The following is a 144,179-nucleotide window of genomic DNA, read 5'->3' as shown; positions in this document are numbered from 1 at the left end:
AATAAAAAAAAGCATAGTATTAGCATAAAAACAGACACACTGATCAATGGAATAGAACTGAATACTCAGACATAAGTCCACAACCTATAGACACCTGATTTTGGACAAAGAAGTCAAAAATACATACTGTAGAAAAGAAAGCATCTTCAACAAATGGTGCAGGTCATACTGGATGGTTACATGTAGAGGAAAACAAATAGATCCATATTTACCACCCCACAGAAACTCACTTCCAGATGGGTCAAGGACCTCAACATAAGACTAGATACTCTGAATCTGATATGAGAAAATGGGGAATAGACTTGAATTCATTGATCCAGAAAATGATTCCTGAACAGGACACTAAAAGCAAAGGCATTAAGATCAACAATTAGTAAACGGAACTTTATGATGCTGAAAATTCTCTGTATTGCAAAGGTCACCATCATTTGGATAAAGCAGCAGACTATAAACTGAAAAGGTCTTTACCAATTACACATCCAATAAAGGGTTAATATCTAAAATGTATAAAGAACCAAAAAAGCTGTACTTCCAGAAAACCAACAACCCAATTTAAAATTATGGTACAAACCTAAGCAGAAAGTTCTCAAAAGAAAAAATTCCAATGGTTAAGAAATGCTTAAAGAAATCTTCAACATCCCTAATCATCAGGGAAATGCACATCAAAACTACTTTGGGATTTCATTTTATACCAGTCAGAGTGTCCATGATCAATAAAACAAATGATAGTTTATGCTGAAAATGATATAGGGTAGGGGGAACACTCACTCATTGCTTGTAGAAATGTAAACTTATATAGCCACTATGAAAATCAGTGTGGTGGCTCTTCATGAACCTTGGACTCACTATATCCAGCTATACCTCTCCTGGGCATATACTCAAAGGACTCTATACCCTGATATGGAGGCACTTGCTCACCCATATTCATTGTTGCTCTATTCATAATAGCCAGAAATTGGAAACAGCCTAGTTGTTTCCTAATGAATGGATGCAATAGAATATTATTCAGCTGTTAGGAAAAAATGAAATTTGCAGGTAAATTGGTGGATCTAGAAAAAAAAACATCCTGAGAGAGGTAACTCTAAATCAAAAAGACAAATATTATGCTTTCTCTTACATGTTTATGTCAACTTTTAAGTTTTCAAACTATGTGCTACAATCTGAATAACCATGGAGGTTAGGTATCTAGAAAGGGACCAGAGGGGAGGAGAGAGAGAATCTCCCAAAAAGGTAGGGGGTGGGGAATAGAATATAGTGTTATGGGGGAGAAAGGGGAAACTAGAATAGGAGGATGAAATAGGAGGGGGATGGGAGAAAAGGGTAAGAACGTGAATATGGGGAGAGACAGCTAACACTAAAAGTCAGTGTGTGTGTGTGTGTGTGTGTGTGTGTGTGTGTGTGTGTGTGTGTGTGTGTGTGTAAATGGAGTCACCAAATAATAGGGAAGACAATGCCCCAACTAGACTTCTTATACTGCCAAGTAAAACTTCCAGTGCCAGGAATGGGTGCATCCTGTTGAGTCACTGGTCAAAAGGGTGCCAAGAAAGTCTCCAAACATCCCAGGCTATTGCCAAGCCTATTTCCAAGGCTATTGGCTGCTCTTCACAACTTGGTGGTAAACCTTATGATAAAGACAACACTATCACTATCACCCAGATGTAGATCCTAAGACATACAGCCTGCAAGATATACTGGTGTAATAATGGCAAAAATGTTATGGGAGTACCCAAACAATCTTTTATTGAATTTAAGGCTCGCCTCCATGAGATGTAATTCATACCTAACACTGCTAAAAATAGCCAAGAACCTTCAACATGAATCTTAAAAGTTCTTATTAATAAAATCAAACCTGAAGCCTGGTATTGGGGTAAATACTGGAAGATCAGAGAAGCAGAACAAACCACAGCTTCCTCTCTTTGCCAGTCCCTCAACTGATCCTGTTTTCTCAGACTGGATGCCTCTCAGCTAAACTGTGCTGCTCAAAAGCTTAAAAGCTTAACCAGCCTCTAGTTCCTAGTTTTCACACCTTATATACCTTTCTGCTTTCTGCCATTACCTCCTGGGATTAAAGGTGTGAGTTACCATGCCTGGCTGTTTCCAGTGTGACTTTGAACTCACAGAGATCAGGATGGATCTCTGCCTCCAGAAGGCTAGGATTAAAGGTGTCTATTCTATGTCTAGTGGCTGTTCTGTTCTCTGACCCCAGATAAATTTATTAGGGTGCACGATATATTGGGGAACACAATATCACCACAGAACCTGAGACTAGATAGGTCATGGTCTTAGGGGAAACCTAGCAGTATTACTGTACTAAAAGAATATAGCAATAAAATAATTCCTAATAATATATAGCTATACCCGCAGATCAGTGCTTCACTCAATCCACTTAGAGAAGCTTCTAGCAGCTAGTAGATAGAAAGTAACATAGAGACCCACAACTGGACAATGCACAGAGCATGAAAGATAGTAAAGCATTCAGTCCTAAATGGAATGTCTTCATCAAACCCCTCCCCTAAGGGAGCAGGGGTCTATGCAAGCAGGAGATAGAAAGATTATAAGAGCCAGAGGTCATAGATCATTTCAAGGAAATCGTGCCTGCCAGAAACAACAGGACTGATTCATTTATGAACTCACAGAAACTGTGTAAACATACTCAAGACCTGCACGTGTTCAAGCCAGATGGAGGGTTCAGTGCTCAGAGGGGGAAATGGACACTGGCTCTCCCTACAAGAAGCTATCTGCAATTGTAGCCTGCTAGCAAAAGGAAGATCGGTTTTCTCTGACTCTCACTGAGTGTATCAGCCACACTTGAGGGCTAGTTCTATGCCTAGGAGTAGCTGTCCAATGCAAAAACAAACTCAGTGGGGTTTTCATTGCTCTTTTCTTTGGTTTGCTTGTTTGGGCTTTTTTTTTTTTCATATTGGTCTTTTGCTTGTTTGTTCTGATATTCATTTTGTGTTTCTTAGTTATTCATTGTGTATGTTTCTTGTTTGGGGCGGGGAGGGTGTTTCCTTTTTTGCTTCTTGGTTTTTTGGAAGATGTTTTTGTTTTGTTTTTGAGAGCGAGAAAGGAAACATAAATTTGGGTGGGTAGGGAGGTAGGAAGGATCTGAGAGGAGTTGGGGAGGGGAAATGATCAAAATATATTGTGTGAAACTTTTTTTCAATAAAAATAAGAATGGTCCTGAAGAAAAGCTCATTCCTGAAATGTACGGTGCTTTGTAATATCTCAGAAATTACACTCTATCTTAGTGACATTCTGCACATTTTAAAGTAGACTATACACCATGACTGTCCAGCACAACACACACACACACACACACACACACACACACACACACACAAAAAAAAATGTTTCTAACTGTTGGGCATCAGGACTTCACAATGTACCCCAAGAGGGACTGTTAACTCTGGCCTAGCTCAGGGCATCAGGTACCTCTGTCATGACTTTCAAAGGCCCCACCTCTCTCCTGCTCTGTCTCTTTCAGAAGGATTATGTAAACCATTCATGAAGGGAAATACATCACAAAACGCAGGACATTGAGTCGCTGTACATTACAAATCTCTTTGACTCTACAATGTGATCTCCCTCTTGCAAGTTCATAACAGCTTCTTTCACTTTTCAATTTAAAGATTCTTAGTTCTCATCAGTTCTTCATCTGTTCATTCTTAGTTCGGTGTCTCTTCTAGTTTGCTGGGTGATAGGTGGTAAAAGCTAGAGCTCTCTCTAGCATAGCTCTATTTTTAAAAACCAATATATTTTACAAAATGAATGAAAAATGAATAATGGGCATAAATGTTGAAAACTGAGCCCAAAAATCATTGCTTGCTCATTCTGGGATCCTCAACTCTTCTTATAATAATGTCAAATCATAATTATTCCCTTCCTTTTAATACTTACATAATTGAACAGTCAGACCTCTGAGAGACTATCAGGGACCTGTGTCTTGGTCAGAGATAGTCCACTCCCTTGACCACAGGTGTAGCTCCTGTCCCCTCAGTAAGCATTTCTCTTCTGACTGCCACTAACTGAGTATTGAAAATTCACACTGAAACTCTGACACCAGCTCCTGGAGTTTGCAAGTACACAGGATAAGGGTTCTGCCACTCAAGAATTCTATCACTTCAAACATCACTTGCAAAGGGTGGCCAGTCTACTCAAAAGTTGCTTAGCAAGCTACAAAAGTGACATCTTCCCATCCCTGAGGAGAGCAGTAGTCCACAGGACTAAGGTAGTTGACGCGCTTATGTACTAGGCTTCTGCTTTTGGGCCTCCAACCAGCTCCCAAATCACAACATAGAGACTTATTAGTTATGAATGCTAGGCCTGAGCCTAGACTCAATTCTTGCTAGCTCTTATAACTTAACCTGTTTCTCTTTATCTGTGTTTTGCTTCAGGGCTTTTTACCTTTCTTTTGTCCCATATATCTAACTTTCCTGCTGTCTCCAGGTCTGGCTGGCAGCTGCCTGGCTTCTGGCCCCAGACATGTGCCTCTCTTTCTCCCCTGTTCTTTTCTCTCCCTCTTCTTCTTTCTTTCTCTCCTATCTATTCTCTCTCCTGCCAGTTCTGCCTATCCCTCTCCTGCATACCTATTGGCCATTCAGCTCTTTATTAAACCAATCAGGTGCCTTAGGCAGGCAAGGTGAAACAGATGCAACACATCTTTACACAGTTGCAGTAATATTCCACAGTATAAACAAATGTAACACATCTTTACCTAGTTAAAATAATATTCCACAACACACTTAATAATACTTTCTTATTAAAAAGGACAAGTTATGGAGTTATGCCTCGGGCAGGGTGTGGAAGAAGACACAACTTCCCAAGTATTGCCATTATAACTTCAGCATGTTAACCTCCTTGGAAGCTTCCCCAACCTGTACTTTGGTCCCAAGGTATATGGAAGTATCACTACATAGACATAATTACTTACAATCGCTGATCATTGTTGACTGAACTCAATACCCATCTCCCCTGACCTTCCTGAAGGTTGGAGTGTGGAACTTTGTGCTCCAAGCTTCTAATCAAGGTCTTTCTGAAGCTATCTAAAGCTCTATCAGAAATCACACCATTAACATAAACTTGGTACATATTAAAGATTCATATTGTGAATAACAAAAGATACTTCTACCACAAAAGTCATTTTCTAAGGCAATTTCAACAATTTAGAAGTGAGTGGTTAACCAATAACTTTTCTTAGCAAAATAACATAAATTCTATTTTTTCAACCTCCACTTTTTTTATATCCATATAAAGTCTTATCCCTTATGTGGGTCAAAGTCCATGTCAACTCACAATATATTGCAATTTTGTGCTCTAAAGCACCAACATGGCCCTAAGATCATACATAGCTCCTTAATATTGCTCATTAGAGCCCTAATATACACCACCCTTGATCTCAGTGTGAAACTTTTTAGTAAAATTTTCTCTGGAAGATCCTTGAAGAAACTATACATCATATTCCACATCTCTCCCATCATCCCAGAAAATTATATAAACTAGATTTATAAAATTTGACTATCTGCTGACTTACAAAATCATTTTCCCTGTCTATGGGGACCCTTCTCCTTAGGATACCCAGAGAGCTGCCCATGCACTTAACATAACATGTTTTTTTAGATAGGTAAAACATATAGCTACTATATGCTAGGCATTATACCCAATGTGTTTATTAATGAACACATACAACTATGTAAGAGTGATATATAGGGACAGCCACAACTGAGAGAGCATAAATGAAATGAGTCTCTAATACAAGTCTAGTCCAGAAAGCACCCTCAAACAGAGAAATCTCTGCTCAAGACAGAAGCCAAACTCAGCTTTTAGCTAACATTCTTTCATCTTCTCTAAAAAAAAAAAAAAAAAATGTAGGGTCTCACCACCTCCTGTGATGTAACCTGCAGTATATTTATTCTTTTAACTACCTGCTGTACCCATAAAGAAAAGCCCTGCATTTGGTCACTGACTAAGCAGTGGCCTGACAAGGTCCATGCCTGAAAGCCATGTGAGGGAAGACGCACTTCCTTAAAAAGACCTAGGTGGGCCTATTAGGAGACAGATTTGGAGAAAGTGTGCCATAATCACATATTCACATTCTTAATAAAAGGTATGAAAATAGCAGTAATCAAATGTGTTCATTACACCAGATACGAGAGAATCCAAAGTTTCATCAAACTGCAGCCCTTTGACATCCAGACTTGTTGAGGCCATACATACACCACCCAACTTTGATCCAAAGAAGCATTGCCAATCTCAGAGTCTATTTTATGAGGCAGACCTCTTTAAACTTTAGCCAAAACAAAAGCTAACCACGAAACCTAAATCCCTTTCCCACTTTACAAGATGCAGCCTTCCAAGCTTACAAAACTATAAGGAGGCCTAAAAGACAAAGAAAGAAGGCAGGAAAAGAAAGGGGTTGTGAAAAGAAATAGACCAGATAGATGGCAGCCGCCACAACTGGTTCCATTTCCATATTGGAGCATCCTCAGGTGCCTCTCTCCATGATACACCCTAAAGTTCCATATCCTAGATGAGGAGACCAAGGTCACATAAGGCACTCTCTCCCAAACCACAGAGACCCCATGTACACTCCATCTGTAACTGACCAAGATGTTGCCATGACTGTCAAACTCCAGCACCCACCATCTGGCATGTGCAGACTTTGAAGACAAAAGAGACACTAGAAGCAAAGCTGTCCCTCACTTTCTCAAATGGGAGAGTCAACCCCAAAAGTCTCTTTCTCAAATGGGACAGTCTACCCATGAGGCTCAACAGTTACCTGTGACTCAGTTCCTGGATGAGGAATAATTCCATGAAGGAGGGGAACCTTGCCCATCTACAGGGGCAGGCTAGGAAGCTGTTCAAGTTTTGTATTTCCAGTCTCTAAGGAGAAACCCTGGGTGACTTTGGATGTTTTTGGAACTAGAATTCATTTTTAATCATTACAGAGGTCACTAATTCTGCCTTAAGCAGCTTCCTTTTGGTTCTTGATTCTCCTTGTTGGGTGTTGGGGTCGACAGGCAATTCTAGCAAAGTTACTCCAAAACCCCATCTAGTACATGCTTTAGAAAAATGTATCTACACCTTTATTCCTAGTATTACCTAGATGTCTGACTCCACTTCCAGGGAAAGTACTTTGCCAGAACTCAGTTCTAACATTACTGTTCAAAGCACAAGCTCAACATTCCTATTAGCACTCCTTGATCCCCACATCCAGGTATCCTCTAGGACAACCCTTCTATTGCTCAACGAGTTTCCCCTGAAATTCATTATCTCATTCCCTGTATGATCAATGCCTGCAATCCCTGTAAAAATTTTCTCAAAAATATCAACTTCTTTCTCAAGTACTCCAAATATTTTAAGAGCTTCACTCACCCCTTGAGTTCTTTGCAAAATAAAATCTGGGTTGTTATCTAACTGCAGAGAGAAAGGGGACCAAAGCAAGCTATTATTTATGAAGTGTCATTGTGACCTCTGAGGCCTTTTCAGTCTAACTAGGAAAAGTGCAAAGATAATATATGAAAACATGAGTGAAATCTATCAGTCCCTTACTGGCAAGGCTCCTCATCTTAGAATGGACCAAAAGAATGGAGGAGGTTGGTATACCACTTCTGCATTTACATGGAAGACTGTTGATCAGGATCAATAAGTTCATTGCCTAATTTTGGGAAGTCCTTTGTCTATAAAGTCTGGACCAAATCTGAAGGACTTAACATTCTCCATGGCATCCACAATCATCAGGAAGGGTAAAGAAAGCCAGTCAGATGTTAACGAAGGCCCTTACTAAATTAATTCGGAGAACACAACAGACCTGACCAATGCTTTTCTCAAGGACACTCTTGAGGTCTTATGTTATTCCCAAGCCCGAGGCACACCTCAGCACATCTGAAATTCTATACTGAAAGCCATTATTTCAGGTAGCCCTTTGACTAGACTCTGCCCAGTGTGTTACATGTCTAGGACTAGCCATCAAAATTGTCAATGGTTATCAAATTCATTATAGCCTTAAAATAGACCCCTCTTCACTCAAACAAGATACCTTACCCCCTTGCCCTAAAAACTGAGTCTGTCAGAGAGTTCTCCCTCAGGATAAAAAGCCCATGGAACTGGTCAGGCCTCACCAAGTTTTCCTAGCAACTCATACTACAGTTAAGCCTCAATGATTTTTCTCCCTGGACTTACCCCTACCATGTTAACTCAGTCCTCTGCCAGGTCAAGCTTCACCAGTCCACAACACTGTCTTAGTCAGTGTTCTATTGCTGTGAAGAGACACCATGACCTCAGCAATTCTTATAAAGGAAAACAATTAATTGGGACTGGCTTACAGTTTCAGAGGTTTAGTCCATTATCAGCATGGTGGAAAGCATGGTGGCAGGCAGACATGGTGCTGAAAAAGCTCAGAGTTCTACATCCAGATCCACAAGCAGCAGAGAGAGAGAGAGAGAGAACCACTAGGCCTGGCTTGGGCTTTTGAAACCTCAAAGCTCATCCCTAAAGATGTACTTCCTCCAACAAGGCCACACCTCCTAATCTTTTCAAACAGTGCCACCCCCAAGCATTTAAATACATGAACCTATGGCAGCCATTCTTATTCCAGGCACTACCTGCACTTGTGAGATTGTGAGTGTTCTGTGCTTATGGTTCAAGAAGATTCCCTCATCTCCAAGACTCAGACACACAGACCCAACTTTATTTAAGTTCTCTCCTATGAGCTTAATAGTCTCGTGATTCTTCCCTCTTCGTTCCCACCTAACATTTGAGACCACCAGCTCCAAACTTGAAGAATTTAGCTTGGACCCATTTCTTCAGGGTGATACATGGATGCTCCACTGAGTGCTTGTAGAGACAAAATGATAAATTATCTGTGACAAAAGTAAGCTACTCATTTACAATAAATTTTGCTTTTCAATTCCTTCTCTCTTGTATTTCCTTTTTTTTCTTCCTTCTTCCTTCTTACTACGAGTTCCTGCAAAGAGAAGATCATGGGGAGACACTATTTTTCAGTGATAGCTGTAGAAAACAGTTGAAGAATATCCATTGGAGATATGAATAAGAACTCCAGGAAACAGCCTCTTTCAGCTCCCAACATAGATGAAATCTTAGGAGGTCACATATCCTCCAGAGCTTTGCACAAGAGTAACCATACTTCGTGGTACAGTAAAAGTTACCAATTCCTGCCGGGCGGTGGTGGCGCACGCCTTTAATCCCAGCACTTGGGAGGCAGAACCAGGCGGATCTCTGTGAGTTCGAGGCCAGCCTGGTCTCCAAAGCGTGTTCCAGGAAAGGCGCAAAGCTACACAGAGAAACCCTGTCTCGAAAAACCAAAAAAAAAAAAAAAAAAAAAAAAAAAAAAAGTTACCAATTCCTTTTGAAATCAAAACAATACATATCCAATTCTTCTTGCAATTTCTGAGAAAAAAAATGTCTTCTTGCGTTTCCATGAAGCAAAGAAATGAAATTATTAGGATACATCTAGGCCTTGAGCGGTCCCCCAGGTCAATTCACCATTCATGTCTGTTTCTACATTTGTAGAGTCTTTGATAAGACAGACTCCTCATTGATTTGTGAGGCCAGGGAACAATGTGAAAGAGAATCTTCTGTTTACCCTGGACTAATAGCAGCAACCTTTCCTGTGATAAATAGCAAACATTCTGCTCCTGTGTCCACATGAGTCGGTTAGGAATGTCAGCCTTCCATTATTAATGCATTCACCTTATCCATCGTCTTCTTGGCTGACACCTTAATAGAAAACAACACTTTCAAGTATGTTTATGCATGCAGGCTGGATAATGAGCCGGGCAGCTTTCCATCCCTAGTCCTGTCAAAAACTCCACACTGACAGAGACATGGGTGACCAAGTTTGTTAAAGAAGTATTGCCACATAAGAACAAAGCAAAACTCTAATCAGCAGAAAAAGTGCAAAGCTACAACAGCCTCTGATTTAGAAAGCAAAGCCCTGAGGCTTAAATGTTGAGTAGTGTGTAATCAGATGGAGCACCACCGTGCTTGGCGGAAACACAGTAAAGTAACTGGTAATAACCCTCTGGTGTTCTCACCCTTGCTACACTTCCATAGCCAGGAAAAACGTGCAGTCTTTGTCAATGCCCTGCTGTCTTTCCACAACCCTGCTCCTTCCCTCAACAGGCATGGCACTCACTGTCTTGCAAACTATTCTCCACAGGCCAGCCACCAGTTTTCCAAAACAAATACTCATTTGTTTATATACTGCTAACACCTGCTTTCAAACTAATACAGCAGAGTTGAGTAATTTCATCAAAAACCATATAACCCACAATTCTAAAATATTTACTATCTAGCTCTTCATGGAGGAAAAAACTGCCAGCCTGTGATTTATATTTTAAGCTCAAGTTTCTAATTATAGGCAAGATGTAGTAAACATATTTCCTGCTGTCTTGATCACTAAATTTACTTAGAAAACATGGACAGGATGTATGTGGAAACTATTGAAGGAATCTGAAAAAACAAATAATGGCAGATGAATAAGGATAAAGAATACAGTTCTCTCTCTCTCTCTCTCTCTCTCTCTCTCTCTCTCTCTCTCTCTCTCTCTCTCGTTCTTTCTTCCTTTGTGACCCAGCCTAGCCTCATCCCCCTGGATTATATGTACAGTATGCCTAGAAGTGTCAGGGCCTATTTTACTGTTTTCTTCCCTCTATTAGAACTCTGATCATTTAACCATACATATGGTTACTGCTGCAGAAGGCCAAGCAGAGCAGTATGCCAAAGCCTCATGGTTCTGGTCAAAGGGTAAAAGGGAGATAGAGGGATCTAAAGGAAGCTGTGAGGCACTAAAGAGTTTGAAGAGATAGACTTGTAAAAGCAACCCCCACAATGTTATTAATTTTTGGATTTACCTGTGAGCCAAGCACGTGGACAAGGTTTTAATCAGTACTTATCAGTACTTAAAAGATTTTTGGGACTAAACTACTCTTTCTTATGCATAAAAATCAATTCAAAATTATTCAAGATTTAAATCCATTGAAGACTTAAGATACAGAAGTCTCCAGTTCCTCCAAGGAAACATACAATGGAAGTCCCATGATATTGGCCTTGGTGATGATTGTGCCATCAAAAACTGTATGTATCACACGAAAAAGTGTCTTACAAAACCAAAGGAAAAATCAATAGACTAAAAAGCAATATAACAAATGAGAAAAGCACTTATAAACTACATATTTCATAGAAGGTTGATTGTCAAAATATTAAAGGAATTCCTATAACCCAAAAGCAAAAAGATTAATAACTCGATTTTAAAATGAATCAAAAGCTGAACAGGCTCTGCTCTAAAGAAGTCATTCAAAAGACCCAAGGGTATGTACATTGAGAAAATGTGAATTAAGATCACAATGGGGTCAAGAGTATGGACCAGATCTTTCACAAAATCATAGGAGAAAACTTCACCAAACTAAGGAAAGACATGACCATACAGATATACATTGGTGAAATTATTAAGGCCACTCCACATAGTTAAAAGGAGATTTATTTCCAGGTCAAAGCTGGAATGGCTACCCACTACAGATATAAGAAATGTATAGAATCCCAAGGCAAAACAAGGCAAAACAAAACAAACAAACAAAGAAAATAGAATATCATAGTTAAAAATACTAAATACACCAAACAAAAAACAAACTACTGAAAGATGAAATAGGAAAAAAATACAAATTACATATAAAATAAAACACATCAAGCCGGGCAGTGGTGGCGCACTCCTTTAATCCCAGCACTCAGGAGGCAGAGTCAGGTGGATCTCTATGAGTCCCAGGCCAGCCTGTTCTACAGAGCAAGATCCAGGACAGGCACCAAAACTACACAGAGAAACCCTGTCTTGAAAAAAAATCTCACATTATTATAACACCTGATTTGTCAATGAAAACTCTGAAATCCGGAAGAACCTGGAGCAATACACTCCATGTTCTAAAAGACTACAATTGCCAACTTTGACTACTATACCAATCAAAACTATCTGCTATAATTGAAGGAGAAAGAATTTTTTCTGTAATCCAAACAGCCTAAAGAAATTCATTTCAAAACTAGAAAGAAAATAAGAGTTTATGGAGCCATAATTTAATAAAAAACAAACCATGACTAATAACACAAACCAGCAAAAAACATCAAAATGACTACAATCTACCATGTCAGAGGAGCAGCAGATGTCAGTTGACTTTAGGGTATCAGTCCACCAGGATGCAAATCCCTGATGGATGAATCTTGGATAGGCAAGCCTGAAACCACAGATTCCAAATGTCTTTTGCTTCTGTTGTGCCTTCACATGTTTGCTGCTGCCATCTTTCTCTGGTATCTGGCATGGTGTGAATGGGTGTGGGGAGATCCCCACTGCCTGTAATGTATTGTGTTTATCTCATGGATAACATCCTGTTCTACTGTACATTTTTACCTGTGGATTGTTATGAAGATGATTTCTTCTTAAGTTGTACTGTCTAATTGATAATAATAATGTTAGTTTAAATAGAGTTTTAATGATTAAAAAAATAAAACAAGGAAGTGTCACACAGCTAGAACTAGTGAGTTTCTATTGAGGAGCTACATAGACTGCTGCTTAGGTTAATGATGAAGAAAAGTGATTGAGTCCCAGTAGCCCAGCTAGTTTAAATTTTTTAAATCTTAACGTTGAGAGATGTGCTCACCGGTTTCAGAGTGCATCATAGCTGAAACGAAGCTTTGAAAATAACTTAAAATTAGACTAAGTTGTTTTTGCCAAATAGCTTTGATGTGAAAAACCCCCAAAAATCTAGTTTTAGAAAGGCAAATAGTTGAGTGAGGAAATTGTTAAGGTCAGGGAACAAGAACAAAGCAGCCCAGTTATCATTAGCTGCTGTGCCTTTCTTGCTAGGATTGGTTGATGACCAAAGGTGATGATTAATTCCTTATACCCATTTTTGCCCTCAATCTCCTGATATAAAAATCTATTGATGAGTGGGTATATACCCTAAAGAATTAAAGTAGAGCTGACTGATTCTTTTTCATATACAAAAGTTTAGATTTGTGATTCCTTTAAGATTCCTTATAAGATTACCTTTCAAGATAAGTAATAAAGTAATTGGTCCTTTCTTTGTAACCATGAAATGTAGCCTGCCAGTAAAAGAATATCTTGCTTGCTTGCACTCTGTTAATCTACAACGGTTCATTGGGTATGATGTACATGGGTTCTAGTGATAATTTGTTTTTTACTTGTAATATTTAAAATGTTTACTCATGTAGAGGATATGGAAAATATACTGTTTTTTAACTTGTATTCATTGTAATCATTCACTTGAAAAACAGAATGTAACCACATTGTAATTTTTATATTGCCTGAACGATTTTGCTGGAGTACATAAGCTGTAAGGGAAAGAATAAAGATAGAGTTAAAATGAGTTAGAAGGAAATCATCAAGAATGAGAGAGTTAGAAGGAAAGCATGAGGAATGAGAAAAGGAAATCGCCAGGAAAATAAAGAATAGAAAATACAAAATAAGAATAAAGAAAAGGTCTGAAGGAAACCATCAAGAGAGTATGTGTCTTTTCGCTAACCCCCTCAGACAAAAAAGCCATAGTATATGCTGACTCTGTGGGTTCCCTTGAGCCCTGCACTGCTGGAGTTTGGTCCCCCAGACAGCAATAGCATTCTACATCCATCTTTCATTTCTATTAATGGCCTCAACTCTCCAATCAGAAGACACAGGCTAGCTGAATGGATTAAGAAACAAAACTATCTATCTGCTGTCTACAAGAAACAAAACTATCTATTTGCTGTCTACATCATTAAGGTTAGGTGACACTCTGAAAGGATGGAAAAAGGTATTCCAAGAAAATGGGACGATAAAGCAAGCAGGCATTGCCATCCTAGTTTCTGGCAAAATAGACTTAAAATTAAAACTTATCTGAAGAGACAAAAAAGGGTACTTCATTCTAATCAAGGGATCAATTAATAGGAAAAACACGCACCAACCTCTGGTTTACCCAATTTCATGAGAGCTCTCTAACAGAATTAAAGACTTAGGTTAACACAAACCCAATAATTTTAGGTGATTTCAACACCCAGCTTTCTCCATTAGATAAAATAGATAGATCGTCTGAACAAAACAACAACAACAAAAAGAAGTGGACTTAACAAATGTGAGTAAAACAGTCCATCCAAGCACCAAAGAATATACATTTGACTCAGCAGCACATTGAAGCTTCAATAAAACAGACCACATTATGGGTCAAGAAATAAATCTTAATAAATGCAGTAAATAGAGACCAACACAAATTGTACACAGATACAGAAATTGATAGACTATGGGGTACCCAGCCCCAATTAATATATCTACATCACGGCTCTTGCATCTATGTTTCAGGAAACATCTGGAAAGAGCCAGGAAGTCTGTTGTGAAACAGTCTCTCCTAGAAGTGGCTACATAAACAGAACCAGAACAATGGCAAGATCAGCAAATTTCCAAAGGATCTCCCTACTAGACAAAGAACCATTCAGACCTTGCGACCCATCATGGAGGCATCAGCACCTGCATAAATAAAAACAAAGATCTACCTAGCCCACCTGTCAAAATGGGAAAAAATGCTAAGTCAATGTTTCCAGAGTGTGTCTGAGAAAGTCTGTGAGTAAAAAGTCCTCAATACCTTGATTTTTGGCTTGTGTATTTCTGCTTCTTATTAACTGAAATTTGCCAACCAGGATATGTTTTTTTATGCAAAAAAGAAAAGAATTGTAAGGCTCAGGGCTGCATTATTTGGAAATGTTCCCCATGCAGCCTCTGGCCAGCGATAAAGACTTCTTTTAGGTTTTGAAATTTGAGGAATTTAGATTGATGTTCTTTAAGGCAAATGACAACATCATTCAGTCAAAACAGCAGCCTACATAATTGGAAAGGACTTTTACCAACTACACAGTGGATGAGGGCTAATATCCAAAATACATAAAGAACTCAAAAAAACTGGGTGTCAAGAAAACAAATAACTCAATTTTAAAATGGGGTACAGATCTAAACTGATAATTCTCAACAGAGGAAACTCAAATGACTGAGAAGCATTTAAAGAAATTTTCAACATCCTTAGTCATCAGGGAAATGCAAATCAAAACTACTTTGAGATTTCATTTTACACGAGTCAGCATGGCCAATATCAATAAAACAAAATGACAGCTCATGCTGGTGAGGAGGTGGAGTAAGGGGAACACTCATTCTTTATTGGTGGGACTGCAAACTTGTACAGACAATATGGCAATCAATGTGGCAGTACCTCAGGGAGATGGGAATAGATCTACCTCAAGATTCAGCTATATCATTCTTGGGCATATACCCAAAGGACTTTTCATCCTACCACAGAGACAGAAATTGGAAATAAACTAGATGTTCCTAAACAGATGAATAGATAAAGAAGCTGTGATATGTTTACACAGTAGAATATCACTCAGTTGTTTAAAAAAATGAAATTGTGAACTTTGCAGGTAAATGGTTGGAACTAGAAAATACTCATCCTGAGTGAGGTAACCCAGACTCAGAATGACACAGATGGTATTTGACACATTTACTTATTTGTGGATATTAGCTGTTAAGTTAATGATAAGCAAGTTATAATCCTTAGAACCACAGAGGTTAGACATAGAGTAAGGGACTAGGGGGAGGACATACAGATCTCCCTAGGAAGGGGAAATACATTAGGTAGCTGTGGATCGATGCAAGTGGGGTGGAACAGGAGAATCAAGTCAGGAGAATGGAAGATGAGAATAAGGAAAGGAACACAGAAAGAGACAGTTAAAACTAAGAGCCATTGGGGGGTAGTATAGAAACTTAGTACAGTAGAAGCTTCCTAAAACATGCACATATATGAAGGCAATCTAAATGAAATCACCAAATAATGGGAGAGACAGAGCCCCAGCTGGACATCTTTTGTCACCAAATGTGGCTTCCAGTAGTGGGAATGAGTTATATCTAATTGAATCATTAGTCAACAGGTCCCATGGGAAATCCACAAACAACCCGGGCTGTTGCTTGCTACAAACTGAAAGCAAGGCCCTGTTGCTCAAGACGACACCAACACAACTCACTGACTGTGAAGAAGCTGAGTTGGTGCCTACCTAGAACCTTCACCCCTACTGGTTACTGTTCTGGGTACTGGAAGGTACTCTGCATGATACCAAAAGAGCAACACACCAAAAATCCCTTCCATCTACACTGGTGTCCTACCTGCAAGATATGCCAAATGCAGTCATGGCAGAAAGCTTCTGGAAGTAACCAAGCAATATCTGATTTCACTTAAGGCCCACTTGGATGAGATGGAACGCATATCCAATGCTGCTTGGGTGACCAAGAACCTGAGACTAGATAGCACAGGGACCTAGGGTAAAACAAAATACTGCTGTTTCAGTAAAGGCATATAGCAATAGAATGACTCCTAACGACATTCTCCTGTACTCAGAGATAGATGCCTAGATCTTTGAAGCTCTTTGAATAGTAAGTTTATATTAAATCTAAGACATCAAAAATGTCCTGACTTGTGGGTATCTGTCTTCCCATTGTATCTTCACAAGGTGGAGTTGAGATCCACTTCCCTCTTTCTATCCTCTTACTTTTAAGGACTCAGGATCTAATGACACACCAAAGTTCTGCCTCCAAATGTTACCACATTGGGGCTCTCTCTTCAGTACATGAACTCGGGTGACACAAACATTCAGTCCATAGCAAGTATATGAAGATGAAAAGAAATTTAAGACAAAGTCTTCATGGTTGGAATGCATTAAGAGATGCCAAGATAGAATTTTTACATTACTAAATTTTACATTACATTACTGTTACTAAAATAGTATAATTTATAATTTATGAGCCTCAGATTAAACAAACATTTTCTAGAACTCTACAAACTGTCCTTTAAAATTACCTCAAAGACAAATTTATCAGTCAAAAAAAACTTCATTCTTTGCCCAGTGTAGCTATTTTCTGGGCTTGTGTACTTGCTTTCTTTAAACAAAATGAGTAGCACCAAACCCAGCCTCCCACCACAGACAAAGCTTTCTGAAACATGTCTCGCAAGTGTCTCCCACATGCACTGGGGCAATACTCGCCAATCAGAAGTTAACCAAAGACAGTGGATTGTGTCAAGAGGGTAGAAGAACTCACAACAGAGTTAGTATTACTGACTAAAGCAATACCTTAACATCCACGAATATTGTTAATTGTAAAAAAGAAAACAGGGAAAAGACATCCTTGCAGAGTTTTGGAAGTTGACAGAATACAAATGTCTTACTCTGGAAGTTGCTGACTAAAGACTAGGAGTACAAACTTAAATGGCCACCCTGCCTCCCCTTCCAAGCAGCTCAAGGCCTAGCTGAAGACAGAAATCTTTAAAATAAAAGTATATCAGCTAACCCATGCAGAAAGAAGAGTAGATTTAGAAATGGATGACTAGGAAACTCCTAAGTGAAATCATTGGTTCTGGCACCAAATATCTACAACCCATTTGATAAGGCAGTAATGGGGAGATTTAGAGAAGAAAGGTTGAATTTTCAATAACCTAAAGACTAAAACAATAGCACCAGAATAAAATCAATTATCTCACATTAATATTCAGTTCCAGGACATGAAGAACACACACACACACACACACACACACACACACACACACACACACACACATGTCACAATACATATTTCCATACAAATGCTTCAATATGCTAAAATGGGGATGGAATCAGTAAAGATGAAAAGGATCTTAGGAAACACAATCACAGAACAAAGGGGAAGGTATTGCTTGGTTCCTGACTTGAAAAGTAAAGAACTAAATAAGACACATCTTTGAGATAATGGTATTAGATGTTATTAAATAATTATCTGTCATTTTGTTAAGTATTATGTCTTTGTAGTTACAGAAAAAGTAACATCCCTTTTAGAGATCTACAATGAACTATAAAAGTATAAAATGAATGATGTTCCAGATTTTCTTTTTAACACTTCTAACTTATAAATAAGGGAAGATCCTGGCAACACATAAATCCTGATGTTGAATATGTAAAACTGGCTTTAGATTGCCTCTACTCTTGTATCACTCATAATATAGGCTAGCATGTAGTCTAGCTAATATTTTAGTCTATATATTTAAAATTTATACATTATATCTCTGTGTCACAAATACACTATTTTAGTAAGCATTTCATTATAAATGTCATGAAAACATTCTATCATCTGTCAACTAAATTCCAAAGGCAATTATGTAAAAGAAATGAGAAAAAAGATTCGGGCTTATTTATAATTTCTCTCAAACATGTAATTGTCTTTTTAATACGAATGAATGTTTTGAGAGGGATCATTTTTTAGGTATAAGATCTAAATTCTTTAAAATGTGTCAGTTTGTGGGTTGGAGAGATGGCTCAGCAGTGAAGAGCACAGGATGCTCTTGCAAAGGACCCAGGTTCTCTCTTTCCACCCACATGGTGTCCTACAACCATTGCTAACTCCAGTTCCAAGGATCCAGTGCCCTCTGTGAGTCACCAGGCATGCACATGGTCCACAAGCATATAGCAGACAGAACACTCGCACACATGATTCTCCTTAAAGTCATTTTTATTTATAGTCTTAAAGGCCAGTGTTTATTATAAGGGAAAGTCATCACGTGTCCTAAAGTCAAACTTCAGCCCCTCACTACTAATGCAGAAAAGCAGGCAGGAAGGTCCTCAACTTCATAATCATCTCTTATCCAGAAATTGGCCTTTCTATTGTTTACTTCTGCTTCATGTCATACTCCATTTCTCTAACTGTCTAGACTTGGTCAGAGCACAGGATCCTTCCCCTACATTCCCAAGCAAAACTGAGGCAAGTCTAAAAAAATATTGCCCAAAGTTACATTTAAAGCTTTGAGAACAAGAAGAATCTACCTCAACATAGGTACTTCAATATCTGAACATAATTCACCAACTTAGAAAACTGACAAAAAATACTTCATTTTCTCTACAGACATCAAGATACTGCAAGTAACTGTGTGTCCAATATAGCAGAGAATTAGTTAATGGTGTACATATACCATACACATTTGTGAACTGTGCAGTAGCTTGTGATTGACTGGTCTGGCCATGGATCAGTAGGATACGACCTAGGTAGATCTCACTAAGCCAAAAACAGTCTCCACTTTCACTGCCAAACAGACAAGTCTAGAACACCCAGGAATCAACTTGACCCCAAGTCATGATAAGTCCTGGAATGTCACTTGTAGATGAACAGTCTTATTAAATAAGAAACACAGAGCCAAATACAGAGTTAAAAGCCTGAGAGGTCAGATCAGTAGCTGAGAGCTGAGACTTAAAACCGCCTTTCTTACCCTTTGCTACCGCTATTTTCCTTCCCCTCAGAAAGAGACCTACTTCCTGTGTATCTGTCTTTCTATTGGCTTTCTGTTCTGCCTTCTCATTGGTTGTAAACCCAACCACATGACCTCCTCATCACTGCCTGTCTATACAGACCTCCAGGTCTTCTATGGTTGGTATTGAGATTAAAGGTGTGTGTCTCCATGCTAGCTGTATCCTTGATCACACAGAGATCTGTCTGTCATGTGATCTGGATTAAAGGTGTGCTCCACCACCGCCCAGCTTCTGCTATGGCTTGCTATTAGCTCTGACCCCCAGGCAACTTTATTTATTAACATACAAATAAAACCACATTTCAGTACAAATAAATTATCACCATAGTCACTTCCAAGTCAGATGGAACTTATGAGACTAATCATCAACATTAAAATTGTGACTAATATGCTATAAAGAGTAAGTATTCCAGATACAAAAAGTGAGCTGCACAGTGTAAGTTGCCATATTGGCAACATCTTAGAGACTCCTTATAAATCTCTATGCAAGCCACTTCACCAGCCACAGGAAATGGACTGTTTCTTTAAGGAATGAAGAAATATCTGACAAATATCTTGGTTAAATCATGATTCCCCAGCACTTTAGCCCAGCTAAGATGGAACATCTCAAAGAGAAAATCATTGTAGAATGTGATAGTTTGAGAAACGTCCTGCACAGGCTTGGGAGGGGAGAGATACATTTGGTCTCCAATAGGTGGCGCTGTTTGAGGAGGTTTGAGAACCTTTGAGAAGTGAAGTCTTGCTGGCGGAAGTTTGTCACTTGGGGCAGGCTTCTTCGAGGATTATAGTCTTGTCCGGATTCCCTGTTTGTTCTCTCAGCATCCTGCTCCTGCCCTCTGCTGCTATACCTCCCTGCCAAGATGGACTCCTATCCTTCTGGAACCACCAGCCAACTCCTTGTATGAGTTGCCTTACTCATGGTATTTTATCACAGCAACAGTATCCAATGCATGGTGCTTGTAGCAAACAACCATAGGGACCGTTGGCAAGGATGTGAGCATTCAGAAACCACATCAACGCTGCTTGTGGTTGTATGTGCCTGTAACACTAGCCCTGGGGTGACAGAGGCAGAAGGATTGAAAGTCTGAGCTACTGAGAAAGACACAGCACCTCTAAAAGTACTAATTAATTAAGCTATCTCAGCATAAACACGGCCAGAAATAAAAAAGGAAGCTGAGCTTCATGTGTGCCTTTCCCTCATTATTAAGAATGTTACGATTTAGACATTAGAAATTAAAAGCTGTCTCTGGTAAGAAGACAAACAGTACAGATGTGAAAGAGTTCTTTGACAATGTCAAGAGTTCCTTGTAGGCGTCATGGAAGAGAAAGGTACTCTGCAGACAAGATCAGAGTCTGTCAACTATGGAAGGACACAGGAACACACTTACAAAGGCACAGTAGAAGCACTCAGAAAAGCAGAGGGAAGTACTGGCTGTTCTCAGTCAACCAGGCAAGACGAATGAGATGAACCAGAGACACTGCAGAAATGACTCAGCCCTTGACTGCCAACTCTCTAGCGATAAAAGCCCTCAAGACCTACTTAGAGTCAGAGAGGATATGAGGCTCCATAATATACTTCACTGTGACATGGCTGAGGGCAAACAGCAAAACTGTAGCCAACTTGGTGCCGACCTTCTGATTTCATTAATGTGGGACCAACTCGAGATCAGTGCTGGAACTGTCCAGCATACTGGAATGTGGAAACATCTCCTTCCGTTGTAATGAGGACTATAATACGACAGTCACCATATAGAATCTAGTCAGTGAACTGATGAGTCATTTTCCCTGGTAGAAGGCTCTGGGTGGGGCAATGAAGTTGTTTGGTGGGGACTGTCATCATTAGGCATGACTCTCAACTCAATGGAATCTAGAGTCAAATAAGAGACATGCCTCTAAGCAGGTCTGCGATGCATATCCAGGAAGTAATAAGAAAGAAAGAAGGCTCTCTCAGAGTAGATGGCACCTTCCAGTGAGTTGCCCAGATATAAAGAGGTCTAAGGAGACAGCATCTCATCTTGCTTGCCTCTTGTCCTTTATGTGTTGCTAGTGAGTGTGTCTATCCCAGCTGCTGCTGCCATCCTTTGTTGACGCTGCTTTGGTCTCCAATGTGGACTGGAAACCAATAACTCTCCAGGAATCATCAATGCTTTCAGCACCAGACTGGTAGTGCGTGGGTATCATCTAGCTTTGCGGAGTGCTCTGCGACTAGATTCTCAGCCTCTCTATGGTGCCGATAGCCACCGTTGGACTCTCCAGCCCCTATCATGTAAGCAAATCTAGGGAATCCCTCTTTATAATATATATACATTCTATTGGTTCCATTCCTCCAGAGAACACTAGCACAGGGCCTACCTTCTCAACATGCGTTTTGCTTGCCAGAGTAATAGGCTTGAGTGTTTGGCCTGCCTAGATGCAGATCCACCATGTGCCTTCCTGATGACTGTGGAGGCCAGAAGAAGGAATCAGATCTCCTAGAACTGGAGTTACAAATGACTTTGAACTGCCATGTGGGAGCTGGCATCAAACACAGGTCTGCAAGAGCAATAGGTGCTCTTAACCACTGATCCAATTATCCACCCAGCAAACTCCATCTCTCAATATCACCTTGGTGGGGGAGGGTAAAATACAACATAGGAACTTGGGAGATAAGCAGACATATTCAGACTATAACAGAGAGTCAAACACTCTAGGCTGGACTGAACTCTGATGCAAATACAAAAGGCAGCCTAGACAGGGTACTGTTCACTTGCTAGTTCAAAGGAATCTGATCTAACAACACTTATTTACGAATTTCTCATCTCTCAAGCATCCCAGTGTATTGGCTTACCCAAGGATACTGGTCTGCCTAAACTGTTCTAGGAGGTCTCAGGGTCAGGGGCATGTGAACATCTAGGCTGAGAAAAGAATCAACTGAGAGATTGCCTTAGCTTAGCCACACTTGGCCCTGAAGGAGCCGGGGACATGGATGGGAGGGAGTAAGAGAAGGTGAACTCTGATTCTAAGTCAAAAGAGAAGTCCTGAAAAAAAGCACAGTCGATATTGCACAGTCCTTCCTTAAGCAATCCCCTTCTCTCCTACTCACCTGCAAGGTACATGTTAAGACTAAGTCATTTGTCTGGAGCCCAGGGGTTCAGTGCTCAGGGAAACAGCTGAACTCCTCTGAGTGAAGCAAGAATTGTAGAAAGGTATTGGGGACAGGGTAGGTGGATGACAAAGACAGAGGATAGAGTTCTACAAGAAGAAATGGTGCTCAGCTGGGACCATGCTGGGCATGATGTTGTTCTCTCGTTCAGTTTTTCCTCCCCTAAAAAATATACCCACACAAAAAATGGGATGAAGGATTATTCTGGAGGCTGAGGGTTGTTGGTGTGAGGAAGCACCAAGTCTTCCTGAAAGACAGTAGGAGAAAGTAGGGTATATGGGGCACCACATCAGACTTCAGGAAGCAAACCTACAGCAAAAGTGAGGGTCACACGTCCTGCTCCCCACCCTCCTCCCTGCCTCCTAACACAGACTTGGCCTGCAAAACACGCCTCCCCTCCCCCACCAACTATCTCCCCGCAAAATACCCCATCTTTCTTCAGACAGTCCAAGAGAGGATCCAGACTCTGCCCTGTGGGCCCTGATTCCTCTCTTCAGAGGCTCCCCCATGCTGCACTGTTGTTTATCTGTCTGCCCATCCAGGGTTTTAACCCTTCAAACTCCTTACCCCCAACAATCCATCTCAGTGTCCTCTTGAACTTACTTCAAAGCCCTTTCAGTGTGCCACTACTGTCAGGCACCTGCAGAGGATGGCGGGGCCACTGACACAGGGGCCTTCTAAAAATCTGCTTGGACGGAAAACCAGAGTCTCAAGAGGAAAGCAGTTTCTTCAAAGACATCAGAACTACTTACTTATCTACTAACGGCTGGGGAGCAATTATGCCCAACACACGGAGGCTTAAAATGGCTTCTTACATTGTTTTTCACTCTTTTCTGTGGGTTTATCTTTTAAAACAATAAGAAAATGGGGGGATGAGGGTGGCAGGGGTTAAAGAGAAACTGATTCTCGGTCTCACTATTTTTGCCTTGTCTAGGCTGAAATTGATGGTAATTCCCTGTGTCCACCTCCCGAGTGCTAGGATTACAGATGTGTATTGCCACTCCCAGCTTCATGGGCATTTCTTGTGTGCCCCATACTCCGCTGCCTTGGTCCCTCAGTCTCGATTAGCTGCTGGTCTGATTCAGTGTGAAAGTCCTAAAATGTCTACATGCAGCTCTCTGTGGCTTTGGTGAGGGTGGATGGAAAGCTGGGTGCAGTTGAGACCCTCGGTTTCTCCACATAGTCTCAGAGCCTCTCTTTCCAGGGTCCCCTCGGGAGGACGGGTAGGCTCTACAAGGTGGCCCCAAACTTCAAGATAATGTAAGACCAGTAGCTGTTCTCAACCTGTGGATGGCGACCTCCAGAAGACCATAGAAAAACACAGATATTTCCATTATGATTCATAACAGTTGTAAAATTACAGCTATGAAGTAGCAACGAAAATTATATTATAGTTGGGACCACCACAACATAAGGAATTGTATTAAAGGGTTGCAGCCTTAGGAAGGTTGAGAACCACTGGTTCAGGGAGACAATAAGCAGGAGTTGCAGCCCCCTAGTGGCCAGACCCAGAACTGGCATAGCATCATTTCACAGACTACATCTGATCACTCTAGACTCAATGAGTTTTAATCAGCCATGGAACAAATTTAATCCCAAAGACAGCTACTTGTATTTTGAGAAGAAAGACAAATAGGTACATGCTATTGAAACTGTCCCAGATCCTGGCCACAGAGACTGGTTTTCAGGAAGAGGGGACTGCAGTGGAAAATGGACATAGAAAATCACCCAGCGTGTCTGCAGTAAAACGGCAGCTAGATTTTAAGACACAGCTTAACAAGCTGGAGTGGGTTGTCTTCACACGGTTTCATGTAGAATCTTGGAGCAATCAGGGCTCTGGGATTCCATTCTGCATTGCAGCAGCAAAGAAAGGCTTTCCCACAGTCATAGAGAGGATGGGAATGGTCACCTCACATGGCCACCACAGCCCCTCAGACTTAGAAGGTCTCCCACCCCCAAGGCCTCTAGGAGAAAATTCGGGGGCCTTCATAATTCTGTAAGTGAAAAATAAAACCTCTACTCCTGGTCTGTGGATTTCCCTCTTCCTCCAGGGAAAAGGTGCCAGGGCTTAGAATGACGTCATCATGGTATTCTTCTCTTGTGGAGAAGGGAGAAGAAAGATTGTCCTTGGGTGCACATTTGCCTGTTTGTGTTGCTGCTGGTGTGTGTGTGTGTGTGTGTGTGTGTGTGTGTGTGTGTGTGTGTGTGCATTCCAACACTACTGACCAGTGTTGGTAATAAAGAATTTCTTTTTCTCATAAGCAGATGATTCCCCTTAAGTTTCATGAGAAAATGTCAGGGTGGGTTGCTAGGATGAATGCCAGCACACTCGGCAAGCAGACACAGCCTGAATGTGTAGTCTTGTGACTCAATTACTTTACATACATTCAAGCAATAAGACCAAAATATATGTGCCAGCAGACAGCCAGCATGACTGTTTAGTCCTTTATTAGATGTGGGCAGATACAGCATTCTGAGGAAAGAAAAATCAGGAGTGAAAATGCAACCAATGTATTTCCTTACTTTCTCCTTTTGTAGGGTATCTGCCCCTATTCTACATACAAATGGAAATTCATCAGAAAGCCCAACGTTTTTCCATACTAGCATCGTGTTACGCAGCAACGCCTTTAACTCTTGTCATTTTGTTAACTGTGTGAATTAAAGTCATGCCAGGACCCTCCCAGGCACAATTAATAAACTCTCGAAGCAAAATAAGAAAGTGACCTGCTCAGACATTAGCAAGTTTAAAGTATGTGGAGAACAAACAGCCGCAGAATTTGAATGATGTCCTCGGTCCCCACACTGCAATCTTCCCCTGTCCTTGCTCCTCTTTATGTCTTTGCCCCATTCTTTCCTACTTGATGCTTCTAGGTTATTCGAAAGAGAAGAGTTCTTCTATCATTTAGCATCGACATTTAAAATTTTGCAGGACATCTAAATCTGTCTTCTCATATTCTATGTGCACAGCTGGGCCAGACACGATAGTGAGAGAGAGAGGGGCTCCCCCACCTTGGCCTGTGTGGGTTCTGTGCTCACCTTATAGGTGTGCAATGAAAGCGGGTCCGTTAGAATCCCTAGACTCAAAAGAGAGCAGATCCTTCACTATCAGTGTTTGAGCTGAGCAGGTGGCGCAATGCACGCACACCTCACCCAGTACATCCTGGGTCGAATAAGGTGGAAACTATGCATTGAAAGACATGGTAGGGAAAAATATTTTTGAAAACTCTGACAGTTTAAAATGGAAATTTTTTCTATGTCATGCTAATCTTTCATCTGTCTTTTTTTGTCTTTTTTTTCTATTCTTATTAGTAACTTACTCTATTGCCCATCAGTATAGCTAGCTCTCTCTTCTGCCCCGGTATCTCCATGCCCCCTCTCACTGCATTAATCTGGTCACTTAACAGACACTAGCAACACTGTCCCCCAACGCAATCCCCCTCCAGCTACTGCCTGACTTCCACATTGTTCTTCAAGGCAAAATTCTGTTTCCTTGATGACTCTGTTTCTTTTCAGCATTCTTCTCTAAATCCATGCCACTAAGACTTTCAACCCAGCTTCTCCCAAAACCTCCCATCAGCAAGGTCATGGAATAAGCTCTATTGTATACACTTTAGGACCAGTTTGCTCATTTCTCTATTCTTGCTAAGCAACGTTTGGCACATTCCAGCCCTCTTGGAGGACTCTGGCCTCTTGGATTTCTCAGTACTTCTCTTCCCGGGTTCCTTCCCACCTCACTGTCCACATCACTTGCGGCCTTCATCTTCACCACTTTACACACCAGAGCGTCCCAGGGCTCCGTCATCTTCTCGCCACCCCTTCCTATTCCTTGGACAACTTCTAATCTCTCTGCTTTGGATGCTGAGGACCTTCAGGATTTGTTCTCCAGCCCCAGTTGCAAGCTTACACATCCAACCACTTAATATCTCCATTCGAATGTCTTAGAAACTTGTCCACCTTAACATGACCAAAATGGAATTTAGTGCTTGATTTCTTTAAAAAAATGCATCTTTCACAACTCAATAAATAGCAATAAATAGAAATTCTAATTGTTCCAATAAAATGCTCACTGGGAGTTTGACCATGCTCCAGTGAGTGTATGGGCAAGACAAGTTGGAGGTGGTGTATTTTTTTTCTTTTCTGGGGGAGGGCACAGGAGTAGGAGGGTAGACCTTGGAGGAATAGGAAGTGAGTGTGTATGACATTCCCAAATAATTAATAAAAATATTATGTTGGGGGAAACCTCTGGATGCGTCATCAACTGCCCTAGGTGGGATCTGGAGTGTCCCCCCACCGAAGTTAAAAGAGTCATCCTGTGACACTACTGAACGGTGACAGAACCTTCCAAAGGTACCTAGTGGAATAAAGCTGTGTAATTGGGGGATTCTTTGGAGGTGATATGGAGACCCTGTCTCTTTCTCTTTTCCTTCTGGTCACCTTTGGAGAGCAGCTCGTCTACACCCATTACCCCCACTGTGAACCACCGTACTGCCACAAGCACAAGCAACCACAGGCCAGAATGACGGAAACCAAGCCAAAATAAACTTTCCTTCTCAATTAGCTATGTGTCTCAGGTATTTTGTTACAGTGACAGAAAGCTGAACTGAGGTATTCCCACTCCACCCCTGAGCCTCACTGGGGTCTACATTCAGAATATACCTCCACAGTCAGTGGGTTAAGCCTCCCACCCTAAGGCACTTTCTTACACTACAGAAAAAAAAAAAAAAAACTAAGACATACAGTGAGTTGTAACTCACTTTTTCCCATTTTAAGCACTGTGTTTTGAAGATGTCCCCAAAGTACATAATGCCCTTCCCCACAATTTTGGAACTATTAAGAATGTCTTTATGTGACTTTGATTCTCATAATAACTCTGTAAGAAAAGCAATCCTAATTTCTTTTTTTTTTTGTTTTGTTTTGTTTTGTTTTTCGAGACAGGGTTTCTCTGTGTAGCTTTGCGCCTTTTCCTGGAACTCACTTGGTAGCCCAGGCTGGCCTCGAACTCACAGAGATCCACCTGGCTCTGCCTCCCGAGTGCTGGGATTAAAAGCGTGCGCCACCACCGCCCGGCTCAATCCTAATTTCTTAATTATCCCTAGACTAAAGCTGAATGACTCACAAGGGCAAGTGATTTTTTTTCCTATCTGGTAAGCAGAAGAAGTAAGAATTGGCCCCAGGTTTGTTCAACTCTGCATTGATCACTGGTCTAGTTGCTACGGCCAAGTGGCAAAAATCAACCTCAGAAAAGAGTTTATTTCCATCCACAGTTTGAGGGTGCCATCCATCATGGCAGGGAAGGCATGGTGGAGGGCGAGTGAGGCAGACAACCACACTGCGCCTGCGCCTGCGCTCAGTATGCAGCGCAAGATAAAGGCTGGTGCAACCCTCACTTTCTCCGTTTTATTCAGTCCAGGACCTCAGCCTCTGGAACGACACTGTTCACATATTCAGGGTGAGTCTTTCTACCTCAGATAACTCCGGTCCACTGGCATTCTTCCTAGTACTTTTGCTTCTCTGGTCAGTTTTCCAGGCAGGGGTCAAAGTACTCTGCTGAATCCCCAAGCTACTTACCAAAGCTGCACCATCCTCTGTAATCTGTAGGCTCTCCAACCTCATCCACCACGCACCTTCACCTACCCTAAGCTACCTAGGCTGTCTGCTGTCCCTTAAATATCCCAGCTTTACCATAATCACCTTTGTATTTCATTTTTACTCTGCCTGGAAAAGCCTTGCTCCATCCGGTTTTCAGGGACTCCTTGCCATTGGAAATACTTGTAATATTAACTGCTCAGAAAGGCCTTTCTCAACCATCCTACGTTCTCCGTATCTCTCATCACTCATCACTCTCTAGCCTCGTCCCCGCTGCCATTGCCTCACTAAGAACTCGGCATCATTTGGTCAGTTGGCCAAATCTTGGCTATTACTTAACATATTTGTTTATGATCTGTCTCCCCAGATGGAAACTGCATAGAAGATACTTAACTCCATGCTGCTCACATCTGTCTACCCAGTACCCAGAGTCTGGATAATGGGAGACCCTGAATAAATTGTTAATGAGTGAGGAAATGCCAGAGGCAGTTTAAGAGAAACTAGTGGGGGGCAGGGTATAAAAAACAAACTGTCAGGGTAACTAGAAAGGCAAAGAGGTTACACAAAATAGCCTCTGCCCGATTTGAGAGGTTTCCATCAGACGCAGAACACCTCTAACCCAATTATGTTTGCAGGAATCTGATTTTTTTTAAATACCATGAAAAGGTACAGCAAACACTGTGGGGAATGTCAGGCTTCTTGACAAGAAAATGACAGTTGAAAGTTTGTCAGGAATATGTAATGAACATCTTATGACTGAGTTGGTTGCAATTAATAAATTGTACCTCAAATTACCATGTAAGTAATGCATATGGAATTTAAATGTTTCCAGTTATCCTCTTTATAAATTCATGTGAAATGATATTTCTCCTCTCCTTACTTATTATGAAACGTTATTGCTCTCCATTATTTATAATTTAAAAGTTTGTCATAAACCTCTGAGAAGCATTTATTCTATTTTCCTACCTCTGTTCATATTTAATTTGTTCATTCATATGGTGTTCAAACTACCCAGATATTATAGAAATAAATTCTTAGCATCTTTGTTTCACAAATGAACCAGAACTAGGAAATCGTTCTTAGAAACTCTGAGAGTGTGTGTAACAAACCATCACCTAGAAGCCCCGCCCATCAAATTCCCTCTCCAAGGCTCTGCTTCAACCATCCCAGCTGACTTGACTAACAGCCACAGCCCTGATGCCCTCCTGGTCGACAGGCAAGGGGACCACTCACCCTACATGGCTTCCTCCGTCTCTGTCCTTGATTCTGAAGTGATCTTCACAAACTTCCAGCAAAATCGCTTGGACTTTCAGAAATACAGAGGAGAGACATACTTTATCTTATACCCACTACTGTGTGTGTGTGTGTGTGTGTGTGTGTATGTGTGTGTGTGTGTGTGTGTGTGTGTGTGTGTGTGTGCATATGCATGCATACAATGTGATAACTCTAGAAGGTGATGAGAAAGCCAAAACCAGGTTGAGTTGTCTTTAGTCAAGGAACAACATGGTGGTGATTTCCCTAGGGTTTATTCTGGCCTCATATATCCCTAAATGGGTACCTCAGAAGATAGCAACCAAGAAACCCCAAGAAGAATAAAGAAAAAACATCCCCCTTAAAAGCTTCTCCCTAGCAAAACTGCAGGCTAGGTGTAATAGTGTTTTCCATTTACCTGAGTCTGTCTGAAACTACCTAGAAGGCGAGCTTCCAAGAGCACGCATGAGGATTGTGTTGTTAGGTTTACTCAGTTGGGGAGACTCACACTACAAGGAGGCGCTGTTCCCTGGACCTGGGTCCTAGTCTGTATGAAAAGGAGAAAGCTAGCCTTCACTGCTCTTCTGTCTGACTGGGACTGTGATATGACCAGCTGCTTCAAGCTTCTCTGCCAGGATAAAGCACAGCCTTGAACTATGGATCCAAAGTAAGCCTTCTCTCCTTTAGGTGACTTTTGTCGGGTATGTTGGCACAGCAATGAGAAAAGTAACGAAGACACCAGCAAAGCAAAGATCTTAATAGCAACGCTTTTCCAGTCAAATACCAGTGAATAAACTGTGGCTCCTACCACCACCACCAGGCAAACACTAAATGGGGAGCCTATAATACTACCCTTGCTGGGAAAACTGAGATGCCCTAAACCCTATCAGGATAGGACCCAAGAAGGCCTAAAACATTTCCAGGACACTTATCATTGATGGATGATAAGTGACCCACATCAGATTCAGTGAAAATGCAAGGGGAGCCCAGGCTTCTACCCAGCACTCTCCAATGCATGATGTTAAAGGAGGTCCAGGGATAGTCAGAAGTTCACTGCCGCCTGCAGGGAGGCCATCCCATGGCCCAGTGGAGACCTGTGAGAAACAACATGGATGGATGGATGGATGGATGGATGGATGGATGGATGGATGGATGGACGACAGACAGATGGATGGACGGACAGGTAGGTGGGTGGGTGAGTGGGTGGGTGGATGGATGGATGGATGGGTGTGTGGGTGGATGGATGGATGGATTGATTGATTGATGGATTGATGGATGGGTGAACAGGCCACAACACAAGTAAAAACCAATGGAGGTGGGCAAGGCAGTCAGAAATCTCACTCTTATCATCTCTAGGAGGAGCCTTAGCCCTAATGGTCAGTGGTCATCCAGTGGAGAGCCTGGTCATTTACTTCCCACATGACAACAACAAGATAGCACACACAACACATACCTTCCATTATAGGACAACTTCATAGAAGCCAACAACAGGATACTTAAATAAGACCTAGAATCTCACAATCAAATATACAAATAACAGTTTTCAATGAAAAATAATCTTCCTACAGGAAGAGCTCAGAGTGATTATGTAACAGGACCCCAGACATTAGCACATCTGACTCCATGATGGAAGTGCCATTCAGGCTGCAAAACTCAGCATGTAGACAGCACCACCTACCAAAAATGAAAACCAAGACCTAACCCATCAAAGTCTGTAATTCTGGGAACATCTCTAAATGTACTAACCTTGCTTTTTGTCTTCTGTAGTTCTCCTTCTAGTTAACAGTTCTTGTTATCTGAAATACGTCAACCCAGGACATGGCCTTTGTGCTTAAAAGATCACCTGACCCTGAGAAAGGCTGGGGGTTACTCTGGGATCCCAAACACTCAGTGTAGTTATCAGCTGGCTAATAGAGGCTTTCTTTTGGCTTAAACTCATGCCCAAGCAGTCTTCTCTGGTGGATACCCCCACAACAATTGAAAAGGCATAGAAAACAGGAACCAACACCAGATCAGATACTCAGAATTATGAGCAATGCTTTTAAAGCAGCCAGCATATGGAAATTCTAGGGAGAAAATATACACACATGAATTTTAAAAAAGGATACAGAAAGTCGAGGCAAAGGAGTAGAAGACTTAAAAAATAAAACGGGTATATTGGAACTGAAAATTAACCATAGTCAAATGTTTAATACAGTGAATGACCTCAATGGCAGGTTGGAGAGGATGGAAAAAGAACTGCTGACCAAGCAGATAGAACAGAAAGCATTCAGCCTGAAAAAAAGGATGCATACTGATAAAACATGCACGGAGATTCTGGGACCTGTGAAGCCATAACAAAAATCCCAGTGTCCTGATATTTAGAGTCTTAGAGTGGAAAGAGTAAATCTGAAAGAAAAAAATCTAAGATACAATGGTTACAAATTTCCCAAGTTGGTAGAATGGTAACTTTTGTAATTCAAGAGGTGAACTCCAAATCAAATAAACCCAAAATTATCTACACCATGATCCACCATAGCAGTTCTAAGAAAAGCAACGGAGAAATGCATGACCTTGCCTGTAAGAAAAAGAAGTTCAAATGACAGTACGTTTCTCATCAGGACCCAGTAATATTAGAAGACTCGGCATCTTTCAAAAGAAAGGACTTTGACTCTTATACCAGTGAGTATATCCTTCAGATCTACTAAAGGAAACAAGACATGTTAAAATGAAGGAAAAACACAAGAGTATGTTTCCAGCAGAGCTACAGTAAATGGATGGATAATGGAAAACTTCTACATGAGTGAAAATGACAGAAGATGAAGCTGGAATAGATTTTACCAAGAAGATAAAAATCTAGAAGCAAAAATAATATAGGCAGATATAATAGACTTTCCTTCTCTTGAGTTGTCTGTTGTGTTTGATAGATGGAAAAAACATAACAGTGTCTTCTAAGGTTATAAATATACACAGAAGAAACATTTAGCATATAAACATTTAGAATATAAAGAGAAGCAAAGTTTCTCTATTTTGGTGGACTTAATGAAATTGTGATATCAGTAGACTATAACAAAGAATATATAATTATATTGTAACTATAATATAATATAATAGCCTCAGCAACTACTGGGAGAATCAAAGAGATGCATTTTCATAACCAGTGTAAATAAAAATGAGCATGTTAAGGTCATTCAAGTAATCCTCAGTGAGAAATAAAAAAAAGAAAGAAAGCTAAAACAGAAAAGATAAAACCAAAACATGGAGGATGTAAGTACTACAAATCAATTAGTGTAATACAGGGAATACAAATTATATGGCATTCTAATTAAAATACCAGTATTGGTAAAGTGAATTGAAAATTATAACCCAAACAATAAGCTGCCTATAAGAAATTTGCTTCAAATGTACTGAGCAAGGCAAGATAAAAGAAAAAGAATAAGAAACGACTGTCACTTGCATATAAATCAGAGGTAAGAGGAAGAGGCTGCATTCTATTGTATAACAAACTTGAGAGCAAAGAAAATTTCTAGATATTCAAAGTAACATTACATAATGATAAAATAGTTGATACACCAAGACGTACAACAACAGTACACATGTGTGCACCAATTAAGAGATACAAATTATGTGTAACAAAATGTATAGAATTGAAAGGAAAAACTCAATGAAGCCTTAATTAGAGACAGAGACTATTTCATTCTCATCAATTTGTAAAACATAGAAGGAACACAGATGTTAGCAGTTACTTTTCTATCTCTGTGTTAAAAGACCATGATGGAAAGCAAATTGAGGTATAAAGTATTATTTTAACTAACAGTTCTAGAGGGATAGTCCATCATATTAGGGAAGGCATGGCATGGGAGCAAGAGCAGGAGGCTAGGTGATTGCATTTACATCTTCACAGAGGAAGTAGAGAGAATGAATAGGAAGTAGAGTGAGGCTATAAACCCTCAAAGCCCACTCCCAGTGACACACATCCTCCAGCAAAACTACATATCCTGAAGATTCCATAACTTCCCCCAAATGGCGCCACCAACTAGAGACCAACTATTCAGATACACAAGCCTATGGGGCACATTCATTTCTCATTCAAACTACCACAACCAGCAAGGATACAGAAGACTTCAACAATACCATCAACCAACATTATAACAGGCACATAGAATGCATCACAGAGTTGGTATACTTTCAAGCACACTGGAACATGTAAGCAAGATAGACCATGTACCTGTAAAATTCACCTCAGGTACAAGGAACTGGGAGCATAGGGCATGTCATCACAACCACAATGGAACTAAACTAGAAATCAAAGGCAGAAAGATAGCAGAAAAATATGTGTTCTTCTAAACAGCCCACTGGCCAAAGAAGTCATCTGAAATCATATTTCAGAACCTATAAACAGCTTGGAATTAAAATGCAACATAACAGAGTACATGAGATATAACCAAAGTGATGCTAAAAGGGAAGAGGCATAGCACTACGTGTGTGCATTAGAAGGGGAGGGGCCTTTAACAGACACTCTCACATTAAAAAATAGAGGAACAAATTAAACACAAAGCAAACTGAAGGAAGGAAAAAATGAACACAAATCAAAGGAACTAAATAGAAAAAATTACAGAAAAATATCCACAATACAAAGTGCTGGTTCTTTGAAAGGGTTTTTTGAATGACAGTCCTCTAGCAAGCATGCCAAAAAAAATTTAAAAATTAAAAATAATAATAAGAAGAAAATGACACAAATTATCAACATCAGGAACTGTGGGTGACTGCCTATTATGAACATGTTCATGAGTTTAAAATTTATATAAGATATACCAGTTCTTTGGAAAATACAAACCACTCCAGTGTCCCTAATGCAAAATGAATTCTTAATTTCAAAACTCTCCAAAATGGTAATCTTCAATCCTAAATGGTTTCACAGGTGAACCCTAGGATTCTGCTGTGTAAAGGAGACTTAGCACCAGCATTATGTAATCTTTCCCAGTGAAACAGGAACATACTTCTACACTCATTATAAATGTTCTCTCAAAGCCAGCACTAGACAGGAGAGAGAGAGAGAGAGAGAGAGAGAGAGAGAGAGAGAGAGAGAGAGAGAGAGAGAGAGAGAGAGAGAACCAGCAATGATTAAAAACTACTTACAGAACACCCATCATGAATACCAACACAAAAATTCTTTATGTTACAAATAAAAAAAATTTATGCTCCATAACCAAATTAGAACTACTTCAGAGCTTAGAGGGTAGCTTCATACCCAAAACTCTTGCGGATTTCTTCTTTAAGATTTTTCTTTTGCCGGGCGGTGATGGCGCACGCCTTTAATCCCAGCACTCGGGAGGCAGAGCCAGGCGGATCTCTGTGAGTTTGAGGCTAGCCTGGACTACCAAGTGAGTTCCAGGAAAGGCGCAAAGTTACACAGAGAAACCCTGTCTCAAAAAACCAAAAAAAAAAAAAAGATTTTTCTTTTATGTGTATGTCTGTGCCTTCATGTATGTATGTGCACCATGTATGTGCAGGAGCCCAAAGAGGACAAAAGAGGGCACTAGATCACGCGGACCTTGGGATATAGACCATAGTGAGGCGCTCAATGTGGATGCTAGGAACCAAGTCAGGTCCTCTGTAAGAGCAACGAAAGTTTTTTAATTGCTGGGCCATCTCTCTAGCCCCCTCTTGCATTTCAGTTATTTGTAATCTATCTTATTAAATGGCCAATGGGGAAAAAATTACAAAATCATATCAACTGTTTCAGAAAAAGACATTTGACAAACTTCAACATCCATTCATAATTATTTAAAATGTCTCAAAAAATAGGAGTAGGAGGCAACTTCTATGAGCTGATAAAGATCACCTACCAAACATCTACAGCTGGCATTACACTCAATTGTGGCAGATATAAGGCAAGCATTTCTCCTCTGCCATTCTAACTCAATGCAGCGCTGAAAGTTGTAGCCACTTCAGTAAACCAAGAAAACAAAAATGAAGAGACGAGAGCATCTCTATTCATAGAGTGGGTGATGGAAACTTCCCGATGGAAATTTCCACAAAACACTGCAGAAGACGGAAGAGAGGCTAGGAAGCTTCCATAATAAAGATAAAGGTCCAAACCAACTGTGTTCTATCCATGAGCAATGAAATCAAAATGGGAGAACACAGAAGTGATTCATATAAAAATGTTGCAAAGACAGTAAGAACAAGTCAGTAGAGGAGCTGTCATGTTTCTAATGAACAGTGTAGACCACTAAGGATCTGCAGACAAGGAGCCTAGTACTTCACCTTATGCAAACACTGCTCAAAATCTATCACAGGAAAATGGCAAACTGTGAAAGCTCCTAACAATAGGGGAAAAAGCTTTGAGGTCTAGGTAGGGCTATGAAAAACGTTTTTAAATGATGCCAAAATCAGGATCCATACATTTTTGAATTGTGGGTTTCATCAAAATTACAAATTTTTGTTCTATAAATGAATCCTGTATAGAATATGAAAAGTGTGGGAGAGAGATTTGTAATCTACATAACTGCAAAAGAGCCACCACCCAGAGTATAAGTAAGCAATACTCAAAACCCAGCAATTTTAAGAAAATCCAATTTTAAAATAGGCAAAATACGTAAAGACAGTTCAGTTAACATAATATAGGCTGGTGAATAAACATGGAAAATGAGTCCAGCATCACTAAGTATTAGAAAACAGGAAATTAAAAACACAAAGAGATGCCACTATATACCTGTCCTTCTAAAATGAAGAGCAGAGATAGAGACCAAATGCTGGGAATGTAAAGAAGCCACAGCTCTTAGGTTGTGCTGGCGTGACTGAAAGAAATTGTACAGCGGCTATTCACAGAGCTGGAGGCTTCACTCAGCCATTTTGTTTCTGGGCATTAATCCCAGAGACGTAAAAATTTACATTCGTGCAAACGTCTTTGTACTGATATTTATGGATCTCTTATTTGTGTCATCAAAATCATGGAAACAATCTATATTCCTTCACTAAGGAAAAAAATAAAATAAACCCTGTGGAACAGCTATGCCACTGAATAGAATCTAGTGATTAAAAAACAACAACTGTTGACATATATACAAGAAAACTGAAACATGACAAAGCTCCAGAGAATCATGTTGAGGGACAAAGTCAATTCCTGCAGGGGTGTAGCTACCATCCCTGCTCCAATGACACACCCCTACTCATGCTTATGCAAACTAGCATAACTGAACTCAGTGGGTCAAAGAGAAATTGTGTAAAGAGTGGGTCTACTTGGGAAGATGAAAGGGTCCCAAGGAAGAAGACCAGAAAGGCATGGGTAAGAGACGGTTTTGGGGTAAGAGAGGACGGCATTGGTACAAGGACAGTGCATTGTGTTTATGTACTAAATTGTCACAAAGAAACTATAACATATATTTTGTGTGTGTTCTGACAAATAAAGCTCGCCTAGATATCAGAGGGCAGAGCTAGCCACTAGTTAACCATAGAGGCCAGGAGGTGGTGGCTCACATCTTTAATCCCAACACTTGGGAAACTCATGCCTTTAATCCCAGCACTCAGGAGGCAGAGACAGGAAATGATAAGGCGAGGAAGAGACAGGATCTCAGCCCCCCATTCAGTCAGAGGATCTGGAGAGGTGAGAAGTCACTGGTGGCCGCTCCTTTGCCTCTCTAATCGTTCAGGTTATTGTCCCAGTATCTGACTCCTGGTTTTAATTGATAAGGCTAATTATGTTCACGCTTCAAAACACTAAAACTGCTCTAAAATACACAACCATTTTAAAAATATATAGGACATATAAAAATATATGGGACATGGTCAATTTCATTTCGGTTTTGGTTCCCTCAAAACACTAAGGTTCATATAGCAAGAGTAAAAATGTGCAGAAATATTCGTGTTAATAATTATTGGTCATAACTATGAAGAATAAATCTGCCCATATTAATGTGTTTCTCCTCCTGCATCAGGATAACCCATCCTCAGTGGAAAAGAAATCTGTGGAATTATTTTTTGGTAGTTGAACCAAGTCATTTTAAGCCTCCATCACTTTCCTTAGTCTTTGCTCAATAGTTAGGAAAACACAGGGCACATGCACGTTGAGAGGACATGGTTTTTCCATGAATGCCATGAGCTGTAATAATTTGCATGCTTAGGCTATGTGGACCAGCCTGGAACCTGGTTCCTTGGCTCTATCCAGTACATCCTTCTCTCAAATGCAAAAGGTGATTGTAATCTCTTCTTATAAAACAAAAATTATTTTATTTAAAAGCAATACTCTCATAGAAAATCTAAAAGGGTAACTTCAATAGTTTTACCTTAAATAGAATCATTTCTGCTGATTTCTCATGGACTCCTGCTCACTAACAGTTATAAAATTTTATGTCGTCTGAGCAGACTGGGTGTGGGGGGGGGGGGGGGGGGTGGCAGAGGGCGAGGAGTAGGGGATGAGAACATAGGGAAATGGGAGGGTCGAGCTGGAACAGGGACAGAGTGGGAGGGTAGGGAGGGAGATACCATAATAGGTGAGGACATCATGGGAATAGGAAGAGGCAGGATGCTGAGGAGGCTCCCAGGAATCCACAAGGATGACCCCACCTTGGTCTGCTGGCCATGGTCCAGAGGGTGCCTGGACCAGTCTACTCTGGTGACCGACCTAGTGAGTAATCTAGCTGTCATCATGCAGCCTTTGTCCAGTGACTGATGGAGGCAGATGCAGAGATCCACAGTCAGGCACCAGGCTGAGCTCTGGGAATCCAATTGACGAGAGAGAGGAGGGATTCTGTAGGTGGGGGACGTCGAGATCATGATGGGAGGACATGCAGAGATGACCGCCCACACTAGTGGAAGCCCATGAACTATAGACTAGTGGCTGTGGAGCCCCCATGGGACTGGACTAGGCCCTCTGGATACGGAAGATAAGGTTGTTTGGCTCCAACTGTTTGGGGGGCACCCAGGCAGGGGGATTGGGATCTGTCCCTGGTGCATGGGCAGGCTCTTGGGAACCTGGTGCCTTGTGCAGCCTTGGTGCAGTGGGAAGGGGCTTGGACCTGCCTAGGCTCAGTGTGCTGGGCTCTGCTGACTCCCCATGGGAGACCTTGATTTGGGGGATGTGGGGTGGCTTGGGAGAGAGGGCTAGGGAGGGGGAGGAGGGAAGAAGGTGGGATCTGTGGGTGGTATGTGGAGTGAGTAGAAAATTTCTTAATAAAGAAAAATGAAAAAAAAATGTAGTCTATGGGCTAACTACAGCTATGGTTTCCTCTCTATGCTGTGGATCTGCAGGTCTCTAGGTGTTTTGTAGACAAAGCCTTTGGGGTATGAGCAGGAATGCCAGGGTACTATGGAGTGGAGAGGGTAAGCATGAGAGCAACTGCCCTCATTATAGACAAGAGCTGAGTCCTGAGTCAATTGTGGCTTACTATGGCAACTGGATGTTAAGAGATGGAGTGGGCTGTGTGCACAAGTCTGGCCTCATCCATGTGAAGTGGAACAAGGAGACTAAGAGAACACCCTCCCAGCTCTCAGTGTGATACTGAAGATATCCTGAGACTACCTTTCGCTTCAAGCAAGTGACAGGAATGGACTCTATAGGGAATGAAGGAATCATACTGAAAATCCACACAATAGTTTAAAATTTAGAGACCTTGTTTTCTGTACCATCGGAATAAAAGTGGCTTTTAAATAGGGGCATGCATATTCAAAAGCATTACATTGCACAAACTGTAAACAGGGCAGAGAGCTCGAGCATTCCTTGACAGAGAAAGATGACTAGATGCCAGGAAATTTGTCTTCAGACAGCTTGGCATATTCAACTCAGTGAACTAAAAAAACAAAAACAAAAACAAAACAAAAACAAAAAACTTATCTCTGACATTTTCTGTGAATAGCATGGGTTTCAAACTTGCTTCTCCCCATGTGGAAAGAAGATTGCAGGGGAATGAACACTCTGATAAGCCTGCATGCTACCTGGAGTGTTATACTTCCTTCAAAGCTGCTTTGTCCTGGAAGTACATCATTAGCCACCATCATAATCATAACCCTCATTGTTCTATTTATTGAGGGCCCATCACCTACCAGGTGTAAAACCTGGCACTTTGTGGGTGCCATATTTAATCTTTACAAGGATGCTACAAGGTATTGGTGTCCCATTTTATAGAAGAAAAAACTGAGGCTTAGTATAGTTTGGCCAGGCTAAGGTTTCAAACTAGACTCTAAAACTTCTCATTAAAAAAAAAAAAATGTCAAAACAAACACCTGATTTATGCTTAGGAAATGGGTAAGATGGTAGTTGGCTCTAAGAAGCCAGCACCAGAGGATATACTAGCTCAGCTCTTGAGCTTTTTTGTTTTTATTTATCTTGTGTAGGTCAGCTTTTCTTATGTGTGATAAGATATGTAAAGAATCAAACCAAGAACTTCATGGGAGGGTCTTTCTGGGCTCCAAAGTTTCAGCCCCACCTACTGGTTTCCTTAGCTTAAGCCCCCGAGTCATGGCAGAAACATAGAAATGCTCACTTAGTTGTGGCTGGGAAACAGACAGAAAGGGACCAGGGACAAGATACACCCTTCAAAGGTATACCCTCCATGACCTGCTTCCTACTAAGCCCTCCCTCCTAATAGCCCTGTAAACTATAAACTTATCAATGGGTTAACTATTGCTAAAGTTAGAGCCCTCATGACCCAATCACCTCTGTGTGAGCCTTCCATACAGGAGCCTTTGGGGATATTTTATATCCAAACCCTGAAGTCTCTAGACTGTGTGATTGCCATTGACCAAGAAAATGGATTACATTTACCATGAAAACTTAATTCCTTGGTCTGAAAAGACGGCTGGTGTATGAAGACATGGAGTTCCTTGAGTGGTGAACACGCAGAAGGGATGGAGCAGACAGTAGACAGGACTGAACTGGCTTAAAATATGCTATTTTTAGACATGATAGCTATAATAGAAAGTAACTAAAATTAATGTGTTTGTCACAGCTCTAAATGGGATGTCTCCAACAAATCCCTCCCCTCAGAGTTCAGGGAACCCCAGAGAAGAGGAAGCAGGAAGAATGGAAGATCCAGAGGGGATGGAGGACACCAGAAGAATAAAACTCTCTAAATTAACTGAGCAAAGCTCTTATGAGCTCACAGAGACCGAAGCAACAAGCCAAGAGTGTTCACGGGTCTGCACCAGGTCCTCTTCATATATATTATAGATTTTCAGCCCAGTATTTTCATGGGACTCTTGAGTGGGTGGACAAGTGGGTCTCTGATTCTAGTGCTTTCTCTCGGGGCTCTTTTTCCCTCGTTTGGTTTGGCTTATCCAACTTTGATGTGATTATTTCTGTCTTATCTTACTATATTTTATTTTGTTTAAAAAAATTCAAGAAACAATGTGTTTGAATAATTAACTGTAAAATGCCATTGAGTAATGTATGTACATGTTTATAAGCTCATCCTTACATAAAATGCAGAAAAGATATTTAAACAATATTACATTGTTGTGTCATAAAAATAACAGTCATGAGTGGTGTTGACTTATGCCATATACATGAATATCCATGGAGTTTTGTTTTTTACTTAATAAAGAAAACTGGGCCCTATTCTGGGTGAATGGCCTAAGCCTTAAAAAGGCTTGTTAGAGATGAGAAACATTATCTAATCTAAAACTAAAGATCAGCCAAAAGCCTCTCTATAGCAGAGAATGTTATGGGAGGTTCCCATACTGGGGTACTGTCAATCATCAGTCACTCCATGTAACAACACCCTGCAATCTCAGCAACAAAATGATGAACAGAAGTAGCCAGATACAAAGGGTATTACTGTGTGAGTCTCCCAATATAAAACTGGACAACCATCTTTGCTGTTGGAAGTCAAGGCAGTGACTACCCTTAGAGTTAAGAGGAAAGGACTGAATGGGAGATTAAAGAGCTTTCTTTAATTTAATTCAATTTCTTTAATTTAATTTCAGTTTCTCAGCTCAGTACTGATGAGCACAGGTAAATTCAGTATGAGGAAATTAATTGAGCTATAATCTTACAGGAGATGTGTGTGTGTGTGTGTGTGTGTGTGTGTGTGTGTGTGTGTATTGTGAAATATTAACTATGTAAAGATGTGTAACGTTTGTTTATGCTGTGGAACATTACTTTAACTGCGTAAAGTTGTGTTACATTTGTTTGTGCTGCATTTGTTTAACAATGCAAGGATGTGTTGCATTTGTTTCACCTTGCCTGCCTAAGGCACCTGATTGGTCTAATAAAAAACTGAATGGCCAATAGCTAGGCATAAGAGGGATAGGCAGAGAGAATAAGTAGGAGGAGAAATCTAGGCTCTAGAGAGAAGAAGGAGAAGAGAACAAGGGAGAAAGAGAGAGACATGCCCAGGGCCAGAAACCAGGCAGCTGCCAGCCAGCAGGCACTGGAGGAAGTAGGAAAGTAAGACATACAGAAGGAAAGAAAAATTTAAAAAAAGGCAAAAGGTAAATAAAGAGAAACAGGTTAATTTAAGTTAAAGAGAGCTAGCCCGAAATGAGCCTAAGCTAGGCCAAGCATGCATAACTAATAAGAAGTCTCCATGTCATGATTTGGGAGCTCATTGGTGGCTAAAAGAAAGTCTGCTACGTGTGTGTGTGTGTATGTCTGTGTGTCTGTGTATGGGGGGGGGGGGGCTGTGTGTGTGTGTGTGTGTGTGTGTGTGTGTGTGTGTGTGTCTGGATGTGTCTGTCAGAGTGTATGTATCTGTGTTTATGTGTCTATGTGTGTGTCTGTGTGTGTGACATACTTAAAACCTAAAGCAAGCTGAAAACATCTGTAACAAAACACACTGCAGTTATTAGTCAATTAAAAAATTTTAGACCAAGACAAAATAAAATACAAAGTTGCATAGCTAAATAAAGATGACATAATAGGAAAAGATGGGCAGAGTTAAGCACTGAAGTCCAGTACAGGCACTGGACCATGTCACAAACTTGGGCACATCTCTTTTCTTCCCAAGAGGCACTGTATCACAGATTCCACCTTCCCTGCCATGCAGAGCTGTTGCCAGCATTTAATGGGAATGTGAAGCACATGACCCATTAGCATCCATGCATCTCCTTTCCTTGACCCTAAAATAAGAATGTGTTTCATACAAATCCAACTGCTCCATTCTTAATGCAGTGAACATACATAAGAATGTATCATCCAGAGGCCGGCCCCCAGCTCCCATCTTGCTCCGGACTTCCCTTTTGGAAAACTGGTGAGTGCCCTTCCTTGCCCCGGACCCCATCCCTGGGCACCAGCCACTCCAGGAAAGACCTGCCCAACTTGGCCCCAGGTTCTGGCCACCCAGCAGGTTCCCTGCTAGCCCCACCGGGAAGGATCCCCTTCTCCAAGACCCCTGGCAGGCCCTGCAGTCTCCACGCCCTGCCCCCACTCCCATCCGCCTGAGCCCCAAGCCTCTTCCTGAGACTTAGAAGCCGGCCCCCAGCTCCCATCTTGCTCCGGACTTCCCTTTTGGAAAACTGGTGAGTACCCTTCCTTGCCCCAGACCCCATCCCTGGGCACCAGCCACTCCAGGGAAGACCTGCCCAACTTGGCCCCAGGTTCTGGCCACCGGGCAGGTTCCCTGCTAGCCCCACCGGGAAGGATCCCCTTCTCCAAGACCCCTGGCAGGCCCTGCAGTCTTCACGCCCTGCCCCCACGCCCATCCGCCTGAGCCCCAAGCCTCTTCCTGAGACTTAGAGGCCGGCCCCCAGCTCCCATCCTGTTCCGGACTTCCCTTTTGGAAAACTGGTGAGTACCCTTCCTTGCCCCAGACCCCATCCCTGGGCACCAGCCACTCCAGGGAAGACCTGCCCAACTTGGCCCCAGGTTCTGGCCACCGGGCAGGTTCCCTGCTAGCCCCACCGGGAAGGATCCCCTTCTCCAAGACCCCTGGCAGACCCTGCAGTCTCCACGCCCTGCCCCCACTCCCATCCGCCTGAGCCCCAAGCCTCTTCCTGAGACTTAGAGGCCGGCCCCCAGCTCCCATCTTGCTCCGGACTTCCCTTTTGGAAAACTGGTGAGTGCCCTTCCTTGCCCTGGACCCCATCCCTGGGCACCAGCCACTCCAGGGAAGACCTGCCCAACTTGGCCCCAGGTTCTGGCCACCGGGCAGGTTCCCTGCTAGCCGCACCGGGAAGGATCCCCTTCTCCAAGACCCCTGGCAGACCCTGCAGTCTCCACGCCCTGCCCCCACGCCCATCCGCCTGAGCCCCAAGCCTCTTCCTGAGACTTAGAGGCCGGCCCCCAGCTCCCATCTTGCTCCGGACTTCCCTTTTGGAAAACTGGTGAGTGCCCTTCCTTGCCCCGGACCCCATCCCTGGGCACCAGCCACTCCAGGAAAGACCTGCCCAACTTGGCCCCAGGTTCTGGCCACCCAGCAGGTTCCCTGCTAGCCCCACCGGGAAGGATCCCCTTCTCCAAGACCCCTGGCAGGCCCTGCAGTCTCCACGCCCTGCCCCCACTCCCATCCGCCTGAGCCCCAAGCCTCTTCCTGAGACTTAGAAGCCGGCCCCCAGCTCCCATCTTGCTCCGGACTTCCCTTTTGGAAAACTGGTGAGTACCCTTCCTTGCCCCAGACCCCATCCCTGGGCACCAGCCACTCCAGGGAAGACCTGCCCAACTTGGCCCCAGGTTCTGGCCACCGGGCAGGTTCCCTGCTAGCCCCACCGGGAAGGATCCCCTTCTCCAAGACCCCTGGCAGGCCCTGCAGTCTTCACGCCCTGCCCCCACGCCCATCCGCCTGAGCCCCAAGCCTCTTCCTGAGACTTAGAGGCCGGCCCCCAGCTCCCATCCTGTTCCGGACTTCCCTTTTGGAAAACTGGTGAGTACCCTTCCTTGCCCCAGACCCCATCCCTGGGCACCAGCCACTCCAGGGAAGACCTGCCCAACTTGGCCCCAGGTTCTGGCCACCGGGCAGGTTCCCTGCTAGCCCCACCGGGAAGGATCCCCTTCTCCAAGACCCCTGGCAGACCCTGCAGTCTCCACGCCCTGCCCCCACTCCCATCCGCCTGAGCCCCAAGCCTCTTCCTGAGACTTAGAGGCCGGCCCCCAGCTCCCATCTTGCTCCGGACTTCCCTTTTGGAACACTGGTCTGGCTGAACCAAGTGTGCGGATAAGGCCAGTAACGAAGCACAAGGAGATGGGCAGACGTCAAGGCAGAAACATATACAACAAAATGAATAGCAATACAGCATCACCAGGCCCTAGCCCTCCTCCAACACCTAGACCTGAACATCAGAAATTGGAAGAAGCAGAAGAAAACAGCCTTATGAATGACATCATGAAGAAGCTAGAGGCTTGTGTAGAGGAAAAGACAAAAAAATGTGAAGAACGCTGTAAACAACTAGAGGAAAGGGCAAACAAATTAGAAGAAATCAATAAAGTCCTGGAAGAAAACAATAAAATACTGAGAGAAAATCAAGAAAAATCAATGAAACAAATGAAGGAAACAGTCCAAGACCTGAAAAGGGAAATAGAAAAAATGAAGAAGACACAAACAGAGGGAATGCTGGAAATAGAAAATCTGAGAAAACGATTGGGAACTTCAGATGCAAGTATAATCAACAGAATGCAAGAGATGGAAGAGAGGATCTCTAGCGTTGAAGATACAGTAGAAGAAATACATTCATCAGTCAAAGAAAACACTAAAGCCAACAAAGTCATGAACCAAAATGTCCAAGAAATTTGGGACACCATGAAAAGACCAAACCTAAGAATAATAGGGGTCGAAGAAGGAGAAGAATACCAACTCAAGGGCACAGAAAATATATTCAACAAGATCATAGAAGAAAACTTTCCCAACTTAAAGAAGGAAATGCCTATGAAGATACAAGAAGCTTATAGAACACCAAACAGACTAGACCCCCAAAAAAAGTCCCCTCGCCACATAATAGTTAAACAACTAAACGTACAGAATAAAGAAAGAATATTAAGAGCAGCAAAGGAAAAAGGCCAAGTGACATATAAAGGCAAACCCATCAGAATAACACCCGATTTCTCAATGGAGACTTTGAAAGCCAGAAGAACCTGGACAGATGTAATGCAGACACTAAGAGACCATGGATGTCAGCCTAGACTAATATACCCAGCAAAACTTTCAATCACCATAGATGGAGTGAACAAGACATTCCATGACAAAGCCAGATTTAAACAATACTTATCCACAAACCCAGCCCTACAGAAAGCACTAGAAGGAAAATTCCAACCTAAGGAAGTCAGATACACCCTCGAAAACACAGGCAACAGATAAAGCCACAGCAGTAAACCCCAACGTATAGAAGTACCCACACATCACCACCAAAAAATAACAGGAATGAACAATCACTGGTCATTAATTTCCCTCAATATCAATGGACTTAATTCACCTATAAAAAGACATAGGCTTACAGAATGGATACGAAAGCAGGACCCATCTTTCTGCTGCATACAAGAAACACATCTCAAATTCGAAGATAGACACTACCTAAAAATAAAAGGCTGGGAAAAGACTTTCCAATCAAACGGTCTTAAGAAACAAGCAGGTGTAGCCATCCTGATATCCAGCAAAATAGACTTCAAACTAAAATCAATCAAAAGAGATCAAGAAGGGCATTACATACTCATCACAGGAAAGATCCACCAAGATGAAGTCTCAATTCTGAATATTTATGCCCCAAACACAAGGGCACCCACATATGTAAAAGAAACATTACTAAAGCTTAAATCACATATAAAACCCCACACATTAATAGTGGGAGACCTCAACACCCCACTTTCACCACTGGACAGATCTCCCAAATTGAAACTTAACAGAGAAATAAAGGACTTAACTGATGTCATGACTCAAATGGACTTAATCGATATCTACAGAACATTCCATCCTAACAAAAAAGAATATACCTTCTTCTCAGCACCCCATGGAACCTTCTCTAAAATTGACCACATACTTGGCCACAAAACAAATCTAAACAGATACAAAAGAATTGGAATAACCTCCTGTGTTCTATCAGACCACCATGGTCTAAAGTTGGATTTCAGCAACAACAAAAACTACAGAAAACCTGCAATCTCATGGAAACTGAATAATACCCAACTGAATCACCAATGGGTTAAGGAAGAAATAAAGAAAGAAATTAAAGACTTCCTAGAGATCAATGAAAATGAAGACACCACATATCCAAATTTATGGGACACTATGAAAGCAGTACTAAGAGGGAAATTCATAGCACTAAATGCCCACATAAATAAGTTGGAGAAATCTCACACTAGAGACTTAACAGCATACCTGAAAGCTCTAGAACAAGAAGAAGCACAGTCTCCCAGGAAAAATAGACGCCAGGAAATTATCAAAGTGAGAGCTGAAATCAATAAAATAGAAACAAAGAGAACAATACAAAAAATTAATGAAACAAAGAGTTGGTTCTTTGAGAAAATCAACAAGATAGACAAGCCCTTATCCAAACTAACCAAAAGACAGAGAGAGAGCATCCAAATCAACAAAATCAGAAATGAAAAGGGGGACATAACAACAGACATTGAGGAAATCCAGAGAATCATCAGGTCATACTTCAAAAACCTCTATTCGACAAAACTGGAAAACCTAAAAGAAATGGATAACTTTCTGGATAGGTACCACATACCTAAGTTAAATCAAGACCAGATAAACTATTTAAATAGTCCAATAACCCCTAATGAAATAGAAACAGTCATTAAAAGTCTCCCAACCAAAAAAAGCCCAGGACCAGATGGTTTCAGTGCAGAATTCTACCAGATCTTCAAAGAAGAGTTAATACCAATACTCTCTAAATTGTTCCACACAATAGAAACAGAAGGAACATTACCAAACTCCTTCTACGAGGCTACAATTACCCTAATTCCTAAACCAAACAAGGATACAACAAAGAAAGAGAACTACAGACCGATCTCCCTCATGAACATTGATGCAAAAATACTCAATAAAATACTGGCAAACAGACTCCAAGAACACATCAAAACAATTATCCACCATGATCAAGTAGGATTCATTCCAGGGATGCAAGGGTGGTTCAACATACGAAAGTCCGTCAATATAATACACCATATAAACAAACTCAAAGAAAAAAACCATATGATCATCTCACTGGATGCAGAAAAGGCATTTGACAAAATCCAACACCCCTTCATGATAAAGGTATTAGAGCGATCAGGAATACAGGGAACATACCTAAACATAATAAAGGCAATTTACAGCAAGCCAACAGCCAACATCAAATTAAATGGAGAGAAACTCAAAGCAATTCCACTAAAATCAGGAACGAGGCAAGGCTGTCCACTCTCCCCATACTTATTCAATATAGTACTTGAAGTTCTAGCCAGAGCAATAAGACAACATAAGGAGATTAAGGGGATACAAATTGGAAAGGAAGAAGTCAAGCTTTCCCTATTTGCAGATGACATGATAGTATACTTGAGCGACCCCAAAGATTCCACCAAGGAACTGATACAGCTTATAAACACCTTCAGCAACATAGCAGGATACAAGATCAACTCAAAAAAATCAGTAGCCCTCCTATATACAATGGACAAAGAAGTGGAGAAGGAAATCAGAGATACATCACCCTTTACTATAGCCACAAATGGCATAAAATACCTTGGGTAACACTAACCAAGCAAGTGAAGGACCTATATGACAAGAACTTTAAGTCCCTGAAAAAAGAAATTGAACAAGATGTCAGAAAATGGAAAGATCTCCCATGCTCATGGATAGGCAGGACTAACATAGTAAAAATGGCAATCTTACCAAAAGCAATCTACAGATTCAATGCAATCCCCATCAAAATACCAACACAATTCTTCACAGACCTGGAAAGAATAATACTCAAATTCATATGGAAAAACAAAAAACCCAGGATAGCCAAAGGAATCCTGTACAATAACACAACTTCTGGAGGCATCACGATCCCTGACTTCAAGCTCTACTATAGAGCTACAGTAATAAAAACAGCTTGGTACTGGCATAGAAACCGACATGTGGACCAATGGAATCGAATTGAAGACCCTGACATTAATCCGCACACCTATGAACATATAATTTTTGACAAAGAAGCCAAAAGTGCACAATGGAAAAAAGAAAGCATCTTCAACAAATGGTGCTGGCAAAACTGGATATCAACATGTAGAAGGCTGCAAATAGATCCATATCTATCACCGTGCACAAAACTTAAGTCCAAGTGGATCAAGGACCTCAACATAAATCCAGCTACTCTGAACCTGCTAGAAGAGAAAGTAGGAAGTAGTCTTGAACGCATTGGCATAGGAGACTACTTCCTAAATAGAACACCAGTAGCACAGACTCTGAGACAAACAATCAATCAATGGGACCTCTTGAAACTGAGAAGCTTTTGTAGAGCAAAGGATACGGTCAACAAGGCAAAGCGACAGCCTACAGAATGGGAAAAGATCTTCACCAACCCCACATCTGACAGAGGACTGATATCCAGAATATATAAGGAATTCAAGAAATTAGACATCAAAATGCCCAACAGTCCAATTAAGAAATGGGCTATAGAGCTAAACAGAGAATTCTCAACAGAGGAAACTCAAATGGCCGAAAGACATTTAAGGAACTGCTCAACATCCCTAATCATCAGGGAAATGCAAATCAAAACAACTCTGAGATACCACCTTACGCCTGTCAGAATGGCTAAGATCAAAAACACTGAAGACACCTTATGCTGGAGAGGATGTGGAGCTAGGGGAACTCTCCTCCACTGCTGGTGGGAATGCAAGCTTGTACAACCACTTTGGAAATCAATATGGCGCTTTCTTAGAAAATTGGGAATCCATCTCCCCCAAGATCCAGCTATACCACTCTTGGGCATATACCCAAGAAATGCTCAACCACACCATAAGAGCACTTGTTCAGTTATGTTCATATCAGCATTGTTTGTAATAGCCAGAACATGGAAACAACCCAGATGCCCTTCAACTGAAGAATGGATAAACAAAATGTGGTACATATACACAATGGAATACTACTCAGCAGAGAAAAACAATGGCATCATGAGGTTTGCAGGCAAATGGATGGATCTAGAAAAAATCATCCTGAGTGAGGTAACCCAGACTCAGAAAGACAAACATGGTATGTACTCACTCATAGCAAGATACTAGACATGAAACAAGGATGACTTGTCTGCTACTCACATCACCAGGGAGGCTACCTGGAAAACAGGACCCCAAGAAAGATACAGGGATCACCCAATGACAGAGAAATGGAATGAGATCTACATGAACAGCCTGGACATGAGTGGGGGTAATGAAAGGCGAGGGTTGAGGGAAAGAGAGCTTGGGGGAGCGGGAGATTCCAGCTGGATCAACAACAGAGAGGGAGAACAAGGAATAGGAGACCATGGTAAATAAAGACCACATGAGAATAGGAAGAAGCAAAGTGCTAGAGAGGCCCACAGAAATCCACAAAGATACCCACACAACAGACTGCTGGCAGTGGTCGAGAGACAGCCCGAACTGACCTACTCTGGTGATGGGATGGCCAAACACCCTAATTGTTGTGCTAGAAACCTCATCCAACTACTGAGGGATCTGGATGCAGAGATCCATGACTAGGCCCCGGGTGGATCTCTGGGAGTCCAATTAGCGAGAATGAGGAGGGTTTATATGAGCGAGAATTGTTGAGACCAAGGTTGGATAAAGCACAGGGACAAATAGCCAAATGAATGGAAACACATGAACTATGAACCAATGGCTGAGGGGTCCCCACTGGATCAGGCCCTCTGAATGGATGAGACAGTTGATTGGCTTGATCTGTTTGGGAGGCATCCAGGCAGTGGGACCAGATCTTGTGCTCATTGCATGAGTTCGCTGTTTGAAACCTGGGGCCTATGCAGGATTGTTTGGCTCGGCCTGGGAGGAGGGGACTAGACCTACCTGGACTGAGTCTACCAGGTTGACCTCAGTCTGTGGGGAAGGCTTTGCCCTGGAGGAGATGGGAATGGGGGGGGGGGGGTTGGGGGGAAGGTGAGGGGGACGGGAGGGGGGAGAACAAGGGAATCCGTGGCTGATATGTAGAACTGAATTGTATTGCAAAATAAATTAATAAAAAAAAAAAAAAAAAAAAAAAAAAATTTTATAAGTCTTCCTAAAAAAAAAAAAAAAAAAAAAAAAGAATGTATCATCCAATAGGAGAACACGACAATGAAATGTCATAGCGCTTCAGAGTTAGGAAAGTCCAGAGAGCTTTTAGACATCCCCAATTTTGCATGCTTTTCTGGGGTGGACAAGCAATGGTGGGTGCTAAATGAGCTACTGGACAACCAAACATCTCCAGAAACCATAACGATAATGCACAATGTGACATCTCAAAGAAGACTGGCTGTGCCATAGTGGTTAATAATCCAGAGCTGCACTCTTGCCTCAGTGGGGCGACACTAACACATGTGTTACTGGAGTAAATGAAGATCACACTCCAGCAGCCAGATTCAAGTGCTACAGGAGAAAAGAAACTGTCAAGGTATTGAAGAGTTTCAAGCTGAATGAGAATCAGAAAGAGCGTGTTTCCATGTACAAGCATCTTATTATTGGATGCGGTGGGAGGAACTGGTACATTATCTTACATAAGACTGCAATGAAGAATTTACTGAGTTGAAGCTTCTGCTATGACTCCTTGTTACTCCTCTGGGATCCAGAATAGACAGAATTCAGAGAAAATTTCAAGAAAACAAAGGTGGAAATCTGAGACACATAAGCAAAACTTAAAATGAGCTAACAGTTTACACACACACACACACACACACACACACACACACACACACACACACCAAAAAAAACCCCACAAAAAACAGGAAATTCAACAACAGTCTTTGTGTTTGAGTCAAAAGATCAAGGACTGAAAGGAAAAATATCACAAATACATAGCTGAAAAAAATAAAGCACAATTATCCTTCTAGCATGCTTCACAACATAGCCTGTGAGCCGTATTATTGCTTCTCTGGGCAAAAATTATTCCTCCTTCACTGGCTTTTTGTTTTCAATTTTAGAATAGTACATACAGTTGGTATACAATGGCTATAATTTCTTATTATAGAAGAAAGCATATCTGGTAATAAAAGCAACAAGCAGAATGGAAGAGAAAAGAGTGTGTGAACAGATAAAAATTGTTTTATACGCCACAATCTTCTTTTACAGTCTTTGGCTGCTAGGGTCAATAGCAAATGATTCTAGAAGCCATGGATTGTGATTACCCTCGAAATAGGTGATAACAAAATTTGGAGACAGCTATACAACCATGAAAGATGGCTATATTACAGGAGAGTATTCTAAACATCCCCAAAATGAGAGGGCATAGAAAAGTATCTTACAAATTTCTACTAAGTCTCTAAAAATTTAAATTTCTTGGCATTCTCCAAAAAGTAATAACTTACCAGAAATAGTGTCTGGTCCATATCTAAGAAATAACAAAGGAGATTTGCTTATGTGCTAACCCCACATGCTATTCCCTAGGAGGAAAGACCAAAAGTAGAGAGTTTCTGGTTTACTCCAGAGTAACCTTGATAGAAAGAAATACAAAGAATTATAAGGTGAGAGGGAATTATTCTAAATCAGAGTTCAGTAATTATGTTTCTGTAAAAAGCTTAATACCACATGATTGCTGTCACAACACAGTGTGACACTTTTCCTGTGGAGACATGAACAAACAGATGTCCCTACCCCAGACAGGAAACAAATGGTACATCCCAGGAGAATGTCATCAAAGTCCTACTTGGTGACAGTGAGTTTTATTGTGGTTATGTGCAGGGATATGGGTGAAGGGTTACTTACAAGAGCAGAAATGACTCAAAGTTTTATCACCAAAGCCCACCCCAGCAAGGGCGACAGCTCATGAAAGCTGGAAACCTGGAACATACTACATAGCCTGCAGTCAGCTCAACAATTTGAAGAGTATCCTTTCCAGGCTCTTCAGCTGGTCTGTTTTCTCCAGATAGCTGTGCTGGTCTGACAGGGTCTTTCAGAATTCCCTCGTGTTTATATATGCTTGGGGAGAGAAGATGCTTATATCTGGTCAGTTTCAGGGACTTCCTGAAGTGTAGATGTAACCAACCATCTTATTAAATAAGAAACACAGAACCAATGCAAAGAAGAAAGCCAAGAGGTCAGAGCTAAGAGCTAAAACCTTACCCTTCCTCCTGCGGTGGTCCTACCTCTCCGAACCAGAGCTACTTCCTGTGTTAAAGTCTTTGTATAGAGTTTCTGTTCTGCCTTCTCATTGGTTGTAAACCCAACCACATGACCGCCTCGTCACGGCCTGTCTGTATAGACCTCCAGGTTTTCTATGATGGTATTGAGATTAAAGGCATGTGTATCCAATACTGACTGTATCCCTGAACACACAGAGACTTACCTAGTTCTGCCTACCAAGTGCTGGGATTACAAGCGTATGCCACCACTGCCCTGCTTTCCTATGGCTTGCTAATAGCTCTGACCCCCGGGCAACTTTATTTATTAACAAACAAATAACATTTTAATACAAATAAAATATCACCATACTGAAGTTTAACAAGTTTCCCTTTAGGATGGAATTATTCACCTCCCTTACAACATCCTGTGTCTTAATGAGCTTTCCTCCAAGTTGGAAGGTTTTATCTTGAAGGAATTTGCCACACAACACACAATGACTCAAGCATGCCATTGTGGCATAAAAGAAATTGTGGGTAATGTGTAATTGAGTGCATCTGGCTGGGTTCTAGTAAAAACATCACAGAAAATAGACAGCAAGTAGTAGTCCATGGGGCATCGTGTGCTGATCCCTACTAAGAATACACATTGATCATAGTCTCAGGAAGATCTCTGCCCTCAAGACAATATTAAAAGTTGTACACCTCAGTCTCCTAAGACACTCGTGGCTTATTTGTCTTCTTTAAAAAATTTTTAAAGACCCTGCTTCTTGATTTTTGAACACAGATCTCACTTATTTTCATATGCTTTAAAACTATATCAAAACCTTAAAATAATGAAAGGAAGTCTAGATACAAAGTATCGCTCTTTGGGGAAGAATGACTAGTCTATGCAACTAATTCAAGCATGATTCATTCCAATGCAATAATACGACTAATGTAAAACATGTAAACAAGAACATTATGCTTCTTTCTTCTTTCAGTGGTACCATAAAAAAAAGCTGTGAGTTAGAGAGAAATTCCATCTTTATTTTCAACATGGCTATTCAGGACCTGCCATATACAATAAAGAGCTCCAAAATCCAGAGGAGGTCAGATAGTGATGAGGGATGAGGCTGAGAACATGCTGCTCACCGCAGATCTCATAAAAAGCTGTCAGCATCCATCTCTCCCCAAGGCTGCAAACTGAAGAAAGAAAGGCTGACAACCCTTTTATAAAAAAAAAAAGCAGAATGGAGTAGGTCTGAGGAGGGCAGGAGCTTTCTTATCCCATTTGAAACAGGAAAGGCTCTGAAAGGCATCTCTGGATAAGTGGTGCTGAGTGGCTGCAGGACAGTATTTGCGTTGATCACTGTCTTCTAGCGTCAGTGTCTGCTGGCTGGGGAGACGGAAGCCATGGACACAGGTGAGAGAGAGAGCAAGAGTGAGTGAAAGGGAAGACGGAAGAAAAGGGGGAAGAAGAGGAGGAGAGGAGAGGAAAGAAGGAAGGAGGTAAGGAGAAGGAAGAGAGGAAGGGGAGGGGAAGAAAGAGGAAGGGGAGGGGAAGAAAGAGGAAGGGGAGGGGAAGAAAGAGGAAGGGAAGGGAGAAAAGAAAGGAGAGAGGGAGGGAGAGAAAGGAAGGGGTGAGAGAAGAAGGGGAGGAAAAGAAGGAGAGGTAGAATGGAGGGAAAGATGGGAGGGAGAAGAAAGGATGGGGGAGAAAGGGGGAGTGGGGAGAGAGATGAGGGCAGAAATGGGGGAGAGATGAGGGTGAGACAAGGGAGAAGGGAAGGGACAGGTATAGGGAAGGAGAGGGGGAGAGGAAGAGAGGAAGAAAGAATGAATATGGATGAATAAGGAATTTGTCTAAACCAGATTTACATCCACTGGATAGGACCATGCGCTGGTCCTATGGAGAACTTCTGGAAGTAACAGAAAAAAAAAATACAGTAAAACAAAAACAACAAAAGAAAAGTCAAATACCAAGAATATTTCATCCTCCCCAAAACAATTCCAATGTTTGATCAGACATTATAATGTGACCACGAAGGCCTTTATGAAGCTATGTCCCATGTAAACAAGAGCTGTAGATTTGGGTCTACATCTCAATTAGGGTTAAAGAGGGACCTCAAAAGGAGATCTTAGAGGATCCCACTCTGGAAGAGCGGAGTCACAGAAGTGCACACCATACAGAGGCTGTGAGAGTAGACAGCCCCAAACACAGGGAGAGACAGCGAGAGAGGCTGAGAAAACAGGGGGAAGGAGAAGAAAGGAACTCCTCCTAATGGGAGTCTCTAAGAAAGACAGTCAAAATAATGTTGAAAGAGGGAGAAACAAGAAGAGAGCTGCCTCCATGGACGGTGGTAAAAGTCAAGAGAATTAAAAACAAGCTCAATTCCAAAGAGAGAGAGAATGGCATAACATCTGCAATCATGAAGGATGGAGGGTGGGTGTGGAAAAGCAACGGGGTTATACAGCAAAGAGGAGAATATGGCCCCCAATACGCTGCTCACCAGTAGAAGGAAAACAGAAGCCTCATCCACAAGGCCATTCAGGTGACCCTGGTCAAAGAAGATGGGTAGCCCTAACCACAGGCCAGTCGAAGTCTAACTGAGAGCTTTGGTCAGACTTCAGCATCATGGGACAGCAGTGGAGACAGGACCGCTGGGTCACCCGTCACATCTCAGAAGCATGTCTCATGTCTCTGGTTATTGTTAGTAGCCACAGGGAAGCTGTTGTTTAAGACTGAGCTACCCTGAGGAGTCGATAACAAGAAGAAAAGAAATCTTAAGCTAGGGAACCTAAGAGTCAACCACCATCTCTCCAGGATAAAAGACAGCATGGCAGCAAGTGTGACGAGAGACGGGATCCATGACGTCACTCGTGTGTCAAAAAGCTGAGGAGACAGGAGGCTTTTCTCGGGTGGTGAAAGGTTGGCATTCAGCTCATCACAAGATAATAATTGTGGAGTCAGGGACCCCTGGCCTTGAAGTCAGCAAAAAGAAGAGCCTCTGAAGCCACCTGTCTGAGGTTCACTGCCAGCAGACCTGAGAATCCTGGGTTCCAGCAGACAATTTTTCAATGAAGAGTGGGCTTTAAAGTCCTGAGATCAACCTGCCCTTATAGATTCCAGTGCTGTGTTGACTCTCCCCCCACATCCTCGTGCCTTGTGAGACACCCCTTACTAGACATTAGCCTCATCAGTATGGATACAAACTGATGAGTCCCCAAAGGTGTGGGGACTCTGACAAGCCTACAGCCTACAAAGCTAAGTGTGACCAGCAGGGGCCCCTGGTGTGCCAAGGGAAGCCACTAACGTGAAAACAGCTGTGATAGATAGTGCTAGGCCATAGGACACAAGTCTCCAGGATGGCCTGAGTGCTCCTGCCAGCCACACGGCCACTTTGAAGACTGCAGTTTTGGAGGACAGGGACAGAAGGTGGTTGTAAGGTTTTGGTCCTTATTTACGTCCTTTAATTACGTCATCAGCCTTCGCCGGCTTCACAGCCTAAAAAGCTGTTGGGCCCTCTGTGGGCTCTCTCTGTCCCCGCTCCTTTGCGCTCCTTCCCCCCGTCGGTCCCCCTCTCTCCCTCCCCCCCCCCCCCCCTCTCTCTCTCTCTCTCTCTCTCTCTGTCTTTCTCTGTCTCTCCCCCACCCCAATAAAGCTCTAAAAAGGTAACCATGGCTATGAGTCTTTCAACCAGCACGCTCCTCCGCGGGCACGCTCCTCCTCGGGCATGGCCGCCGCAGGCGGTGACCAGCCACGAGGGGCAGCTCGGGGGCATAACCAACAGTGGTGACCCAGCACTTCCTGTCTTCTTCCCTCCCCCTGTTCCACCTCCTTCCTTTTAAACTCTGTGTTCAGCAGTTTTGTCTGTAAAGCCATGATATTTTATTTCTTTATTCCTGTCCTTACATTTTTGTTGACACATTTTTTCTTTGTGGGACAATCACATTTTAGCTTGTATCCATCTCCTTCCTCTTATCCTTCTCTAGGCTCATTTTTCCTCCAGTCTCATTTTTTCTTTCCTTATTTACCTTACTGCTTCCTGCTTTCTCCACTTTACCTGCTGCCTTCCTCTAGCTTTTTCAAGTAATTGGTTTATTTTTATTTTATGTGCATTGATATTTTGCCTGCATATCTGTGTGACGTGTTGGATCCCCTGGAACTGGAGTTGCAGACAGTTTTGAGTTTCCTGGGTCCTCTGGAAAAGCAGACAGTATTCCTAACCACTGAGCAATCTCTTCAGCTCCAACATCCTCTATCCTATCCACATCTCTTTCCACACACACACATACCTTTTAGCTTCCTAAAACTCAATATCTATTTTTTTTTTCACTTGATGTTCCATGGTCATTGGTAGGGCATTACTTGACTTCAATCAATTTTAAGTATATTTCTGTATCTTTCCATTTAAGTTGTTAGAGCACTTTCTTTCTCCTCACTGAGGAGACAGGGGATTGAGGCCTTTCAAATAGGCTGCTCACTAAACTACTCCCTGATATGTAGGTGAAGGACTGACTCCACTAACATCCCCCAACAACACTTTCACATCTGTGTTCATCACCTCACTATTCCCAAATAGTCAAGAAATAGTACCAGCCTAGATGACTATCAGCAAATGAATGCCTGAAGAAGATATAAAGCATTTATGCATATGCAATGAAATTTTATGCAGCCACAAAAAACTGAACTAATAATATTCACAGGAAAATAGATAGAATTGGAAATCAATATGTGAAATGAAATTAGCCACATTCAGAGATAAATACTGTATGTTTTCTCTTACTAGATACAAAATGATGCATGTGTGTATATGTGTTTATGTAGATATAGAATCAGGAACACATAAAGGGGATTGTGAGAATGGAAGAAATGGTAAATAGAAAGGGCAGTGGAATATGTCTACAAGACAGCAGAAGGGCAAGTGACCAGGGGAAGGGGCCATTAGAAAGGTGGAAGGGGGTATGGGGAGGGGATCAAATGAGGACACAGCATGACACGTATGAATAAAGTGCTATTATGGAACACATTACTTTGTATGCTAACTTAAAATTTTAATAAGAAAAAGGGGGAAAAAAGGTTGTTCACTAAGGTGATTCCCCAATAAAACCAAATGCAATGCCCAAACTAGCAGATGCATCAATCACCACATAAAATGCAAAAAAAATAAATAAATAAAACATGATGCTTTGAAGATACCAGAACTCAGGACTTGAGAGGCAGAGGCAGGCAAATCTTTACTTTGAGGCCAGCCTGGTCTACAGAGCAAGTTCCAGGACAACCAGGGCTACACAGAGAACCCCTGTCTCAAAACAACAACAACAACAAAAAGATATCAGAATCAACTCCAAATCTAAAGATTCTGGTTGAAATAATTCAAAGCGTACACTGAAAAACATTTCAAAGGACTAAGGAAATAAGCAGAAGAATAAAGTGAGGAGTCCAGTGCAGTTGGCAAAGATGAAACTCAGGAACGAGGTGAATGGCAGCACCACTGACAGGAAGCAAATGTCGAAAATGAAAAACTAATAAAGTACAAAGTCAGAGCAGAAAGTGTCCCTAACAGACCAGAGTAAGCAGGAAGGAGAGCGTCAAGGACAGAAGACAACGTTGAAGAACTGCTACATTTACATATTGATAAGGAACAATAGGCAACTAAGTGTGACCACCTGAGAATCCAAGGGATAGAAGGAGTTATAAAGAAAAGAGAATGACAGAGAAATCAACTCAATGAAATCGTAACAAAACTTTCCCCCAAAGTTATGGAAAGAAAGGTTTACAAGCACAAGAGGCATTTAGAACCTCAAGTAGATATGGCTGGAGAAGAATCTCTCCATGGCATATTATAGTCAACATATCAAAATCAAAACAGAATGAAAATAGTAAAAGCTATAATATTAAAACACTAACATCTAGCCACAGTGCTACACACACCTGTAATCCCAGCACTTGGTAGGTAGAGGAGAAAGCTCAGGAGTTCACCATCATTCTTAGCTATGAGTTCAAGGCCAAGCTGGGCTGCATGAGACCGTACCTCAAATACATATAAATCAACTTACTAAAGTAAACATGCCAAAATAATGCCAGACCTCCCAAAAGACACCTTAACATCTAGAAAAGCATGAAATTATATATTTTAAGCTTTGAAACAAAACAATCACCAACCAAGATGGCTACATCTAATGAAATTGTTGGTTACTTTGTTTTTTTAATTGTCAGAGACATTTCAAGACAGGCACAAACTAAATGAACTCACACCAAATAAACCAGGACACACAGTGAAGGAAGAAAATCTCAATCACAGAGTTGAGTAAGTAATCGAAGCAGCACATACAAGACTCACACAAACTCAAGCCAGAAAAAAATCCCAACAAAAAGAGGGAAGATCGACATATGAAAATCTGTCCATGTAATCCACCATGTAAACAAACTGAAGGAAAAAAAACACATGATCGTCTCCTTAGGTGCTGAAAAAGCCTTTGACAATATCATGATAAAAGTCTTGGAGAGATCAAGGATACAAGGAACATATCTAAACATAATACAGGCAGTTTACAGCCAGCCAACAGCCAACATCAAATTAAATGGAGAGAAATTAAAAGCAATTCCACTAAAATCAGTAACAAGACAAGGTTGTCTGCTCTCTCCATCTATCCAATATAGTACTTGAAGTTCCAGCTAGAGTAATAAGACAACTAAGGAAATTAAGGGGATACAAATCAGAAAGGAAGAAGTCAAAGTATCTTTATTCACAGATGATATGATAGTATACATAAGTGACCCCAAAAATTCTACCAAGAAACTCCTACAGCTGATAAGCACCTGTATCAAGTGGCTGGATACAAGATTAACTCAAAAAAAAAAATAGTAGCCCTCCTATATGCAAATGATAAATGGGCTAAGAAAGAAATAAGGGAATAAACACTCTTTACAATAGCCTCAAATAGTAATAAAATATCTTGTGGTAACTCTAACCAAGCAAGTGAAAGACCTGTATGACAAGAACTTCAAGTCTTTGAAGAAAGAAATTTGAGAAGATATCAGAAGATGGAAAGATTTCCCATGCTCTTGGATTGGTAGCATTAACATAGTAAAAATGGCCATCTTACCAAAAACAATCTACAGATTCAATACAATCCCCATTAAAATCTCAACACTATTCTTTAGAGACCTTGAAAGAACAATACTCAACTTCATATGGAAAAACATAAAGTCCAGTATAGCTAAAACAATCGTGTACAATAGAATAACTTCCAGAAGTATCACCTTTCCTGATTTCAAGCTTTATTGTACAACTATAGTAATAAAAACTGCAGGCCAGGCAGTGGTGGCGCACACCTTTGATCCCAGCACTCGGGAGGCAGAGCCAGGTGGATCTTTGTGAGTCCAAGGCCAGCCTGGTCTACAGAGCAAGATCCAGGAAAGGCGCAAAGCTACACAGAGAAACCCTGTCTCAAAAAAACAAAAAACAAAACAGAAAAAAAAACTGCATGGTAATGGCATAGAAATAGACAGGTGGCTCAATGGAATCTAATCAAAGACCCAGACCTAAATCTACACACCTATGAACACCTGATTTTCAACAAAGCAGCCAAAATCATACAATGGAAAAAAGAGAGCATCGTCAACAAATGCTGCTTATCTAACTGGATGTTGACATGTAAAATGAAAATAGATCCATATCTATTACACCATGCACAAAACTCAAGTCCAAGTGCATCAAAGACCTCAACATAAATACAGATACACTGAACCTGATAGAAGAGAAAGTGGAAAACAGCCTTGAACACCTTGGCACAGGAGACAACTTCCTGAACAGGACACCAGTAGCATAGACACTAAGATCAACACTTAATAAATGGGACCTCATGAAACTAAAAAGTTTCTGAAAGGCAAAGGACACAGTCAGTGGAACAAAACAGCAGCCTACAGAATGGGAACCAACCCTACATCTGACAGAGGGCTGATCTCCAAAATATATAAAGAACTCAAAAAAACTAGACATCAACAAACCAAGTAATCCAATTTTTTTTAAATGGGGTATAGATCTAAACAGAGAATTCTCAACAGAAGAATTTCAGATGGCCAAGAAACACTTAAGGAGATGTTTAACATCCTTAGCTATCAGGGAAATGGAAATTAAAATGACTCTCAGGTTCCATCTTACACTTGTCAGAATGGTTAAAATAAAAAACACAAGCAACAGCTTATGATAGAGAGGACATGGTGCAAGGGGAACAGTCATCCATTGTTAGTGGCATGCAAACTTGTACAGCCACTTTGGAAGTCAGTGTGGCAGTTTCTCAGAAAACAAGGAATCAATCTACCACAAGACTCAGCTATACCACTCTTGGGCATATACTCAAGGGATACTCAATCACACCACAAGGAAACTTGCTTAACTTGTTTATAGCAGCTTTATTTGTAATAGCCAAAACCTGGAAACAACCTACATGGTTATCCTTGTAGATTCATAGGATATTCCCTTGTGCCAGGTTTTTACCTGACCCTGAAGTGTCCCCCTTTCCAAGTAGTCTCTTTCACTACTTTTTTTCTTTTAGTTCCATCCATTAGCCTTCAATTTCCTGGTGTACTTGTTTTTAACAGTTGAATAATACTCCATTGTATAAATGTACCACATAAATTAATATTTTAAGGCAAATAGATGAAACTAGAAAAAAAATCATCCTGAGTGAGGTAACCCAGACTGAGAAAGACAAACATGGCATGTACTCACTCAGAAGTGGATATTAGATGTAAAATAAAGGATAACTATGCTACAATCCACAGATCCAGAGAGATTAGTTAATAAGAGTTCATAGGGGTCACCAGAATCTCTCTAGGAAGGGGAAATAGAAGAGATTTCATAAGTGGACCGGTGGGGATGGGAACATGAGTGATCAAGTTAAGGGGCATGGCAGGAGAGTAGTGAAAGAGACTACTGGAGGGGGCTGCATTTTGGGGGGCAGGTAAAAACCTGGCACAAGGCAATCTCCCAGGAACCTACAAGGATGACCCCAGCTAAGAGTCCTAGCAATAGCAGATATGTAGCCTGAACTGGCCGTCTTCTGTGACCAGGCAAGACTGCAAGTGGAGAGAGTGGGAAACCAACCCAGCCACATAGCCTTAGACCTACAATCTGTCCTGCCTATGGGATGTGCAGGAATTGGTCCCTAGCCCAATTGTCATCAGAGAGCCTTTATGTAGCAGCTGATGGAAACAGATACAGACTCACAGCCAAGCATTAAGCAGAGCTCAGGGAATCTTGCAAAAGAGGGGGAGAAATGATTGTAAGAGCCAGAAAGGTCAAGGATACCACAAGAAACTTACAGAATCAACTAACCTGGGCTCACAGGGAATCACAAAGACTGAACTGACAACCAGGGAGCCTGCATGGGACTGACCTAGGCATTCTGCATAGATGTTACAGTTGTGTAGCTTGGTTCTCTTGTGGGACTCCTAACAGTGGGAACAGGGGCTGTCTCTGACTCTTCTACTGGCTTTTGAGAACCCTACCCCCCATACTGGTCTTGCTCAGTCTTAATACATGGGGAGGTGCTTAGTTTTACTGCAACTTGATATGCCATGTTTTGTTGATACTCATGGGAGACCTGCCCTTTCCTGAACAGAAATGGAGGAGTAGAGGATTGGTGGGGAAACAGAAGGGGGTGGGGGAGGGACTGAGAGAAGAGAAGAGACAGGAAACTATGACCAAGATGTAAAATAAATAAATGATAGATAGACAGATAGATAGATAGATAGATAGATAGATAGATAGATAGATAGATAGATAGATAGACAGATTCTAGGGAAGGTTATGAGTCTCATCTATAGATAAGGAGTTATTAGCAACAAATTGCTACTAGAAGAGGGAAACTCCATTTTCTTTAAGTGTGTGACCACTGGTATGTCGGCCACACTCCAGTGGATGGCTACACATCTGAGTGTATATGTGCAGGACCAACTGTACTTGATGAGGTTTGGTTGGTGTGTGTGTGTGTGTGTGTGTGTGTGTGTGTGTGTGTGTGTGTGTGTGTGTGTGTTTAAGAGAAAAAAAAGAGGACACAGAGTTAGCTGGGTAGAGAAGAGGCCATGGATGTGGAAGGAGATGGGTGAGGGGTAAATATGATCAACATACATTGTATGAAATCCAAAATTTTTTTTAAAAAATGAGAAAACGGTAAACAAAAAGACTTCTGGGTTAGATTGATTTAGCCATTCTAAAATGCATACATGTACCAAAACATTATGTATCAGTCATTAATATGCATAATTTCTACTCATCAGTTAAAAGTCAGTTGATTAGTTAGAAGCTAGGGAAGACAACTCTTAGCAGTGTTAGAGCCCCTTGTTCTACTTCTGAGATCCAGTCACATCTCTGTTCATCTCACAGTTTGGCTATTCATCATATCCATGCTTGAGCTGGTGCAGAATGATAGTGATCACAAAGAGAGGCAACTCCGGGGAGAAAGGGAACTGAACTGATTTGAGCCCTGTGAGGTTTTACAGCTCTGGTGAAGGGTTTGGAGATGGACTCATGATTGCTACAGGAAGCATGTGGAAGAGATAATACATTAGAAACTGCTGGGAAAACAAAATTTTCACAAGCAACAAAATAATAGTATCTTGAATGGCTCAGTAGGGACATAATTTCAATGTGATAGATACATCATTGATTTTAATTTCAAAATATATTGAAGGAACTCTAATAAACAATGATGCAACTCAAGCTCTTAGAAAAACAAGAACCAGACAAACCCAAGATGAGTAGATAGAAATAAATAATAAAGATCACAATAAAAATTAATGAAACAATGACTGAAAGAACAAAGAATCAACAAAAATTGGTACTTTGAAAAGATAAAAAGATCAACAAACCTGGGAATAGGGTAGGGAGGGAAAGAGAGAGAAAAGGAAGAAGAATAAATAACACTAGGGGTGTTTGAAAAGTCATAGGGAACATTTTATGTTAGCTGAAAATTACATACAATAAAGAAATATTGCATATACATAGAGTTTTATTGAAGTTACACCACTTGTGGGTGATAAGACTCCCCCAAAACACTGTAGACTATTTAAAAAAAACCAATGTGGGGCATAGGAAACCTCCTTTCAAGTTGTTGGTCAGCAGAGTACAAGAGGACCCAAATAATATAGGTTATTGCTGTTGCAGGTAAGACCTTAGTGCTGAACAATTCACACACTTCAGATATAGGATTGGAGGAATCATTCTGGATATAATCTGATTTGGAAGCTTTCTCCCTGAAGATTAGCTCACATAGTATCAGAAGGAGCTAAGTATACTCGAGCAGTCAGTAGTCATATCTGTGAATCACAGCAATGACCAGATCAGCAAAATATTCTGAAAGATACAATAGTGACATTTATATCCTGGGGGTAACCAATAGACACTTAATAAGACTTAAAGTCTGCTCACTAGGAGGGAATTCATATCCAGTACTGTAAGTTTAACCAACTACTCATGACTGCTGAGGTCATAGAACCCAAAAGAAAGCCCACTACTGCCACGTTGTGGTGTTGCCAGTGGCCCTATATGACACCTCTTGGGGGAGGGGACAAGTAGATGTAGAGTCAATGATACAGACTCCAGGAGTCAGGTGGGTAACAGAAGCATACTCCTTTATTGCAGAAATTGAGCCTGCCTATATACCCCTCTCCTGCTGTCCCACTGACCCTTGTAGGCACCTCTAGAGGTGAGTTATCCTTTCTCCATTGGCTCCATTGACCATGCTCTTCCATGTCAGCAGTCTCTGGGCACAGAGGCAGATTCCAGGTTGGCTCCAAGGGGAAGTTATTATATTGCATGTGCATGTGGCCTGGGTGGCTGTGGCCCAGTCAGGGTGACTGGCCACCTTCCTCCTACACTGCTACTTTCCTTAACCAGTATTAATTGCTAATTCCACTCTACATTTCCTATATCCACAGACAAGCATAGCTCTTGCCTCTCAAGGAAGCTTCTTTATGCAGTAGAAAGAAACCATTACGGAAGTCACAAGTGGTCAAAATGCAGAGAACTGGCCATCGGGTGTCCATTGGCTATCAATGCACATTTACAACACAGCATTTATACCAACTGCTTGCAGCAAGAGGGTGTCCTCTAACAAAAGATGGTGTGAAGTGGAGGGTGCTAGGGAGGAAGAGTTGAAGGACAAAATGGAGTATATATGATATAAATACATTATGTGAAATTCTCAAAGAATTAATAAAAATATTTTTTAAATCAACAAACCATTGGCCAACCTAACCAAAATACAGAGAGGAAACCCAAACTAATAAAATTGAAGATGGAAAAAAAGAGACTATTTTACTGGTGCCAGTGAAATCTGGGGAATCGCTAGAAAATACTCTGGAAAATGTATGTCCTAAAAAGATGTAAAACCTCACAGAAATAATAAACTCCAAGAAATGATTGTAGGAGCCACAGAGGTCAAGGATACCACAAGAAAACTCACAGAATCAACTAACCTGGGCTCATAGGGGATCACAGAGATTGAAGTGATGATCAGGGAGCCTGCATGGGACTGACCTAGGCATTCTGCATGTATGTTACAGCTGTGTAGCTTGGTTCTCTTGTGGGACTCCAAGACACATGTGACCTACCAAAATTTAAAAAAGAGGACAGGAACAACTTAAATAGATATATAAAAAAGAATGACACTGGGGCAGTAACAAGAGCCTCCCAACAAAGATAATCCCAGGGCTGGATGGATTCACTGCTGAATTCTCCCAGAACTGAAATAAGAGCGAGGACCATGAATCCCCAGTGACCCCCATGAAATAAAAAATAGGGGGACATTACCAAAGTCACTCCATGGTACCAAGTTTACCTTGTCACAAAAATCAAATAAAGACAACACACACACACACACACACACACACACACACACACACAGAAGGGACAGGAAAGAAAAGAGAGAGACCTATATGCCAATGAGCCCAATGAACAAAGATATAAATACAAAGGATTCTCAGTAAAATCCTTGCAAACCTAATTCAAAAGCACCTTTAAAGGGATGATATACATGATCTCCTTGGTTTCATTAAAGGCATACAAAGACAGGTCAGTATAAATGAATCAGTAACATAATGCAGACACACAAATAGACTCACAAACAGAAATCACATGCAGAAAAGGTCCTAGATGAAGCTTAGCATCCCTTTATGATAAAAAGAAGAGAAGGAATGTACTCCAGTATAATAAAGAGTACATATGGCAAACCTATGGCCACCATTATGCTAAGTGAGGAAAACTGAAAACACTTCCTCTAAAATCAGAAATCTAACAAGAGTGTCTTCTCTCTCTAGTCTCATTCAAAATGGTGCTGGTAGAATTGTAAACTAGCCCAGACACTATGGAAGTCAGTATGGTAGTTTCTCAAAAAGTAAAACTACCTTTCCTGTGCCAGATATACCACTCTGAGGTATTTATCTGAAGGATTCCAAGCCAATACATCACAAGAGACTTGCACATCAATCTTTACTGAAACACAATTCACAGTGGCCCAGTTACGGGGCCAACATCAGTTAAGCCATAAACAGAAGGAAATTATGCCATTCACAAGAAAACTAGAAATCACATTATGTAAAATAAGTCAAATTCAAATAAAATTCTCATAGTCTCTCATATTTAGAATCTTGATTTAAATACAAATATACGTGCATGTATATGGGACATCAAAGTATAAGGGGAACCACATGGCAGGACAACTGGTTCTAAAGGGAGAGAATACAACATAGGATATGGAGATGGACAAAAGATATATATTATACATTTTTTACATGGAATATATTTTCTGACATTCACATATATATACATACATATTTATATATGATGCACATACAGAAGGGAGACCATGTTGGGGGTGCCATGTCAGAGGAGCAGCAGGTGGCAATTGAAGTTCAAGGTGTCAGCCCACCAGGAGGAAAATCCCTGATGGGTGAATCTTGGTCAGGAAAGGCCCCGATACCACAGACCTCAAAATGTCTTTGCTTCTGCTGTGCCTTTACATATTTGCCCCTGCCAGCTTTCTCTGGTATCTGGCATGGTATGAATGGGTGTGGGGAGATCCCCACTGCCTGTGATGTAGTGTGTTTATCTCGTGGAAACATCCCATTCTACTGGGTATTTTTACCTGTGTATTATCATGAAGATGATTTCTTCCTAAACTGTACTGTCTAAATGATAATAATAATAATAATGTTGTATAAATAGAGCTTTGATGATTAAAAATATAAACAAAGAAATATCACACTGCTACAACACATGAATTTCTATTGAGGAGCTGTGTAGACTGTGGCTTAGGTTAATTATTAAGAAAAACAATTGAAGCCGGGCGGTGGTGGCGCACGCCTTTAATCCCAGCACTCGGGAGGCAGAGCCAGGCGGATCTCTGTGAGTTCGAGGCCAGTCTGGTCTCCAAAGCGAGTTCCAGGAAAGGCGCAAAGCTACACAGAGAAACCCTGTCTCGAAAAAACCAAAAAAAAAAAAAAAAAAAAGAAAAACAATTGAGTCCCAGTTAGCCCAGCTAGCTTAAATTCTTTCAGCCTTAATATTGAAAGATGTGTTCACAGGTTTTGGAGTATATCATAGCTGAAACAAAGCTTTGAAAATAACTTAAAGTTAGACTAAGATGTTTTTGTCAAATAGCTTTGAGGTGAAATACCCAAGAAGATAATCTAAAGTTTTAGAAAGGCACATAGGTGAATGCGGAACTCTTTAAGGTCAGAGAACAAGAACAAAGCAGCCCAATTATCATTAGCTGACGTACTTTCCTTGCTAGGTTTGATTGATGACCAAAGGTGATGATTAATTCCTTGTGCCCATTGTTGCTCTCAATCTCCTGATATGAGAAACTATTGATGGGTGGGTATGATGAGTAAGATTTAAAGTAGAGCTGACTGATTCTTTTTCATACATAAAAGTTTAGGTTTGTAATTCCTTTAAGATTACCTTTCAAGATAAGTAATAAAGTAATTGCCCCTTTCTTTGTAACTGCAAAATGCAGCCTGTCAGTAAATACTTGACTGAGAAAAATACCTTGCTTGCCCACAAGGTTAATATATAACAAGTTGCTTGGATATGAATATATGTGGGTTTTAGGATAATTTGTTTTTCACCTGCAATATGTAAAATGTTTAATCATGTAAAGAATATGGAAAACATGCTGTTTTTTACTGTTTGTTTTGTATTTGTTGCAATCATTCACTTGAAAATCATAATGTAACCACATTGTAATTTGTATACTGCCTGCAAGATTTTGCTGGGGTATATAAGATGTAAGGGAAAGAATAGGGATAGAGTCAGAGAGAGTTAAAATGAGATAGAAGAAAAGCATCAAGAGTCAGAAGGAAAACATCAAGAATGGGAGAAGGAAATCACCAGGAAAATGAAGACTAGCGAATGCAAAAGAAGAATAAAGGAGGAAACCGTGAAGAGAGTGTGAGTATCTTTTCCCTAACCCCCTCAGATAAAAAAAAGTCTAGTATGTGCCGATGCTGTTGATTTCCCTTTGAGCCCTGTGCTGCTTGGAGGCTGGTCCCCCAGGCAGTGTTAGGGGGGCAATGGGAACAGCAGAGCGGGGAGGGATCAACAAAAGTAGGGGTGCGCGAATACGAGACAGCACAATGACATACATATGATGTCACAATGAAACCCATTATTTTTATCCTAACCCAAATATTAATAAATTTACTTAAATTTAGGAACCTTCAGAAAGAAATTAATGTACTACTAGAAAGGTCTTATAATGTTTCTGGAAATCCTGACAGACATTGAAGGTGTATGTGTATTATATTTATATTTTTACTCCGGCAAGCTAAACATACAAAGCTAAAATGAAAACAGATCCATCAAGAGTTTAAATCAATGATTCTCAACCTGCCTCATGCTGCAACACTTTAATACAGTTCCTCATGTTGTGGTGACTCCAGCCATAACATCATTTTCATTGCTACCTCATAACTGCAATTTTGCTACTGTTATGAATTGTAATGCAAAATCTGATACACAGGATATCTGGTGTGCGATCCCTGTGAATGGATCATTCAATCCCCCAAAGGCTTGCAACCCACAGTTTGAGAGCTGCTGATCTAGACAAAAGTTTTAAACACATGAACCTGAGTGGCCTCATCAGACTCATAGTTCTCCACAGCAATATGCAAGCCTAGCGGATGGCTAATTCAATAGCTACAACATCCTTACAGGAAAAAAAAATGTGACACAAGAGTTTCAAACTGATCAAATTTTTCTTGTGTAGATAGGCAACAGAATTTCTCTTAGCTTTTGAGCACTCAAGGAGTATGGTTACATGATTATTTTTGAAAAGACCACTGAAGAACCTTCTTTGATCAGTCATAGGCCACCCATAGCAAAATAGACAGTATTAAGCATCATAATCAAGGACAAAGACCAGCATGGGGATTCTGATCACAGAGCAGAAATTAGACATGATACCTTACAAACTTGCAAAGACTAAGGAGTGTCTCTCCTTCTCTTTATAGATGTCATCTAAAGCTGGCAAAGCAAGTGCTAAGCATATGCACACACCTAAGATACAGAAAAGCTACAACCACCTCACAGACAGCCCCAGCTCTGCACAACCCTATCTGTTAACAGTTGGGAGTGATTCACAATCTGGGCTGTGGCTGGGACTATAAACTAGCAAACCATTTTTGAGAGCTAGTCAGTGATTTCTTTTTAAATTTAGCACTCTACGATATTATAATTTATTTAATCGTATTAACTGATTGCTTATTTAATTAATTTAATTACTAAAAGGAAACTGGTTAAGAAAACTATGTCATATCCATCAGTAGAATTCTATTGATAATTTGTGTCTTCTCCCAACATTAAGACTGAGTGTTCTTATAGCAAGCAATATGAGAAGAGGCTCTTGGTCCTTGTCAAGGAAGTGTCTGGGAACAGGTTATATGTGGTCAGAATGAGCAAGGGTCAAGAGAGAAGAAAAGGAGAACTTGAATGGGGAGTGGCGATGTCCCTTTTGAAACGGAAGAATTTGTTAGTCTCAAACACTGTAACTTCCAAAATCCTATTACATTTTATGCCTTGAAGGTTCAAACATAAGAACTTCTTCATGAATGTCTCAATTGAAAAGGAATGAAATTTTAATATTACAGTGAAACAAATTTTAGTAGCCAATCAGTTGTTAGCAAAATCTAAGGGTGGTAGAGTTGCCTGTGTAAAGAACCCTTCGTTAGGTACAGGAAAATAAATAATGAGCTGCCAGTGGGGATGTAAATTAGCATACAATGTAAGGGGGCTATTTTTGGTACCCGCAAGGCTAACATTTTGCCTAGTTGTCAAAAAGAGATCAATTAAATGAGTTATGGAGGATCTATCAGTAAAATTCCATTACCAATCTGTATTTCTAATTTTATGTACAATGTACATATCATATACAAACCATATATATTTATATGTAATTACACATAAGCAAACACATGGACAAAGAAAATATCTAATGGAATGTAAAATATGGGGTTATGTTTAGATAAGAGATTCTCCTAAATGGCATGACTTTTTATGAGCATTTTATTTTTTTGTAGTTAGCAATTTACAAAAAAAATCCCACAAAATTAATATATATTATCAACAATAGTTTTTGCATTTTATTTACATTCACAGACTCAAACAATATCAGAGTTGGTAGGGAAATATAAGAACAATGCCAACTGGTATTCTAGGAATGTGTCTCCCTGAGAACATCTTAAGCACACAACGTCATCTTCTTCAACCCCTCTACCCTGAAGAATCACATCTTCTTGGGGACAAAGTGTATGCATGTGGTTCTGCCTAGAGGATCTCTAAAATAAGTCACCAAACTGAAATCTCGATTCCAGGGACAATGGTCATCTCATGAAAACAAACTAAAAATGGTTGTAGCCACCTGACTACTGTAGACCACCACAGAGCAAGGGCAGTTCTATAATTGAAGATTTGCTTCTCTCAAGGGGTAGAAAAGGCTTCCACAGACACACTGTGAGGTATCAAGCAGTAGACTGATCAACTATGATTCTCTCCACCCCCTCCTGACACACCCATGAGGACTGAGGCAGGATGGACCTCGCTAGTCTAATGATGTAGAGTACTTCATCAGCATCAGGAGAGGGACAGTATTGGGCTTCTTAAGAACATTAATCAAATGATTAACTTTTACAAATGATGTGACTCTTTTTTTTTTAACTCCAAAATCTGCTGTGATTTGGATCTGTGTCCCTCAGAGAACAGCATATTAAGGGCTTGGTCCCTAGCCATTGCACTATTGGGAAGTGGTAGGACCTTTGAGAAGTAGGACTCTGAACGCTAAGGGAAGAAAGTTGGGTCACTGGTGACATGTTTTTGATGCTACATGGGGTTTTAAGTTCCCTCCATGACACACGCTTACCATGATGCTCTGTGCCCTCACAGGCCCAAAGCAGCAGAGCCAAGTGACTCCCCAATAATCATCTGAAACCCTGAGCTAAAGTAAACATTTCCTGCTTCTAAGTCACTTGTCTCTGGTATTCTTGTCACAGCAGATTAACCCTAGGACTTAGATGGCAGCTGAAATACTGAAATAAAACCAACTGCCTCATCCTGGAGAGCGGAACTGAGCTAATTTGTGATGAACAACTAAACAAGAGTCATTTTCTGTGGCCTTAGGAGAAACGAAATTGAAGTAATGTTCTGATCCATTTCAGTGGTTTCCAGTACCCCATCTGAGATATTTATAAAACGCCCTGAGGGCTTAACTGCATGAATCATCAATATAGGTAGACAGAAAGAACAGTCATTTGGATTTGAAAAGTAGCTTCATGAGGTGCAAATTTGACTTTTTTGGTATCCTGGTGTCTCCCATATTCACAGTAACTCACATGAGTAAACCCATTGGAAAACATGGAAAGTGAGGGAACGGTCTACCCATTTAATCCTGTAAAAGTCTGAGACTTCCTTTAAACCACAGTAGTGCCACCCACTCCAAAGGAAGGAGAGTGCTAAATTAGGTCAAGGTCATACTTCTGAAAGAAACAACTTTCTATGGAAGAAGTGAACATGTTAGACACCTTTCCTCTGAACACTGAGGTATTTCTTTCTCTTTGGGTATATTTCTTTCCACCCATAACCTACTGTTCTCATGATACTGGTTTGATAAAGCTGGTCCATAGCACTCTTCTTGCTGGGAGAGGACTTCAGCCACTTGTCTTTACAGCCTCTTAATCAATAAGTGAGATTCAGGGTGGGACTCAGAGGACAAGTCCAACGAGCGTCTTGGTGAGACCAAACAGAAAACAGAACTCATATCTCTTGTGGACAACTATGACTCACCCCAGACCCTGGTTGGGGTGAGAAGCAAATCTTATCACATACCCTTTGGTCATGCATGAGAGGCACCCAACAGTTGGTACTCAAACAAAATTTGGCATCCTGGCCAAATCTCTTCCTGTAAGACAGTCTCAAATTTTGAAGAAACAATTGATATCTTCAAAGAGTAATGTCTTGGACTAGAACAAATCTTTTCCTCCAATAGTTCTGGTTTTTGTGTAAGAAAACAATGAGAGTCTATGTGATAATATATTAATTTCTCCCAAGCCAAGGTCATGGCTGATAATAAGTTAGATATTTGGGGAAATGCACTTACACTAGTTTTAGGCCAACCCTGACTGGAAGGGCTATTTACCTCCAGCAGAAGAATGTAGCAAATGCTTTTACTGTGACCTGAAAGAAATGTGATGCTTCTCCTAAGACCTAAGGATGACTCAGACCCCAGAGACAGTGTGGCTGAATAAAATCACTTACCAAGAGAAATAAGTCAAATGGTGCCTTCCACCAATAGAGTGAATAGTCTTCATTTCACCAGCATGGGCAGGCATCTTTATTTGGAAGAGAGGTCCATTCTACATTCTTCCAATGGAGCTAATCACATTTCCCAGGCCCTTCCCCATGAGTGTTGGCAAGTGACTCAGACAATTTGAGTAACCTATTCTCCAGGATGCCAGGAAGGATTCAGAGACGGGCATGTGACCCACAGAGGTCCAGCCAACCCTTCCTAGTAAATGGTAAGTCACCAATAAGCTGAGTCCTCTTTTAAAAGATGTAATGTTTGACATATCCTCTTCCTCTACCAGAGTTTTAGAACAGAATCTGAGTGATATGATGCATCAAGCCCTTCATTTGTCTCAGTGACATACTTTGCTTCTTTATTTAAATGTGTAAGCCCTTCATTTTTGTGTATGCATGTGTGCTTACATGAGTGTATGTGCACCAAGTAGTGCAGATACCCCTGAAGGCCAGAGGGCATCAGGTCCCCTGGAACTGAAGTTACAGGACATTGTGAGCCATGTAGGTGCTAGAAACCAAATTCATGTCCTCTGCAAGAGCAGCAGGTGCTCTTAATTACTAAGCAATCTCTCCCACTTTGCTTTTTAAACTATTATACCCGAATCCTTCAAACCTGTTACTATGTTAGTATTAAAAGCAAGCACCACTTTGCATGTGTGATTAGAATTAAGGCTCTTGAAATGGGAAGAGTATCCTGGATTTTCCAAGGTGACTCAATAAAATTGTGCAAGTCTTTAAAAGCAGAGAACACTTCTCTGTGAGGACAACAGTGAGGAGGAAACCTGAGGCCTCCTTTGCAGTGGGTGACTTTAGAGATGAAGGAAGGGACAACATTCCATGCAATATGGATGGATGATCATTAAAAACTGGAGAAGGAATTGGATTGAAGGCCCTGGGAGTCTGTGGATAAGAATGCCACCTTAAAGACAGTTTGATCTGTGCCAGGGAGATCCTTGGGGACTTCCAACCTCCAGAACTACAATAAACTTGGTTATAAGCAATACAGTTTGTGGCAACTTGTAAGAGAACTAAAATATTAATGCATATAATCTTCAATACTATATATACTGATGACTTCAATGTGTATACCTCCTGGTCTGACTGCTCCTGTGTCTGCTGATTCACACATCCAACTGCCTTTGGGTGACTGTGCGATCTTGGTGACCTAACCTGCTGACTTTCTTTGAACTTCCATTCTCTTTTTCTACTATCATGAAACTCTAAACCAGGCCATGTATCCTACAAAAGTCATGTACCCAGCCTGGCGCTGGAGGAGGAAGGAAACTCTCAATTTTTCTCCCTCCTGCTAACTGGAATAGAGACAAGATAGCTGGGGTGCAAGCATCCATACCACCTTACAAAGCATCCCTGTAGGATGGTAGATCAGTGAGATGGAAGAGCCTCGGTTCTGTGGGTGTTGGCAGTCCTGGAGATTCTGGTTGAAGATGGTAAACTTCCCTGTTGTTTATTATGCTGTTATCTTGAGACTTGTACTACCTCCAGCTAAACTTCAGCTTAACTAGGGTGACAAAATTAGAATACCCAGAACAGAATTGTGTTTTTTCTCTAAAACTCAACTCTTTAGACTTCCTTAATCCATAAATGATAGCATTATCTACCTAGTTGATTAATCCAAATACTAGAAAATGGTTCTTAATCCCTACCCTTACTACCTCACCCACCCAACCTCCCTGCTCTTACTGTCTTAACCAGTCTACCTCCTAATCACAGGTAGTCAGGATTATGGTGATTCTTGCTCCAAATACACCTGTCCTCTCCATCCCCAGCATCTCTTCTGTGAGCATGTAGTATCTTTTAGTAATTTTCTCTGCTTTTATTCTTCCTACCCTCACCTTTTCTCCATATCATGGATACAACAACCTTTTTGTAACATCAGAATTATGCTTTTATCATCCCCAAAATCCTAAGTGGCTTCCCATGGCACTTCCGGTAGAATCCAGCCATTTATCGTGGCCTAGTAAGGCTGACATGATTGATTATCAACAACCTTACAAGCCTCATACCTTCTCCAGTTCCCCCATTTCTATTTCTACCCAGCTCTCAGAATTAATCTTGCCTTCACTCCAGATGATCCTAGCCTTGGGGAAGCCCACATCTGACTCCTTTTGCTTGGAAAACTCTACATCCAGTGTCTTCCTCCTTCTGATTTCATCTCAGATACAACCTTCATGGAAGATGATCCCAGACCATCCTACCAAAGGCTGTTTCTCACCCTTAACACTTGATTACATCACCCTGTTAACTACCTTCACAGAATATATGCAGTATGTAAAAACATTCATTTGCTATTTTCCCAAACTAGAACACCAAGCTACTGATGAACTGAGAATGTCTTTTACCATCTCTATCAACAGCACCCACATGTTCCATCTCCCTTGCTCTACATTTTTGCATGTGTTCAATTCCTTTTCACCACCCAAGAACTTTGTCATAATAAGTATCTCCTGCCACCATTTCAGTATCAATTCCCCATTGCCTTATATATTCTAAGCTTGCCTCAAAAGCCTGATGCTCTTGCGTGTACCTCCTGGGTGCCAGGATAATAGGTATGCTCTACCATACCAAGTTTTCTTGCTTTTAGCATCTCTCTACCTACCTCTGTAATCTCTGCTGTGCTTTTCAGGTATCTTCCACAAGGCTGTCTACATTCAATGCCAATCCTTCCATCTCCTCCAACTTTCTCTGGAACCCACTCAGTTGAATTTCTACTCTAAACACTCCACTATCACAAGGTCACTGAAGACTGGCATACTCACACCTTTTTGGTATTCCATCTTCATTATACTGAAGTCATCAGGAGTTATCTCATTGTATACTTCCCTTGACTTTGGAGAATGCAAAGACTCAGTGATATTCAAAGGCTTAACTAACTTTTTTGCCCCTCCCTGACCTAAAATACTGGAAAAATCCAGAGCTCAGTCCTTAGCCCTTCTCCCTTCCCTGTGTCTAGCTTCTTCTATGATCTCACCCAGTGTCATACTTAAAATGCCATCAATATGCCATGGATTGCCAAATTTATTTCTTTTCCCCAAACCCAATATCCAAATCCATGCTGTAATCAAGTATTTGAGCAAGAAGCTGGTTATTTTCAAGAGTGTACTTAGTTAGCATCTATAGCAGTGTGCAACACAATACTCAACAGTCATCTAGTTAATAAACATTGCAAACTAAACATTCACTAGGAAAAATTCAAAGCTTGACTTATTTCAAACACTTGTTTCTTTTGATAAAGGCAGTGGCAGTTGTACATTCTGGGTATACAGTGGTCAAGCATGCTAGCTTTAACACAGGAATTCACAGACAGTAAGGCAGCATGTATAGGGCCTGCACTGGTCTGTACGAAATGGGGTCATAGAGCTGAAAGGAGAAGTGGACATATGCCTCATCCCTAACACAGAAGCTAGCTCCAACTGATAACTACTTGCAAATAAAAAATTAGTTTTCTCCAGGGGAGTCTCACTGAGGGGAAAAAAGCACTCTTAAGGGTAGGCCCATGCCCAGCAGTAAATGGCCAACACAAAACAAACTCAAAGGTACCTTTGAAGGTTCTTTATCTCATGTTATATCAGGGCATTATTTTTTTTAACCTTACAGATCCTTTGCGTATGTATTATGGTTTCAGTTTGGGGTTTTTATGGGACTCTTCTGTGTGCAAACATGTGTGTCTCTGTGTCTATGTGAGTTTCTTGTGGTTTTTTTTCTTTCACACTTTTTCTTATATGGTTGTTTTGTCATATTCTGGCTTGTTTATTTTTTATTTATTTTATTATTCCTTAGATACCTGTTTGTTTTCCAACATGAAACAGAAAGCTTATGAATCCAGATAAGAGGGCAGATAGGGAGGAATTGGGAGGAATATGGAGAAGAGAAACCATAATCAAGATGTATTATATGAAAAAGTATTTCTTAAATAAAAGAAAAAAATTAAAAGAGGGCTGGCTTATTTCAAACCTGAGAATTGCAGCATCCAAGGGAAGTGACAGATTAAATACCACTAAGAAATCTCCTGTGAATAATGTTTTTTCATCCTCAGACCATTGGTAAAATCTTTGTCACCAAAAATTCAGGACACATTCTTAAAGAAGGACATGGAGTTAAAGAATTCCATGCTGCCAATTTGGGACAAAATTGGATTCGGTTGACTGAATAGAGGTTAATGTTTGCAGCATCTTGAAAAGGTAAAATTTTAAAAGGACAGACTACAGATCCAGTCTATATTCATGCCTCAATTCTTGAAGATTTTACTGGATTACCACCTATTTTTAAATGGGGGCAGGGGGCAGGGTTCTGGGAAGATGGCTCAGTGGTTAAGAAGATTTGCTCAGAAAACATGAGAACCTCAGTTTAGAGTCCCAACACACACATAAAAGCTGGGTATAGCCACACTGACCTTTAACCCTGTTGCTGGTATGAGGTGGATCAGTAGTACCATGAGAGCCTCCTGGTCAACCAGCCTGAGTCAAGAAACAGTGAGCGCCAGGTGTAGTATTAGACCCTATCTTAAGAGAATAGGGAGAGAGTGACAGAGCAGGACAACAGTTGTCTGCCTTTGACCTAGTCAGCATGTACACACACACACATACACACACATACACACACACACACACACACACACACACACACACACACACACACACACCAGTTTTACGGATAGAATTCATAGACATACTACAGAGTAACCTTGGCTTAAGCAAAGGTCAAGATTGAGTATGAAGGAATTTTCAAAAATAATGGAAACATAGAAATAGTTGTTTGTTGATTTGGGTGACAGTTGTGTGGGTGTATATATTTTTTTCAAAACTCACTGAATTATGTATTTAAGATCTTTATATTTTGATAAATACAAAATATAATTCAAGTCTTTGAAAGAAAATAAAATTGACCTACAGTGAATGTTTTGGAAGAGGGGAGAAAAGAGAGAAACAGAAGCCAATTCTGTTATTACTGGATCTTCCACAGCCTATAAAATGCTGAAGAGGAGGCTATAAAGATGCAGTATGTTCCAGATTTATTTACTCACAGAACTTTTTTCTTCACGTACTTTAACAGCTATAAAGCATTAATATTTCAGGAACCAAGTGCCTTTAGCATGGCGGGGGCAGGAGGGGGGGGAGTCCAGCAAGGGCTTCCAATGCTACTCCAGCAACTTCGTAAAGCAATAATTTTCTGTTGGCCTGTTTAAAATAAACTAGTTATAAAAGGCACCCCATATGTAAGGCCCAATCATTTTAGAATTCTGCCTCAGATAATAAATCGATTTGAGTTGTTGACCTCAAACTCCTCTGACAATAACGAGGCAGCTGCTGTCCATGGGTAACCGGAAATTTATGCCGAAGAAACATACAGTTACTTAAGCACCAATTCTCTTTCTGCTCTCTGTAGGACAGGTTCATCCACAGGTGTAAAAAACATTAAATCACAGTTGGGAAAGTTAAGTCTTAGGCTGAGTTCCCAGGAAGCCAAAACAGGCAGGCTTATGTAGGAGGGTTTACTGAAGAGGACTCCCAGATCAGCACCTTTAGGGGAGCAGGGGCGGGGAGGTGGGGCACGACAAGACACAGAGAACAGGCCTTGTGGGGAAGGTGTTTGTGACTCATACAATAAAGGCCCCAGAACATGTGAAAAGCTCTTCTCAGGAGGCCACTGACAGCTACCCAGCCTTCAGGCAAAGGTGAAATTAGTGGCACTCCTGTCACCACATGGGAACTGCCCTCAGAGAAATAGTATGGCCACATGTGAAGGGGTGTCTTTGGCTGAGGGTAACTTGCTAGCTAAGAGCCATCTGCTGATATTTCTCTCACCTGCAGGGGGTGCTAGACTGCACATTCCAGTGTCCACCACACTGCAAACTCAAAAAGACTGACTTAGAATCACTAGGGTTGAATATAATCAAAACACATCATATTTATACATATATGTACATGTTGTAATAAAGTCCCATTGTTATGTACAATATATAGGAATACAAATATCTTTCTACCCAATCTGACTCACATCTATTATCAGTAGTCAACAACCTAGATAGATTGTGTCTATATTGCTTTGTCCATAAAACTGCAAAAACGGCAAATAATCTTATTTTTAATATTTTTTTCACCAGGCTGACCTTGAACCTGCCGCCCTACTCCCCAAGCCCCCTAAATAGCTGAGATTAGCCTGTGCCACCAAGTCTTCAAAGAACATTAGACAGTGATTAACACTTTTATTTCATGTGTATTTAAATGAAAAATCATGCACTCAACCATGAACAAGATGCACACACCTCTTGCCTTTATGTGGCTTGAACTTAGTGTGATTAGCATTCAAATGAAAGACTGCAGAGGATGAGTAAGTCCTTGCCTCCAGTGGGAAAGGGCAGCTCATAGCAAGTTCCCTAAAAGGAAATTCAATAGCAGCAATAAGACTAAAAACATCTGGGCCTATAATATGCCAGGCAAGTCTATAAATTTATGTAGCTCTCAGATTAACCATCTGAAGTTGATGTATGGCTGATCCTATTCCTTTTTTCCAGATGAGGAAACCAAGTGTGAAGATTAAAGACCTTAGTCAAGGTCACAAAGGTAACAAGTGGGAAACCTGGGATTCTTGTCCTGGGAGTTGCACCTTGGAAATTCACAAGGTGGATACAGAAAGAGGGGCAGTGACAGCATCCCAGTCTCAAGGAATGACAAACACGAACGTGAAAATGTCAGAAGCACAAAGGTTCAGGCTGCAGCCAGGCTGCTCATGGAAAAGATGTGAATCTAGACCTGAAAGTAGGGGGCCCCAGAGAATGAGCTAAGAAAGGAGTTGTGTACCCCTCAAAGAAGCAATAAGAAATTCAGGCAAGAGAGTGGTAATGATTTTTCCTGTAACCAATAATATTTTTAATAGGAATAAAATGCCTAGTGTATAGTGTAGAGCATCCTGTTAGCATCAAATGCATGCATGTCATCTGGTACCTCACTGCAACCCAGTGATGAAGCTCTTGTCACCCTAGTTGACAATGGAGAATACTGGGCTATCAAGACAGCTGAGTTAGACTGTATGAGTCACAAAGCTGGGATTCTGAACCAAGGAACTGTGACTCCCGTCCCCACTCTCTCCAGTCCGGCCCCACAGACCATTCACTGGATACAGAAGACCAGTGGCAGGTAGGCGATCTGGGGAGTAATGTGGAAAAACAGAAGGGCTCCTCACTGTGGGCTGAAGAGAGAAGAGCTGAGAAATGTACATGAGGTGAGAGGGAAGGCTGGGAGTCTAGAGGGATGGGCAGGGAGGTGGAAGGAAGGACTGGGTGAGCCAGAACGGTGATGATTCCATGAACCACGAGGATGTGTGGCAAGAAGCCCTAACAGAGAGGCTCAGAATGGACGGTGACAAGGTCAGATGAGTGACGGATGAAAGAGTCTAGAAGGCAGCTGGACATGTAGCTGTGATATTGCCATGAGAATTAGGTGACTGGCAGCACACTGAAGGCCTGGGAGTCGCTGAATGGGCAGGGTAAAGGACAAGAGAACAATGTGGTAGCCAGAACCCCGAGAAAGCCCCTCATGTTGGGGAAACAATCCACTTCCTTCTCTGTAGAAGTAACAGTTTACATCTGCCTCCCTTAAGAACCACTGAGAGAGGACCTCTTTTGCACACAGGGCACCTTGCCATAGTGTCACTTCTTGGGGGGAAAAAAAGAAGAATAAAATAAAAACACTTCCTTTTCTAACATGAAGTTTTCAATTACTTCCTGGTGACATTTTTCAGATGAAGAAAAAACGAGCTAGTTAAATGGTGCATACACATAACAAGAGTGTGTGTACTTAAATACCTTCAACTAACTGAACATTGTACTAATGGTTTATCAGTTGTCACCAGACTTCCGGGACACACTGGCTTGGAATACAAGTGCTGGGTGCTCCCAGATCCCAGGGCATGCCTGTTTTCTAAGCTTTTTATCTTCCCTCCTCGCTCTTCACCCCTCAGCTTAAAATATTGCTGCCATATAGCCCACCTTATTAGGAATCTGCCCACTAAGCTGTGTCTCCGTTCTTTCTCTATTTAAAGCAAAAGTTCTTAATGTTAACCTGTAGCAGAAAGAAGAATGGGGCGGGGAGGGAGGGCTGTTCAGTCCGCCCTTCCTGGCTGTCGCCACCTTGCAGGTTCTGACACAGTGACAGAGGGAGGTCTGGGGAAGGAGACAGACTAGAGCTGCTTATTCTCCTGGAAACCCGGGAGCGACTTGGTGCAGACAGCCCTTCCTACTTTGCCTGTGGCTCTTTTGTGTGACTTTGAGAGGGGCTCCCCGGTGACTGATTCCTCCCCGGCGGCGGCGTGCCTGCTGAGGCTCTGGGAGGGAGGACCCGAGTGAGCGGAGCAGTGGCCAGAGGCAGCCAGCACAGACCTCCCTCAACTGCTGGAACTGGCGTGCAGTTTCTGAAGTCAGCAGAAACAGAAATCAAATTACTATCATCTCCTGCTGCTGGGAGCTCAAGGAGAAGGGGATTCCACACCGGCTCAGTCACCACCATGCGACAGGCGAGTCACAGGATAGCGGACTCTGGCGACAACGAATGTAAGTTCTTAAGCTGCTGTCTTTTACTGCTGTGGGATTTTCTCTCTGGTTGAAGTCACGCTTGGCCACGATGCCGTCATTGCCGTGAGTATCTCTGGTGTGGAAAGTTCTCTGCTGCTCTTCGGGATGCGTTTTCCTTCCGTTAAGCAAGCCACAGACACGAGCTGAAATTCCTGGTCGCCGCTGCGGCGTTTCTGCCTGAGACTAAGAAGGGTAACCCAAGTGTATCCAGTTACTATGGGATTAACACTGCATGGGTTTTTAATGGATTTCCTTAATACAGAGGGCGCACAGCCCTCCCTGCCGATTTCGGATTGCATGCTGTTTTAACTTTGTGATGGCCGAACTCGTGAAATCAGCACGTTTAACCCGAGAATTAGCTGAAACAGATTCCCACCGGTCACAAAACTTTTCTTCCTTAACCAGGAACACGTTTGTGTCCCCAAATGCTCAAAACTGCTTTTTTGCCTCTGCTGCTCGACAGTGGACTCTTCCTAGCACTGTGAAGGGAGGCAGCGTCAAGAGCCATCACACTTCTGGAACTCTTACTATGGGAGAGGAAAAAGCAGCCGGAGTTGCCACACATGGTCTCCACTTCATCGCGTCTTAGAGCCAGGACATAAAGATGAATGGTGAGCCTGGGCTGTGACTTGCTAGTCTCTCCACACTTCATCAGCTACAACTTCCGGCTTAGACATGGAAATTCTCTGTGAAGACAATACTTCTCTGAGCTTAATTCCAAACTCCTTAATGCAATTAGATGGCGACTCGAGGCTCTACCATAATGACTTCAGCTCCAGAGACGCTAACAGTTCTGATGCATCGAACTGGACAATTGATGCTGAAAATCGAACCAACGTTTCCTGCGAAGGGTACCTCCCACCGACATGCCTCTCCATTCTTCATCTCCAGGAAAAAAACTGGTCTGCTTTACTGACAGCTGTAGTGATTATTCTGACCATTGCTGGAAACATACTGGTCATCATGGCAGTGTCCCTAGAGAAAAAGCTACAGAATGCCACCAACTATTTCCTGATGTCACTTGCCATAGCTGATATGCTGCTGGGCTTCCTTGTCATGCCTGTGTCCATGTTAACCATCTTGTATGGTGAGTGGTGTTAGCATGTCAGCTGCCCCCAGTGTAGTCCCAAAGCGCATGTGCATGCTATTGGCAGAGGGACTGGGGCTCAGGAGAGAAGTAGACAAGAAGCTTTGTTTTAGTCGTAAAATTCTATTTTACTTGAGAGAAGAAAAAAAAAAATCAGGCAACCTAGTGCCTGATCATTGGTGAGTTTTGGGCTTTAAAATATATGTTGTAGAGAAATTGTTATCTGTACTCCAGAACTCCATGAGCATAATTTAGCTTTCATTCATGCCCGTGTGGCGTGTCCTTTCATTTGCCAGCCTCGGGACAGAACTGTTTTCTCTTTGCCTCACAGTGCTCAGCGCTTCTAATGGAGTGGTAAACCTTCCCAATTCCCTTGGACGGTTTGCAGAGAGAGCGTTAGTGCTGGAGTGGGTTTAATGCTAAAATATTCAGAGTCTCCATTAGAACAAACGAATTACTCTGGTTTTAATTGTCCCCCTTGCCCAGAGAAGCCAATACGGAAGAAAGCCTTTGAGCTATACCCTCAGCTCTTTAAAAATGTATCCTCCTGTCTGGTTTTGGAGGATAGAAAACAAACTGAAAGCTATTAATCTTGCTTTCTTCTCAACCCAGTGTCAAACTTCTCAGGAAGTCAGCTTTCATGGGGGAGCATAAATTCTTTCAAATTTATGAGTAATATAGCCAGAGTCATCCTAACAAAGAGCAAAGGAAACAATATTCAGACTGTTGGCACACACACTCAGGAGTCACCAGAGCTACAGGCAGTTTTAGAGATAACCTTTAAAGGGTTTTCTGGCCAAGTCCTAGAGGCTACAGTATGAACATATCCACCTAGCCCTGAAGGAAAGAGACAAGCCAGGAATAGTCAGCATCCATTTGTGAGGGCTAGCCCTGGCTTGACCTTTCAAATGACCCATCTGAATAATCCCATTACATTTGCTTATCATTTCTCAGCCACTGGGGAGGGGCTCTCACTTCCCAAAACCCTGACCAGCCCTCAGGGGCAAACTCTGCTGCAGGTGGGAGGTGTGACTCTGCAAGAACCCAAACCACAGCAGGAGGGCGGGGTGAGCTGCTGGGCTGCAGGGGCAGCCCTGGCCACGTAGGAAGCACAAGCAGGTCCTTTGGTCTCAGCTCAAGGTTGCCCCCTTGTGACAACTTCTGGATGTGCGGCCTCCACCGGCCCAGAGTCTACTAGACACTGGTCCCTGCGCCTTCGCCAGCGAGCAAGTCGCAAATCTGTCTTGCACAGATATTCTCTTCTTACACCTTGGAGGAAACTTTGAGGGGAGAAGGGCCTGCTTTCTTTCAGGGAAGACTCCTTCCCCACCCCCCGCCCCACAAGAGCCAAACATCGGTTCCCAACAGCAGAGCCGGTTTCTGCTGCTAGAGTGTAAGATCCTCTCAGTTTAAGCTGTTTGCTGAGACTAGAACCAGAAGGTTTGGGATTAGGTTTAGGTCCTGCATCGTTTCCTTTTATGAATACTCCTGGGTATTCATGGTAGAGGTAAGACTTGAGCATAAATGAGAACTACCTCAGTTTGAGCTCTACTGTTCTAAGAAAGTATTGACCTCTCTAATATCCCTTCGCATTCGCAGGCAGATGTAATATCATTGTTCATTCTGTTAGCAAAACTGATGAACGGCTTACTCAAGTGTTTGATGCTCTCCAAACCACACAGAGCGGAACAGGACACTTTAGGGCACTGAGGCATCCTCTATTTTTCTCAGACAGCCAAGTATCTGCCAAGCTTCCTGAACTGGATTCTGGGAAGTTTTAAGAACCCTTTGATATTGAGGGCCCACCTCTAGCCACTCTCCAGAAAGACTGATTAACTGGACCCAAAGTCCTACTGGCTGATTGTGATGCTGGAGGGGGCACCTTTGTCCCAAGTAACTGCTACTAGGAGAGGCTCCGATATCAGCGTCAGCAATGTGATTTCTAAGTTTTTGAAAAATGCACATTTTCTAGTCTGCTCCAGCCTTACTGGATCAGAATAGCAGAGGTGGGTCCTCATTGTAAGGAGCCAACTGAGAAAACTAGCTGTCACCTATAGCTTGAGCAATGCCCTGAGACAAAGCTAGACACCCTTGATTTTCTTCACCATCCTCGATGTTTCTCACATGTCCCGAATTTGAGTTTAATAAAACATTAGGGGACTGCGTATCATAAGTAAAGACATTCAAGAGGTAGAATTGAAGCCATTGGGTCACACCATCTCTAATTGCCTGCCTGTGTGAGACTGGACACAACTAAGAATGACTAAGATTAGATTAACCACAAGGACCTTAACTCTAGAGAAGATTGTGTGGATAAATGATGGATGGATGTGGGTGGTACTTCAATTAAGGGGCTCAGAACATAACTTTGGATAAGCTGTTAAATAAAAATGGCCTTGCCACTGCAAGCCCCTTGAGCCACACGAATGGTCAGGCCCCTCCCCCGAGGACCTCTATCTACCAGGCTTTCCCTTTCGGAGCTGTAGGTATAGCCTGGCAGATAGAGGTCCTCGGGGGGAGGGGCCTGGGCTCTCAGGTGTGGCTCAAGGGGCTTACAGCCAGGTGGAGGGCGGAAAGAGACTCATTGAAGAGGAAGAAGCGAATTTCTCTTTTGCTAATGTAATTCTACAGACCAGAAACATTCAAACCTACACTCACCTATCAGTGCCTTCATAGTGTAATGAAGCACACTTGCTGCTTGTTCAAATGTTGGAAGTCTTGTCACCAATGCCTGTCCCCAAGTTGTAAACAGTTGTGCCAGGGTATAGATCACATACCGAAGGAAGCATGAAGCTGCTTGCTGATACTAAAACTTGTGCACTACAGGGTACCGGTGGCCTTTGCCTAGCAAGCTCTGTGCAGTCTGGATTTACCTGGATGTACTCTTCTCTACGGCCTCCATCATGCACCTCTGTGCCATCTCACTGGACCGCTACGTTGCCATCCAGAACCCCATCCACCATAGCCGCTTCAACTCCAGAACCAAGGCCTTCCTGAAAATCATCGCTGTCTGGACCATATCCGTAGGTAAGCGGGAACATGTCAGAGGTGCATTTGAAACTGGAGTTTGGCTTTTCCTGGAGACGTGTTCCATTTTGTTGCACTGAAACTTGACACGCTGAGTCTGTTGTTTCACGTGTTGCAAGGTATGGTCTGAAACTTCGTGATTCTTGCAGTGATTTTAGGCAAGGAAAATCTGTGGATGTCAGTGGCTGACAGCAACTGTGTGCATTGTTTTGCACACATAAGAATAAGCACACTAGCAGAGCCCGAGTCGGGCATGACTGTGTTCTTTCTCACATCCAAGTCTTGGGTCTCCCAGAAACCTGAGTTTTGTCATTACCAGACTTGTGGTTGCTGAAGAATACCGACACTTGTCCTCGATAACATGGGCCTTGAGGGGGGAATCTAGAAAGTGGCAGAAGCTGAGGACAGAGGGCAGTGGTAACAACGGCTAAAGGACCAGCACTTCAGCTGCCCCGTGCCTCTGCGGCCTTTCTTCTGTCTATTTTCTTCTTCCTGCTGTGACACCAAAGGATTCCAACCAACCTCAGTTAGGCTGATCACACACACTCGCCACTTGCTAGTATTGATCTTCCATCACCGTAATAGGATCTAAAGGGGCAGCTCTCAGGCAGCAAAGTCAATTTTACCTGTCACCTCAGCAGGCTTGGTTTGTAATCAAAGGCTCCCCGAGACCTGTTGTAAAGTCTCAAAGCTTTTCAGGTGGAAATACTGTATTGGCTAAGGCCCATGGGGGGTGGTATCTACTTCTAGGTGAGACTGTGGGATTTGATGGTAGGTTAAAATTCCAGAACTCATTTGATACGACTCACAACTGTGTAATAAAAATACCTATCGATAGGGCTGGAGAGATGGCTTAGCATTAAGAGCATTTGTTACTCTTGCAGAGGACCCAGTTTGATTTCCAGGACCTACATGGTAACTCACAACCCAGTTCCAAGAGATTTGATACCCTCTTCTGGCCTCTGAGGGCACCAGGAAGACACATGTTGTACAGACATACAGGCAAGCAAAACACCCATACACATAAAATAAAAGCAATTTTTAAAGTGTCTATCAGAAATAGCAAGCACAGTTTGTGTTCATTGCTTCCTCTCCTGCTAATAACAGGAATTAATGTGACACTATCTCCATTTTGGAGATGAGAAAACTAGCCTTCAAAACCGGAAATGAGGCGTATGTATGCAGCGAGCATGGGCACAGTGAGCATCCTCCGGTTCTGAGGCTAACAGTGATGGGTTACATGTTACACAGCATGTGCACATTTTGGAAAAATCCTCATCTGTTTTCCATTTTGAGCCTTACAATATCATTTGAGGTCAGCAGCACAGACAATCTCACTGTGTTTGTTTGATAAGTCGGGGAACCTCAGGACACAGGACATGTGGTTTCCTGGGTCACAGGTCTGACTCACTAGCACTCTAGGCTTCTGGCATCAAGCCCTGTCTCTTTCTGCTGAGTGTACCGCACCTTCCTTAGCCAGCAGCTTCTGCTCCAAGAAAATGCTAATGGCATTAATAATTCATAATATTTAATCCGTGCAACTCAGGACTTGTTCCACCTGGAACAGGAGGGTAAAGGGGCCCGTAGGTAACCATCCAAGCTGCTCATAACCACTTTGGAGAACCCATACGTTTAGATGGTGAGTGCTCCTGAGAGAGATCCATGGTTGAGGACCATGAGCCAGATTATCAGAAAAGGAAGCGTGATGAAAAAGGGTCAAATGCAATTCATGCAGCCAAGAATTCCACCTTCATTTCACAGACTGTCCCAGTCACTAAGCAGAGACTGAAATGACGCAGCACCCTTTTCTTTGCATGTATGTGGTGTGTATGTGTGCTTGCATGTATAGGAGTTCATGTGCATGCACATTTAATGTAGTTGATGTCAAGTGTCTTTCTCGGTTTAGCTTTACTTTATGAGGCAGGGTCTCTAGCTTAAATCCAGAGCTTGCCAATTTGACTAGTCTAGCCAGCTAGCTTATTCCAGGGATCCTGCCTCTGCCTCCTGAGGGCTGGGGTTACAAGTAGCCCCCCAACATTTCCATGAGTTCTGAGAATCTAACTCCAGTCCTCACATTACAGCAAGGACTTGTACCCACCGAGCCATCTCTCCAGTCCCAGCATCCGTTATCTTTTACCCTTAGCCAAGACAACTCCCTGTCTCTGACCAACTTCATGATGACACCGTTAGCAAAAGTTAGAGATTCTTAGCATTGCCACAGACCCAGTTGTATCCAAGTCACCTTGTAGATAAGTCTGTCACACCGGATGGCAGCACTTAGAAGCAGGAGTTTGACCCAGGTCAATCCAGCTCCAGTCTGGATTTTATCTACTACCTAATAAGGCTGTCTGTCTTCTGTCACTCTTTCTGACTGTCATCCCAGGAGGGAGACAGGTTGGGATGGCTGTGGGGATGCTGACCAATGGGCATTGTTAAAAAGGAGTCATTCAGAAGTTATCGTCTATCTGTTCCGTGGATTTTCTAAAGTAAACCAGATGAAGAGTGTGTGCTCGAATGTCTCTCCCAGTGTGGTAAAAGACAATTAAACATAAGAAAAGTCGAGGTTACACAACCATGTAACTACCTGCGAGGTGGGGTTCTGTGGAGTAATCGGGTAAGAAATACTAAAAACAAGAAGTCAGTTCTACCCTGGGTCCTGAAAGAGCTCAGAGCCAACTTCTTCCCAACTTTTCCTCTCTTGTTTCTCTTTCTGTTGTTTTGTTTGGGCTTTCGGTGGTTTTAGTTTGCTCTGTGTGTGACTTTAGGCTTAGATCCTTATTCCAGCTGGAATATTTTTCCTGTTGTTTTTTTTTTTTAAATCATGTATAGTCAACCAATGAAACTGATTTCAAGATGTACACTGTGGTGACTGAATGTACACGTTTTGTAAAATAAATACCACAAATTAGTTAATTCCTGCCTCCTCTTACCACAGTACCTTTTATTCTGCAGTCAGAATATGGAGAAAATAACAGGAGTAAAACTCAGAGTTAGTAAATGCAGACACCATGCCATACACTAGATCCCCTGAACTAACCCGTCTCCCCTCCCCACATCGGTCTCTGCTAATAGAATCACTCTTGCCAGAGAGGAAATATTCTAAAGAGATGGTTGTACCACCACTTCCAGTTAACAGATTTTCCGAACGATGAACCCCAATGAATCATATTTTCCCAGAGTACCTGCTGAGGGAAAAGAAAGACCAAAGCCCTGGGGCCAGGCAGAGAACGAACTCTCTGGAAGAGAGCTCACATGGGTCTGGTATCTTATCAGACAACCTCGCAGGACTGATGAAAGCCGGACAGTTCAGTGCCGAGCACACCATGCCTTGACCAGCACTGTTTAATTATACACTCCATCCTCTATTGAAACATAAACCTTGATCAAGACCCCAACAATGGACTTGGGGGTCACTGGACATCTTTATCCTTCACAAGGTGTCTGTACTGACTAAATTCCCTTCCTCTGCATCTCTGAATCATTCTCTTTAATTGGCATATCTCTTGTTGGGAGCTGGTGGGGCCCAGATTTTATCCTAAAATCCCTGCTACAGTAAATGTCATTCTACTGTTTCTATAAATTCAGCCTTTCTTAGACTCCACATAGGAGTGAGATCATATATCCTTGCAGTACTTTCGAGACTGATCCACAGTTGGGAACAGGCAGATTTCTTTTCTATAGCTGTATAATGAGGAGTTCTATGTGTATATGGCCTACCTTGCTTTCGCTTAGCAGTCAAAGTCTTTACAGCATCTACTGTAGAATTTTTCGTTAGTTTACTGATATATTCGGTTTTCTTCATGAGCTGATGAATATAGAGCCAAACTTGGATTTCTGCAGTTTCTTTTCTGAGCATCCTTAAATGAAGCTCAGAGGTTGCCATTTCCCCCTGAGGTCTTTATGTCAGTAAGGAGTGTGTATTTTTGAAGGGTTGTGTAGAACTTAGTCCTAACTCTCTGGTGCCATTTAAAAATTTTTCAATCTGTCTTTAACCCCCATGTTTACACTTTCTACCCCTTCATGGGCTATTAACTACCTACAGATTTTATCTTTCATGCTGGTTTTTAATCGTCATCAAATGCTCTCTTCATTTCTTAGTGAGCCTTCTTGCCTTAAAAGTCGACTCCATAGACACTGTATTTATGCCAGATTTCTTTAGATTTTATCATTTTTTTCTGGCTTTATTTTACTCTATCCTATTACTGACGGTGACTTTGTGTTTTAAGTGTGTTACCTGGATGGAAGCATATCCAGTGTTTTGTTTTTTTTTTTAATCCAATCCATCTGTTAAAAAAAAAGATTTATTTTTATTCATGTGTAGGTACATGTGTCGGCTTATAGATAAGTACATGTGAGGTGCCTGTAGAGGCCAGAAGTGTGGAACCCTCTGGCGCTGGAGCTACAGATAGCTGTTAACTGCCTGACACAGATGCTGGAACGGAGTCCTCCGGAAGAGCAGCAATCGCCCTTGCTGGCTGAGCCCTCCTCACTCCAGCCCCCATCTTCGTCTTTTAATCAGATTATTTAGTTATTTTACAGTTTGCATCAGTCCATTTCTTTCTGCTTTACTCTTAGACTGATCAGAATTTTAATTCAAATTTCTCTTTAAGCTTATTGATTGTCTATTCTTTTAGCAATATCAAGATGCCTTTTTTTTATTGTAAAAAGCCTAAAGCAAACTCTTTTACACCTCTTGGAAATGCAAAAAAAATTGAGAACGTTTCAACCCCATTGACTCCGTGCTCCATTGTGTTTCCTTTCCTGCTTTGTACACATAGGTTAAAGAAACCCAAGGCATCATTCCAGCTGCCCTATGAACTTGCGTGTGTTTCATATTATATGGACTCTTCTGTTGTTATATTCTGCTTTCTTTACTTCTACAGTCCTGCCTGGGTGTTTAGTCCTTACTCCTGAAGAATTGCAATGTCATGCTTGCTGTTTGCTCTCCGTTTTCATCACTTCAGATCACTCTGTTTTACCTTCATTTATAGCACACTTTTGCATAGTGTAGAACCCAAACGGACCTGCTGATGTAGACCCATGATATCGGCCACGTGAGACTCTGTGGCCAGAAAAGTCCAAATTCAAAGCCACCATGAGCAATTTAGTGAGACCTTGTCATGAAAAAAAAAAAAAAAAAAAAAAAACAAAAAACAAAAAAAAAAAAAAAAACTCCAAAGAGGCTTAGTCTGCAGTTCAATGGAAGAGCATCTGCCAAGCATGTGTGAGGCTCTGGGTTCAATCCCCAGCACAAAAGAGAAATGAAGCAGTCTCTTTTCCAGAACTTTCTCCATGGCCTTCTGGGTCTCTAGATTATTTTGGTTTGTTGTTTGTAGGAGCTCAGCTGTCAGTGTCCACAGAAGCCACCATGTTGCCTGGCTTTGAAAATCATCTTTAGCAATGTACTTAGGTGCTGCCTGGACGTGGATTAGTTTTTCTTCATCTTGAACTTGATTGGTACGGGTTCTTAAATCCGACATTCAAGGTCATCTTGTTGTCACTTTGGAAAGTTCCTTAGCCATTATCCTTTCAATTATTACACCTGCACCATCCCCCTTGCCCTCACTCTGAGGCTCCAGAGTGCATAATAGAATGCTGACCTGCACATCTGAGGGCTCAGTTTCTACATTCTCCTCCTCCTCCCCCTCTCCTCTCCCTTCAGTCTGTGGCACAGGTTCCTCTCCCATCAGCTACTTCCAATCTACTGCCAAGCCCATCTAGTGTATTCTCACAGATTGTATTTTAGCTACTAGATTCTTAGGTTTTTACCAGGTTAACAGATTTCAGTTGTGTGGACTAGTTCTCTGTTATTCTATATTGATATCAAATATCAATCACTGTTTTCTGACTATCTCTCAGTTAGCTGATAATTCTGTCCCCTGGTAATTTTCTCCTTGGTCTTCCTCATTTCTTTGAGTTACTATACCTAGTAGATTTTTTTTAATTGCATTGTATTTTGTGTAAAAATCTAATAGGCAGTGTGTTGATATTAGCTTTCACCACAGGGTAATCCACGAGCTTTAACATATCTGGTATATGTGTGTACATGTGTATGTATGTGCATGCATGGGCAGGCACCCCTTAACCCAATCACTCTATTTCTTTGAAGCAGTGATCTCCTAAGAACTGGTTTCCAGTTGTGGCTTTATAACCCCTCTGTATTCCTCTACGGTTCCAGGTGAAAGCTGGATGGTTCTTGACTGTAGGAGCTCTGACCTCAGCTCTTATAGCCTCAGCCCACAACATGGCTGCCAACTCATTCAGCCTCAGACAAATCAGTGGGTGCTTGAGACACGAGGCGGACCCTATCATCTGACATTTCTGCCCTCCCCATTCTGCCTTGGCAGCACTTATAGAGACATGAATTCTACTTTACTCTGTATTAATACCGCCATGCCTCATCCAGTTCGATTCTCTCCTGTGTATCTTTTGTCTCTTTGTTTTAACAGAATTTGTGTCTTCGCCTTCTATGCATTTCACAATGTATAGGTGCGTTTTATTTTTCCTCAAGATCTGACAGTCTCTCTTTAATCCTGAACTTCAGCCCATCTACATTCACTGTGGCAGTTGGAGTAATTGGTTTCCTGTTACCTGATTATGTTATAGCTGCCCTTTGATTTTCCACAGTTCTCTCAAGCTAACCCCATTTCCCCATTTTTAGTGAACTGCAAACTCTCCCTTCATTTCCTCTACCATTTCCCACTTACTCAAATTTCTGCAGGATTTTTCCTTTTCATTCCTCTCCTCCTTAAAATTTCATCCCAAACAATTATTACACCGATCCTTCCACTAATGAACATAAAGTAAGTAAGAGTCTTAATCTCTCTCAGCCACTTTGCATCTCCAGTTCACTGTTTTTTCTCTAGTATTTTTAGTTCACCTAGTGGTGTGCCGCCAGGTCTTTTAACACAGGTCACAAAGTGTAGGAACTGTAAAGATAAAAACACAGGCTTAGCAAATTCTGTGGGAAATGTTTGGTATGACTAAAATAATCATGAGCAAGCCCAAAAATATTTAACGCGAATAACAGACCAAGAAATATACTTTTGAAGAGGCACCTGCATCTTAATTTTTTTTAAGGACAAATAATCCAGTAAGGACAGAAATAAATGAAATAAATAGGCAATTTTCAGAAATACAACTTGAAATAGACACTAAGCCACATGGAATCTTAGCTCGGGGGTCATAGAGGCATGGCTTAAAGCAGCATGGCTTTTCACTTGCTGGCCAGTCAGATGGAGTGACTGAAGATGCCCCCACTCCACCCCAACCGGCCACTGTGAGTGAGCATGGCAACACACAGATGCCCATATTCCACGTGTTGCAGTGTGCAGGGTTATCTCTCTGACCCTCTAACCAAGGCTTTAAAAGTGGACATCCATCCTGCTGGACAGAAGTTTTTTCTATAGGAAAATGAAAATAAATGTAGGAGTGTTCAGCACCTCAATTTTTAAATGTGAAAATGGAAGGTTGGCTAAGACTGGGTCGATGGATTTTCTGTTTCAGAACAACTTGAAGCTCTGAAGAGTGATGGGTTAGGACACTGGATATTCAAACAGAAGAAACAAGTCTGTGGGGTTAAATGCAGACACCAAGTTGTGGAGGTGGCATGTCCGGTAGAGCAAATTCTGATTTTAAAAAGGCTGATGGAGTTAGTCATGATCATGGGGAGGCAGAGGTGGTGGAACTGGGGGCTGCTGAAGGACCTCATGTTGACAAAGACTGAAATTCCAAGGAATGACAGAACTGTCATCGCTTCCCTCATGCGCTTCTACACAGTTGTAATCACCACAAACGTTACTTCCAAGGTGTTCTAGCTAACCAAGAATGGGATGTCACAATTCCATGATGAATCAGAAAAGACTTCCTGGAGGCAGTGGCTCACCTTGAGGGCGTATATTACAAATGGCAGCCTCAACAGTCTGCTTGCAGAGAATTTGGGTTTCCTTGCACTGGGTAAATGCTAACATCTACTGTTTTCTCCCTTGTTTATCGCTTCCAGCATGGCTGTGTTCTTGCTTGTCTAGGCTCCCATCAACTTCTAAGGAAAGAAAGCATGATTACAAATCAATCCTGTGTCCCATTTGTGAGCTTCTCGTGGTGAAGAAGCGACAATGAATGAATGAGGCATTCGATTAAGAATGATCCTGGGATTGTCTGTAGATTATATTTTCCTTCTCAAACCTAATTCCCATTACCAGAGCTAACTGTGACTTCACTCCAATGCACAAAATGAGCAAACTCTATCATTGATTGCCTTGCTGATGCCATGGGAAAAGAAATATATGTTCCTTTATTTCCTGACTGTCATGAGCCAAGAGAGGCGTGGGATAGGAAGGTTAAAATTGTGTTTGCACATTGTCATATGATGACAAGCAAATATACCCCTTCAAATCTTTTTTCCATAAATAGTATTTCATTCCAGAAATGCATCTGCAACTCATAGGGTAATTTTGAAATGCATCTAAATAGAAAGATTTGCCTCTTCAAGGCTAAGCACAACCACCTATTCTCTGTGTTATTGCTTCTGTAATAGATGAAGAGGTGGGCTAGGTCACATTTATTCAAGACCTTTATCCTCAGAAGCTGTGACTCATGCACAGTATCCTAAATCAGAAGCTTCAGTGCCTGGATCAAGCCTCCTCCTTCATGCAGGTGGAAAACCTTCCTTCCCAGGATGCACACAGAGGGATGGGGAGAATAATACATCTGACTAGTTTTAATTTATGATTATTTTCACATGAGATTTCCATTATCTTTTCATACTTAACCACACAAGGTATACATGCACTCAGATATCATGGCACCCCACAAATATGGACTTATATATATATCTTTAACTATTAGCTAATAATTTCAATTTAAAAAGAAAACCAGCAAGTCTTGCCCTTTATGTTCACGGAACTCTCATTGGGAAGATGAATCTGAAAATACCTTCAAAATGGTCTTTCTGATAATTGAACATCATTGACAATTCCTAAGACAACGACCAAAAGCAGTTTAAGGAACAAAGAGTTCGTTTGGCTTAGCCGCCAACTGGATGACAAGGGTTCATATTTTCATTATTTTTTCTTTTTATTACGTGTTCACATTTTCAAGCAAACTTCCACAAGCCTTGACTTGTCGCTGCTTCTCCTAGGACACCCTAGCTCACTCTTCACTCCCCAGCCACGGGTAGCCATTATTCTCACAGCACCTAGTAAACGTCTGTCTGCAAAGCCTTCCCTTCCCCTGGCTACTTTAATCTACCACCTCTAAGAAGCCTTCTTCAAACTTCTCTTCTCTCCAGAAATTAAGTATTGTCCTGCTTTGATTCTCCCATGCATCTGTCTCCTCACCTATTCCATTTATGTGATAATAATCTATTTCCCTGCTAGGTCACAAGTTTCCAGAGAACAAGAAATGGAAAGCAAAACAAACAGAAATACAATGTACTTCCTCTTGCTCCCAATCCATATGATAATAGAAAATGCCTAACCAAGCACTCATCCGAAAACTAATTTCTTGAGTCTGACACCGAGACACTGTTAAAAGAAATTGTATTTCTGTGCCCTGTTTCAAAGCTATTTTTAGACTGTTTCCCTATACTTCAAGTAATAAAGACTAATGGTTATGTGAGAAAGGAATTGTTTCATTGTTCTACTTAGCATCAGCCAGGTAGAGTTATTAGCAACGCTAATTAGTGGAGGCTGTAAGAAAGGACTCAGAGTGAGGTTTGCTCTGGTATGCTCCCCAGTCCCCGCTGAGCTTTAGTTTGAGATCTTGACATTTCTTCAGAAAGCATTTGGGAATCGTGCCTTTCCAACGTGGAATTTCCCACATTAGAATCAAAGTACCCTCTAAGGGATGTTAATTTTTCAGTTGGGCAAAGAGGTAAGAGGAGAAGCAGAGAGGAGAAAAAAGACAAGCAGGCAGGCTTCCATATCTGCCTAGGCAGGACCTCAACAACTGGCTGCAGCTTAGGGAATTGTCCACAGCCCACAGCCCTGGCCTCAAAGGCCCAAGCCTAGTTTACTCTTCCAATGCTCCTTTCCTTTATTCAGAGACTGTCACATTCTGAGGAAATTCACATATCACATTACAATTAAATTTCCTTATTTTGAATGTGGAGTCACAGAGACAGGTTTTCCTGGTTGCTTTCGTCTCCATGAGGCCCTCAATCCTAGAGGGAGAATCCTCTCCAAAGCTGTAGTAAATAGCATCACAAGACAAGTGAGAGTCCACAGTGGGCCAGGGACTGTCCCAGCATGTGAAGGCACAAAGAAGCACTCAGCAGGTGTGACCTGGAAATGCTCACAGACCACTTTAAAATAAAAATCAACCGTGGGAATGGGAGGGAAGTGGAAGGATCAGGGGGTGGAAATGTTTGAAAAATATTGCATATGTGTATAAAGTTGCCCCCAAAAAACAATTTTTAATTAAAAAATTAAATATACAAACACACTAAAAATAGCTAATGGGAAAAACAGCTACATACAGCAGAAAGTAGAATTTACCACTTACGATTGACATATAAAGAACTCTGGCAAGGTTCGGGATCAAGGAAGCTGGGTGAACAGGGAAAGGGTAAAATTGAAATCTTGAATGATGAACAGATTGTTGGCAAAAGAAATCAGAGGGAGAACATCCAAGAAGAGACTGCTGTAAGAGAGAGGCATCATAAACAAAGGGTTAAGATTCTCAATAAAGGCAAATCAGTTCTCTCCAAAGGAGTCTCATTGGGTCTACAAACCACACTTAAGACAGGCCCCAAGCCCAGTAATAGACGACCAACACAAAATGGACTCAATGGTATTTGGGGAGGTTTTTAGTTTCATAATGCGTTATCTGGGTATTTTGTTTTACCTTACTGGTTTGACTTATATAGTATGGTTTCTGGCTTTGTGTTTTTATGGATTTCTGGGTATGCAAATGTGTATCTCTCTGAATCTTTATATGTGTCTTGTGCTTTTTCTTTGGCTCATTTTTTTCTATTTGTTTTGTCCTATTCTGTTCTGTTTTATTTTATCTTTTTATCTGTTTTTTTTTTTATTAGATACTCGCTTGTTTTCTAATAAAATCGAGAAAGGAAGGGTGGGAATTTGGGTCCTGGGAGGATCTGGGAAGAGTTGAAGGAGGAAGAATTGTAATCAGAATATGTATTATATGAAAAAAATCGAACTTTCTTAGAGCCTTTTATAACTCCAGCGTTCTCTATCTCTCTGCATGGGGTATCGGTGGTTGGTTCTGTGAACCCAGTTGTCTAGAACCAGAACATTGTTCCCCTGGCAAGCACAGGAATGACGCCCAACTTGCCAGACTTTTCCTACTCAGGCATCAACCATCTGCTATTTTTATATCAAAGTTCCAGGATTAACCCTGGCTCATACCAGTCATGTGGTAAATTCCTGTTTGGTGACATCTAGAAAGGGAAATATTTTTTTATCAGAAAACTTGCAGAATTCTTCTGGACAGTCTGTTCTAGGAAAACATCAGCAGACGAACAGTTTCACTGGCTTATGATAAAGCTTGGTTTCTTTTCATAAAGAAGCAATTTTCTGACGCATTCTAGGTCCCCAGTTTGGGACCTCTGTCTTTTGTGTTACTATAGGAAGTGTGGATTACAATACCATTAAACAATGGTATCATGGAAGTGAATTATCAGATTTACCTTCCTCATTTATTATTAACATCTGACTCCAGGAGTTAGGACGTTTGACTGTGGTGAAGTATAAAGATGAGGAGAACATTGGTGCCTAACATATTAAAATGTGTCCTGAAGAACCTTTAACTACTCATGCTGGCAGCTCTTGGTGTTATCAAATCGTGTGATTATAGGGGGCAGGTATATGATGTGTAAGTGTGTGTGAATGAGCTCATATGTGTGAGGACCTTGAGTATTGGTCCTTGCCTCCCACCTTGTTTGAAACAGGGTCTCTTATTGTTCACCAATATGTGCACCAGGCCAGCTGGCCAGTGAGCTTCCAGGGAACTTTCTATCTCCACCTCCATTCTCAGTTTAAGAGCACTGGGATTACAGATGGGTTTACAAAGTCCAGATTTGTGTGGATCCTGGGATCCAAACACAGGTCCTCATGTTTGTGTGGTAATTTCAAACATCTCCTAGGCCCCATTCTTGGCTTACTAACGTCTCTTTAAAATGGGAATTGATTATCTTCTGTTATTCACTCTCTTCTATAGAGGAGATTCACTATGATACCTTCTCATACCCCTGCCCTTTTTTAAAGTCCCAAATCAACCACTCTAAAGATTCGTGTGAATGATCGTGTTTAACAGAGTGCATTCCCAGGCTCAGTTCATTTCCGGATTGATCACACTCAGCTTGTTACAGGAGCCAAAGGACTGCCTCCTGCCATCTACTCGCTAATAGATCAATTCATCCATCTGTTATTGGAAACTGCTCTTACTAAAATTTTGTTTCATCTGAAGAGAGATATTAAAGCTGGTCTTAAATAAAGAGAGATGATCTCGATTACCAGGTGTGCTGGAAGTATGGTGACTTTGTGTCTCCCGCTTATCTTAGGCATAGTACTCTGAATATCTGGCCACATCCCCATCCCTACCATGATGCATTAGATGCTGGGGGTGTCTTCAGTTAATCAAATGTCCTTTTGTTGTTATTGTTATTGTTGTTGTTGATGTTGTAATAGTTTATTGAGTCCCCCTCAAGAGGGCAGAGAGCTAGCCAACTATCAACTATAGCTCTACCAAGGAGCTTCTGTTTCTCCATGACTCCCAGTTCCCTAACACGTCTCTGCCCTAGTCTTCCTGTCATTCTATTCAGCCTTCCCACTGAAAAATATATACACAGCACTGTTAGGGGTGTGACATCAGCAGCAAACTTTCCTTTCCATCATTATCTGTTTAATACACAGTTTCCCTAGACACCCTCAAACAAGGTAGCTTTGTTGACTGGCTTCCCTTAGAGCTACCTATGGCAGTCCAGAGCTACAGGAAGAAACGGAAGTATATGCACGAACTTACTTAGCCACGAATGGAGTCCATCTATGTTGTTGAATGAATGACAAATGAGGAAAGAGGGGAGAGGAAATAAAAAGGGCCAACCGAGAGCTGAAAGGAGAGAGGGAATGTTTCCCCAGGGGCCCTTGTGTGTTTGCCTGATAAGGAAGTGGTTTCTGCAGTCTAATGTCTGCCGGTGCCTGCCTGGGTACATGTGGGACCTTACTTGGAAAAGTACAACAAATGAGTTTGGATGAATATCTCCATGGTGGCTTTTCCAGTATTTCCACAGATTTAATGTTGGTTTCCTTGGAGACAGTTTTGGCAAAGCTGGCTACAGACAGAAGCCAAGAGTGGAAATCATATAGCACAAGGATGTTGCACGGGGACTGTGAGGCACATGCTGTCGCTTCCCTTGCACTGTCTTTTCAGTAACCTGGAGCTTTGCGCTCTGGAGAGCGGCGTATTAATTCTACCGAGAAATGTTTTCGTTGCGTTAATGAGGTTATGTTTCCGACCGTTCCAGCTTCTCCTCTGAGTGGAAGCAATTGCAGGGACTGTGTTCGCAGGGAATGCGTCCTGGGGGAGCGGGGCTGGAGAACTTAGATTCCAGTTACAGCCTTCACATTTCCTGGCCTCAAGCCCTTTCCACAATGAATTTGCAGCCATACCCACTCACCTGCCTGGTTTAAAGCATTTTTTTTATTAAGTTTGGATTTTCTGTTTGTTTGTTTGCTTATTCTGTTTTGTTTTGTTTTGTTTGTTTTTTCGAGACAGGGTTTCTCTGTGTAGTTTTGGTGCCTGTCCTGGATCTCCCTCTGTAGACCAGGCTGGCCTTGAACTCACAGAGATCCGCCTGGCTCTGCCTCCCAAGTGCTGGGATTAAAGGTGTGTGCCACCACCGCCTGGCAAGTTTGGATATTTTAAGGAGCACCATTTTAAGGAAGAGACTCTATGGGAGAATATGTCTGAACTATTAAAGTGAGTTCTTGCTAAAGATCCAGACAAATCTGAATGGGACATAGATGCAAAAATGATGGCCCCTGAGAACTTCTGGACCTTTGGGTAAAAACCTTTATCTCTGCAAAGCATAATTTTTCTGCAAAATGAATAGCAGTTTCTGGAGAATGCATTTTCTATAAGGCCATTCCCAGAGAATCTGATTCTATAGGAGCTGAGGAGCGACCTGGGACTGAGTAGACTCAGATGGACTCCTCAAACATTTGGTTAAAGATTTAGGCAGACCACATGAGCCCCACAATATATACACTTCTTTCTAAACCTCAGGGTTTCTGTCCATTCCATGCGTTTGTTATAAAAGCACCTCCAGCAGCAACATGCAGAGTGGCCAAGTTAACATGACAAAGTGCATAATAGAGTTTCAGGCTCTCAGGGGCAAGAGATGTTATTGAAAATTGTGGGTAGGGGAATGCTCTGGCCAGAGTTGCCACATATTACAAGAAACCAGGGTCCTCTGTTGGGGTTTTTAGTCTAGTTAATAAAATAATTTAAGAACAGGGCTGAGAAAAAAGCTTTAGAACAGTTTTATTACAGTTTAAAAGGAAAACCCAAGGCAGCAAGCTGTCAGTCCCGGCAGCTGTCCAGAGGACAGAGATGGGGAAGAGGAAGAAAAAAGGCCACGTGCTATGAACCAGGCATGGAGGTCAGGGGAAGAGAAGGAAACCAAGGTACCAGAAATGACATTCTTAGGCTTTGGTGAGCATCAGACAGGGAGGGAGGGAAGGAAGGAGGGAGGGAGGGAGGGGGAGGAAAAGGAAAGGGAAGTTACTCTAGGGCCCCAAGGCTGTAGCAGACCTAACAGAGCCCCAAAGTAGCCCTACAGCAACTGCCCTAGGTCGAGGGAACTCTGGAAAGGAAAAGTGCATTGCCTCCTTAAGGAGGTAATTATGCCTCCTTTCTCCTTAGCATGGTCTTAAGGTGGATCCTGCTTCCTAAGGGGTACCTTTAGCCAGGTGACTGATCTCTAGGTCTCTACCCAGGCCAGAGATGTCCCTTCTCTTGGCCAGAAGGAAATCATTTTCCCTTCACGGGCCTTCACTGATGCTGTGACAAGGATATGTCTCACTGGGCTTCTCTCGTTGACACAGAGACTCTCAGTCAATACTACAGATGTCTTGTGAGAAGTCCATCATGAATTACTCAAGCAGATGTGCCAGCCTTGATCTTTTAGAATTTCCTCTCATGTTACGTTGGATCTAAAGTCTGTACCCAGGAGTAGTTTTTATTACAAGACAATGAGAAGGTAAAAAGGGGTCTCCTCCCATCTTAATGGTCCCACAATATTTTAAAGACATCACTGTCTATTAATAATCATTTCCAGGCTGTAGCAGAAAAACAAAGGGAAAACTAAAACACTTTTCCCTGGTTTGTTCAGAAACGATTCAGAACACCACAAGTCTTACAGGGAAGACTTCCATCTCAGATGAAACTACATTTAGATAATCCTTCTTGGTATTCTGGTTACAGCTTGGCCCTCAAGTTTCAGTACCTAAGACAGTCAGAAAGCTTCATGAAGGGATTTTTGCACCAACAGCATAGGATCTCAAGTCTCCATGCAATTTTCAGAGCAATGCTCAAAGGTATTTAAGTGTCACAATACACAATACATCTGTAGTATTGACTGAGAGTCTCTGTGTCAATAAAACCTCTCGGCGCCCTGGCCAACAGCAGCTGCACCTTCGGCTGTCTAGCTGTAGAGTTTGTGAACACGTGGGTATTTCAAATGGGCTTAGTTCTTGGTTGAACACACTATGTTGTAGGTAGACCCGATTGAGTGAGTGATGCTAAGAGTCCATTTTCAAGATGATTTCCTTCTCCTTTCTAAGACAGTTGAATGCAGAGTAGAACATTGATTCTTTCATAGCCTCACTACTCCTCAAACTGACTTAACAGGACAGCCATGGAATCAGACCAGGAAAAGGCTGAAGGGTCAGAGGGGTTCGATTCTGACCCAATCTCCTGCTCTAAATGAGCCTGAAGAGCAGCCCTGGGGTCGGCGGGTCTCCACATTGATTCCTTCTGCTTTGTCTGGTATGTTTGGAGGTAGAATCAACCCGAATAATATATGTGCTAGGAACATATTTCTTTTTCTGGGGAAGATATAAGGAAAATTGGACTGTATTTGTAGGACTGACTGCATTCGGCTTCCCTCTCCTGTGAGAGTCAAAGGATAGCTAAGCAGAAATCACTCTTATGATATGAGAAGGCACAATGGGTTAATCAATTTAGTTAGTTTAATCTCCCTCTCCTTCATTCTCTCCTTTTCCCTCCCTCTCCCTTCCCCGCCTCTGTCTGTCTGTCTGTCTCTCTCTGTCTCTGTCTCTGTCTCTGTCTCTGTCTCTCTCTCTCTCTCTCTCTCTCTCTCTCTCTCTCTCTCTGTGTGTGTGTGTGTGTGTGTGTGTGTGTGTGTGTGTGTGTGTGTGTGTGTGTGTGTTCAAGTCCATTTGTAGGGAATGCATGTATATACACAGGTCCACGTGGAGGCCAGAGGACAACTGTGGGTATTACGCTTCAGAAGCTGGCCACCTTGTCTCTTCTTCAGAGACATTCACTGGCCTGGGTCTCCCTGATTTGGCTAAGCTGGCTGGCCAGCAAATCCCAGGGATCCACCTGTCTCTAGCATTATTATAAGCATGTGCCATCGTGCCTGGCATTTTTGCATGAGGATCAAACACAGGTCCTCACACTTGTACAGCTTTACTGACTGAGATAACTCCCCAGTTATCTCAATTTTGTTAGTTCAGTGCAGGTTTATAACAACAAGCTGATGTCATTCAACATTGTCTACAAGCACCAGTTCGTTATCATGTGTCTGTAACGTTGGTACAGAATTTGAGAACAGATCAGAGATCACACTGCCATAATGAGTAGGGAACTAAGACACAGATGACCTGGGCTTTCTGCGGGCTACCAAAGCCCTAAGCTCATCCTCAACCCCATTATCTTAGCTACATAAACTGAATCTTAAAGTCTTACTAGTTAGACTATTTAGGGAGCTCTCATGTAAAACACAATGTGGAATTTCTAAAATCTGTAACTAAATCATTGGCTTCACTCCAATGTCACCACCTCAATTAGATGTGACCTGCAGACTAAGATTTTAAATTATCCATACAACTCTAGGATAGAGGAAATCTATCCTGAATCCCCCATGTTATTTAGTTGGGCATAGAGTCATCATTGAGCTGCAGTGTACTAAGTCAACCTTTTTCTTTTCATTTTCTCTTTTTTAAAAATCTGAATAATACAACAGCACTCGCAATATTTCAATTCTAGCACATCTATTTCCATTTTATGTTTGGTCTGCCACGTGTAGCGTAGCTTAAAGTTGCCCGAACATCATCTGCCCGTATCGCTACGATCTTTTTGTGTAACCCTGCATTGCTAACGTCTTTGTTTCCCTACCTAGGGTTCATAGGACTCCAATACCGTGAGTTCTTCCCTCATGCTGGTCTAGAACCATCTATTAACTGTCCTTCCCCGTCCACTTCTGGTCACCCAGAAAAAATGAAATAAAGTAGTGTATTCATGCAGCACCTTTGGTCTAGTTTCAACCCACCTCCACCCCATGGGAGTCTACATTTGTCCTTTTAGTTTTACCTCTTTATCATTAGCTCAGGTATATTTGTTTGGGAGGCAATAATTTTATCATCTGTATTTGATGAATTTAGGATTTATATTTTTCAAAATCATGAAGTGCTGGGATTAAAGAGGTGTGCCACAACTACCTGGCCTGAAAATAAAGGTTTTTTTATACAATATATTCTGATGATAATTTCCCCTCCCTTATCTCCCAGATTCTCCCACCTCCTCTACCTTCCAACTCCATGCCTTCTTTCTCTCTGTGTTAAGAAAACGAACAAACGCCGGGCGGTGGTGGCGCACGCCTTTAATCCCAGCACTTGGGAGGCAGAGGCAGGTGGATCTTTGTGAGTTCGAGGCCAGCCTGGTCTACAGAGCAAGATCCAGGAAAGGCGCAAAGCTACACAGAGAAACTCTGTCTCGGAAAAAAAAAAAAAAAATTAAAGAAAACGAACAAGCAAGTAAAAAAAAAAAAAGACAAACAAATAAGAATGAAACAAAATAGAGAAACAAACAAGCAATAAGGAAACAAAGAGAACGTCAAACACAGAGACACACATATAAAGAAAACCTATAAAAACACAAAATCATAAAACCATAGAATATATAAAGAAAACCTATAAAAACACAAAATCATAAAACCATAGTATATATAAGCAAAAGACTAGTAAGGTTAAAAAAAACTGCCCAAACAAAGCAATGTGAGACAAAAAAAAAAAAAAAAAAAAAAAAAAAAAAAAAAAAAAAAAAAACACTCCAAAAATGTTCTGAGTTCGTTTCGTGCTGGCCATTCACTACCGGGCATTGGAGCCTCCCGTAAATACAGTTTTGTAAACACAATGAGACTCCCTTGAAGAAAGCATTTTTCCTTTGCAAGCAGTTGTCGATTGAAGAGAGCTGCTTGTTTAGGGATAGGAGTTCTCGTCTACTTCCCCTCTCATTGCTGGGCCCCTAACTGGTTTTGACCTGCGCAGGCCCTGTGCATGCTGCTACGGTCTCTGTTCACGTGTGTGCCAGTCCTGGGGTGTTTGGAGGACACTGTTTCCTTGCTGTCTTCCATCTCCTTTGGCTCCTAGAATCTTTCTGCCTCCTCTTCCACATAATTCCCTGAACCCTGAGGGGTGGGGTTTGATGGAGGCATCCCATTTAGGACTTAGTGTTCCAAGGTCTCTCTCTCTCTCTGCATATTGTCCAGTGTGGGTCTCTGTATTCGTTCCCATCTACTGCAGGAGGAAGCTGCAGTTCAGCTGATGGCACCTGACCAAGACACTTATCTGAGGGTATAACCAGAATGCCATTAGGAGTCATTTTATTACTAAGTCCCTTTAGCAGAACACTGGTAATTGGTTTTACCCTAGGTCCATGGCCTGTTTGGTCTCAGATTCTTAGCCACTCCAGCTGTACCAGTCTTGGGTTCCATCTCACGGAGTGGACCTTAAATCTAATCAGAGACTGTCTAGTGCATCCCACCACATTGGTGCCCCGATTGCACCAGCATATCATGCAGACAGGTCACCAATGGGGATGCAAGTGTGTGTAGCAGGGTTCGTGTTTGCCTTTCTCCTCTGATAGTGTGCAGAGCACCTTCCGGTACTGTGAACACTAGTCAGTAGGGGTGAAGGCTCTAGTTAGGCATCAACTCCAATTACCTGTGTTTAATGAGACATGGAAGTTTTGTCTTCAGCAAAAAGGCTTTGCCATCAATTTGCGGAGATCAACCAATAGCCTTGGCAACAGCCTGAGCTGTTGGAGGATTTCCATGAAGTTTCCTTTGGCCAACAACTCAATTAGATGTAACCCATTGCTGACACTGGAGTTTCACTTGATGACAAGAGATGTCTTGTTGGGGCCTTTGTTTCCCCCATTATTGGGTGAGTCTGTTTAGATTTCTTTCATATATGCATGTATTTTAAGAAGTTTCTACTGTAGTAGGTTCCCATATGACCCCACAAATGGCCTTGGTGTTATCTGTTATCTGTCCTCCTCCATGTTCCCTCCCTTACTCCCTTCTTCCCTCACTCTGTCCATTTAATTCTCCCATTCTAGTTGTCCCTTGTCTCTCAGAATATATATGTGTGTGTGTATATGTATATATTTCATATACATATATATATATATACATATATATATCTCCTATTTCTGTTTCCTGTGTGACAATAATAGCAGTGAAATTTTGCTCACTGTCCTAGTCAGTGTTCTATTGCTGTGAAGAGACACCATGAGCATGACAACCCTTATAAAGGAAAGCATTTAATTGGGGCTGGCTTCTAGTTTCAGAGGTTTAGTTCATTGTCACCATGGCAGGGACCATGGCAGAATGCAGACAGACATGGTACTGGAGAAGTAGCTGACAGCTCTACATTCAGATCCACAGGCAGGAGAGAGAGAGAGAGAGAGAGAGAGAGAGAGAGAGAGAGAGAGAGAGAGAGAGAGAGAAAGAGAGAGAGAGCCCAAGCCCGATTCTGAAACCCCAATGCCCATTCCCAGTGATACACTTCCTCTACCAAGCCACACCCACTCCAACAAGGCCACACCTCCCGATCCTTTTAAATAGTGCCACTCCCTGGTTACCAAGCATCCAAATCTATGAGCCTATGGGGGCCATTCTTGTTCAGACCACCACACTCACATTTAGAAATAGTAGCTGGTGAACATGGATATATAGTTTACACTGCACTCTATAGTACGCTGCTGGAGAGTGAACCCAGAGTCTCACACATTAGAAAAGTGAGCTGTACCTTACAACACACATGTTTATTCAAAGAGGAATATGTGCCCTAGACCTCCTTTGAAAGCACCTGCAAATAAACTATGCACATACCACATACGAGATAAAACAGGGACTCAGTTAAACATACAGAATTTCAAATCGACTCACCATGAAGAGGGTCTTGCCAAGAGCTAGGAGTAGTCATCACACATTTGTGGGATACTAACCCCATAATTTAAAAAAAAATAGAATCAGCAGTGATATTTTCTGGATTCTGGGTGGTGTGTGAGTCCTCTTCCTGGCATTTACTTTTGAGCGTATGGAGGAGTCTCTGAAACCATTATCTTGACAGTTTTATTTGTTCCTGCCCATGCCTTTACCCTCCAGGACCTTGTATAAATGTTAAGGCTCAGCTCTCAGCCTGCCCCAGGGCTTTGCTGTCCATTTCACCTCCAGATCACCAGATCTGCTCAGCCCGCCTCTGATCCTGCTCCAGCAGCACAAAAGCCAGGGTGCTAAGCTCCCTCATTCAAATGTGCAGGGCTCCCTAAGGTCTGGTCTTTTAAGGAAAATATCATTCACCTAGCCGGATGATGGAAATAGGGTAAATGCTTGAAACTGGAAACAGAACATCTAAAAAAATGGCCTAATAATCCACAAAATCATCTATACTTCCAATTGCCTAAAGAAACTTGCTACTCAAGAACCACCTCTCTACAACTGTGCTGGGACAACACAGGAGCCATCATTTCCTAGGGGACTTGATAATCTGGACCATTACTCAAAGAGTTCAATACACTATGTTTATAAGGGTTTCTTTTTTCTCCTTGAAAGTCTAATTCACATAGATATCCAGAGCAAAGGTCCCCAGATTAGATCTTTAAATTATATTCTACTAGCCAACTAGTGAATTAGCTTGCCACTCTTTTCTGGATAGTGACAGATAGGACTCTCGGGTCGGAGGTTCACCTGGTAATAGTGTTGTAGTCACTTGCTCCCACTGCCTCCCTGAGTTTCACTTCCCACCACTACACTTGATGACCCTAGAGTGGTGGTTCTCCAGCTCCCTATTACTGTGACCCTTTAATACAGTTCCTCATGCTGCGGAGACCCCAACCATAAAATCATCCATTGCCACTTCATAACTGTAATTTTGCTACTGTTATGAATGGTCATATAAATATCTGTTTTCTGATGGCCTTAGGCAACCCCTGTGAAAAGGTCATTTGACCACCTAAGGGGTCGTGACCCACAGGTTGAGAACGGCTGCATTAAAAAAAAGGAGGCTAAACTTAAGGAAACCAGCTCTTTCGTAACGAGCAATAAACAAATGTGTTCTTTGCTCCAGGCACAGACACCATCTGTGTTTCAAGCTATTAGTTCCTCAAACATCCACGGAAAAGACTGGGGAAAGGCAGTGGGCCCTGGGAGAACCAACTCTTGGTTGTTTTATGTTTCGCTCACCAGCTCTGCCTATCTAGCCAGTTCTTAATATTGAGATCAATCCCCAGTGGTAAATGGAGTCAGATTCAAGTTGAAAATACCTGTTTCCTAGACTGACAGTTTGAAGTTTTACTGTTGGCCTTCATCTTCCAAGGTGAGGACCCGTTGGTACCAGCTTTTAGATGTGAAGTATTTGGAGCTAGGTACGTAGTAGAGGGTGTACACAGATGTTCAAAGCCCTGGATTTAATTCCCAGAGAGAGAGAGAGAGAGAGAGAGAGAGAGAGAGAGAGAGAGAAGAGTTTTAAATTATTGGCATCTGGCATGGGTTAGGCACTTCCAGGGTAGCTGTTAACTGTCACTCAGTGAGAGTGACCAATCACATTGTACTTTCTGGTTTCCCCATCCTGTTCTAAACCAAACCTGTCTTCCCTGAAGAGCTTGACCTGTAGGGCTGCACTTCACTTTTGTCCAGCCTTTGCTCTAAGGTCTGTGTCTCTGTGAGCTCTACCCTGATTCTACTGCAGAGTATATTCTCTCCCACCCACTTCTTGCAGTCTATTTGTCTCCCTAGCTTGTTACGTTCTAGTTACGGTTATAAAGTATTTGTTATGTTTTATTTTCGGTTCCCCTAGAGGAAACGTAAGTTCCATGAAGTAGCTGTTCACTGATGACTCTAGTCCCCAATGAAACAATACCTGGCCTGTCATTGGTCATCAAAATGTGTCAAATGAGAGAGCTGAGGCTCAAAGAGATTATGTACCTAGTTAGGTTTTCAGAACCAACATGGGAACATTAGAGCTCAAAGACTTGTCTTCTGACTTCAAGGTGACAGCACTTCCCACTGTGACCAACCTCTCCCTGCCCTCAGACAGAGATGATGACATGGGCCGCAGACAGACTTGTTGGCATAGCCTCCAGGCTGTGTCCGTCAGCTCTGTCGGAAGCCCGAGACTCTCAGATGGGCAGAGAAACGAGGGACTGTGAAGGCAGGCTGCAGCAGCAGAAAGGCTAGCTTTACAGGTAAGCATCCTCTCTCTGAGGGTGTGTCTGAAAGGGCCTGCCTCCTGGGTTAAGTCGCTGTGAACCCCGTAACAACAAACTGTCAGAAACCTAATCTCTCTAAGCCAGGGCTGCCAGTGGTAATAGACACTTTCCACAGAATTTTAATCTACAAAGCTATTTCTAAAACTCTCACAAATGAATCCTCTTAGGAGTCCCAGGATGTGGGCAAGATAAAGATAGCAGAACTTGAAAATAACAGAACATGTGAAAGCAAAACAGTGAAAAGGTCTCAGGCAGGGGCTGCGAAGAGCCTGGAAGAGCTTAGCTCATCCCTTTGGAAGCAACCTTCAGGAGCTCCCTCCGGGCCTGAGCAGCGCAGCGCCCCCATTAGGGTGGATGACAAGGGGCATATAATATATATAAGTCACTCAGGTCCAACAGCACAGCTGCTGTAAAATTGGTCCTTAGGGAATGACCTAACCCCCATTTTTCCCTTGAATCATCTAATTCTATCCAAGGGAGTAGACACCAAGTATAATATTGTAACATAAATTTAAGTTGATTAAAAACTTGATTTTTTTTTAATTAAAATTTTAACATTCTCCGGTCCTACTAGCCACATTCAGTGGTGAATTGACACTCATGGCTGGTGGCTACTGCAAGGAACAATGCGGGCCTGTCATACTTCCCTCGCTTCTGAAGATCCAAGGAGAATCAAGGAGTGGGGGAGCATTCTTGTCATCCCGGCACTTGGGAGACTGAGGCAGAAGATTTAGTGGTTGAGGCCAGATGGTCTGTAGGACATAGCAACACCCTATCTAAAGGAATGGAAAAACCAAGTGTCATGGGTCCATGTCACTTTAGGTACGGCATGAGCGTGAAGGGCTGGTTTGGGTCAGATCACGACATGGTCCAGCCGCACTTCCAGCATCACAGTTTGCTGCTAGGAATGAAGTGCAGCATCCCCCCTTGTCTCCTTTCTCCCTGTGACTGGAAGCCATTGTTTCCCCTTAGTCCATCTTTTGCGATGACGAAATGTTGAATTTTCTATCCTACACTCACTGACCTTGAACTGCCAACAGCTGACTGTCTTCTCTTCTCTCCCCACCAACTGGATCCGTCCCCTTTTTCTCAGCTGCCTGGCAGCTCCCAGGCTCCAAAGCTGAAATAATTCATCCTGTTCTTTAGCTGCACTCCTTGGGAGTGTGATAAAAATTAACCCTCTGTACTTAAATTATAGTTTCAGTACATTATCAAAGATAAGGTTACAACAGAATGGGGAGATCAGCAGAATGCGTGTTCCAGATTAACTCAGTGAGCTTTAGGAGAAGTGGTCTGACACTAGTGGTTAATCCACAGACACTGAAAATATTAACATCTGCTGTGGTAGATTCTTAAAGAGCACGGACACCCATCCATACGATCGATGCAAGGTCATATAGGCGAGACTTCAAACAAAAGCATCTTCAAACCTAGAAAATTTCTCCTCAGGGATAGACCAGAAAACAGTGCTGTTCTTGGGCACACATTTAATCAGGGCTAACTGACACATGCGGGCATAGATAAGACGTGGCAAAGATAGGAAGAATCTCATCTTTTTATAGAGCCTTGAAGATGCAACCTGTGACACACACAGTTTCAAGATAAAAACTAGACTGTCCTCAAGAAGGATGACTGACAGCTCCATCTGCCACACAGTCCATTTTACATTTTCCTGGAAACCGGAGTGACCATCTGTACAGACTAATTGGCTTCATGCACAGGATCAGGATCACATAAAGGAAAGGATCAGAATCACAAGGCAAAAGGCAGTTTATCCTGGAGAGAGGCACCTCCAGGAGACTGGGCTCCTCCTTATCTGCCCCCCAACATGGGAGATAGAAACACTGTCCCTTTGGAGATTACATATCAAACGGTGGCTCACTGGTCCTTGGGAAAAGATACTCAGAAGTTCTAAGACCAGCAAGAAGGGGTTTAGAAAGATTATGTCTCCAAGAGGAGAGAAGCAATCGATAATCACAAGTGTACAAAAGAAAATGCTGTCGGCAAAGGGTAGGCACATGGCTTGATTTACTTCATGTTCATATTCACACATACAATCTTCACGAATTACGTCCCTTCAAAGGTTTGTGCAACCATGTATAATGTCACCTTTTTGACTAATGTTGGAGAAAACTAACCTTGGATTACTCTGAATAGCAGGTGACTTTAGAGGTTTTTCACCTTCAGATGCATGTAGGAGTTCGCTGGCGAGAAGGGTAGAGGTCCTTGGGCTCTCATCCATGAGGACTGAACTGAAACATTTAATTAATGGCTGACATCATTAGAAGCAACAGGCAAGTGCCTGAAAACAATATAATCCCCTGATTATTTTCCCCAGAGCTCATTTTATGCTATTTGTCTCTAAAATGTCATTTTATAGGTGGTACAAATACATCTTCGTATGTTTTGAAGTGGTAATTAATATTTAAGTAAATTTGTACTGTGTGAATTAGAGAACTAATTTGTCTTAGATTCATTGCTCTGCTTTAGGGTTTTGCCTCCTTCGCTGAGTTATTGGAAAATATGGCACGTAACAATGTTACGCTCTTGCTGACTTCTGTCACAGCTTAGGGAAACTCCCTACCACATGGTTTGGAAATTGGATTTCAACCCTTATTAAGATTCTGATTTGAAAAATAACCCCATCGTTCATGTCAAGGACCAGTTGGCTGCAGTCCGTGTATTATTCCTTTATTTCATTCTTCAGTGGCCAGAGCATTGCCAAGATTTTTAATAATCATACAAAATAGACAATTAGTCAGCTGGGTATGGTGGTGCATGCCTGCAATACCAGCACTCAGGAAGCAAGGGCAGGAGGGTTGCCAAATTGCAAGGTCCATTTGGTCTACATAGTGAGGTTCAGGCAAGACTATACAGCGAAACTGTATTTTTTTTTTTAAAAAAAAGGCTCTTTTGCCTACTTACGGGACCCTTTTCCTCCTACTGGGTAGCCTCATCCAGCCTTGATGTGATGGTATGTACCTGGTCTAATTGTAGCATATTATGCCATGTCTGGTTTGATGTTCCTGGGAGGTCTGCTCTTTTCTGAGGAGAGACAGAGCAGGCATGGATCTGGGGAGAAGGGAGATGGTGGAGGGAAACTGAGGGAGGGGAGAGAGAGGAAACTGTAGTCAGGATGTAATGTATAAGAGAAGAGGAAGGGGAGGAAGACTAAAGAAAGCTACATACACACACCACAATACCATATATATATATATATATATATATATATATATATATATGTACACACACACCACAATACCATATATATATATATATATATATATATATATATGTACACACACACCACAATACCATATATATATATATATATATATATATATATATATATATATATATATATATATATATATATATATACACACACACCATGCATAGACACACTACACGCATACACTTAACTCAGTTAATTTGGAGTTGATTACTTAAATGTTTGAACAGCATAGCAGCTGTCATTATTTTAAACAACTCAGTAGACTTCAGAGATATGAGCTGGGAGTGTGTCTCTTTTAAAGCTTTCTATTGTTTGAAATGTAGTCTTTCACTGTCCTTAGGATGCCTTGAAAAGGTCTTCCTGGCTTCTTTCCCCCTTCACCACACCCAGCCTCCGAATTTCTCCCCTCAAAGGCAGGCAGAGACTTTCCCCAGTGACTAGTTACTCCTGTTTCGGGGCTCAACTTTATATCCTGTTCATATCCACTCTCTACTTCATTTCCTTCCTAACCTTCTTCAGGTCTGGGCTGCTAGCTCAATATACTGGCATATTTTAACACTGGCTCTGTTTATTATAAACTAGAAGATATTTTTCAAGTTAACTTATACAACATAAGTTATACTTTGTCTCACAGTCCATTTAATACGTAAACTGTAGTTTGCAGGGAAAAAAGGGATTCTAAAAGGCTGATTGATTATGACTTCACAATTGCAGAGAGTTGGTAATAGTTCAGACCCAAGAGCCTACTTATCATTAGCCCCCTTCATAGCTACTCATTGCCCACCTCGTTTGATCTCACATCCTAAAATAATCAGGTAGATCCTTTTCAAACGAACAAGAATGGAACTAACTAATGTAACCTTTACCAACACAAACGCTTAAGCGTCTTCAGATCGGATTTGAAGCCTAGAGTAGAGATTTTCTCCTTTGCTGTGGCCCCTTATCGGCTGTTCCCCATTGTGTTTGAAAAGTGTCTGACTTCATGACCTCCCTTTGGTGTGATACACTGTAAAACTTGATGCAACTGTTGTCACATTGGAACCCGGTACTTGGGGTGACCGGAATCTGTGTCCCCAAGTCATGATTATCTACATTTGGCTCTTGAATAAACTGTCTTGCTCCTTTTGAGTTGAAAGCTGAGTTTTTCTATCAACAAATGGAAGTTGCTGTTAATTATCACCTAAGTAAGAGTCACCAATTTCTGTTTTTCCTGTTTCTGAGGCTCCTCACTGGGGAACTATACTCCCAAAGTCATTTTCATCTATCTCAAAAAGAATTATACTACAATTTTTTCTGTCAAATAAATTGTCTTTTTTCTTTGTTTTATTAAATTTGATAGTATGGGAGCTGGAGAGATTGCTCAGTGCTCTTCCAGAGGACCTGGGTTCAATTCCCAGCACCCTCATGGCGGCTCACAACAAACTTCTATTCCAGGGACTCTGACACCCTCTCTGGCCTCTGCTAGTACCAGGCTTATGAATAGTTCACAGACATACATGTAGCCCAAACACCCATACACATAAAATAAACTTTTAATATCAAAACAATCAACTTGGTAATACAATGTAGCACCCATTCCCTAATAACACACCTATTTCCATGTTGCAGGCCCACAGTCTGCAGGGTGATCATCTCTGTAATCTTAGGGTGGGAGAACTACAGAGGATATACTCTGTATTAAAAGTGATATACAGAAAAATACATTTTTAAAGGAGCCACTCGCTTGAAAGTTTGTGTCTGAAATTGCATCTGCATTTCCTATATGCTGTGCCCCAATTATCAAGGTCAAGTATACTTCTGAATGGCACTGCACTTGTGTGATTATAGTTGGTCAGCCCTGGCCAAGAATTTAGTCATAACTGGCATTTTGCATTCTTAAACAGAGGTCACTTTGAGGTCCACAGCTAATTTCTCGTGCAGGAAATCAGCAGCAACCTAGACCACTGACTCAGGGAGACAAGCATACCAATGAAGACTCCCATTTCTGGCTTCTAGATGAATGAAGCGCTTGTCCCTGTGTGTGCTTAGTACTCATGACCTTGGGCTCCAGGGCAACAGACAGACATGAAAATACCGAAGGGGGCTTCAGCTAGAGGGTCAGTGAGCCACGAAGTCGGAGTAGAGGAGACTGGCTAAGCTAGAGCTGGTCCCTCCCTCTTCAAACCATGAGACAGGCAGAAATGGCTTCTGCCAATCCCTCGGAGTGTTATTTTCCCTCATCCAGAGGACAATTACTCAAAAATAATCCATTCCACAGGATTCAGTCCCGACAGGACTTCCATTTAGACGGAAACGCCACATGCTAAGAAGAGCAAAGGGGTGTGAGTTACTATCTCCTCCAGATGCTTTTATGTGAAGAGAAGGCAGACACCTCAAAAGATGTGAAGAAATGCACGTGTGATGGGAAATTTCAGAAAGGTGGGGGGGACATCTGAGCTAGAAAAGGCCTTTCCTATGTCCCACAAGCTGTGTCACAGAAGAGATATTCCTGTGACACTACACGTTCTGTCCAGAGAGATGAAAATAGCTAGGTTGTTTTCTGTGGGCCAAATGTTTAAAAGTGATGAAAATCTAACGCTTCCGAAGGGAATTTTTGACAAGCTCAACACAGGTCAGTGAGAAAAACACTGCTAACCTGTGAATACCTTTGGGGGGGGGGGGGGACTAAGAAAATCACTTCCTTTTCCCACCAACTCAGGCTTCCAGACTTCAGAGATGCTAAGAGCTGATGAGATTGGTAAGATTTCAGCTTGCTTTTTCCTCCCATCTTGCTCTGGGGTTTTCCCTTTCCTTCCCCTCCTAAGCCTGGGTGTGTTCAATGCACCAGTTCATTTTTTCAGCAGCTCTTGTGAATTAAGTAGAGTTTTTTCAAAGGATGTATTCTTATATCTTCCCTCTTCGCCAGCCTCCCATTCCTGCTTCCCATAAACACATCTGGAGAGTCTCATTTTAAGTAATCAACCTTTTCAGTCCGGTGATTAAAAGATATATATACCCGAATCTGCATTTCATTTGTAGAAATTCTGCCTGGGAGGCATTTGTTTTATATTCAGCTCCCATGCTTTTCATTAATCCCTTCCTCACCTTCTCCCTGGGGTCAGCCTGCCTGAATAAGTAGCTCTCTTCCACCCCAGTTTCATGCTTTCTCTGCAGTGGAGAACCATTAGCAAATAATAGTGACCCATTGGGTTTCATTATTTCAGTAATGGAATCTGTCAAGGTCAGCCGCTGATGGCGCTTAATGACCACTCTGTTGATAAATAGGGGGTAACTGCAGTAATATTCATTTTAAGCAAATAAAATATATTCTGATTAAGAATCCCTTCTGCCCAGTTGGAATCCAATTAAGCCAGCTAAAGAGGAAGGTTCATTCAAGATCTTCCACTTAAGACTATATTGCAGAATCAACACAGTTCAAGTTAGATTTCTTTCAGTGAGCCTTAACTTTCTTTGAAAGCAATAAAACATTGTATTCCATTTAAAATAGAGTAAACATGATTAGGTTCCAGTCCCCCACCCCTTTCTCCAGAGCCTGTATTTCTTGACTCTCACAATTAAGTTCAAAGACCTACCCATCTATCTGCAGTAACCTGAGCTATGGTTCTCCTTTAATGTAAATGAGCTTGTTCGTTGCGAACATTAGGAATCCTCTCTTATATTAATCTAATTGTTGTGGAAGTTCCCATACATTACATAGCAAAACAAATTAAAGGCAGTGAGGGAACAGTAGTCAAAATATGAGCATGGAGAGCACAGGGACCAACTTGAAGGAGCATCAGTTTTAGCACCAGGGTAAGAGTCTGCTTCACCTGGTTGTTGAGCTTTAAGTGGTAGGTTACTGGGGAGGAAAAGATCAAAGACTCCCAGGAGAAGGGAGAGATGCAGATTGATAATAGGGAAGTGTCCCAAGGCTCTGAGCAGTGACTGGTAAAAAAATCAAAAGGAAATGGGCTGTTAACCATCAATGGGGTCATAAAAGTGGTGCTGGCTTAAAAAGGGCCTGCAAACAGGGATCTCCAAGAGTCAGTATTTACACAAGGGTGATTTCACAGCAGACGTAATAATGCTGCTATTGGTTATGCCCAAGTGGAAAAGCTATACAACTCCCTGCCCACCCCCACCCAGGACCTCATGTAGTAGGAGAGAAAGACAATGAGTGGGTTAATAAACAGCCTTGAACAAGGGCAAAGGAGGTGCTGTGAATGACCAGGATTCGATGCCACAACTTCAGTGATGGAACATACTTAGAAATTTTTCAGGAAAGACCTTGCTGCCCATTTGCATCTCTGCAGACACTTGGAGGAGGAGCCACCACCGCACATGGCATCTCAGGGGCTTGAGCAAACTTAAGTCACTGCTGCCGAGAAGCACCTGGTTCTTTTGAGTTATTTGACAACAATGTATTGCAAGTGCCAGATCCCAGAGGGATTTCATCAGTCACGGAGATGATGAATAGTGCTACTGCTTTCTAAAAACAAAACCATTTCACAAATACAGAACTAATTTCTAAATACTACTAAAAGGAGAGGGGTTAAGTAACATCACATTCCTTGGTGCAGATGAAAGTGATTATGATTGTTTCTTGTAGGGACACAAATTCAACTGTTTTAGAGACTATTGACTTTAGACTAAAATGAAAAACCAAGGTTTGTGACCCATCTGTCATAACATTTTGCACCCAAGGTTCCCTAGCCCCAGAGGTATTGCCCATCTTCCGGGTAACCAAAGCAGAGCCCGAACACCATCCTTGCCAACTCCCTCCATACCTTGTTTAGTGCTGCCTTTGTCATTTCTGCCCCCTGCATCTCTCTCAAACTCCTTCCTTCCTCTCTACCCTCTGGCCTTTGCCTCAGCTTGGGAGCTGATCTTTTGATTGCACTCATACAACATTCTCTACATTCGTCTGCTTTATTCCCATTGCCAGGTCGCATCCGTGCTAGCCTAATTTCTAAAACAAATGTCATCCATCTCTTGTTTGAAGTCTTTGGCTCTTTTTAGCTCCCCCAGACATTAAAAATGATGAAGAAGGCCCATGGGGAGTGTCCTACCTAATGTCTCTACCCTGTACCACCTGCAGCTCCTCAGTCCACTTACTCTCCTTCAGCTACACACTTCTTCCTAGGGTGTTTTCCTTCCTTTGCCTCCTAACCACTAGCATTCATCCTTTAAGACTCAGCTTAGCTCTCCTTTCTTGAAGGCCCCAAGAGCTGCCTGAGGGAGAGGCCCGTTCTAGATGAATTCCCAGTAGCTCCTTTCTCAGAACTCAGTAAGCATATGTCCTGGCTAGTCTTATGTCAACTTGACACAAGCTAGAGTTATCTGAAAGGAGGGAGCCTCAATTGAGAAAATGCCTCCATAAGATCCAGCTGTGAGGCATTTTCTTAATCAGTGATTGGTGGGGCAAGGCCCAGCCCATTGTCTGTGGTGCCACTCCTGGGCTGGTGATTGTCTCCTGGGGTGTATAAGAATGAAGGCTGAGCAAGTCATGGGGAGCAAGCCAGTAAGCAGCACCTCTCCATGGCCTCTACATCAGCTCCTGCCTCCAGGTTCCTGCCCTGTTTGAGTTCCTGTCCTGACTTCCTTCAGTGATGAACAATAAGGGAGTATAAGCCAAATAAGCCCTTTCCTCCCCAAGTTGCCTTGGTCATGGTGTTTCATCACAGCAATAGAAACGCTAAGACAGCATATAACGATTTAGATACGATTTACCTTGAACACAGGATATACAATATGGAGCCATTACCTTCCCTTCCAAACTTGTTTCTCCCTTCACAAGTTCTTATGCTAGAAACCCCCAGTCTTTTCCTTAGTACCTATTCCTAATTAATCACTAAGTCCTGCCAGTTCTATCTCCCAGTGTCTGAGGAACCCTCTACTCCCTGTCCCCAGGGCTCCTGTCTCTGCCCACCTTGTTTACTGTAGCACCCTCTTGGCTGGTCTAGTCCAAATCCATCCTCCATATGGCCAACCATTCCCTGCATCATTTCTGTTCTCCGCCTGAAATCTGCTGAGAGCTGCCCATTGCCCTCAGGATAAAGTTGTATTATCTCTAAATGGCTTGCAAACCCCTTCAAGATGCGCCTCTTGCATCTTGGTCTGAGCCCATCTCTCTCTTGAGTCTTGAGCACCCTTACCTCATATTGAATTACTTTCGGTTCTGATTATGTGCTGAGCTTTCTTGCCTCTGGGGCATTTATCCAATTTGTCTGAATAAAGTCTTGGTGTTTTTGAAGGCTTGGCTATCACTTTCCCCAGAAATCTTTCCTAATCAGTTCTCAAATCCAAGTCAGGTGCCCCTCCCTACAATGATATGGTCTGAATGTTTGAGTGTCTACAATCTGTGTACTGAAACCTAATCACCAATGTCCTGGTGAGGGCTGATTAAATCCCGAGGGCAGAAATCTCACGAATGGATTAGCACCTTTGTACAAGGGGCCTCAGAGAGCTGCCTTGGCCCTTCTACCACGTGAAAATGCCATGAATATAGATTCATGTGTGGTTTTGTGTGAGGTGTGTGTGTGTGTGTGTGTGTGTGTGTGTGTGTGTGTGGAAATGAGCCCATATCAGACAGCCAATAGTCGTTGTCTCCATCTTTGATTTTCTAGCCTTCAAAACTGTAAGAACTACATTTCTACAATTCTATTATTTATAAATGACCTTGTTGGTGGTATTTTATTATACAGCCTGTTGGGTCTAAGATACCAGTGTGTCTGATACCTTGCTCTATCTTCACACTAGTATTTGCCATACTGATGTAAATGATGCCTCTTCCTGACCTGTAAGCTGCTTAGCAATAGGGACTGTTACTGTTTTGGACAAAGGTCATATTTCTCTGGATTTAACTCATACCTGACATAGTTTCAGTAAAATATACCTATGAATAAAATATATCTATGAATCAATTGTGGAATTGAATAATAGTATAGTATGTCTCTTAATCTAAGTTTTGAGAAAATGCAATCTAAGTATGAAATTATACATAACTACCATCCTCAATTGCATGAATGATCTATTCAACCTAGGATTTTGTTCAAGAAGCCTCAAGAGTCTTGCTGAAGGTACTGCCACAAACTTAAAGATGTGTTCAGGGTCTGTCTTCGTTAGGGTTTTGCTCCTGTGAAGAGACACCATAACCACAGCAACTCTTGTAAAGAAAAACATTTAATTAGGGCTGGCTTACAGTTCAGAGCTTTAGTCCATGGTGAGAAGCATGGCAGTATGTAGGCAGACATGGTGCTAGAGAGGTAGCTGAGAGTTCCACATCTGGATTGGCAAGCGGGAAGAAGAAAGAGAGACTGGGCCTGGCTTGAGCACTTGAAACCTCAAATCCCACCCCAGTGACATACTTCCTCCAACAAGGCCACACACCCTAATAGTGCCACTGTCTTTGAGCCTATGGGGGCCATTTTCATTCAAACTACCACAGTGTCTGTGTTAATTTAAAAGACCCATACTCCTTGGGAACAACTGATCCTCACATCCATTTAAAAAGCTCTCCTGCAATTTGAAACCTTGCTGTGTTTCCTACCCCTTGAATTTCTGAAGCTTATAGCGTGTTCAGCAACATTTCTTAAGTGTTTCCCCTTCCCACCTGCCTTTGTTAGGAAAGTATAAACGTAATTAGATTTATTGAAGTTTCATTGGAAAGATAGACCTCTGTGCCTAAGCTTTGACTTTGTCTTTTCTAAATGGTATATTAGTTCGATTATAAATCTATGGGGGACTGGTGCTTTGCTTTTATTTTAATGAGTTTCTATAGAGAAAAATTTCAATTGGGTACTCTCCCAAGGGATGAGACAGTATTGGCAGGGGCCCAAGAATGTCTGAGTCCTGTTCTCAGCCCACTGCTGAATTGCTCAGTTTTCTAGGACAAAGTGCATAAGCAGAGACAAAGCCCCGGAGGGGACTGCTCTCATTTACCCCTTTGTCCTCAACAATTCTACTCTATTGGATGCTAGGAAGCAGGTCCTCTTGTAAGAAGGTCTAGGTGTGAGCAGATAGGAGCAGAGGAAAGCATTTGTCCCAGTGCCCATGGCCACTTCAGATCTTTGCCTCCTCTTACTTTTGGAGAGCCCACCTATACCCTATCGCATGTATTAATGTGTCATGCTGAATAACTTAGCTATTCAACTATTAGAACTGATCTACCCAAAGGGTAGCAACATTTTAACAAAGATTTAAATGCATTAATTCTGAGATTGCAAATTTTTGTATTTGGGACAGTACTTTTTTTCCAGGTTTTATAGTTCTCATAGATTCCCACCTACCTGCCTGCCAGCCAACTTCATTAGGGAAGGGAATTTGGGAATTCTGCCTCTGTTTACATGATTGCTGGATACATGAAATGAAGAGCATCCAAAAAGCACAGGGAAAAGCAAGGAAAATATGCATCCATCTGGGGATACGTTCCCCGTTTTACTACTCTCTAAGGAGCTACAAACTGAGACATGCCCATACCTGGCTCCAAAGGGATTTCTACAAATCTCTCCTTGCTAAAAGACATAGTAGGTTAAGTCTTGTGAAATTTCTGTTTCTCTAGGTAAGAATGATTGTCAGTCTGTATTTTAGCCTGTGAATCAAGTAGGTGTCCCTGAGTTTGACCAGTCTACAGCATCTCTTCTGAAAGGTAGAAAATGCTAATATTGACTTCTAGGGCTGCTGCAGCATAGTCCTTATCTCTCTCTACAGACCAGAGGACTAGGACCAGAGTAGCAGCCAGTCTTCTTCCCTCTGGGGTCTTCTCCATGCCCTTGTCTTAGATTCTGCTGGTATGCTGGGGATCCTTGGCCCTTAGCTTTCATATTGTCACTTAATCTCTGTCTTCACTGTCACACAAAGCATTAGCCCCATGTCCAAGTCTTCCCCTGGGTCCTAGCCACCCCCTCTTTCATAAGATCATCAGAAACACTAGATTGGGGCCACCCCCAGAATCTGACTTTATCTTGGTCCTCTGCAGACAGTCCATTGCCAAGGAAGATCACACTCACTGCTGGAGATTAGGACTTTTAGGACTTGGAGCACATTGTAGAAAGCCCGCCAGCCCACAACAGGCTTTGGAGCTTGATGCTCTGGCCACAAGCACTATTCTGTTGCTGGCTTGAGTGTGATTTAAAAAATGTTAATTATATTAGTACTGTTCTAGTTTGCCTCTGATCCTATAACCACTGTAAAGCATGATGGCCAAAAGCAACGTACAGGAAAGGGTTTATTGGTTTTACAGGTTACAGTCCATCATTGAAGGAAGCAAGGTAGGAACTGAAACAGCCCACAGAGCAGTGCTACTACAGGCTGGCTCAGCCTGCTTTTTTTTGTTGTTATACAATCCAGGACCACCTGCCCATGGATGGCACTGCCCACAGTGGGCTGGGCCCTTCCAAATCAATCATTAACCAAGAAAATGCCCCCCTGCAGGCCAACCTGATAGAGGCAACTACTCAGCTGAGGCTCCCTCTTCCCAGCTACGTCGAGCTGACGACCAGGAGCTCCACATCCCCATGCACAGGGGTCTTTCCTGACCTCCCGTCATCAGTCCTGTAGATCATAAAAGCCTGGGGCAACGTTTCACCTAGTAAGAGCCAAAGTCAGGGAGCGCCAGTCCTGGAGTGATGTCTTTTCCTCAGTATCAGCCCCAAGCCCCTCTTAAGGCCTTCCAACAACCATCAGTCCCAAACTGGTCCAGCCCCCAGATGAGCTGCCTGGATGCACTCAGTGACGTGCCTCTTGTGTCACATCATGGAAGAAATGTCTGATGAAGCCAACTCTGACCAAATCTGCTAAAGCGGCCTAGTGGGGAGGAGCAGGAGTCATGGCTCAGGGAACGGAGGCCTTTCTAGGACCACAGTGGGATTTAGGGGTGCTAATGTCTACAGCCACCTGGCAGCGTCGGGCTAGTTCCCCCTTCTCTCGAGATCACAGTAAAAGAGGGAAGCCTGGAGAGAGGGCTCAACAGCTCCGAGCACTGACTGCTCTTCCAGAGGACCTGGGTTCAATTCCCAAAACCCGCATGTTGACTCAGAACCATCTGCAACTTCAGCTCCAGGGGATACAATGCCCTCCTCTGGCCTCTACAGGTATCTGGCACACAGATGGTACACAGATATACATGCTAGCAAACACTTATACACATAAAATAAAAAAGTAAAGAATGCCTCCTTGTCATGCTCTGAAGGTACACTAGCTGGGACTCCAGACTGTCTGTCCAAATCGGAGGAAGATGAGCAACTCAGAGCCAACAGAAAAGCTAAAGAATGTCTATAATCCAGACATCATTAATCCACCTGCAGGAACCATAGAGTGAAGGACAGCTGAGAAAGCCGCAATGTAGACTGTGCCCTGGGATAGTGTCCTCACTGCCTAGCCAGGGCCTGCCCACCTTTTGCCCAAGGCAGAGAGCAGTGGTGGCCCAGAATCCTCTCTGGCCTATGAAGAACAAAGAGCTCAATTCGTGCTGTATCAGAATCACTCGGGGGCTCTGTGGAAAGTCCCAAAGCCCATGTCCTCAGTCTTACCTGGGATGTAAAGTCAGACCACATGGATTCAACCACATGTGTGGGTTTTTTAAGTTGGCCAGTGGTCCCTCCCCATGTGTATCCAATAACCAATGATAGTACAGAGAGGGAGCCACTCACCAGCCTCTGAGCTTTCTCTCCTGCTTCAAAGCACAGGAGTTAGAAGATTTTGAGCAAGAGCCCTCGCCCATGCAGGTGTCGATGGAGATATCCAGGCAGGATAAGGGAAAATAATACCTTGCAGCCGGCAATAATGCTCTCCCTGGAGGCTGGTCTTCCTCCTTCCAACATCCAGGAGAGACACAAGCTGGGCCTGTGCACGTGCTCCATCTGCAAAGCCAAGCAGGACCAGGTGGGTCTTCCTCTCCCTGAGCTGCTCTGATCAAACAGTCCTGCCTCCCTCTTCCACTTCCCAAGACTCCTGTGATTACATGGAGCCCACCTGGGTGGTCCAGGGCATGCAATCTAGTGTTAGGATCAACTGATCTGGATGCTTTATTCCCGCCTGTCACTTTAATTTCTCTTTTACTATGGAACATAACATAGTCATAGATCCCAGGAATCAGACGAGGGCATTTTTGGAACACTATTATTCTGCCTACAGCAAAATACAGTTTTGCAAAAATCAGGTGCAAATGTTCAACAGGCTGTAAGAAACCTAAACAACTTCCTAGTACTCTCACAAAATCGAAGTTAGCTTGCACATCACAGAGAGCTTGGTCAGTTGAATACACACACACACACACACACACACACACTGAATACCCACAATATTGGGTATTCAGTCTCATTATTCTAAACCTGCCCCTGTGAAGTGAAAAGCTATAGCAACTTTCTAGAAGTTTCTTTTTCCATTCTTTAAGTTTCCCATGTTGCAGAGCCCTTCTTGCCTGACAGGCTAATCTATGTTAACGTGTGAGTGCAACCCAGCAAATTAACTTCTTCTGGATGTCAGTGTGCCATATTTCCCCAGAAGTTTTTCATCATTCCACTGCCTTTTCTCATAAACGTTTGTCTCGTGTCCTTTTGACTGTGACTTTTGTTTCTTACGGTGTTTTCTAATTACAAAGAGTTTTCCTATTCTCAGGCAAGTACTGTCCAGAAAAAGCAGAACTGGGAAGCCCAGAGCCTGATTTACCAACAGACACAAGCATGTGTGTACACAACACACACATATGCAACATTGTCCAAAAGGCCACTGTTCATCAAGGCGCAGTTATTCAAAATGTCTTATGTGTTAAAGTGTTTGCAGAATCCACTTCTTCTAAACTTGGACACATAAATGAAAATGTTTGCACTCATCTTTAAGGGTGTCTGCTCTCTACGCCCTCCAAGACATCCTCTGTAGGTTAAGTTGGAGGAGAAAGAGTCAGCATCAGCACAGGTCTTGGACTCAGTTCTTAGGAATTCAATGATAGAAATTAAACACTGTAAAAGCAGAGGAAATGGTAATTTAAAAAATGTTGACCTGGAAGATGAGCATTAAAGGCTTATAGTAAAAGACAATTATTCCTTCAAACTAAGTTCCAGAAGCTACCCCACATCGCCTTCATTTTTCTATGTCTCCTCTGGGAAGCCGTGATCTGCTTTCACCTCAACCTCTTCTTAATGGCTCTCAATTTGAAATGATCACCCCCATGGCACAAGCCTATAAAAGAAGATATGAGCTCATAAAAACATGGCACAGGGCTCAGTGTGACTTCTAGGCCCCCACAACCCGGGGATTCAGGACCCCAGAGCCAGGCCTGACCGCCTCAACTCTTTAAAATAAGGGAATTTGACCCCTGAACCTGTACACCAAATGTCTAAAGTGGTGTGCTGAGGTCACATAGTGGGAAAAACAAGAGGACAGAGCCAGATTGAGTGTGGATCAAAGTTCTAGTTCCACCTCTTACTGTGTGACCTTGGGCAAGCTGATCAGCCTGTCTCTCCATTTTCTCATCAGCAAAAAAGAGATAAGGCCACCTGGAAGGGTTGCTGTGAAGAAGGAGCGAGCTAACTTGCGTAAGGCACTTAGGATGAGTCTGGAACATAGTAAGCTTTGTATAAATACTTGCTGCTAGTCTGATTTTTTTTTTTTTACTGATTTTTAGTTATATAAAATAATGTTTTGTTATGACATTTTTGTACGTGTGTATGTGTGTGTGTGTGTGTGTGTGTGTGTGTATGTCTTCGTACTTTGCTTGCATTCACCCACACTGCCCTGTCTTTCATCCTCTCCTGCTAGTTCCTAAGTAATCCCCGTTCTGCTTTTATGTGTGTCTATGGTTGTTAGCACCACCCTTGCCACACAGTTCTCCCCGTGTAGTATTAGGTCAGAAGCATAAAGGAAATTTTATCAACCGGGACATTAGGAACAACACCAACAGAGGGTTCTCCATCTTTACCTGAATCTTCTACAAAGCCCAAGCTGCCAAAATTGTTAACCCTTAAATGACCTACACTTGGGCAATCTCTTCGCTATACTCCTAATGAGAGGGTCTACCATTTAGCCATAACTGCTTTGCTGCATTTTCTTGGTCACTTATTCCAGAAACTTTATTGAAGCACTGTGTGCTAGGCTTGAATTTACGAAAAGTCTCTGTTTCTATGGAGCTCACACTCATGGAGCGGACACCCACCAAGCCAATAAACCAATAAAGTGACTTCGGCATGTGACAAATGCTAGAGGGGAAGCCAACCAGAAACCAAGATCAAGGTGATTCGGGCAAGTTCAGACTAAGTGGTCAGAAGGGGACCTCTGATGAGAGCGTATTTATGAGGATACAGAATCATAAGGACATGGCTATGTGAGCGTTAGTGGAGAAAGTGTCCTGGCAGTGGGATCAGCAAGTCCCACCACCATAAAGAGGTAAGCAGTTTATGGGGCTGAAGAACAGAGAAGCCACAGTGCAGCTCTTGTATCCTACAGAAGGCAGAAAGCGGTGGTAACTAAGAAATGGAGGAAGGCCAGAGCATGCCAAGGAGGCTCAAGGAAACATGGGCAGGACTTGAAGCAGTAAGAACAGTGGGGAAGATCAAACATGAGTCCAAAAGGCTTGCAGTATAGGTACAGCAGTGGGAATAGAAAGAGATTTGGTCATTAAGTGCACTACTGGTTCCTAGCATCATTAGGATGCTCAGAGGAAGCATAATGAAAATGTTTCTCCTAAGATCTGGAGCCGAGTATTCACACACAGCAGTGCCATTTCCTGGGCTAAGGGGAAGAGGGGATGGAATGCAGCCCATAGCCCCGCTGTGGTTGTGCAACGGTAGGGATGCCCATTAGAGAGATGAAAAGTTGAGAGGTCAAGCAGGCAGCTCGTACTTGTATTTTACTGGTTGTGACAATGCCCTGCCCTTGGGGTGGAGGGGTTTTTGTTGTTGTTGTTGTTGTTGTTGTTTCTATTTTCTAACTCTTCTTTCTGTTTCTTTGCCCATGTTTAAGTAATCTGAGATGTTGAATAATTTCCATATGTGTCTCACTGCTCCCACAAGTGAATGCACTTAATCCTCAGAGCCCAGAAGCACGGGCTTCCAAATGAGAGTCATGAAAATGCTAATCAACCTCACACTGTCAAGGGATCTATGAAAACTCCTTCCAGTTGGCCTATAAACACCACAGACTAGTTAAACCAGACAAGACTAACAGTCATCCACCAGGCCAAGGTCCTTAAACATTTGAGTTATGGAAGAAAATAATACAGGTCTAGCTTCGTGTCCTAACTCATTCATTTGTTAGCTCCAAGGCTGGCAGCAAACCACAGACTATCTTGGCATCTGTGTTTTCTTCATAAAGTGAGAAGAATGCCTGCTGCCTCATCACTTCCTTGTGGGGTAGAACGTCTGTGCTGACCCACACAGAGCCTGGCACCTGGTGGGGTAGAACATCTGTGCTGACCCACACAGAGCCTGGCACCTGGGGGGTCACTTCTCCTGCTTACTGCCTTTGAATGTATATTTGCATGAAGCAGTGAATATACAGGCAGGCTGCTTCATGAGATGGCCATTATTGAGCTCTACTAGAGCTCTTCACAAGAAGGCTATATATATATGATCTTCTTGGTAACAACCACATACATTCCATCAAAGGTTCTTTTCAACTTGAGGTGAGTGCCTCTTTCTGCAAACCTAAAGGCATACTTAGAATGGAGAAGATGGAGCAAATGCAAAGAAGGGATTAGAGCCCAGAGATGTTTCTCAGATATAGGAATAAATAATTCTCCCTACAAATCCCTGAGCAAACACGTCAGGGTATATGTAACTTCGCAGAAGACAAAAGTGGTGAACTCTTCACTGCCTAGCCGCTCTCATGTTGCTTAACTCATAGCAAATACAGCTTGAGAGAAAGCAGGGCTGAGTTCTTCATCCTGAGCCTCCCTGAGCTGGATGTGAGGGTCTGAACCAACTAGACGGGTGTTGAAAGACGAAACCATAGAGAAGCCTCCAGAACTCTAGGAGCTCAAGCACAGCTAAGACAGTAGGAAACTGAAGTGTAGCTGTGGTTAGAAAATGAAGTTGCTCGTTAGGGACTTTTCGCACCCCCAACTAGTGCCTAGAGGCGCTGTTAAATTGAGACCTCACCTATCTGTGCAAAAGTGGTGTTTTCTGAGCCAAAGGGTATGAATCTGAAATGAAGCTGAGAACAAGCCCTGCAGATCTCAGGATTTAGGAACCAAATAAAAAGTTACTTTGAGCCTTGTAGAAATGGTGTCACTTTTATCTGTACAGGGACAATGACCCCATGAGTAAGGCCAAGGTGAAAAGCCCATGAGGGATGTGAACTAAAAGGAACTCAAGAGAAATTCTCTAAAGCCCTAAGCTTGCCAAGCTAATAACAAAATGGAAAAGTGTCTCTAGCCCACAGATACATTTTGTTTTGCTTGTACAATGTGTCTCAGTTTTCCTTTTCATTGAACACAGATATTATTGGACACAGATATTATCATTTACATCAGTCTCCCAACCATCTCCCACCCTACCTCATAACTCAGATATGTTACTGAGTTATAAACACTGGTTCCATAACCACTTGAGTTCACAGCTGTCAGTAAGTGATTTGTGTTTCCAGACTGACTAATGTGAGTGTGTGTGTATGTGTGTGTGTGTGTGTGTGTGTGTGTGTGTGTGTGTGTGTGTGTCTGTTCTTGTATGTGTGCATGTATGAATATACAAGTGCTGTAGGTGTGTGTGTACATGCCTGTAGAGGCCAGAGGTCAATGTCAAGTGTCCTCTTTGATCATGTGTGTGTGTGTGTGTGTGTGTGTGTGTGTGTGTGTGTGTGCACGCGTGTGCCCAAGTATGCATGCCATAAGAATGTGGGGAATCAGAGGAGGACCTTGGACATCTTGCTTTATCACTCTCCACCTTACTCTTTGGAAACAAGGTCTCTCACTGAGCCTGAAGCTCGGCTGGTGTCCAGAAAGCTCCAGTGATCCTCTTGTCCTCATCCTCAATATTATGCCAGCGTTTCAGCTGTGCATGACCAAGCTTTTCAGATGAGGACTGGGGATTTGAACTGAAGTCTTCATCCAGAAAATGCTCTTACCCACTAAGCCATCTCCCCAGCTCCACCAGAGTCTCTCGCTGAACCTATACTACTTCATTGATTCAGCTTGGCTGGCTAGCCAACAAGTACCAAGGATCTTCCCATCTCTGCCTCACCTTGGAGTTCTGGGATTACAGATGTGTGCCACAGTGTCTGCTTTTTATGATGACTCTGAGGGTCTTAACTCAGGCGCTTGTTTTTGTATGATAGGCACTTTACCAACTGTGCCATCTTGCTAGTCCTATTTTTTTTCGACACAGGGTTTCTCTGTGTAGCTTTGGAGCCTTTCCTGGAACCCACTCTGTAGCCCAGGCTGGCCTTGAACTCACAGAGATCCGCCTGCCTCTGCCTCCTGAGTGCTGGGATTAAAGGTGTGCACCACTACCGCCTGGCTCGTCCTATTTTTTTTAAATATTAAATGCTTGACCCTATGCTAACTGCAAAGGTCATGGAAAAAGAGAATAAAATCCAAGAGAAGTGGGAAATAAGGTAGGAAAAACGGAAATTTCAGCATCAGCACCTCTGAAATAGGCCACTACAACAGCTGCATATTGTACTGGGCTTTTTTTTCTTTTTCTTTTTTAAGGCCACCAACCAGCTCCCAAATCATGATACTGACACTTATTAGTTATGAATGCTAGGCCTAGCTTAGGCTAGTTTCTGGTTACCTTTTTTTTTTTCTTTAACTTTCTGTTTCTCCTCATCTACATTTAGACTCTGGGCTTTTTACCTTTCTTTCCTTCTGTATATCTTACTTTCACTGCTTCTTGTGTCTGGCTGGCTGGCGGCTGCCTAGCTTCTGACGCTAGGCATGTCCCTGTAGCTAGAGTTTTCCTGCCTGGCCCACAGTCAGGACAAATCTCTCTAACCTGCCAGTCCCACAGCCGCTCAGACCCGACCAAGTAAACACAGAGACTTATATTGGTTACAAACTATATGGCCATGGCAGGCTTCTTGCTAACTGTTCTTACAGCTTAAATTAATCCATTTCTATAAATCTATACCTTGCCATGTGGCTCATGGTTTACCGGCATCTTCACATGCTGTTTCTCATCGTGGCGGCTGGCAGTGTCTCTCTGACTCAGCCTTCCACTTCCCAGCTTTATTCTCCTCCTTGTCCCGCCTATACTTCCTGCCTAGCCACTGGCCAATCAGTGATTTATTTATTGACCAATCAGAGCAACACATTTGCCATACAGACCATCCCACAGCATGTCCCTCTCTTTCTCCCTCATTCTCTTCTTCTTATCTCTCAAGCCTAGATTTCTCCTTCCATTTCTTCTCTCTGCCCACCAGTCTCACCTGTCCCTCTCCTGCCTAGCCATTCAGTTGTTTTTTTTTTTAAATTGGACCAATCAGGTGCCTTAGGCAGGCAAGGTGAAACAGCAACACATCCTTCCATTATTAGACAAATGCAGCACAAACAAATGCAGCACACCTTTACACAGTTAAAATAATATCCCACAACAGCATATCGTACTTGGTGTTGAGTCAAGTGGGTGCCGGCCACTGCACTCCAGAGCTGTGGCTGTTCTCACCATGATTTCAATATTTAGAAGAGGTTCTTGAGAACTCCAAAACTTCTCACAACTCTAATTCCCAACTTTTCCTAGGACCTAGGCTTGGAGTCAGTAGGAATGCTCTGGTCAACCTTTGACTTTCGAGAGAGTGAAATGAAAAAACAAGACGAAGCAGTTGCCAGGGGTTGGGTCACATATTTAAAGTACCTGTGGCCAGGGACTGAGCCCCTATTGCCCAAGTACAGAAGGGACACTTCTGTGGTCTCATGAGCACTAAGTGGGCAAAGAGCTGTGAATGTTCTTCATCTACCCCTTGCTTCTGCTGTACAGTTTTACTCCTGAGGTTTCATCCTGAAGCCCAGCCCTCTCCTACATCCCTTGATGTGCTCAGTATCACTATATGAAGCTCAGTTTCTGCTACACCAGCCAGAATCAGCTGCCATTTCTCACATCCAAAGACCTTGACTAACAAAGAAGGCAATGCAGACCTTTCATTGAGGGTTCCGTAGGGTCACTCATATAATTCCCATGAACCCTAATGTCAACTAAGAAATCCCACCTATCAGAAGGCCCAGAGAGGAAAGCCACAGGGGGCATCTCTTTTATCCTCGCTCTGTGAATCTGAATCCTCATGTGTATTCTTAAGTCATGTCCATTTTTGTCATTTGTAGCCATTATTCAGTGTTAGTGGGTGACTCCATTTTTCCCACCCCAGAGGTCATGTCCAGCTCTTCTGTTACAGGCCATCCTAGGACACAGTCTTGCTCTGCAGGGTCCCTACCTTGGGAGTTAATGATTTGATGCTAATAAAAAATGTTTGTGCAGAGAAGTTAAGCCATGCACACACCTCCAAAGCTGTAAGGTTTGGCAGCATTCTGTTAGAACCAAACAAGGGTAGGTGGAGGCTTGGGCTCCAGCAGGGATTTCAGACAGAATGAAGAACTCCGAGCACTAAGAGAGGCTGTGGAGCATTCTTCTCTTTGCCAGCTGTTAGAGATGGCCACTAACGGTACATTAGACATCGGTCATTTCTATCCCCGATGACAAACCTTTCAAGGGACATTACTGAACAATCTTCACTTTTCAGAGGAAGCTCGGAGAAGTAAACAGACTTGCTTCAAATAATGGGGGGAGCCAAACCGGGCTTTTCTGACACAAGCTAATTGCTTTTCTCTCTTATACAGGTGGCTTTAAGTGTGCTGTGTAGGTCTTTGGGAATTCCGGGGATTCTCGCAGGAAGTCCAAAGGGGTCAATGTTATTTTCAAGACGGCATTTGTCTTCTTCCCTCTCATCTTCTTATGAGGGCAGGGTGCAGTTTCCAGTCACAAGGATTTGTGATCACACAAAGACTGAAACTGAATCCACCACAGCACCACTTCACACTTGTTTGGAGGAAATACAGGGGCTTTTTTGTTTAAAATATGCTACTCATGTTAATATATGATAATTTATTATTAAATGAATGAATTAATGATTGCTTTTAAAGTGCTCTTTTGAATTTCTGGAACAATTGATACTTAAGACTCCCTGAAACAAAAGCTTTCTGGATTCTTTAATGAATTTTAAATGTGTAAACAAGTCTTGAGACCGAATGCTCCAGACCTGCTAGTATACATTAGTACCCTTCAACAACAACAAAGTTGAAGGTAAATGCAGATTTCTCTGAATGCATCATTTTCTTATGGGTGTGATGCTGGTGGTTACCCTGGTTCTGCTTGCTTCCCCGCCCTGCCCCCAGTCTTCTTTGGGATTGATAACCGTGAAAGGTCTCAGATTTTAAAGGAATCTGTAGTAACGCCCCTTCTTTCTCTTGCATTCCTAAGTACCTCATTCAGTGGAGATTTAATTAAATTTTTTTTTTTTTTTGGTTTTTTTGAGACAGGGTTTCTCTGTGTAGCTTTGCGCCTTTCCTGGGACTCACTTGGTAGTCCAGGCTGGCCTCGAACTCACAGAGATCCGCCTGGCTCTGCCTCCCGAGTGCTGGGATTAAAGGCGTGCGCCACCACCGCCCGGCTAATTAAATATTTGATTAATGGGTAAATGACCAAAACTGATTGCTTATCCAGATGGAGGACCTACTCAGTGTCTATAATAAGAAACAAGACATGAGTGTGGAACTTAGTTTGTAGCTCAGTGGGGATGTCCTTGACCAGCATAGGTAGAGCTTTGGGTTTGACTCCAGCACAAAAATAGGAAACAGAACAAGACAAAGGAAATAAGTGTGCTTACTTCTGAGCCTGCAGTTGTACAATAACCTGGAGATGGCCTTAGCCCACAGTGAGACCAGGCACACCTATGCCAGAATAACATATGGCCAGGTGCTTGCCTTCTGCCATGCACTAGGCCAGGTGTTCTTCAGTCAGGGTGCACACAGACCAACCACCTCCTGGATCCTGCCTTTGGTCCAGAAGGCCATCCGGATGTTATTTATCCACAGGACCAGCTCAGCAGCTGTCTCCTACATGACTCTCCCCCAGAAACGAGAACTCACTATGAGCATCGCACTCTACCGTCATTCAGCTGTGCTTATCCATGTCTTCTGCTTTGCCTCTTCATCTCATTTCCTCCTGTACTGCCTCCTTAATAAATCATGTATGCACAGTTCATTTTCCCTATGAGATCCCAGGCTTCCTGGAGCTTCTCATACGCCCTTTGTATTACCTACAAAATCCCACCCTGCGTGAAGTGAATTGTAATTGCTTTATTTAAATAAATCTTAGAAGTTTACAAAATAATTCTGAACCAATGTATCACTATTTCCTCATTACAGCCCCCCATGAAGATTAGGGCGGATCTCTCTCTCTCTCTCTCTCTCTCTCTCTCTCTCTCTCTCTCTCTCTCTCTCTCTCTCTTTTTAGCATCCCTTACCTTACAAGTGGAATCATTAAAATTACACAGCCTAAGGTCACTCAGCTAGTGAGGAACAGTCAGGAAACAAACTTCAGGCTTTTAAATTCTGTCTTTCTCCACTATACGATTCTCTAGTTTCCCAATAATCAATTTTCCTGAGAAAGAGCTTTAAGGAAAATAATGGGCCAGGTCCTTGCCCAGGAATCAGAGTGGAAAAGAATTAAAATGAATCCTTGATTTTCACACGGCACTGTTGACACCCATCTCCACCACCCCCAGTGGTTCTAGCTGTCCAAGTAGTCTGCTCTGTGCTGCCTCATCCTGTGGGTAGCTCTTCTGTCTCACATAGATGTCCATTTTCCTTTCTTCTGCCTTTTGTGGCTAGTTAAAACCTCATTACTGTGTTTCCTCAGCAAAACTGAGGGGAAACACTATGAAATTATTCAGCAATTCCAAGATAGGTCTATAAAATGTGTTGTGATTCCCAACCCGTCCCCTCTCCCTTCTTATGCTTGCTCCCCACCCACATCAGCATTTTCCTGAGGTCTGAACTTATAACAAGTTTTTAAGAAAAAAACATCTCTGCTACTCATGAGACCACCATCCCATGAGTGGAATGAAACCTCTAAAGAAAAAAAAACTGCTAAGGTGTTGGAAGCACCATGTAAATGATTAGGGAGTCAACGATGAATACAGAGTTAGGAAAGAGATCTTATTGGAGAGAGGGAAATGATTTTGGAAAGTTGCCACAAAGGATATGCCTTGAGAAATGTCTGGAAAGAAATAGGAGGCAGTTTGGGAATACTGTCCCCATCTGCAGCCCAGTACCATATGTGGTAATTATACACAATAAAAAGTCTGCTTTCTGTGCAAACGTAGCCATGAGGAACAGGTTTCCTACCCCCAGATGCCCAACCTACTGCCTTACCCAAGCCCTTGCTTAATAGAAATCCTGGAACCACAAAAGGTCATTTGTAAAGCATTTGGAGAAGTAGATAGCATCAGAATTGGTCCAGAGGAGAAGTGAGATGTGAGTCTCTGTTTACTCCAGTTACTACTTACAGTGCCCCCTTGATGCTAGACTTTTAAGAACATACCAGGATATATTTATCATGTTACTCTCAGACTAGCACCACTAAGCTATCCCTTATGACTTCTCTTTCATGACCGCCGAGGTCCACATGGACCCACCCTTATCCAATGCCAATTGAATTTGAGTTAAAGCCAACCCTCCAACATATTCTAGGTACACAAGTAGAAACACCTCTTTGTTTGTTTGTTTGTTTGTTTGTTTTTCGAGACAGGGTTTCTCTGTGTAGTTTTGGTGCCTGTCCTGGCTCTCCCACTGTAGACCAGGCTGGCCTCAAACTCACAGAGATCTGCTTACCTCTGCCTCCCAAGTGCTGGACCTCTTACTCACAACAGGACACTATATTCTATCAACTGAGGGGAGACCCATGTGAAAGGAGGGAGGTCTTAGGAACAACTCAAATCACTATGCAACTAACTGAAAAGGCAAACCAGGTGCAATGCTGCTTTAATAGCTCCAGACATAAAGAAGAAGAGCCAGAGAGAGAAGACTACATGATTAGGTGAAAATTTAAGAATTGTGAATTACACAAAGACCAAATTGCAAAGGCCTTCTGGGGTGAGCTGGGTGATTGGTAATTGCTTGAGCATTAGGAACATTGTGGGTTCTCTAGAGTGTAGTATGGTTGATCCAGTGTGTTAACCCACAGGCACAGTTGACTTCCATCAGTCCTGGGTTGTGTGGATACACAGCTGCCACACCCTAGCTTTCCAGACACCAGGACTGTTTCTACACATAACCCTGCAGACTGAAGTAGCCAAAATGAGATATATCTCATGCAAAATTTATTCAAAAAACCTGTCCCCAGTAGAAATTCAGGGAAACTATAATAAAAGATGGGATTCAATAATATGGACCAGGCATGATCTTTGTCAAAATAAATCGTTGCTTATGAGCATATTGCTAAATACTCAGTTGAGAACAGGACACTTGGTAGTGTTGGATAACATGTACCACTACATGCTTATTTAAAAAGAAACAGTATACTTGAGTTTATTATTAATGTAACTGTATACATATATGAGGTATAATGTGAGTTTTGATTCATGTATATGATACAGGATAATTAAACCAGGTTAATTTGCATAGCCATCACCCAAAGTTCCTTTCTTATTTGTGGTTTCAAGAGCAAAGCAAAGTTATATAAGCCTGAGATCTAAGTTCGGTCCTCAGAACTGACAGTGGGAGGGGGGAACCAACTCCACAAAATTGTCTTCTGATCACCACACACACAATGCTGCCTATGTGCCCTCCCCACAATGTTAGTAAGTGAATTTTTTAATAATAAATTTTAATGATTTCAATTATTTGGTATGATTGAGATACTTATATTTTCAAGAGGCAAAACTGGTAAGTGTAAGTAAAGCTTCGCTGGAACAAGAAACACGTGGCTGGGTTTCCAGGGGTTGAAGTTGCAGCCGACACAATGCATCTCCATGTCAGAATTCTACCTGTCTTTCCGTGGGAGGTCACCCCGGGTTTCCAAGCACGGTCCCTTCACTACAAAACAGAGAGGGCAGCAGAACCAGGAGCCACCGAACCAAGAAGCTCTGCTGGGATAAGCGGCCACCAGCCTCTGCCGTGCGCATCACTCAGCTCTCAGAGGGCACTGGCATGGATTTGCTTCGGTGCCACAGCAGAGCCTGGGCGTTCATAGTTCTCCAACTCTGTAAATCAGTCTGGAATGAGGCCCAGGCACTGTCATTTTCAAAAGCTTCCTGGGTGATTCTAATGTGCAACCCAAGTTAAGGGCAACTGTTACATGCGGCAGAGACCAAGTGAGGATTTTCAATTGTCCTTCTAATTTCTAGCCTCAAAAGCATAATGTCTCACCAGAAGAAACTTATTTGGGGATTAAGAGTGAAGATTCAGAGTTCATAGAATCGTTGAAGAAGGATGTGTGTGTGTGTGTGTGTGTGTGTGTGTGTGTGTGTGTGTGTGTTGTAAGTGTATGTATAGTATATGTGTATGTATGTACATTGTGTAGGTATGTAAGTAGGTATGTTAGTGTGTATGTGCCTGCATGTGTGTGTATATGTGTGTGCTGTACATGTGACATCTGTGAAATTTAGACGTAATTAATGATGTTGTTGCTAAAAGTTTTCAAATAATCTGATGGAAGTTCTGTCTTTCTCATAGACTATATATAAATGCGTGTCTGTGCCAGCCAAAGGCTTTTAGGATTATTGGGGACTTTCTGAAACCAACATTAATGAGCTCTAATATAGTCATAGGTATTATAACTACTATAAAATCAATTTTTTTAAATATCAGCCATAAAAATTAAGAGACTGGTAGAAGTCTTAATTTTTGTCCCTAAATCTCTGTGCAATTCTAAATGAGTTGTGTAAGCTGGCCAGGGCCAACTTTCATCTCCACATGGCAAAACTCTCATCAACCCTTCGGGTAGTCTGAGTAATGTTTTCCAATCTGTTAAAAAGTCAATGTATCGTGAATGCATGTGTGTAAAATATCTTGAACTATTACCATGCGTTGGAGCTGGTAGGTTGGTGAGTGCCGTTCCAGTTTTCCATCTATCTTCAGTTTCCTCTTCCCTGCAGCCTGAAGATTATCCTGTAGCATTGACTTATGGTGCTTTCTGTCAAACGGCCAGTATATCCTCTCATATAATTTAAAAAAAAAAAAAGTCAAGTGTTCAAATGCAAAGAAACCCATGACTCGAAACTTTCCTCAAGTTCCTCAAATATCTTTTTCCATCATCTCTGCTCTCTATAGACTGAAAGCCTCCCCACAACGCTCAGTGTCCCATGAGACTCTTGCTACCTAGTACTTCAAACTTCTTGTATCTAAAGAAAAGTAGTTGCCACAAAAAAAAAAAAAAACATTAGTCACAAGATCCTAAATGATGAAAGTGCAGGCTTAAAAGAGAAAGCCCATCTGTCACAGCCAGTAGTTCAGAGTTAAGATTCTTTAGTCCATGTTAAGATGCTCGCTAGAGATGCGAACTTTATTTGCAAAGCAAGCAAAGGAGCTGAAAGAGAACATCCTCCAAAGCCTTTGTGTTCTTAGTGTCCGTGTTTCCCCGTTCACTTCACTGTCTGAATGTTAATGTAGAGGATTAAAAAATGTGCACAGAAGATCCAATACCTTTAGTGAATTTTGATTGCTGTTCTCTACTCCTGGGGGGGGGGACTTATTAAACAAAATGCAGAGTCACGTAGTTCAAGTTCCCGACTGTTTGTTCATAAAGCAAAATGCTTAATATGCAGAAATTTCAAGTGAGAGAAGATGTCAGGTCTCCAAAAGCCACTATTATCAAACAAAGCTGCCAGAAAATTAATGCACTTGAGATGACAGTGACCATGCTCTCGGCTATCAGCCAGCATTCTTCATCTCTCTTGGGAGGAGCACGCTTCAGCATTCCTTATTGCACACACAAAGCCCATCTACACGCCTTAGTTCTTTAACAAAAGTTTCTTCCCCTCTTTCTAGAGTATTGCTTTAACTTTTCGACCAGCATTTTACAAATATTTGCTGACCACAGTGTTTTAGGAAGAAACACTACAAATAAATAGTAGACTGCTGTGATCAAGATAGTTTTGTTACTCATGAGGAAAAATGGGCCATTTGAAGACCCATGAGCTGGATTGCTTCTCATCCAAATCAAGGTGTCCTCCCCAAGCACAAAACCATCCTGCCTCTGACCTCCTACCATGTCCTCCTGAGGCAGCTCTTTATCTCACACATTTAGAGGGAGAATCTCTGTATCCATGTGAAGGGTTCCACCACCCTTTCCTTCCAGGGCTGCAGAAATCAAAACATCCCACAGGGGGTGTATAATTTATGTGTCTCACCAACCCAAGACACCATAACAAATTCCAAATGATTGAGGAATTGGGTACTTTAGGCTGGCCTACATTCTGGTTCACTGAAAATGACCACTCATTATAAATTACCAGGTCATAAGTAGTAAGGCAAAAGGCTTTCAAGGTGGGAACTTCCTTTGTATTAATCAAGAAAATGAACACCCAAGAGTTTAATAACAAAATCATATACCTTTTTGGACAGTTGATATTTTGTTTATATGCATCATGACTAACAGTAATGGCTATAATCCATCACATTAGAAAAGTAATCAACAGTGCTAGCCATACCAAATTAAAATTGATTGAGACCTCATATGACCCTGGCAGAAGTTAATAATTACATCATTGTTACATAGCCAATAGTAAACAGCCAAAACACTATTTGTTTCTCTTGGTTTACGAACTCTGTTATATAAAGGGCTAACATAGAAAAACTAAGCAGTAGATTAGCACAAAATAATGTTGATATCTTTTTTTCTGAGTAATTCCACAAAGAAAAATACTACTGCCAGCTTTGCCATTTGTTCCCGTGCCCTTTAGATCAGGCACCACCCTGGTGCCCTGCATATTTGATCCATTTTATCCTCATTCCATCCGTAAAGGCATGCTGGCACCAGCCTCATCCCAGGAGCCCAGAGCCCTAGCCAAAACTCAAATCTAAGTCCATCTGAAATGGATGTCCAGTGTATCCATTCTAATCAGCATGTAGGGAGTCTGTATAATAAGACTGAATGAGCACACACATACACACAAAAAAAATGTCTCTCACAGATGTGAGTTCAAATATTGGCAGAAAAAGAAAGTGATCTTAGAAATCACAGGTTGTCTTTTATGATTAGTTTTCTGAAGTGACTGAAATTTGGTGAGGTATCAGAAGATCTCAGAGGATGGTACCCCCACAGCCACAAATTTTGGTTCAGAGGATGCTCTCAACAGGTGGTAAATGAAGAGTCATTTACCACAAAAGTATCCCTGATGTCATTGATGTTCACTTTCCAAAAACAAAACAAAACTACAATAGCAGAAAAGGAAAGAAAATTGGGATGGCTTTGCACAGACAAGTGGCAAATATCATCATTGAAGCCTGTAGAGTTATGGGCAAATGGCACTCAGAAAGAGTCTTACCAGGCTAGGAAAACAGTTTGGGGGCAGCGTGCATGCCACGAAAGCATGAGGACCCAATTTTGGACCTAAGCACCCATTCAAAAATCTGGGTATGACAGCAAGAGGGAGGGACGGAATGGAGACAGATAGATCCAGGGGCTCACTGGCCATCCAATCTGCCTGAAATGGCAAGCTCTCAGTTCAGTGAAAGACTCTGTCTCAAAACATAAGATGAAGAAATGATTGGGAAGATGTCAGTCTTTGGCTCCCACGTGGGCCCAAATGGTGGGCAATCTCTCTCTCTCTCTCTCTCTCTCTCTCTCTCTCTCTCTCTCTCTCTCTCTCTCTCTCTCTCTCTCTCTCTCTCTGTCACACACACACACACACACACACACACAAGGTGGGGGAGAAGAGGAGAGGAGAGGAGAGGGAGATAGACAGACAGACAGAGGTTCTTGTTAAGTATCACTCTAAGTTCCAGCTACTGTCCCTTCCAACAGCAGGGTGTTCGGATAGTCACACCTGTGTTTGGGGAAAGCCAAACTCTTTCTGACCATGCAGAGTTTGGTTGTTTTTCTCTTGTTCGGTTGTTGTTACTGCTGCTTCAGCGTTTGTATTACACATCCCCAAAGGGAAATGTTTTTCCTGTCAGATGACAAGGCAGGGGTTACACAGTGGCCCCTGATTCGGATGAGCTGGCCTGAGAGCAGCATCTTGGGCCACAGAGTGGCTGGAAGCACTACCAGGGCCCTCTGTCACGCAACTCAAGAAACTGAAAGTACAGCAAAGTGTAGGAAGGAAACAGCATCTCTCTGCGTCCACCCATTGGTGAAAGAAGCAAACTTGAACTGAGTTGTGCAATTGTTTCTTCTCCTTATCCCTCCTCCTGACCCTGAGTAAGAAGTGTACCATGATTGCTGTGGCTTAACCAGCCTCCTTCAGATCGCCTGAGCTCCAAAAAGGAAACAGAACCTCCCATGGTGGTCAAGCTAACCTCCACTAAGTAGGGTCCAATCACCATGGTGAGAAATTAGCATGATCAGAGCCAACTGTGATCCTTCGTCACTGCTATACTCCTCTGCCTGAGCATCTTACCTGGAGGACCGTGATAGATACCCCAAACCTGAGTACAGAGCAACTGACTGGCTGTAAGCTCCTATTCCCACGTACAATAGCATTCTGTACCTAAGTCATACATTTGACAATAGAAGTCTATAGCTGCCTTGTTTGGGGTGATTCATCCCAATGGACATTCTGCGATGAAAATAACTAACTTTTATGGAACAACGGGAAGTTCAAACATGAATTTTGTATTCTATGATGTGCAGGAAACACTAAATTTCTCTTTATGGGTAAGCCAGGATGTCACCATAGATTTCTCTGAATGTGTGTCACTTTTAGATCTACAGAATAAGAATAAGATATTTAATTTGTTTAATCATGTGATGTCTGAGGTTTGTGTCCCAGGTGAGAACCTGGAGGACACAACACTGAGTTCCCAATTGTAAAAGCTATGAGGTTTCCTTGGGACAGCATTTGCCTTGTTCTTTTTGGTGTTTGCAGGTGTTAACATTTCTCCAAGATAAAAGCTTTTTAAAACTAACCCAAAATTCATTTGGATTACTTGAAATTAGTAGCAGAAAGTATTTTTCAAAAACAGTTTAAAAATCTGTTAAACTTTAAAACGGTTCATGTTGGCTCATGCACTCAAGAGCCTGAAGCAAGAGGATCAATGTGAGTTTGAGGCCAGCCTGGGCTAGTGCAAGACCCTGTCTCAACAAACAAAAGCAATTCAGTTTTATAAGGAATATTAGGTGGGAAGGGAAGATCTAAAACTACATATCAAGTACTGTGTAAACAAAAGAAATGTAACCTATGCCACTTGGTCGTGAGAATAAATACTGTTTCCTTTAGTCACTGCTACTTTTTTACATTTTTCAAATTTGCTAGAAAGAAAATATATTAGGCTTGTAACTTTACAAAGTAAGTAAGATATGCTGATAATATAATGTGCAATTGAAAGTTACAAAATTGTAGATAAAGCAGAAACTTGTTCTGTTTCCCAGTGTGTGCCTGCGTCCGGGCCTGCATGCGGGCATGTGTGCATGATGTGCTTAAAACAAATGGCATTAAATTATCCATGGCAGTTTGTTTGTTGATCTCTGAATGGAGGTGTTAGTGGTCATTTTTATTTGCTTCATTTTGCCTCTGTGTGTGTTTTCTCCAGCTAATAAATAAATATGGAGTAAGAATTAGCCCAACTCTCGCTGTGATAACATATTAAACCCTTAAAGTAAGTCGGTATAAATTGCAGTAACATATGAAACCCTTAAAGTAAGTTGGTATAAACTCTTTGGCCAGCCAGCATTATGTGGTGATGTTCTCAACTTCATAGCCTCAGTTCCTTGATCACGTGTCTCGTTTTCCATCTCTTCCAGGTATATCCATGCCAATCCCAGTCTTCGGATTGCAGGATGATTCAAAGGTCTTTAAGGAGGGGAGCTGCCTGCTCGCGGATGACAACTTCGTCCTCATAGGTTCTTTTGTCGCATTTTTCATCCCCTTAACCATCATGGTGATCACCTACTTCCTCACTATCAAGTCACTTCAGAAAGAAGCCACCTTGTGTGTGAGTGACCTCAGCACTCGGGCCAAATTAGCCTCCTTCAGCTTCCTCCCTCAGAGTTCTCTATCATCCGAAAAGCTTTTCCAGCGGTCCATCCACAGGGAGCCGGGCTCCTACGCAGGCCGGAGGACGATGCAGTCCATCAGCAATGAGCAAAAAGCATGCAAGGTGCTGGGCATCGTGTTCTTTCTGTTTGTGGTCATGTGGTGCCCCTTCTTCATCACCAACATCATGGCCGTCATCTGCAAAGAGTCCTGCAATGAAGACGTCATCGGAGCCCTGCTCAATGTCTTTGTCTGGATTGGTTACCTCTCCTCCGCTGTCAATCCACTGGTCTATACACTGTTCAATAAGACTTATAGGTCTGCCTTCTCACGGTACATTCAGTGTCAGTACAAGGAAAACAGAAAACCACTGCAGTTAATTTTAGTGAACACTATACCGGCGTTGGCCTACAAGTCTAGTCAGCTCCCGGCAGGACAAAAAAAGAACTCACAGGAAGATGCTGAGCCAACAGGTAATGACTGCTCTGTGGTTACAACAGGTGATGACTGCTCTATGGTTACAACTGGTAATGACTGCTCTGTGGTTACAACCGGTAATGACTGTTCTGTGGTTACAACCGGTAATGACTGCTCTATGGATACACTAGGAAAACAGCACTCAGAAGAGAGTTGTACAGACAATATCAACACCGTGAACGAAAAGGTTAGCTGTGTGTGATGGACTGGTTGCTGTGATAACTGCACTGGAACTAGTTGTTACCTTGTGTGTGGGGGGGGCGGGGATAAGGAGGCTGGGACACATCAGACTACTCCAGTGACTCAACAGTGTCCATATGCCTCATTGTGTTCTGTGTATGGAGAGCAGGGTGTCACAAAATGTCCTGACAATGTCCTTGACAATGTCCTGACAGCATTTGAGATAGGAGTGTTGGTTTTATCATTGTCCTTTTAACATTGTCAATGAGATCTTTAAGACCATTGTCCTTTATTGTACAATTATAATGAGGCATAAAATCAATCTAATTTCTATTATCAAATAGAAACCTTGCTGCCATGCTGTTGATGGGTGGCATGGGAGTGAGTTGGTGACCTATTATTGTACATAAAAATAGCTAGAAATACTGAAAATAATGAATAGCCTCTTTTTTAAAAAAATAAAAAGCATTTAAAATTCACCATGACGCATATTTTGAAAATAAAAATATAGTATTATGAAATTTGTATTGCTAATATAATTAATTGAAATACTTGACAATATTTTTCATTCTTGCCTTTTCATAGACGCCATTTTGAAATGTTCACAAGATCGCTGGCATTTGCTGAGTTTGTCATTTAATTCTTGGATGTGGAAGGGTTTTAAATGTTATTTAATGACGCCCTTCTTTCTCTTCTACTTCTTGGGCTTTACCTGAATTTGCAGTGTGGTCTTGTTTCGTATCTTTTCTTCTCTGTGAACTATCAAAGGATAATTTCGCTTTTCGAAATGCAGTTCTAGAACTCGCTTCAAAGAAACAGCATCCTGGAGGTATTTGGTCACTCACTATGGAACCACTGCACTGCGCATGCGCCCTTTTAGCTGCGACCAGTGCATAGAGTTGACTGTCAAAGCTAAACAATAAACTCAGGTTTCTCGCTGTTAGCAGTAGTTTCTTAGGCTATCTCTGTAAAAAATCAAGTGACTTTCCTATTGACACTTAATCAGGTAAAAGTGGTGTTTTCAAAGGGCTGGGGATGTAGCTCCATTGAGTGCTCACCTAGCATGCAGGAAGCCCTCCCTAGCTTGGTTCCGCGGTACTGAGTTAACAGGGCATGGTGGTGCATGCCTGTAATCCCAGCACTTGGGGGGTGCAGGTGAGAGAATCAGGAATTCAAAGTCATTCTCAGCTATTTATCAAGTTTGAGGTCAGCGTGGACTGCATGAAATTCTGTCTCCAAAAAGTAAATAAATAAATATAGGCTCTTTAAAAATTGATACTTTCACAATAATGTATTTATATTATTTATTAAAATGGGTTAGTTTGGTTCCATGGTGATCTACTGACTGTATCTTATGAGTGGAACAGTTTCTTAGTTATTAAGGATATAAAAATAAATTTATAAGATCTTTGCATTTAAAAAATGCCAATCTAATTGGTTATTGTCCAAAAGTATGAACAGATTTATTTTGAGAATCAACCAGTTCAATTTCTTTCTTACCTGATTCAGAAAAGAGTTTGTATCCAATATTTTTTTTCAGTTTTTCTCATTTGCCAAGCAGGCAAGGAAATGGGAAAATATCAATTGAATCAAGGATTTCAACTAATATATAGAAATAAACATCTCATATTGGATCCAATTCATGACTATTTGAAGCAATATTTCTGTTCCTTCCCTCTAAAACTACATTCATTTTACACTGAAAGACACTAGCTCCCAACTAAAAAGCAAATATCAGTTACCATGATGTTTTGTAGAAATGGCTACTGCAGACTAACAAAGGTCAGCCACAGTCCACCTTGACACTGTAATGCCCAAGGGTGAATTGCAAATTACTGTTGGAACAGACAATAGATACAGGGTAAAATATGAAAGATTTTTATTGAATATAAAGGTGTTTTGCTGTAAGCCTTTGGGAAATGTTACAGGTTTGGGAATTAAAAGAATGTAGAAAACTTTATTATGTAAGTTGGAAATGCATTAAGGTTTTCCCAAATGTGTCCTTACAGGTGCTTTGAATGATGGTCATTGCTTCAGACATAGACTTTATAGTGTGTCACTAGCACTGAGGTTGTATTTGAAAGGAGTTAGTCCTTAATGATTAGATCATAATGACTGATAAAAAATAGAAGTGTTAAGAAGTCTGCTCTAATGTGTTTTGCCTTAGTTTAAAACTCTATACATGTCAATATGCATTATGGAAAAGATTACAGATTCTATCCCATGAACTTGATTCATCAGAATAAACATAAATGCTGCCTGGCAGATGTCTTTTGACTACACATATATTACCAGTGTGTATGTGGTTTTTCTCTCTGTAACTATCTATTAAAGTGTATATAAGAAAATGTGTACCTGTATATATGTACAGACATGTTCCCATGCACTTTATTCAATATTTATATATTTATATGAAAGAAGAGCAAGTCGGTGAAAACATACACTTGTGCATGTTTGAATCATGTTGATCTAAATGTGAATTCATCGTCTAATATTCCTATGACCGTCCATGACTGCCAAAGGAGGTTACTGTGTAACAGAGATACCCTTTAAATAAACTGGAAGTTGCTTTAATTATATGGAAAAATTTTAACACAATTCTATCAGGGTGTTGAAAACAATAGTCTGTGTTCAGTGTATTAGTCTTAAATTGAATGATAACTTAAGGCCTCTCTTTAGTCTGGGTACTTCCTGACCTCTATGGCTCTTTAGATACACTCCTCTCCACAATAGGGGGGAAAAATGGTCATCTAATGATTTATGGATCCATGATGAAAGGATTCATGTCTAGTAAATACTACTAAAAGAGTGACAAACTTCACTCTTCTTTAAGTTGAATGATAGATTCTTCTAGATATAAGGTACTTAATACCATAGTTAAGGAAGACTCAGTTAAAGCTTCTATCATCTATTTGGCCACATCGCCATCTCATGGTCAGTTTTGGGAAATGCTACCATAGTCCAATCAAATCCTGACTGGGCTGCTTTTAGCAAAAGGGTTCTCCCATTTTGTGCACTGATAAAAACATATTTATAAAGTGGTGTTATTCTGTGCCATATGTAACAAATACAGTGGAGATTTATTTTATGTACTGATTTTAATCTATTCTAAAATATTTCAAGAGTGAATGATTAATTGCAAATAAAGTATCCTGAAAACAGTGAGTCAATGGCTGTGTTTGCTAAAAGGAATTGCCCCCAAACCTTCCAGATCTCCAAGCTGAGGACAGTTGGAAAGTAAAAGCCTGGACTTCTGGCTTCAGCCACATCACAAAGTTAAAATTCACTTCTTCAGCTTAATGGTCATGAATCAGTTTCCAGTTACATACAGAAGACAGATGCTTTGTATCATATTGATACCACCAAGAGGTATAGAGTCATGCCTGCAGGTGTACGCATGCACGGGTGCATTATCATACATGCACAAGCACACACACTCCTTCA

General features: G+C 42.0%; 1 protein-coding gene across 1 annotated transcript; it reads left to right on the top strand.

Moving 5' to 3' along the window:
- Nucleotides 1-80,385: 80,385 nt before the first annotated feature.
- Nucleotides 80,386-143,900, top strand: Htr2a (5-hydroxytryptamine receptor 2A). The gene is made up of 3 exons (XM_052732758.1): nucleotides 80,386-81,958; nucleotides 84,785-84,985; nucleotides 139,847-143,900. Exons 1-3 carry the CDS (start codon nucleotides 81,547-81,549, stop codon nucleotides 140,755-140,757), a joined length of 1,524 nt encoding a protein of 507 aa, XP_052588718.1. The 5' UTR covers nucleotides 80,386-81,546; the 3' UTR covers nucleotides 140,758-143,900.
- Nucleotides 143,901-144,179: the final 279 nt, after the last annotated feature.

Source organism: Peromyscus californicus, unplaced genomic scaffold, assembly GCF_007827085.1.
Source record: "Peromyscus californicus insignis strain IS unplaced genomic scaffold, ASM782708v3 Scaffold_12__1_contigs__length_115047231, whole genome shotgun sequence".
In the NCBI taxonomy this organism is placed as follows: domain Eukaryota; kingdom Metazoa; phylum Chordata; class Mammalia; order Rodentia; family Cricetidae; genus Peromyscus; species Peromyscus californicus.
This window is presented reverse-complemented; position numbering and strand designations above follow the sequence as displayed.

Bases quoted from the DNA above. Each gene is read 5' to 3' on its own strand.
- Htr2a (XM_052732758.1), top strand. From the start codon at position 81,547: ATGGAAATTCTCTGTGAAGACAATACTTCTCTGAGCTTAATTCCAAAC. The intron at 81,959-84,784 runs GTGAGTGGTGTT...TGTGCACTACAG, and splicing joins CATGTTAACCATCTTGTATG to GGTACCGGTGGCCTTTGCCT. The intron at 84,986-139,846 runs GTAAGCGGGAAC...CATCTCTTCCAG, and splicing joins TGTCTGGACCATATCCGTAG to GTATATCCATGCCAATCCCA.